Below are 103,672 nucleotides of genomic sequence, written 5' to 3'. Positions count from 1 at the left end.
TTAAGGCATATAATAAACTTTAGAAGTGTTATTGATTTACAGAGACTATAAAGTATTATTTCTCATCTTCCATTATTTTCACTTATAATTTACCCTAAAATAGTTTTTTAAACAAACATGAGCCTCTTTCTTTTCAACAAATACAAAACTGTACGTGTGCTCAATGATATCAAAATGAAATTCCAACACATTCTTAAATACGTCAAAGTGCTCACCGGAAGTTTAATGACTGTTTCCCACTTGTACGAATTCCGATTTTAATCCCTTGTCCACAATTGTCGACTGTGGTCGTGAAAAGAGCCCAACACACGATTGTCTGCAAAGTCTTCGAAATAAAAATGTTGTTTGTTTTAAATTTGGGGTTTTCCCAAAGGAGACAAATGATAGACACCTCGACCCGAGGAAAACTCGGAACGTCAATAAAAAAGATGACATTTACGATTTACGAAGACAACTTGGACCTTCCTACATGCTGTGGCTGATGTACTTTTTGTATGACTTTGAAGATTAATAAACAGGATAAGTCTTTTGTCGAATATTATCTTTCAATATGTACACGACAGAGAAACGCCAAAATATTTGATATGAAAAACATATTAAAAAATAAAGAGCTGATAAAACAAAAAAAGGATAAAAAAACTACAGCCAAAGCCGGGCAGGTATTCAGAGGTTTGCATGTAACGAAGCACTGGCTTCTGGGCTGGAGATACCTCCAGGGATAACAGTCCTCCAGCAGAGGTATCGACCCAGTGGTAGTAATAACCTTCTATAGATTTATATATTTCTCCACGGTAATAATGCATTAATTAAAACATTTTTGGCATCCAAACCTTGTCCTTTAGTCTTCAAAACATTGTGGAGTATGAGCTGTTGCAAGACATTTGAAAGGAAAGAATGATATAGTAATCTTCTATTTTGGTTAACATTTAACTTAAACTATTCAATTTTAAACAAACACGAAAATTTTTACCACTTTTAAACACTTTGCAATTTTAAATTTTCTAATCTCACCCACCTATAATACTTATGATCCCTCTGTATTTGTTTTTAGACCAAACTGTAATAACTGTACACACAAATAAATATGTGCGTAAAAAGTGGTTTGGCACACCTTAAAATTTATTCTATTAATAATTGTTTGATCACAGCTTTTTACAATGTTTATTTACACTATCGTACTGTTTAAACCAGCCACTAATTTTATTCTGCTTATTCTGTTTTAAATCTATAATTTTTGACACAACATGTGCAGTATACTGCTTTAGGTTTTCATTTTCATTTATTAATACATACGGGTAACATGAGGAAGGAAACGTGCGATACGGTTAAAATAGTTTGAACAAAAGTTACCTACAAAATTCAGGCGGTACAAGCACAGGACATATCTTGATAAGTTCTCAAATGATTTTAATAATAAAAGTGAAACTACTTAAAACTACTGGTGATTCTTTGGTTAAAGTTTGAAACAAGAAATGAACTGATGCAACCGTGTTTCTGCTTTATGTGTAGTTGGTCTGTAGCAAGCCTGATAATAGTTGATTACAAAAACACTACAACCGATATTATAAAATTACATTTCGTGTGAAAATAAAACGTCCCGTCCCATATTTGTGATACCAACAGACTGTTTTCACTTAAATAGACACAACTACAATTCTTGGTGATCTAGTTAATTTAGGAAATCAATGACGCGTTTATGATAACATTTATTAATGAAAGGGTATTTAGCAAAAACGTTTAGTATGTACTGAATGTACTGAAAGTATTTTTTCATTTGACTCGTCATTGTTTTTTGAAAATCAATCAGTTATGTGGAACACGTTTTTGTTGTGGTTTTGTATTGCTTGTATTTTTTATTTCAATTACAGGATTTATTTTTGATGTTTATCCCAAATCTCTTTTATTCCTTTTGTATCTAATAGCATGCATATTTTGGTAATTTTCATGATAATTTCATTAAATGAGAGATATATACTCCATATGCAGGCACTGCTGGAATGTTGCTTCATAGAAATGAAAAGATCACGATTTGGTAGCTGAAATCATCTGTTTTTTCGTAAAGTTTTATTTTTAGACTAAATATCTGTTCATAAACATTTTGGATGAAAATGTGTAGCGCTTCTGCTAACACTTCATGTAAATGGTATTTAATAATTATAAGTAAATAAATATGTGATTTGAAGTTATTTGATATTTTACAACCAAATAGTCATTTGTATTTAACGAAGATTTCTTTTATGTTAAATATAAATGTAAATATTATATGACAGATTAATTAAAGGGTATGTCAAATCAGCGATATATGGTTGGCGTTCTTGATTAATGATAAAAAGTCTTATGTTATGTAAATTACAAAGGCGTTTCGTTAAATGATATCCTTTTGATTTATTTTTCTTTTTTCCTTCTTTTATTTTGACTTAATTATCAAACTCGAGCATTTTTTATGAATTCTTTAATATGTTTTCGAAAAATTGCGATAGAATAAAAAAATAAAACATTTGAAAGCAAAAATTCCACAAGGGATTAAGTTCACCGTCCAATTTAAAAACCGACTAAAACAGACGTTTCCGGAAGGAAATGCAACCTTTATTTCGCAGAACTATATAATATAAAGAACTTTAAATTAAAAGCGAAAATATATCATTCATATAACAACGACGAGATAAGAACTATCTTTAATTGTATAATTTTTTTTTAAATTAAATAAACAATTTCTATTAAATATCTTCACATATGAAATCGTAAATTTTGAAATTTGAAAGTATTTTATATTAGGTTCTACTGAATGAATTAAATGTATTTGATTTTCAACAATACTAAGGTTTAGATAAACGTAAATGAGATTTCAATTCAACAACACAAGTCAATACCCTTGATGAATACCACATTCATACAACTTGACTTGTCAATAAATTTTTCGTGCCTTTATAAACATGTCTTAAAGTACATGATGATAATATTTATTTAAAGAAAAAAAAAAGAGAAAAAATTTGACAAACTTATTAGAAATGTTATGTTCGAGATTTATGTTTTTAAATCATACCGAAGGTACTTTTAAGTTTTATCTTTACGACCTTATGTGGTTGTCAAATATGGAAATACATCAAAAGAAACAAAAAGCTAATATATGTGGATGTTATGCAGACTCATTAATTTTAAATAGTTCTTCTATTTATGAATTGTTAAGCGTGGGAAGCAAATCCGCTTTCTTTTTAAAGAAGCGTGGTTGTAGCTCATGCATTTCAGCAGTATTTAATATATGTTGTAAGTAGTAAAGATGATGCAATTCAAGTATTATTACGTTAACTATACTTACAAATTCTGTCAATTTTAGCAAATGTAGGAGAACTGTTTTAATGCACATATTGCGTCTACACCCTTTACCATACATTTTGTTTGTTAACAGTCTCTCTCTCTGTCCTCGTCAAAATTCTCATTAAAAGACCTATATGAGCTTTACAGTTTAAAACTTGAATTAGATTTAGTGATCACAGATACCCCGCCTTCAGCTAAAAATTTCTACTGGATTGAAATGTTGAAAATCATTTGTACTACCAAGTTCTTCAATCACTTCACCTGTTATATGAAATCTTAGGAAAGTAACATGTCTTATTCATGGTTTAATACAATCCATGAAATAATAGATTCTTTTCATAAGACATCTTTTTATCATCAGGAAACCTCATAATTACACTGAGATGGTATATGCTAAAATAAGAAAAAAGAACATGTGTTTAGTCATCTGAGCACTCAATTCAAATTTGCGCATTAAATAAACTTCTGCTAGCAATCGACGTCAGGACATTCACTGGTGCAATACATGTCTATTTCGTTAATTTGTGTTCTTTGACTAAAGTGTCTACTTGCGTTATTCACCCTCAAATTATTCCAGAGGTCGCTCGCTTTGAATATATATTTGAATATTATGATGACTGTTACTGTCAAATGAGTAAACAGAAAATAGGTGTCACCTTAGAAAAAAACCTGACCCATCCATTTACGAAATGTCTATTTGAATAGGAATAGGTAAGTCAAAAATGAATATGTATATATTCTTACCAGAATAGCAAACAGAAAATAATGATAGAGGCTAAATCTATGCTCTGAATGGAGTAAGCCAAAAGTAAAAGGCATTTACATTTCTGTTGATCCATTTATCAAAATCTAAAGTAGCCATTGCAGGTTGTGTTTCTGCGAATGACCTAGTTCAATTATCACAAGCTGACTCTCATGAAGATGGTTGAGACGGCATATTCTCTGAAGCTGATTGACTACCCCGTGACTCTGTGACTAAATAAGGACACGTGTCTCTGAAACTGCGTGAGGCCCAATCTTTGAAGATGTATAATATTGGGGTTTTGATGTTGAATCAGAAAGTGTTTTGGAGTATTGTTGTGGGGTATTTACTTTCAAAATGATGTAAAATGTTGTGGGGTTTTTACTTTCAAGATGATGTAAAAGGTCATGCATCTAAATAAGATGACAGTGTCTCTGAAATCGACTGAAGTCCAGTTTCTGAAGCTAACTTGGATGTGCATGTCTCTGATTTGGGTAATTGAGATTTTATATTCCCTGAAACTGACCATGTATGTGGGCCTACTTGAGGAGGTTATGACATGATTCTTTTAGGTTGATAGTTAAAAGAGCAACCCAAACAGACACAATTGGATAATGTGATAATAATCGGGATTTGGCAGCCCAAACTGTGTAAGTATAAATGATAGACATACAACACAACTGACTAAATTTTTTTAAAACAAACAAATGTGACAAAGACGCAAAAAAAAGAATTTTCAGTTGACTGTAAATCTGACAAAGACACCAATAAAAAAGTGTTTGTAGTTGATAGTACATATAGTTACATACTTTTATAATTAATTAAAAACACAATGCCGTACTAGTATACGCTTTCCCGATAACGTACAGGTTAAGTAAAATATCTAAACAAGGGTAAGGAAAATGAAAACAACAATGTAAAAACCTCTTGCGTTCAAATCGCACCTCTGGACCCATCTGCATCAGGAGCGCCTAAAGTCAAAATCCCGATAGCAGGATGAACTAATACCGGGTCATGTCAAGAATCATACGATTAAAAGGAAAAAAACTTAATTTCACAAAGACAAATGAAGGGGAAAAGTAAAGAAAATAAAAAGATACAGAAAAGAACTTCAACAACTAGCTATAGAATCTATAACTCAAGACCATCTTATATTATTTGTGACGTAGACACTGAATATTTATCAAAGGGGGATATTCAGGTGGTACCGTTTGGGTAAACAATAATCATCTCTTGCAAGACAAGCACAGAGATGAATTTTGGTGAACGAGGAAGAGTGGGCCTGCATCATACTGTCATACGAGAGGTCAATTAGGTCTTTGTATTTTCCGTTGATTTTTTTTAGAAAAAAGACAAAAAGTTCTTCGACATAATCCTGGCCTATTTACTTTTTTTTATCAGACACCGTTTTTACAAAGTCTGAGTAGAAGCTGCAAGCTCTTGAATATCGTATGAGTTGAGAAATGTATAATCTATACGCGGGTGAAGTTGATGTATTGCTTCAAAGGTTAGGAAAGTTTATAATTTCAATATTATAATCATCTTTGTCATAGACTCTGGTACTAAGATGACCGCTGTAGTCAAATTCGAAGTATTTGTCTAGAAATGAGACGGAGTTCTGGAGGATATAATAATTGGACCCTGTCAGAAAAGTTTGGATTGTTAATGGAAAAAATATCATCAATATACATGTTTGTGAATTAAAATGATTGAGCTTCTTTGATCTTGTTTTACAAGTGTCTGAAGAAACACATAGGAAAATATGAAAAGGTAGGCCAGGAGAGGTGCACAGTTAGTTCCCGAAGGAACGTCGACAACCTGCTGTAAAATTTTACCTCTAAATTCGACAAATGTGTTGTCAATGAGAAACTCGTTGTAGTATGTTTTATTTCCGTGCTCTTATTAAACAAAAAATGCCGAATTATATCCAAAAACAATAAATTTGTAGTGTGTCGTACCATTTTATGGAGTGAAGGAAGCATTATTGTTTTTTTTTTAAACTGGTTTTTAATTTTTCCTGTAGTATAGTGTAACACAGTGCATGATGTATAGTGGATTGGAGATTGCATATCTGTGTAGTAATTGTTCGTCTTTGTTTCTGTGTATTCAGAGGACGACATGTTACTTGTCATAATCAAATATTTTGTTTTGACTGTACATATTTATTTTTCAACGACAATATGACCATGATGATATATGTTTTGTTCATTTGATACCGAGCTAACGATTGCACACCACTTTAAATTTTTTGGAAAATTTTAATTTAACTGCATTGTTGCAGTTTTAGTTTAATACCGCAGATAGGTAAGATCTTATTGTATGGGGGAAAGACAGGTAGACGATACTAAAGGAATATACAAACTGATAACGCCATGGCGAATTAATATTATAAAAAGCGACGGGAAGTACCATTCCAGTAGGGCAATATGGTATATATTGTTGATGACCATATTCTGACCTCAATATATGTTTTGGTTTATGTGTTGTTCAGTTGCTATCTCATTGACCACCAACAGCTCCTTTTCTATCTGAATTAGGAATTTAAGGGGAAAATAGAGAATAATCATTACGAACAAAAGATAGAATAGAGGATAAAGGGATAAAAAAAAAACTAATAGAGAATGATGGGTTGCTAAAATGACCAGAGGCTCTGAAGAGCCTGTGGCGCTCACCCACATCTTCAACAATGGCCACTTTTTTTTATCATTTAATGGCATGAACTCTATAAACATAGTAACAATTTCTTGCATGCTGACATATTTGTAGATCTTGTCCTGCTGATCATTTTTACCTTTTAAATTATCTATTATACTTTTCAATATATTTACTATATATATATAAAAATATTAATTTTCGCGAACCATTTAGGTCACGGAAATTCCATTTTTTTGCCATCAGTAAGGAGAGTTGTACAAATAATGTGAATACACAGAACCCCGATCCAATTCATCTTTTGCTAAAAATATTTATCATTTTCTGTTTTATATCTCCTAACATCATTCCATTTTTCTCTAATTTCGATTAAAATATGCCAAAACCGGCAGTAAAAATAGATGTATGCCCCAAATAAACATTCCCCGATTGGTTGAACTACTGTGGCGTCAATGTAAAGCAACGCAAGCCTCGATGTAAAGCACACGCTTCCCAAGAGTAAGGAGAGTTGTACAGTTAATGTGAATTCACAGACCCCCGATCCAATTTATCTTTTGCTAAAAGTGTTCATCATTTTCTGTTTTGTATCTACCAACAACATTCCATTTTTCTATAATCCCGATTTAAACATGTCGAAACCTGCAGTAAAAATAGATGTATGCCCCAAGTAAACATTCCCCGATTGGTTGAAAAGCTGTGGCCTTGATCTAAAGCAACGCAAGCACACGCAAAAATTTCCGTTGATATGTTGAACTTCGACCCCGGAATTCAGCCGATTTACATAGAGATTTGTTTGCGCTCAAATGTAATTCTAAGTGAAGTATACTGGTAAAGTAAAATTATATTCTTTTACAGAAATATTTACACATTTTATCATTAATGTATTGTCATGCTTCTGCATATTTACGCTGAGCTTTAGTAAAATATAATTCTATACAAATTTTGTTACGTCAAGCATTAAGAGTAAGAATATATTTCGCGCCATAACAAGAAAATAATCTGTGTCACCAAATAAGTTTATCAGCATCTTTCTCAAATTTTCCAACAGAAAATAGCGTTAATTATAGAGAAATTTTGGTGAGTATTACTTATTAATGTTAAGGTTCTCCAGAGGTGGTTCTCTACACCTTCTTGGCGGTCAATTTAATCCCATTTATTAATTATCCCCGATGGCGATGACACCCAGTCAATTTGTGTCATGAGTGAAAATCTTATCTATTTGATGAAATAACTTCTTCATTAACTGTACATGCAATATTTTTGAAGTTTTTGATAACCGTGCACATTCCCATTGCATGTCCGCAAGATAAATGGGTTATGCATTTGTGAATTGTGCAAGTACAGTAATATTATGTAATAAGAATGGTGGAGGATAAAAATTTGTGACGGTGCGTGATCACGTGACATTATTATTTGTAAACAAACGGGCTCCCCATGTAACACGTGTCGGAACTTTCCATACAAGGTGCAATCAATCTTATATTTCACTATTTGATGATATTTCTGTGTCTGTTTGTAGGTTTTGCAGATCAGATGTCGTAGTGTAGTTTCATAGACAAAAAAGTACCATGAAGGCATGATTGTTCCTGTTCAGTAGTTGTGAATTTTTTTATAGAATTAGAAGGTAAGTCTACATTAGTCATTATTTAAATTAAGTCTGAAAAAAATGACTCAACTCTCTGTGTAATTTTTCCCTAATTTTTGAAACATGCATAATTTAAAGAGCATTTGCTTCCCTTGAACCCTCTCCCCTACAAATTGCCTTAAACTCATACTCATAGTCCGAGATTACTCTGATTTCCAACATCTGTTTTTGCGATTCCGGCATTTTAACTCTTTATTTTCAAATTGAACACACTCAGCCATTCAGCTTATTTGCATCATAAATGAACGAGGTGTTAGATTATGTTTTCCTATTGAATAAGGGTCATTTTCATAAATCAGCTCTCATAATGCATTGTAAATTACTTTTTCTGTTGGTCATGTCACAATCTTTTAAAGTTAAAGTAAAAATGCCAGTATTGATGTGTCAATGTGAAAACTGTCCAAATATGAGAAAACAGCGGGTGGCAGGTCGATTCAACTTACTTAAATGAAGAGAAAAATGAACTAATTGAGGCTCGATTTATAAAGATTATGTTTTCCTATTGAATAAGGGTCATTTGCATAAATCAGTTCCCATAATGTTGGTCATGTGACATTCTTATAAAGTGAAAGTTAAAATGAGGGTGGTAATGGGGGTACCTTCATGACGAATAACGGTAAAAAATCTTGCCAAATGACGTTTACGGTAATTTTTGGTGCTTGACGATGAAATGAAGACTTTCTTCAAGACGATAAAAGAATCGACAGATTTTGACGTATCACGTTAATATTTTGCCAAAAATAACGGTAACGATAATTATTTGAGACCTCTGACGAATCACGATAAGGATATGTTGACGAATCACGGTAAAATGTTAACATATTTGACGCTAACGTTAGCCGAAAATGACCGTTAGACGACTGACGGTAAAGGGCATTCATACCCTCTAAAATGTCCGTATTGATGGCAGAGGCGGATTTAAGGGGGGCCCGGGCCCCCACTTTTGTGGGAAAAATTTGGTTGATTATATAGGGAATCACTGAAGCATGACTGGAGCGGGCCCCCTCTTATGAAAATTTCTGGATCCGCCACTGGATGGGTCAATGTGAAAACTGTCCAAATATGAGAAGATAACGGGTGGCAGGTTGATCAAACTTACTTAAGAGAAAAATGAATAAATAAGAGCTTGATTTATATGGATCCAGTCGCCTCCAGAAGCAACGAAGCCGCACATCCACTTTGGACGGGCAGATATCATCTATCTGATATGGGACCAGCTGAAGTCCCACTGCCCTAGCTGATGTCGTAAAACAGTCGTTGGAGGTTAGAGTAATCTCCGACTACAAAACTCAATTCCAATGACAAAAATGCCCTGATTTCAAATTGAAAGCATTGGAAAAGTAAACTGTAAATTATAATTTCGACGATGACCACAATTTGTTTTAGTTCAATGTACATGTAATAATATGCGGGATAATACATGAACTTGATACTGCTTCAAGGTTATACAGGTTTGTCAATGTAAATATGAAATAATTTTTTTGCTAACTTAGGGGGGGGGGGGGGTCTAGGATGAAATTTGAAAAAAGGCAGGATGAGACAATATGAAAAAAAAGGCAGGATGACAATTTTTGTAAAAACAAGTCGGGATAAACTAATAGATAAAAAGGCAGGACAAAAAAGAGTGAAAAATAAAAAGGCAGGACAGATTACATCTTGAACTAAAAAAAAAAATGCAGGACAAAATTTTATTCCAAGCTGCCCCCCCCCCCCCCCCCACCCCCCCACCACCCCTGCACTTTTCCCCCCATAAAAATGGAAAGGAAGCTCCCTTATAGTGTTTCCTTCAGAGGGTGTTGGCCTGGAATGGTACCCTGCAGTTTTCATACGCCTGTTCATGAGAAATATTATGGTATGCCTTTGTCCGTCTGTCTGTTTCTTGCATGTTGTTCACTAACTCAGTAATATTTTCACCAATTTGCATGAAACTCTGGTGAAATATTATATCTACTGACGTGAGCTCCCTTTTAGATTTTTAGGAATTTTATAATATACATTTTCAAAATGTGAGGTTTTATTCATTAAAAAAGGGGGATTTTCATGTTAATGCCCATTAACTCTAAAAATGCTTTGTTCACTAACTCTTCAATGCTTACACCAATTTGCATGAAACTGTTGTGAATTGATTATTTTATAAATTTTAGGTTTCCCGTTTCAGAGTTATATGGGATTATATTCATGTATTGATGTGAGCTCCCTTTAGATTGTTTTGGAATTTTAGAATTTACATTATCCAGTTAATTACAATGTAAGGGGTTTTATTCATTCAAAAAGGGGGATTTCCATGTTTTTGGACATTAACTCGAAAATGCTTTAAGCAGTTGTCATTTGTCATGAAACTTTGGTTAATTATTTATATATATCTATTGATGCAAGCTCCCTTTCAATTTAATAAATTGTGGAATTTTATTCATATAAAAGGATGGCTTTCCCAGTTTGCAGATCAAATTCAAAAGTTTGTACTTGCACTTCTCTGGCATGTTTCAGTAAATATGTAAATTATAACTGACATAACTAACTTTGACAATGACCACATATTTTTAAGTTCAATGTACATGAAATATACAAGGTAATGCATGTAGACTCGATACTGCTGCAAGGTTATACAGGGTTGTCAATGAAAAAAAAAAAAAATTTGTTTGCCAACTTAGTGTTTCCTTCAGAAGGTTTTGGTGTGGTATAACACCCTGTCATTTTTATACGCCCGTGTACGGGATGTACTATGGTATACCGTTGTCCGTCTGTCTGTCCGTCGTCAACATGTCGGACATTAACTCAAAACCGCTTTAACTAATTTGCATAAAATTTTGGTGAAATGTTTATATCTATTGACATGAGCTCCCTTTCGTTTTTTATGAATTTTAGATTTTACGTTTCTGACTAAAATTAGGTGGAGGTATGTTCTTATTTCTGACACAGGGGTACTCAACCTATATCAATTTGTGCATGAAGCGATTGATAGTTGCTAGATACTGAATAATTTTTCCACAAATTTGTGAAAGTTTTAACCAGTGTATATACTTAAAATATGTTAATAAAATTAAAGTTCATGTCTTTTTCAGGACTTCTGATCCAACCATGTAGTATGGCATGTTTGTGAGATATGGTTTTGATCAGTAGGATGTTCATGAAGGACCTGTAGTACAAATTATATCACTGGATTGAGCTCATTGTCTAAGTGTATTATTAAAGTGCTTTGCTTTGAGCTCAGTTCATTGTTATGCAATTCATTCTTTGTGAAATAAAGATTTGACAGACAACTCTCATGTACAAGGAATTGTCAAAGAAGTATCCATTCTATGTACAATGTAAGTAATAGGGAGATAAAAGCATTTTATTTAGATTTGAACCAAACATTTTTTGTCCATTAGCCAAACTAAAAAAAAAAAGCACAAATTCACCAAACAATGCTACTGGCGCTACTAGCAATATGATGCTAGGTTCTTTTGTTACACTTTATTTTTATGCCCCCGCCGTAGCGGAGGGGGCATTACGTACGTACGTCCCAAAATGGGTTTCCGTTCTCTAACTTTAGTTTGCCTCAACCAAATGTTATGAAACTTATACACAATGCTTATTACCACAAAACACAGATCAAGTTTGAATTTTGGTAGCGTCACTTATACCGTTCCAGAGTTATGCCCCTTTACAAATGGAAAAATTGTTGAATTTTTCGTTTCCGTTCCCTTATTTTAGTATGCCTCAACCAAATGTTATGAAACTTATACACAATGCTTATTACCACAAAACACAGATCAAGTTTGAATTTTGGTGGCGTCACTTTAACCGTTCTTGAGTTATGCCCCTTTATAAATGGAAAAATTGCTCAATTTTTATGTTCTTCTAAATATCAAGTAATTTTTAAATTGGAGTTATCTTCCTTTGTCCATGATTATAGTTGAATCAACTACAATCAATGCTTTATACAATGCAATGTTTAATTTTGACTTCCACTGATAAAATACAGATCAAGTTGAATTTGGGTAGGGTCACTTTAACCATTATTGAGTTATGCCCCTTTATAAATCGAAAGATTGCTAAATTTTTAGTTTCCATTCTGTAACTTAAGCTTGCCCCAACCAAACATTATGGAACCTATACACAATATTCATTACCACAAAACTAAGATCAAGTACAAATTTTTTGTTTCCGTTTTCTAACTTTAGTTTGCCACAACCAAATGTTATGAAACTTATACACAATGCTTATTACTATAAATACAGATTAAGTACGAAATTTTGTGGCGACTCTTTTACCATTCTTGAGTTATGTCCCTTTATAAACATAAAAATTGCTGAATTTTTCATTTCTGTTCTCTAACTTTAGTTTGTTTCAACTGAATGTTATAAAACTTATACACAACCGTTCTAGAGTTATGCGTGTTTACAAATAGAAAAATTGCTGAATTTTGAGTTTCTGTTCTCTACTCAAGTTAGCCTCAACCAAATGTTAATAACAGTTATGAGACTTACACACAATGCTTATTACCACAAAACTCAGATCAAGTTCAAATTTGGGTAGCGTCACTTTTACCGTTCTTCAGTTATGTCCCTTTATAACTATATAATATGCAAGCGGGGGCATCATCTGTGTCCACATGTGGACACTATCCACATTTTTTACATCTGTACTGCCTACTGGCGACTCAGTCCTGAGTGTAAATGGTCATTCAGTATGTTAAGAAAAAGACCAAAATTTATAAGGCCTATCTGGCCTAATTTATTTCTAAAATATATTTCATTGTACATGTTCAACATTTATCATTCATTTGTTTATTTCTTAATTTGTGTGAATTAACAGTAAATGCTAATTACTACACTTTCATACCATAACAAAACTGCCTTACTGTATTGGTATCACTTACATTTGTATCCATATAACAAAAAAAAAACTGAAAAGAGAACACTTTTGCAATAGCTTTTTCATATTGAATACTAAAACTTTTTAGATATTTAGACATATTAAGTAGATGTTCATACTATCCACTTGACATTTTATCATATGACTTCTGTAGTTAGTTATGAGTCTTTGAAGCATGCTCACAAAGGTTCTTTTGTTGATATCATAAAACTTTTTTTTGCTTTGACCAGCTTTATAATAATATAATAATAATAATAAATTCTTTATTTAAAGAGGGTAACTCAATTAGAAGTAGTCTAATTTTCATTGAGGCCCTCAAACAAAATACATGTATACAGTTAACATTCATACATTAAAATACAATATATATTACTAGTATATACACAATTCAATCATTCAAACATACAAATGGCAATAAATGGCAATAATTGGTAAAGTTTTGATTAAATTTTCTTATTCTTACAATAAAAGAAAGAAAACAAATTATTCGACTTGCATAGAATTTTCAAGAAAATGATTATAACAATGTTTCTTAAATAATTCCACATTTCGACAATTTTTTATTTTGTGTGGTAAATTATTCCATACCTTTGTTGCAGAATAATGAAGAGATTTTTTATATAAATTTGTGTTTGGTCTTGGAACAAATAGATCATTATTAGAGACAGATCGTAAGTTGTGGTGTTGCACATCATTAATATTTAGCATAGTTAAGTAATCAGGTGTTAGTCCATTTACAATTTTATACACTAGAATTGATTGTTGGTATTTTATTCTTTTTGTAAAAGATAGCTATTTTAAAGATGAAAACATAAAATTAGATGGAACAGAAATATCGCATTCAAGTATAATTCTTGCTACTCTTTTTTAAAGTTTTATGATTCCATCTGAATCTTTTTGTAATAAATTTCCCCAAACTGAACTACAATAGTCTATACATGTATATGGTAGAATATATGCATTATAAAATAGTTGTCTTGTGTGTATAGGCAAATATACTTTAATTTTAAACAAAAGTGATATTTTAGATGAGATAATCTTGCATATACGATCAACATGATCCTCCCAGCTTAAATTTTCATCAATGTCAATTCCAAGTAATTTGAAAGAATGGACATTTTCAATACATGTTTCATTGACGGTAATACATAATTCTGATAGTTGTGTAAGTTTTTGTTTTGAACCCAATTTCATACACTTTGTTTTTTGTGCATTAATTTTCATACTGTTATTGTTACACCAAGATTGTATAGCATTTAAATCATTTTGCAATATGCTGTTTTTTTTTGTCAAATCTCAGCTTTGGAGGAGATATTTTCAAAGAATTAATAAAAAATAACACAGAAATTCACTTTCTAGCTCATCTAGTCCCAATCATCATGTCAGGCATTGTCATTACTAAAAAACATTAAATGTCTTCTAAACTGAGAAACAATTTGCACATTTAACCGAAATCTTTTACTAACGATACTGACAATCCCCCACAAAGTAATATAAATAGAACCATACAAATAGTAAGCAAATACATGTTCTCAGATACCATCTCCCATATAAAAAAATCACATTAAGAAAAAAATGAATCTATTATGTGTTCCTCTCCTAGCTACAAAATGTATCCAAAATCAAAGATGTGGAACATATATATTCTATCATAATCATTTGGTAATTAATGCAATTAGTATCTCTTCCATGCTAGTGTTGAACATAAAAAACTAAATATTACATAAACAACACCCCTAATGCTCATGTTGGTTGTCATTGTGCAACACAGTTAATACATAGAAAACATAAAACATAGAACTCCTTTTGTCATATAAAACACTGTCAAACATCCAATCATACTATCCACACTGATCTGTGTCCACACTTGTAAGACTATAAAAAAACATCGCAATTTAAAGAGTCAACTCACGATTTCATCCATGTTGTCTTATTTGTAGATCTTGTCCTGCTAATACATTTTGCTATTTAAAGTTTATATACATATCTAGTATAGTTTTCAAGATAATTGACAAAAACCCAAAGATGGTAGAATTGTCACGAAAGGACTGTCGATGAGTTAGAGAGTTTGATTTACTTCAAACGTTAGCGCTACGTTTAGTGCCGTTTTTATTTTACAATTGTTCATGTTGTTAACGTCACTATATCTGTTGTTAACGTCACTATATCTGTTGTTAACTTTGTTCTATTATTATGTAACACGTTTCTTTATTGAGTTGAGATTACACAATCAAACGAGGAGCCGCAAAAAAAAATTGATTTCAAATATAGAAGAAAAGTTGAAAAAATCAACAACACAACGCGATGAAATTGAAAGTTTATGTGAAACTTTTACGTGAACAAAAGGGACATTCTTACGCAACTGGACAGTGAAATTCTAGGGGAGATATCTGAGGAAAACATGGTAGCTGAGATAGAAGACGCAGGTCGGTATGTTTTAGATATAGAACATATTTTGACAAAAGTACACAATGCATCAGGCTCAAAACAGAAAACCAAATCGAATGAAACCAGCTCTAACTTAAATTAAAATGCAGCAGATTTCGTATATTTAAACTCCTTATCTATTTTTAATACTTCACATCCCATGCAGAATAATGATATGCACTGCAGATCGTCAATGAACACAAAAAAATCTAGCATCTATCACAAGCTACACAATTGAATCTTACATATTTTAATGGCAATATATTAAACTGGCAACCTTTCGATGATGCGTATTTATCCATTATACATGATAACAAAACTTTAACAGACGTACAGACGTTTACGTATTTGCAAAATCAAATCCAAAGAATAGCTCCACAATGTGTTGCTGGATTACTTCTCAAAGTGCAAAGTCCTAGCAAGCCGTAGCAGTGCTGATAGAGAAGTTTGGTCAGAACCATAAAATCACGAACGCATGTATCAAAAATTTGATGATTTGCCAGCGCCGAGGAGGTTTAGAATCTTACGTCTGTAATATACAACAAGTTACCGTCCGATGTACTGAAAGGTTTCTTCCGCATGCCACAATACATCACAGCTAATGAATAGTGCATTTGGTGGCCCCGAGAATGTCAATGTTCTGGAAACAGTTTGATTTACTATAAACATAATAAATGTTAACGCTACGTGTAGCGCCATTTTCATTTTACCATTGTTAACGTCACTACATCTTTTGTAAACGTTCTTCAATTATTATGTACTACGTTATTATATTGAGTTGAGATTACAAAGTCAAACGAAATACACGTTGTTTATCGCCTCTCCATACATCAAATTTACCCATCCGTCACAAGGACAATAACATAACAAAAAGTTGATCGACGATTTTGGCCAAGTTGACTTATTTGTAGATCTTGTTATGTTGATCGTTTCTGCTATTTTAAGTTTCTCTATCTATTATAGTTTTCAAGATAAAAGGTGAAAATGAAAAATATGGTACAATTAGTAATTTTGGAGCAATCTGAATACAAGTCATCTAACAATTTTGATGTAATAGGACAAAAGGTAGAATTCAACATTTTGAACATTTTTGCCCCTGTCATAATTTCTTTCTCAATATGGGTTTTCAAGATATTAGACAAATCTTGTATTTTACCCCTATTTACTATCTTCCATGCAGAATCATGGTGAAAATCGTTTTAATTTCCACTCTTTGGTATTTCAAAATATAAAGTAATTACAGAAGCCAAAAGAGGGACGAAAGATACCAGAGGGACAGTCAAACTCATAGATCGAAAACAAACTGACAACGCCATGGCCAAAAATAAAAAGACAAACAGACAAATAATAGTACAGATGACACAACATATGTGTTACATACATTTAATAACAAATTGTTAATTTACAATTAAAGGCATACAATTTTAAAGTTTTGTAATAGTTTGCAAACAAATACACAGGTATGCTATCAACAATGCTTCCTTTAATGTTTGCAAATCCAATGTAAATATCATATAACAGATTTATTAAAGACTACACCAAATCACCGACAGTCCGGATATCGGTTGGCCTGCACAATAGCTATGAGTCACCCAGGAGTGGTGTGTACTGGTGCATTTTAGAACATTAGAACAATCCAAAAGTCGACAACATATGGACTTTGCAAAAACGGTGAATACTGCCTTCGTATTAAGGTAAGTGTTTTTTAAATTAAAATTTTCCAAACTTTTATCAAAATTAAATTTACAAACATCAAAACATATCTCAAATAAATATCAATGAAAATATTGCAACGTTAAGTAAAAATTGTGACCTATGTCTGAGAAGCTTTAAGCCTTAACTCCAATACTTATAACCATATGAAAAGCCATATCAGTCACAGAATGCTACCGGGATGAAACTGAATAAACAGTTCTGACGAAATGAGTTTCAATGCAAGCAATGGCACCCAACTTAAATGCGATGGTTACGGGATTTATCAAAATGATGTTTATTTTATCGTGCTTTCAAACTAAACCCAATCATCCGCTTTCTTTTACAACAGTTTTAGTTTTTTGCAAGCGATCAAAATCATTTGATGGTAGAAAGAGCTTTTGTTGAACCCTAAGGGCAAGTTTAACCTTACTAAGCTGTTTCACTGGTTTAATTTTCAAGGTTTCAAAAGATAGCAATTGGAAAATATTAAAAAGCTTCTTCAGCAACCTTGAAGGACTTGACCATTTGCAGGAAAACTTGGTTTGTATTTATCATGTTTACGTCAGTCAAAATAGTTAAATGAATTAATCGCACACCTATGCTGGAGAAATAAGGAAGCCATGAACTGTTATGTTGCAAAGATCCAAACGATTATTGATAACTAGTAAAATAAAGGAGATCATTACTGTGATATAGTTTTTGAAGAAATGTGCATCTCCATGTACATTGTAGGTACTATAAAATAAGTTTTGAGAAACAAATAAAAGGTCAAGTCAAAAGCATACTGATTTCTAAATAGAAAACACAATATTTGTTTTTAAAAACGAACGATACTATTGGGTTGATGTGTACTTTAAAAGGTTTATCCAATTAATAAAGCAAGGTCATTAGTTTTGACAATCTTTCCGGTGTATTTCAAATGCATTTGACATTTTACAAGTTGGACCCGGTTCTCTATACCCATTAAATCGATAACTGGTAAAATGAACCTTGATTAAATAGTTCACAAATGTTACTTCCATGAATCTATTCTTTTTGTATCTAGTAGAGATTCCCTTTGTTATCATGCTATAATACTAATATAACCGGGTACATTTTACTGCACCCGATGCAAATTTTGACAAAAACTGTCTCTTTAGTGATGCACGAGGCCGAAATATTTGAAAATCCAAAGTATATTAAAAATAAGGCGCTGATAAAACATAATGAAAAAAGGATAAAAAATATAGCAAAGTCGGGCTAGTATTCGGAGCTTTGTATGAGGAAGATATATTCATAAAGCTAAAATAATATTTAAATTTTTTAAATGCAAATTTTTATAACACTATCGTTGTTTTGTATGCCACCAGCAGAGGTATCAACCAAGTGGTAGTTATAACGTTCTATTGATCTGTTGTTCTCAACGGCAATCCTTCATTGTTTTTATCATTTTGTGGTATCCAATCTTGTCTTCTCAGTGTTCATAATGATTATGAAGTATGACCGATTCTGTTGAACATAAGCTATTATACTGCAGATGGGCGTTTCTATTGCGTATGAAAGTTTCTATTAAGCATGACTTTTAGCGTTTCTACCGAGCACGATATAACTTCTTTTTACCTTGAGCGTTTAAATTCACCATTATAGTATTTATCAACCATAAGCGGGATTTATAGTTTATTTTTGACAGAAACGCGATTTTATTAATTGATAGTTGGTACGCTTGCTGTGGCAAATATTTCAGGTAAATCAGTTATGAACATAATTGTTCATTAAGCGTTAAATATTTTACTAAATTTAAAAGTCAAATTTTCATTGATTTTTAAAAATACAAGACATATTTATAAATGTTTGTAATCATGAGGAATTCATTTCATTTAAAACTGCATTCTTTTGAACTAATACATTGTGAAAAATGAAAATTACATTTGGGACCTGTATAATAAACTTATAGGTAACAGGTACGTAAATGGGCAATCTTACGGATTTTTATGAAATTTAGCAAGCAATTTGAGCATGTGGAACTGCATATGAATATCGAAAAATTATATAAGTAACTTTTATACTTTCGGATTTATAGTAAATTGAATATTTGTAGAAAGGAGTACAATTATAGGATGCACGTAAAAGAGGGACGAAAGATACCAGAGGGACAGTCAAACTGTAAATCGTGAAACAAATATTGAAACAATTGACTTTAGATTGCCATATCAATTTTATATCAATAAAACGGAAATTTCAGTAGCAATAACATATCGTTTTTATAAAAAAAAAAAATTGAAGGACAGGATTTCCAGAAAAGTTAATTTTAAGTCAAAATTACTGGGCTTTTTATCGATATTTACGTGTATTCTATACATTTGTAATACTATTTTCCGCAAATTTTATTTGCTTTATCTCAGAAAATATAACAGTTTTAACTGTTTCGATGTTCATGTGCAGTCCCTCGTGATCTAGTTTTCTCGTTTGAATTGTTTTACATTGTCATTTCGGGGCCTTTTATAGCTGACTGTGCGGTATGGGCTTTGTTCATTATTGAAGGCTGCACGGTGACCTATAGTTATTAATTTCTGTGTCATTTGGTCTCTTGTGGAGAGTTGTCTCATTGGCAATCTTACCACATCTTCTTTTTTATATGGTTAGAAAATGCAAATAATAACACCATTACAAACACAATTCCATTTTAATATTCTTGTCATTGTTAGAAAATACATAAAATAACACCATTACAAACTCAATCCCAATTAAATATTCTTGTAAGTGTCTATAAATAAAACAAATCTATTTTATTTTTAGAAATTTACCTGTGATAATATAAACGTCACATACAATACGTCACTTTTTGTGACGTTCATCCATTCATGTGACGCGCAGTTTATATTTCGTTTGTGGTGTCCTGGTGTGCTGTCGTAAATTCATGGGAGGTGTCCGTTGATATTCTGCGGTTTACATGTTGTAATGTATTATTATATTATTTATTTTATATGTATTTCTCTGTGCTGAGTGTTCTTGCGTTTGTTTGTACTGTATTCTTGTCACGCAATGTTGTCATTTTAGCAGTATTTTTAACATTGCCATATAAGCGGGAGGGTTGGCTAGCCATAAACCAGGTTCAACCCAGCATTTTTTTCCACAAATGTCCTGGACCAAGTCAGGAATATGGCAGTTGTTATCAGACAGTCCGTTGCTATGTATGTTGGCGTTTGCTTTTGTTGTTGTTCAGTGTTTCTGTTGTTCCGTGGTTTTACTCTTATAGTTGATGTGTTTCCCTCGGTTTTATTTTGTTATCCGAATTGTTTTTGCTTAATAGAATTATGACTATTGAACAGCGGTATACTACTGTTACCTTAAGACAGATTTACCCTGAAATGCGTACAACTATTTACCATAAAGCATTATATAGTTATATGTAAGAAAAGGAAAGGCAGACCGAGTCATTACAAAACTTAATATATATATATATATAATTTTTGCACCTCATGTTTGTGGTATACCATCTTTTCCACAAGTTTATTGTTTTCTGTTTGGTATTAAATTAATATTAAGATCCATTTTGTTAGATCTGGTGATCAATTTATTTGGCAATCGCCAATGGCAGTCAGCAGGGTTTAAGAACATCAGTTGTTCGACCTGTTAGTCAAATGCGTTTTGTTAAAATAGACTTTTTCACTTTTTTTGGTCTGTTGGAAATTGCTGTTTGTACTGTATTTAGACCCCTCTACCACGAAATTTGTTTTACATGCAGACGTATAAAAATTGCGGTTTTTATCCAACGCAATCATAGGTTTGAACGTTGTTTTCAATTTAGACTTTTATATATTCTTTCGTTTGGGCTTGTATTATATTTTCCTTCGGGTTTATATGATCCGTTCATCCTATTTCGACTCTTTAAAATTCAAGAGTCTTTCCTAAATTGAGGTAAATTATATGGCCTTCTAAATACCGTTTCGATTCCTAACATCACTGAAGAGACATTAATTGTCGAAATCCGGATATGGTGTACAAATTTTTGCACCTCATGTTTGTGGTATACCATCTTTTCCACAAGTTTATTGTTTTCTGTTTGGTATTAAATTAATATTAAGATCCATTTTGTTAGATCTGGTGATCAATTTATTTGGCAATCGCCAATGGCAGTCAGCAGGGTTTAAGACCATCAGTTGTTCGACCTGTTAGTCAAATGCGTTTTGTTAAAATAGACTTTTTCACTTTTTTTGGTCTTTTGGAAATTGTTGTTTGTGCTGTATTTAGACCCCTCTACAACGAAATTTGTTTTACATGCACACGTATAAAAGTTGCGGTTTTTATCCAACGCAATCATAGGTTTGAACGTTGTTTTCAATTTAGACTTTTATATATTCTTTCGTTTGGGCTTGTATTATATTTTCCTTCGGGTTTATATGATCCGTTCATCCTATTTCGACTCTTTAAAATTCAAGAGTCTTTCCTAAGTTGAGGTAAATTATATGGCCTTCCAAATACCGTTTCGATCCCTAACATCACTGAAGAGACATTAATTGTCGAAATCCGGATATGGTGTACTAATTTTTGCACCTCATATTTGTGGTATACCATCTTTTCCACAAGTTTATTGTTTTCTGTTTGGTATTAAATTAATATTAAGATCCATTTTGTTAGATCTGGTGATCAATTTATTTGGCAATCGCCAATGGCAGTCAGCAGGGTTTAAGAACATCAGTTGTTCGACCTGTTAGTCAAATGCGTTTTGTTAAAATAGACTTTTCCACTTTTTTTGGTCTTTTGGAAATTGTTGTTAGTGCTGTATTTAGACCCCTCTACCACGAAATTTGTTTTGCATGCACACGTATAAAAAATGCGGTTTTTATCCAACGCAATCATAGGTTTGAACGTTGTTTTCAATTTAGACTTTTATATATTCTTTCGTTTGGGCTTGTTTTATATTTTCCTTCGGGTTTATATGATCCGTTCATCCTGTTTCGACTCTTTAAAATTCAAGAGTCTTTCCTAAATTGAGGTAAATTATATGGCCTTCCAAATACCGTTTCGATCCCTAACATCACTGAAGAGACATTGATTGTCGAAATCCAGATATGGTGTACAAATTTTTGCACCTCATGTTTGTGGTATACCATCTTTTCCACAAGTTTATTGTTTTCTGTTTGGTATTAAATTAATATTAAGATTCATTTTGTTAGATCTGGTGATCAATTTATTTGGCAATCGCCAATGGCAGTCAGCAGGGTTTAAGAACATCAGTTGTTCGACCTGTTAGTCAAATGCGTTTTGTTAAAATAGACTTTTTCACTTTTTTTTGGTCTTTTGGAAATTGTTGTTTGTGCTGTATTTAGACCCCTCTACCACGAAATTTGTTTTACATGCAGACGTATAAAAATTGCGGTTTTTATCCAACGCAATCATAGGTTTGAACGTTGTTTTCAATTTAGACTTTTATATATTCTTTCGTTTGGGCTTGTATTATATTTTCCTTCGGGTTTATATGATCCGTTCATCCAATTTCGACTCTTAAAAATTCAAGAGTCTTTCCTAAATTGAGGTAAATTATATGGCCTTCCAAATACCGTTTCGATTCCTAACATCACTGAAGAGACCTTAATTGTCGAAATCCGGATATGGTGTACAAATTTTTGCACCTCATGTTTGTGGTATACCATCTTTTCCACAAGTTTATTGTTTTCTGTTTGGTATTAAATTAATATTAAGATCCATTTTGTTAGATCTGGTGATCAATTTATTTGGCAATCGCCAATGGCAGTCAGCAGGGTTTAAGAACATCAGTTGTTCGACCTGTTAGTCAAATGCGTTTTGTTAAAATAGACTTTTCCACTTTTTTTGGTCTTTTGGAAATTGTTGTTAGTGCTGTATTTAGACCCCTCTACCACGAAATTTGTTTTGCATGCACACGTATAAAAATTGCGGTTTTTATCCAACGCAATCATAGGTTTGAACGTTGTTTTCAATTTAGACTTTTATATATTCTTTCGTTTGGGCTTGTATTATATTTTCCTTCGGGTTTATATGATCCGTTCATCCAATTTCGACTCTTTAAAATTCAAGAGTCTTTCCTAAATTGAGGTAAATTATATGGCCTTCCAAATACCGTTTCGATTCCTAACATCACTGAAGAGACCTTAATTGTCGAAATCCGGATATGGTGTACAAATTTTTGCACCTCATGTTTGTGGTATACCATCTTTTCCACAAGTTTATTGTTTTCTGTTTGGTATTAAATTAATATTAAGATCCATTTTGTTAGATCTGGTGATCAATTTATTTGGCAATCGCCAATGGCAGTCAGCAGGGTTTAAGAACATCAGTTGTTCGACCTGTTAGTCAAATGCGTTTTGTTAAAATAGACTTTTCCACTTTTTTTGGTCTTTTGGAAATTGTTGTTAGTGCTGTATTTAGACCCCTCTACCACGAAATTTGTTTTGCATGCACACGTATAAAAATTGCGGTTTTTATCCAACGCAATCATAGGTTTGAACGTTGTTTTCAATTTAGACTTTTATATATTCTTTCGTTTGGGCTTGTATTATATTTTCCTTCGGGTTTATATGATCCGTTCATCCAATTTCGACTCTTTAAAATTCAAGAGTCTTTCCTAAATTGAGGTAAATTATATGGCCTTCTAAATACCGTTTCGATCCCTTACATCACTGAAGAGACATTGATTGTCGAAATCCGGATATGGTGTACAAATGTTTGCACCTCATGTTTGTGGTATATCATCTTTTCCACAAGTTTATTGTTTTCTGTTTGGTATTAAATTAATATTAAGATCCATTTTGTTAGATCTGGTGATCAATTTATTTGGCAATCGCCAATGGCAGTCAGCAGGGTATAAGAACATCAGTTGTTCGACCTGTTAGTCAAATGCGTTTTGTTAAAATAGACTTTTTCACTTTTTTTGGTCTTTTGGAAATTGTTGTTTGTGCTGTATTTAGGCTCCTCTACAACGAAATTTGTTTTACATGCACACGTATAAAAATTGCGGTTTTTATCCAACGCAATCATAGGTTTGAACGTTGTTTTCAATTTAGACTTTTATATATTCTTTCGTTTGGGCTTGTTTTATATTTTCCTTCGGGTTTATATGATCCGTTCATCCTATTTCGACTCTTTAAAATTCAAGAGTCTTTCCTAAATTGAGGTAAATTATATGGCCTTCCAAATACCGTTTCGATCCCTAACATCACTGAAGAGACATTAATTGTCGAAATCCAGATATGGTGTACAAATTTTTGCACCTCATGTTTGTGGTATACCATCTTTTCCACAAGTTTATTGTTTTCTGTTTGGTATTAAATTAATATTAAGATTCATTTTGTTAGATCTGGTGATCAATTTATTTGGCAATCGCCAATGGCAGTCAGCAGGGTTTAAGAACATCAGTTGTTCGACCTGTTAGTCAAATGCGTTTTGTTAAAATAGACTTTTTCACTTTTTTTGGTCTTTTGGAAATTGTTGTTTGTGCTGTATTTAGACCCCTCTACCACGAAATTTGTTTTACATGCAGACGTATAAAAATTGCGGTTTTTATCCAACGCAATCATAGGTTTGAACGTTGTTTTCAATTTAGACTTTTATATATTCTTTCGTTTGGGCTTGTATTATATTTTCCTTCGGGTTTATATGATCCGTTCATCCAATTTCGACTCTTTAAAATTCAAGAGTCTTTCCTAAATTGAGGTAAATTATATGGCCTTCCAAATACCGTTTCGATTCCTAACATCACTGAAGAGACCTTAATTGTCGAAATCCGGATATGGTGTACAAATTTTTGCACCTCATGTTTGTGGTATACCATCTTTTCCACAAGTTTATTGTTTTCTGTTTGGTATTAAATTAATATTAAGATCCATTTTGTTAGATCTGGTGATCAATTTATTTGGCAATCGCCAATGGCAGTCAGCAGGGTTTAAGAACATCAGTTGTTCGACCTGTTAGTCAAATGCGTTTTGTTAAAATAGACTTTTCCACTTTTTTTGGTCTTTTGGAAATTGTTGTTAGTGCTGTATTTAGACCCCTCTACCACGAAATTTGTTTTGCATGCACACGTATAAAAATTGCGGTTTTTATCCAACGCAATCATAGGTTTGAACGTTGTTTTCAATTTAGACTTTTATATATTCTTTCGTTTGGGCTTGTATTATATTTTCCTTCGGGTTTATATGATCCGTTCACCCTATTTCGACTCTTTAAAATTCAAGAGTCTTTCCTAAATTGAGGTAAATTATATGGCCTTCCAAATATCGTTTCGATCCCTAACATCGCTGAAGAGACATTAATTGTCGAAATCCGGATATGGTGTACAAATTTTTGCACCTCATGTTTATGGTATACCATCTTTTTCACAAGTTTATTGTTTTCTGTTTGGTATTAAATTAATATTAAGATCAATTTTGTTAGATCTGGTGATCAATTCATTTGGCAATCGCCAATGGCAGTCAGCAGGGTTTAAGAACATCAGTTGTTCGACCTGTTAGTCAAATGCGTTTTGTTAAAATAGACTTTTTCACTTTTTTTGGTCTTTTGGAAATTGTTGTTTGTGCTGTATTTAGACCCCTCTACCACGAAATTTGTTTTACATGCACACGTATAAAAATTGCGGTTTTTATCCAACGCAATCATAGGTTTGAACGTTGTTTTCAATTTAGACTTTTATATATATAAATATATATATTAAGTTTTGTGTTGACTCGGTCTGCCTTTCCTTGTATATATATATATATATGTTTCCGTCTTAACAATGTTGGATTTGCTTTTTTGCAAATAATTGTTTTAATCTATAGACAGGCCATGTCGCAGTTATAGTACGGGGAATTGACATTCAGATGAGGCCTAATGTTAAATATTAATAAAAACCATGTGCTAACCTTAAAATGTGTTGTTGGTTGTTATGTTGTTTGGTGACTGTCTCATTGAAGTTAACCTCACCTTCATTCTTGTTTGCATTATAATAACAATCAGGCAGAGTTCGTTGAGGCTGATGATAATTTCTACGCACTCTTGTTTATGTGCTAAAAATAGGAAAACAAGAGTTATTTTACAGAGACAAACGACAAATTTATTGTGGATGATAATGTGTAAAGAGCACTATATGTAAATGGTATATTTTCAAAGATAGGCATATCTTTTTAAATGAATGAAAGTTTAAAACCCAATACACATTTGTGATTTCAATCATGGCTCATTTTATTTTGTAAGTTCAATATAAATATTGTATAACAAATTTATTAAAAGGAACACCAAATCAGCGATAATCCTGATATCGGTTGGAGTTCGTAATGTGGGTGTAAATTGATTTGTTACGACAATCACTCTTGCGGGTGGTGCATACTTGTACTTTTACATTTTCATATCACTATTTAACTGTATATACACTTCAGGAAATTGCAAAAATTCAGTGAATCTTACCTTGGTTTTTCAGTATTAGAACTTTCATTTTAAAATAAAAAAAGAAAGATATGTTCAAATATTTCTTTAAAACAAAATAGTGCACGGTCAATGAACGAGTCAAAGCATATCATGTTAACTGAGAGGTTGAAAACTAGACCTCCATCAGTGTATTTTATTTAAGGAATGACTGTAATATTTTTTCTGTCTATGAAGAAATAACATAAAAAATGTGGTGCACACTGAATAACCCGCGTAGCAGGTTATTTTAAAGTGTGCACCACATTTTTTATGTTATTTCGAATAGACAGAAAAAATATTACAGTCATTTCTTATAATTTAATTCTAAATTCCGTTTTAAACCGGAGTAAACCATGAAAAAACGTTGATGACGTCACGGTCACATGACAAAATTATGTCTATAAGCTGATAAACAAACAACGTCAGCCAATCAGAAGACGCGTTACATACAAAATTAAATTATAGTTATATATCTTTATTTTATCGAAAACCCTATAGATCAAAGACTTGATAAAATAGGATGAACTGCCAAACATTATGGTTTTGCCCGTATAAATAGTTGTTGAAAGATAAGAAATAATCAGGAGTATCCAAAATGAAGTTCATCAAAGAAACCAGCTTAAGATAATTGTAATGCTAATGTCATTTATTTCTAGTTGATATTATTCCGCAGTGGTTACGGATGAAACTATTCTGATATTGATTATTTTCTTGCAAGTGATAAGATATATTTCGGTTGGTACAAGAGCTTTGCTGTTACAAATCGCTGTGGAAACTCATCTTATAATTACTGAAAAAATCAAACACAAAAGAAAACAGAAATAAAAATTCATAATGAAAATATAAAACAAAAAGGTAAAAAGAAATGAAATAAGAAATGACATGCATATGAAATTCACATTTTTGCATATCAAAAAAGTTTTAAAAGCTAATTCAAAACAAACCAAAATTAACTAAAAAAATAATTCCCAAATATCCTGAAGTATATTTAAAAGTTGTGTTGACCTGATGCACATCCAATATATTTGAACACCTTCAAAATATTTAGAATTTTCAATGTTAGTCAAATCATTTAAACATACAGGAACTAACCTATGTATTATCTTAAATGTTTCTAGTGCCATAGTTCTTATTCTTCTGAACTTTAAAAACAGACTGTACCCATATTCCGAAGATCCTCATATGAACTAGAAAAGACGCTGTTGATAAAACTTTTGCGATAACATGGTATATTTATAGTTGCTTTTGGTCTTGAACTAACTTTTAAAAACTTTTCAGTAACGTTTTTATTTGTGCTACATTGATGGATGAAAATAACACTCTATAAATTGCGTTCATCCGAATCGTTGTTTCTGGATTTGCCTTCATCAGGAAGCATAAAATCAAAACATTGGATCTTTTTTCTTTCACTACCACTGATAACAGTTTGAAAGAGTGTAGACAAAGGTTTAAATATATTTGAATATCTTTATAAATATGTCTTCTTTTTGTTTTGTTGCATATCAAAAAGATATTTATAAAGATAGCGATCTATTAATAAATAAAACGTCTATTTATTCATGTATAGTGCAACCTGATGTAAATCTTTTACATAAATATATACAAAATCAATCAACCTGCTTTCAATGGCATATGATGCACTGTCTGTTTCAACCTCTAAATATTAAAAAAAGGTATTACATCAATGCTTTAATAACAGTTACAGTAAACAAGATTATTTATATACCGTGATGTGAATTTGTATGTTAGTTCATGCATATCCATAGCAGGTACTTTTTGTCGGTCTATCAAGTAAACAAAGGCATGTTTAACATAATTGTACAAGATATAAGAAACTAGAGAAAGATATAAATATCTTCAAATTTGGTAAACATTTAAATCACATTATTCAATTTTAAACAAACACGAACGTTTTTGACCAACATTTAACACTTTGCAATTTTTAAGTTTCTTATCTCACCCACCATAATACTTAATATCCTGTTGTATTTCTTTTTGGATCAGACTGTACATACTGTGCACCCACATATATATAGGTGTAAAAAGTGTTCTAGCACACCTTGCAATTTATTCTAGTTTTGTTTTCAAATTTTATTGCATTAATAGTTATGTACAATGTCCCTTAGCGCTACAACAATGACGCTAATCTTCCTCCTGTGTTGTTAATTGCCAATGCAATTAGTTTTGCTAATAATAATTTTATCGCAGCTTTTTTTACCGTGTTTATAACAACTTTTGTATTGTTTAAACCTGTCACTGATTAAACCCGTCACTGATCAATCCTGCATTTTTTGTTTTATATCTATACGTTTTAAGCACAATCTGTGCAATTTTTATAAATTGAAAACTGATTTCTTTTATTTTCATTTATTGATCACGATTTATACGAAAAAACACGTGCGGTATGGCAAAAAAACAAATTATTTGCACAACAGTAACTTGAAAAGTCCAGGCGGTATAAGCATAGAATATATCTGGTGAGATTCTAAAATTATTTTGATGATACAAATGAAACTACTTTACAATACAGGTGATTCTAAGGTTAAATTTTGAGATCAGAACCGAAGCATTCGTGTTTTTTCTTCCTATTTAAATGATGTGAAGCAAACCTGGTGATAGTCTTTCAAGAAGCACTACTCAAAGTAATGTGTCGTGTGAAAAATAAGTCCCGTCCCTATTTTTGATGTCTAAAGACTGATCACACTGAACAGACACGGCTTTAATTTTGAATGATAATCCAATTTATTTAGAAAATCAATGCCGCGTTCGTATTAACATTTATAAATGTAGTGGTTTATATGTATATGCACCTGGTCAAAAACGTTTAAGTATAGCCTGAATAGCTCAAAAGTCAATGGGATGTCTTTGATGAATTATTCATTTGACTCGTCATTGTTTTTAAAAAAATAGTCAGTTTTGGACGGTTATACATGCTAAAAAAGAGGGACGATAACAAAGCCACAATCAAAATTAATATGTCAAAGAGAAACCTACAAAACTAGGACATAAAAACGAAAAACGACAAAAAGACAAACAACAGCAATTTATATTCTAAAATACTAGAGCAGTCGTCTGATCTGCAGATGAACGAATTGCGTCATATCCGATATCGTGACATTTTTACTCGAGTTTGGTTTCGTATGACGCTTACCCTGTCGATGCTTCATGGCTAGCTTAGTTTGGAGTACTTGCGCAGTTTTGTCGTGATTTGGATATTAAAAAGATTTTGAACATCGGTGTACGACTGCTGCCTCATACTTCAGACTTTTTTTCACTTACCTTGCAAAAAAATGACATGCCTTCTTATCCAGACATAATATCATGACCCTCGAATGAAGCTAGCTAGACAATTGATATGAAAATCTTGGTTACAGGGGAAATTACGTGCGGTACACGTCAATAATAAACTAACTTAAAATACGGCGTAACAAATTTATCTGATTAATGTCAACAGACACATATTGTACCTAAGTCACACATTCTCACTTTTAAGATTTTTCTAAATGTTTCCCGCAAAATTAAACTTGGTAGAATTTTAAGCAATATGTATGTTTAAAAGGAAATTACGTGCGGTACACGTCAATAATAAACTAACTTAAAATACGGCGCAACAAATTTATCTGACTAATGTCAACAGACATATATTGTACCTATGTCACGCATTCTCACTTTTAAGATTTATTTTTTATGTTTCCCGCAAAATTAAACTTGGTAGAATTTTGGGCAATATGTATGTTTAAAAGGAAATGTATGAAATAACAACCTAAGGAAACGAATAACCGAGAGACATTCAAAAAACAATACTCGGAAATAGGTGCTTTGTGAATTGTACCTTTAGAATGAATGACAATATAAAATAATAATCCCTAATTCAAAAATATTATAATTCTGTATTTCAAAACACGATTCGCTGGGTCATCTCAGTTTATGCAAACAATGATTAACACATTAATTAAAGTACACTCATTCACAAACTTGAAATCAATCAATCAGGGTGTATAATGTCGTAAATGTTTTGCGTTCTTCTACATTTAAATATCACTAGGCAACATCAAATACCATGTAACATACAGAAAAATGTATCAAATAAATGTTCGTATTTACTTGCTACCTTGATAGATTATATATATTTCTGAATTTGTATTTAATGTTTTATCTACATACTTTATAATTACATTTTTAAAGGTAAAAATTAAGAATTAAAGTAAAAAGATTAAAGCCCTATTCCTAAATAATTTTTCTAACATTTAAAATATCACAATATTTGTCTTTTTCTGTGATCTACTAGGAGTCTTTCGATACTGTTAATAATCCGGTGATACATTTCCTCTTTGACTCACATGTACTATAGAGGTGGTCCGGAAAACAAGTTTTCATTTCAAACTTTTATATTTAGTCAGATCGAAGGAGGGATAATTTACACAACCAATGGTTAATGGATTCGGTTTTAGAATTAGATTATGTTTCAAACTTTCAAATACTTTGGCATCCAGTATCGTAAAGAAACATTAACTGCTAAAATGCACATCTTGTGCGATAGCATTGATACCATACAATTTATGTAAATAGTATATTTACAAATATAGGCATACTTGTTTTTAGGTTATTTGATAATTTGCAGCCATATAGTCACTCGAGTTCAACAATGATTTCTTTTGTGTTAATAGTCAATGTAAATATTGTATAACAGATTTATTAAAGGGTATGTCAAATCAGCGATATCTGATATATGGTTTACGTTCGTTATATGGGCGTTCATTGAGTAAAAGTTGTAAATGCCTCTTGATTATTGTGCATACTTGTAAAATTACATTTTATATCACTAGTTTTAAACAACATATACTATACAGAAAAGTTGCAAAAAATCAGTGAATTGTACCTTGGTATTTCGGTAAGTTTTTTCATTATAAAATTTAAAACAAAATATATATTTAAAAAAATACTTTTAAGAAAATATCATATAGTTTAGTAATGTATCAAGAGATATCACCGTGACTGTCTTGTTCAAAACTAGATCTCCGTTATTGATGTACGATTTATTCGAAAATCAAGTTCTTTCGAAGAATAGATATAACGGGTTGAAGTTGATAACAACATGGTTTGACCCGTATATACTGTTGTTAAGAGATATGAAAAAAGCAGAAGTGTCCGACCTAAGTGTGATGCTGATGTCATTCATCTTAAAAATATCTATTCAACAGCTTTTTTCAGATGAAACAATTCATCTGTTTGTATTAATTCTTGCAAGTGGTAAAATTTAATTCTCACAAGAGCTAAACATCGATGTCCTATCTGTTAGAGTAATATAACTTATACGGCTGTTAACTGGTGTTATTATATTACATTTTGGTTTTTTAAATATTCGTCAAAAACCTTTCTGGACAAGTTGCAAAACATATTGTAACCACGTGAAAGGTTTTCTGTGTGAACGACCGTATCTCAATCAAAAAGTCGCATTACATAGTTATAAACCACTGCCGTCAAAATAATGCAGCCCAAAACTTAACTGTTGCAAAGATCCAATCGATATCAGTAAGCTGGTAAAAATTTCTGACATATAACGTTTTGCAATGAAAAGGTGTATTAAACTTATGAAATCTGTTTATTTTAGGTGCATATTCGTTGTATAGAATTGAGATTTGCAAGAATGAATAAAAATTCACCTCAAATGAAAACTGTTCTCCTAATTAGTAATGTACTTAAAAATATAAACGTTATTATGTAAATCAAAATATTATTCAACAGTATCGTTTGTCTTGCTGACCGCCGCGGCATTGTAGGAAATCGTGAAGTCGATCCTGCCGATTTAAACCAAAGACTTGAAAATTGGTATTTGCTGCTTCTCCGCTACGAACAAAGTATGTACGAGTTAGAACAAAGACTGGTCGTCCCGGTGTCACAACTATATGTCCGGGAAGGGTGACACGTCTGCCTACAGACTGCCCTTGTAAACATACACGTTCAAAATCTTGCTCAGCATGTCGGTCTAGTACACAGGAGTTTCCATATTATTATGATGTTTACATTTTAAATATCTATTTAACTTGCCGCTGGACGTCAAACAGCAATCCATCATCATCACGTTTATCTTGTTATTGAGGTAAAATTAGGTTGTCAAAACATCATTTTTCTTTTACTACCACTAACAACAGTTTGGCAGAGTTTTTACCAGGATATATATTTGTTTTGTCGCTTAAAAGACGAGATATTTTAAAAGTGAGTTATCTATAGTTACTGTAATAACTAACACTTCTATGTGATAGAAACCATTTAATTTATTCTAACATATTATATCCAATGTTCGTAAAGTAAATGCGTTCATATTAACAAACTATCATTCAACTATGTGTATCAGTAAAAGATTGAAATTACCATAATTCATTTGGCCTTGCAAAACGAAATCTTAATTCATAAAAAGAGTATACACAACAAAACACATTCTGTCGATATTATATACAGTAGCCTACTTCGTTATCTTTTGCGAGTTTTTGTATAGCTATTAAATTTGCATTTGTTAAAATCAAATTTATTTATTTCAGACGACACATTATACTAATTTTGCACATTATTTCCTGTGCACCATGAGCGTTTCTTTTCAGCAAGTAGTGTACATTTGTATTGACTATTAGAGTTATGTTAAACCTTAAGCGGGATTCGTATTATATTTTTAACATAAAAGCTAAAATTTTAAAGAAATCGATTTCAACGACAATTGGTTGTTTAACTTCAGTGTCAAATATTACAGATGCATGGATGCACATTAACCGTTAGACATTTTACTGAAATTAAAACCCAAATGTCATTGATTTAAAAACAAAAGATATATTCATAAATGTTTGTAATCATGCGAAATTGTTTTTATTTAAAATGCTTTCATTTGAACTGATTGTTGTGTTGAAAAGAATGAATAACATATTTGGTTTACATGCGAGGCCATTACGCACTGATCTAAAATAACTATTTGGCCTGTTATTTGTACAATCAATGTATCATAAGCTGGGTGAAAAAAGAAAAGTCCTGTTTACATAACACGACAACATGTAATAAAATTGTGAGAGAAAAAAACACTTTCTCAAAATTTTATTAGCTACTAGTACTTTGCAATTAGACTGAGCGTAAATTTAATTTACTTTTGTAAAGCACTCGGTACGATTTAGGAAAAATCATAAACTAAAAAGATGGTCTGAACCATTAAGGCGTTGTCAAAAAGAAAAGTCAAATCTTCTTTACTCTACTAAATCGTATTAAAGAACTCAAATATGAGTTCATTTTAAGTAGCAAATAAAGTAATATGGGATATGCATCAGTTTCAACCATTCTCAAACACTTTTGTATTGTTTAATGTTAAGTTAGATAAAATTAAACTTTACTCAAGTTCTTTTTATAGCTGATATATGTAGTGTTCAGAAACAATGCGTTTACTGAGTTGAGAAATGTTGATCTTCATATTCTACCTCAGGATAATTAGGTTCAACATTGGGAAAATGAAAGGTGAGCCATTAACAAAATCAAATAAAATCATTAAGAATTATAAGACTTTTGTTTTTCAATATTTCAGGTGTATTTTAAGTACGTAAAAGTCCACATAGCTATACTATACATTACATTGGGCGTTTTGGTATTCATTGTTGAAGACCATGTGCTGACCTTGAGATGTGTTTTAGATTATATATGGTTAGATTGCTGTCTCACTGTTTACCCCACCTCTCCTTTCATTAGTTTTTATTCGTTACTGTGATGCACAGACCTGTGTTAGACCCTCTTTTCTATGCATTAAAAATAAAGTAATAGTACAAACAAAAGACGCAAAAAAATGGGTACATATCCATTTCGGTTTATAATTATGTGTTAAGAGCCTGGACATATCTAAATTTTATACTTACAATTATAGGCATATTTTTTTTAAATATATGATATTTAGCAACCTAATACACAGATTTCCAAAACTCATCGTTTTATTTTGTAAGTTCTATGTAAATATTATATTATAGATGTATTAAAGGGAACATTAAATCAGCGAGAACACTGACATCGGTTGGTGTTCGTAATGTGGGTGTAGATTGATTTAAAACGGTAAACCTCCAGAGTGGTGCATACCTCTACATTCACATTTTTATATCACTAGTTAATATATACCATACAGGAAAATTGCAAAAATTCGTGAATCTTACCTTGTTATTTCGGTAAGTTCTTTCATTATATAATTTCACCAAAAAATATAATGTAGTTTCAAATAATACGTTTAAAGAAAATATTGGACGGTCAAGTAGCTTGTCAAAGCATATCATTGTATTGATTTTTGTATAAGTCGTTAAACGTATTTCGGTTGTTTGGGAGAGCTTTGCTTTTAAAAATTCCCGTCAGAACCGTTAGGGCAATATCCCTAATCAAGCTGTTTGAATGGTATGATTCAATTACAATGTTTACGATTCTTCTTAAAAGACTAAATAAGCTTTTGCACAAGATCATGTTTTTCTCTGACTGTTTATGACGTCTTTACACTAAATCCGTTGAATGTGTACTTATTCATAATGCAGTTTCACATAGAGTAATATACTTAGTAGTTGTAATCTTTCAATAATTTTCAAGTATCGTTCAGCTTACTATAAAATGGACTAACTAGTAGTAAAATCAGATCCACAATGAATAGATATAAAAAGAATGTCTTTTATAATGATTGATAAAAAGTAAAATAACAAAAATACCGAACTCCAAGGAAAATTTAAAACGGAAAGTCCTTTATCAAGTGGCAAAATCAAAAGCTCAGACACATCAAACGAATGGAAAACAACTGATATATGCCTGACTTGGTACAAGCATTTCCTTATTTAGAAAATGGTGGGTGAAACCTGGTTTTATAGCTAGCTAAACCTCTCACTTGTATGACAGTCATATAGAATCTAATTATTTTGACAACAATGTGTCAACAAAACAAATAGACATACACATGTTATAGGTAAAATGTCAAACAATGGGGTACATCATTGACCGAAGTACATTTTGTATGAAGCGAGGAAGCGCTTCATTCTAAAAATGTGCGCACGGTCAACGCTTTTACAACCCTATAAAATTACTAAAAGAAGCATTCAATACTTATAATTACATGTTTTTGGCTAGGATCATGAAAACACGATTTCTATCAAGTTCTTCTTTTATTTACCTGTGCATTTTATTGTGGAAGCTCGTGTCATCATGAATGTTACATTTCATTTTGAAATGAAGGTTAATATCAGAATGACGCGAGATTGCTGTTAGCTAATCAAAATAACGTATTATAATGAAATGTACATGTAATGTAATTATTGTATAATTATTAAGGTTTATAAATGCGTTCATGTTAACCAAAAATCTTCACACTGTTTGTATCAATTACTATGATTCACAAGGTTTTAAACAAAGAAGTTTGATGTTTTTTACTGAACGTAAAATGTTGTGTCGATGTTATAATAGTGACTTTCATCATAACTGTTTTACAAGTTTTCTAGAGCTCCAATTTACATGTAAATGTCTGGATTCTAATACAGTTAACAATAAAAGTTACGTGTTAAATTACAGTAAATGACAAGTTGCATTTGATAAATCTAATTTATTTGAATAAGACGACGTGTGCAAATTTGTTACACAATTTCCTGTTCTAAATGCATAAACGTCATATGCGGTATCACCAGTAGTTTTTCCGCTGTTTTTTTTCGATTATAAAAATATGCCACATTAAATGTGTGAAATGTCAAAATTATTTTAAATGCTATGTATTGAGAACTCTCCTTAATAGTCCACCTGATTCGTGCATATTTTTAGAAGAATTGTGGGTTTGATGATAAAAGCATTAAACTTTGCACAATAGTAGATATATATTTGATAGTCAATCTAAGCTATGGACCCACTCTGAAAAATCCAATATGGCGGTCATTTTCAAGATGTCTGCCAATCAGTCTAAATATTACAACCATGTCTAATTAATAGAAAATAATATTCGAACCAAATCTTTTAAAAACATATAAAATGTAATCCAACGTTTCTAGTATGTCATGACGTTATATTAGACTTTTATTTTATTTTTTGAAATGGCGGAAAATTTCAAAAAAGCCGCCAAAAAGTGAAAATGAACAAAACTAAGACAAATATTTGCTTATATTCTATCGATTTGCATTTTACAGTAATATTCTAGGGATTGTATTTCCATGATATATGGACGCTGCTAGTAAGAACATATAATCAAAATCCTATAAATGGAAACATTCGAACGTTTTCAGGACGCCATCAGGATTTGTTCGACCATTAGATACCATCTGAGTCACAAATGATAATTAATATAATTTACTTCTCCATGCCACAATTCTTTCTTTTTCCTCGATTGTGGGAACATCAAGATGATCAATAAAAACGACTTATGACCAAATTTCTACTTGCAAACGGTAATCATGGTAGCATCACGAGTGCTTCCAGTTGGCCAGAAACTACACACCCTTCCGGAACACCTACGAATACCCCTAGTTTTAATGAAAAAGGGACTAGTTTTGTTTATGCTTTCAATGTTGTGTAATTTTCTCTTTATTTTTCAATGTCTGTTTTGTCAAACAGTGAAAGTCTTGTTTATCCATCGTATAGGCATGGGAAACATTATTTCATTTCAAATGTTCACATTTAGTCAAGTTTTTTTATAATTTACATGTACCAATGGATCGAAAACAAACTGACAACGTCATGGCCAAAAATAAAAAGACAAACAGACAAATAATAGTACAGATGACACAACATAGAAAACTAAAGACTAAGCAACACGAATCCCACCAAAAACTGGGGGTGATCTAAGGTGCTCCACAAGGGTAGGCAGATCCTGCTCCACATGTGGCACCCGTCGTGTTGCTTATGTTATCACAAATCCGGTAAATAGTCTAATTCGGTAGGTCACAGTTGTGAAAAGGGAAGGTTTGTAGTTACGACATAAGGAACATATCCGATATCATCAGTGAAACGGTTATTCCATAACGGTCAACCAACTCGTGACGGCGTCCGTAAAATTTACGAAGGGATGATTTCAACTTCACCATTTGGAACTCTTGGTTTAATAGCTTCCTTGTGAGCAGTAATCCTCTATCAAGGAAATCATGATAGGAAATACAAGTCCGGAATATCGTATCAATTGGGAGATATATACTCCGTATGCAGGCGCTACTGGAATGTTGCTACATAGAAATGGAAAGTTCACAATTAGGAAGCTGAAATCATCTCTATTGTCGTAAAGTTTTGTTTTTAACCGACCCTCATTGTCAATTTCTAGATGTAAGTCAAGATATGAGGCAGACTTAACTGTATCTGTAGTATCCTTTATCCCTAGTTCGATGGGATGGATTCATATCTTCTCGATATTTTTTATCATCTAAATTACAACATTTTTTTCAATGCAGTCTTCAACATGTTTTTTAAGGACAGTCCATTTAGTCTTTACATAACACAATTGTCCTCGCGCAACTTCATCTACCGTGACATTCGTTTTATATCTGTCAACCACATTTTATTAGTTCATTACAAAATACTGATACATTTTTGATAAATGTCCATATGGCATATGCCATCCACAGTCCCTTTAAGTAACAGGATCAAAGGGCGAAACATTCCCAGCATTAATCTTTCACATGCTTTGAGAATGTTGTGTGTTTGCTTTTAAAACGTTCCTGGTGTAGAACATCATGTGGTTTACTTGATCACGTTAAATCATTTTAAAGGTGGATTGAAACTTGTTAATTACTATGGCCATTTCTAGACAAAACAACATTAAATGCTGTAGTTATATCTTTATTGTCAATCTGATTGCCCCACCTTCTCATTTTACAAGTGTGTAATTCTACGCATGGGTTTAATCTACATTTATATTTTCAAATTCCGTTTGCAACATTTAAACTGTATAGTTAATATATTTGGAATATATATAATATGGAAGGAAAAATGCAATGAATCAATGAATACGCAGTATAAAGAAATCTTTATGCACCCAGACTGAGCATTCTCTTAATGATCTCACATCAACATGTCCAGTTCAATCTGTAATGTTACAGACCAGTTGTGGTTATGTGGACTCTTAATTCCCCTCTTGTTACTCCATTCTTTGAATATTTCACAGTTCTCATCAGGGTTTCTATCATCAGTAAAAATTATGTCAGGATCCTTACATAAGAATGAGAAGTACACCTACTTTAACTTCATGGAAATGGCTTGTTTATGATGCATGAAAGCCTCTAAAACAGAATCTGCTATTCATGAATTACTATGTTTCCCTAATTTAACACTTGTTCAACCACTGTTTTCTAACCAATCACATAAGATTCTCAACGATTCAATTTCTATATGAATACCTAAAACAAAAACATTCTTTGTTCTGCAAGAATATGTATGCCGAGTCACACTATTTCGCTTTTTCAAAAAGATTGATGACAAGTGATAATTGATACATGTCTCGGAAAAAAATAACACATTGTTGAATTGTATTCATGGAATTTCGAATCGATGTGATAGATTTGATCTCTTCCTGAAACATTGGTCAATGCAGACTGATATATAAAGGCGGATGACCATTTGTTTTGGCTCTATATTCGTGGACTGATGTCCAGACATTTTTAATGGTTTCATTATCATCTGCTTCAAGCCATCTGTGTTATATTTTTGTTAACTTATTTATACCATGTAAGGATAGAGTTGCACAATTGACTAATTGTACCAGGTTGGTTTGTATGTATTTCTGATTAGACAATTGACCAGAATGCATGTCCATAAAACGGTAATTATAAGATGTAAGTATGAAACGCATGGTTATCTTATTCTATAGTAATATATATATATATCATATACTAAGTTAGAGCAATAATACGAACAGTTGTAATGGCGCATAACATATAGGTGAAAGTACCACAGATTATAAGGGAAATGCAAATATTTCAAAGCATAAGATTATGACGAATTTGCCAAGTTAGACTTAGAAGATGCTGAATGTAACGATTATTTAGCCGTAGATGAATTCTTGTTGTTGTCAATATTGGCCACGACTGCTGTTGTAAAACCACCAGGATTCGAGGGAGGAACCACATATTCAATATAGGAATGATTCAAAGATGGAATCTTCTGGTATTGTAGATACGTGGATAATTGAATCTTTTATAAATGACAAACGTGAACTGTACATTTTGGTTATTTAGAACTTCCTTTTCTGGTCATAGCATTCATAAGAAGGCATATATACATTAAGAGATTGGTTTAGTTCAGTTGAATGTAATATTAAAGAAGAATAGAGAAAAACACACAAAAGTAACTTTGAAATGGATAGCGTCGTATATGCCTCAATAGAATAACTCGACGGCATCTGAATATTTGGCCGAAGGATTATTAACTAATGTTTTAATGACTGTGGAAAAAACTTTTGCCCACATCATGTCTTTTCGAACTACCAGCATGTGCAGCTTTTTTCAAATACCGTTGTCATGCAAACACATTGTTGCTGTTGCATATTTAAATGCAACACCAAAATAATCATTAAACATGCAAATGCCTTGTTAATGGCCTGGCAAGCCTGAGATTACTGTTTTTTATTAGATCATTACTATGTCCTCTTCCAATTGATCATAAAGAAAACTGTTCGAATCGAGAAGTATACATTCTAGTTAAGTCTAAATTAAATATTGGAATAAAGTCAGTGTTTATAAGTGATCCCTCGTTGTTGACTACTGTTCTGCAAGAATGGTACCGTAGTTACGATTTTCTGGCGTAAATACAAAATCTCAATCCTGGTATCTATGATGAGTTTATTCTATACATTCCTCATTAATGTTTTGACGGATGTCTTTAGTGCAGCATATAAATGTGGCATGCACTTGGTATTATAGGGCACTTAGGTTTTACTGCAGGTACGTCAAAATAAAACACTTCTATAAGGGATATTTGTTGATTTTTATATCTTATGGCGGCCATCTTTAAAAATAGCCGCCATATTGAAATTTCAATTTGGGTCCATAGCTGATATTGTTTGAAGCACCTAGCACTAATAAAATGACAAATTTGAACTAGTATGAGGGATATTTGTTGATTTTGATATTTTGTGGCGGCCATTTTGGAAAAAAAGCCGCCATATTAAAATTTCAAGTTGGATTCACAGCTAATATTTTTTGAAAACCCAGCACTACTACCATGCCAAATTTGACCTTAAATGTGACCTTATATAAGTGATATATGTTGATTTTGATATTTTATGGCGGCCATCTTGGAAATAGCAGCAATATTGAAATTTCAAGGTGGGTCCATAGCTAATATTGCTTGAAACACCCAAAACTACTACCATGCGAAATTTGGTGCTTTTATCATCAAACCCACAATTTTTTCACCAATCTGCCGGACTACTTTGAATGCGGGAGGTCATGCGTTCCGTTTCTAGCTGGGACAAATCAACGACTTTTAATTTGGTTGTTGCTCTCTTTCCACTTAAGATGCAGCTTGTCAGGATATGAGCAAAGTCTCATCGTTTCGGAGCTAGAAGTGTAAAGTAATAGAAACAAGACCAAGCTTTTCAGCTTAGTACAAAGCAGCTTTTGTAAAAGAGAATAGGTTATAGACTTTCCAGATGTTTTTTTTCACCAATATTTGAGAGTAATTTCATTGCATTCATGACAACTACTCTGTTCCATCTTCAAACAATCTTAGTGTTCAATTTTATTCAAACAAAAGAGAAAAAAGAATAGTCAATGATAGTCTTAAGTTTTATCCTCATTGAAAGGTGTAGTTGAAATTCAATAATTTGAATTTGTTCTGTGTGCCTTTTTCGTCAATACAAGTCAAAAGTACCATCATTCGTCAATACAAGTCAAAAGTATCATTAGTCGTCAATACAGGTCAAAAGTATCATAAAATACTTAATGTCAAATTTCTTCTATGAAGTCTATGTTTAATATCTAGCAAAGATTTCCTGTGTACCCATATTACAAAATTTATTGTATTGGGATTTATCAATGCAATACCTATGGCATGCCGTCAGTGCGTTTTAATGAAACTGTTTTTTTTTTTAATTTTCTATTAAATATCATATGGCTACCGTATTTCCGCTCTTCAATTGTTTAATAAATCGATTAATAGAACGATTATTGACAATTGTTTTCCAAATGTAGAAAACCCTTTATGAAATATAAGATGACTTATCAATGTTCACTTGTTCCTACAGTGTATAATATGACACTGTGTGATCCAGAAGAGAATCATTTAAAAGTACAACATAACCCATGACACGACAGTTAATCAATCAAGGAACGTCTCTTATGTATTTGAATAATTCCTATGATAATACATAAATGATAATTATTACCAGTTGCCCACGCCAGGTGACATTTAAAAGTAATTCTACTAAAGTATTTGAAGAAGTTTAAACTCGTGAATTTTCATTTCTCTATTACGGTTCTTTTCTGACATTATACGCGGTAGAAAACATCAAATGAATCGCATAGATGAACATGCAAAGTCTATTTTGCTTGATTGTCAACATGGGTTTTTAAATATCAAAACTTAGTGCTTTTCTTTTAGTTTTTATTGTAAAAATCCATATTTTCCTATCAAAAAAGTTTTTTTGTTTCTCCATTAAACAAGAATTCATTTATTTCTAAAAATGCACCTAATCGAAAGTTAATGTTTATCTAACGATATTTCGTTAAATTTCGAATATGTCTCGACACTTTTAATAACACTGTTTATCTGTTCAATATAAGAATAAGGAGATGTGGTATGATTGCCAATGAGACACTTATCCACCAAATTTCAAATGAAGTGGATGTAAGCAATGTAGGCTACCGTACGGCCTACAATCGTGTAAAAGGAGAACGATAGTTATGTTTTGTCAAAATTGACTGACGTATACAAAAAAAAATAATTTGAACATGTACTTACAGAAATTATTGACAACATGAGGAGAATGTATATCAATGGTACCACATCTGGATACAAAGTAACGTATAGCAGGATTTCAAGAACACCTAGAAATTCAATATCTCGAACATTTTCTGAGATTATTTATCGCCGTGGAAATAGATATCGACAACCAAACAGTGAACCAGAAACATCAACTACCAGTCATGGTAGAAGATCAGCGGTACGAACAGCAGGTAATCGCTTAGTAAAGCCTTAGTTTTTTGGTTCAGTTGTGTCGCTGAATGTTTTGTTTTATTTGGTGTGATTTTTGTTTTTTTACAATAATAATTGATTGTTTTTTTTATTATATTGTTTTACATGGGTTTGTCTGGCCTTTGCATAAGACAAAGTTCCCTTATAGTTTCTTACACTTTTTCATTGATTTCTAAAATTTCTAATTCACATGTACGTATGCACAGAAAATGTTAGTTAATAAAATTCGCCATTTTTTAGAAATGATCTAAGTGTTTAAAACGGTAATTCGTTATCACTGTGTAGCATCACCACCGGATATAGTTACCCCCGAAGCAAAGAAACAATGACAGCAAAAAGTACCTAAAAGTATTCTTATCCCCGTACAGTAAACAACAATTCGCCGTACAGTTTATCCGCTTTATTTACATGAATTTTGTGTACAAAATAGTTTATTTCGATATTAGCATTGACAGTTCTAATTTCCACAGAGGTTATTTGAATCTTGGCCCTGCACCTTCAGTCATGGTTCGTTGACTTTGAATGGTTACATTTTAAAAGTATTACCATTTTAATTTCAACATTTGCTTTATACAATCAAAATTACAAAAAGAAGAGACATATCTCTGTGTCAACAGTTTATTTGTAAAACTTTGCACCGAATAATAAAATTATTTCAATTCAAATCAAAATTAATTATTATGCATCTAAAAGACAATATACAGCCTATCTCTAAATAAAACTACTGTGTTTTGTTAGAATGTTAATCTCGTTTCGTTTATTTTTGAAAAACATTCGCTGAACTCGTTCAAAATTGCAGGTTATCAATACACGCACTCTGTGATTTTAATAAAAACATTATGAAAAGTGTTAATTAAATTCAGGGCAAATTGGTCCTATTCATGAAAACTGAGATAATTTGAAACACATACATTACCAAAGCACACTTGGTGTGGCTGTAGTCTTGGGAATAGTACAAAAGCAAGTAACAAGACCAAATCCATGCATGTGTTTACTATTTTTTGTTAACAACTGGGAATGTTCAGGTTATGTTTTATTTCGATTTCTTCAAATTCGATATTACAGTAATCACGTTGGATTAACATTTAATAATATTTGCAATTTTGTTTCCAATACTTGATATCTTTAAGCAACTTTGGATGATAAGAAAAAGTCATAACTAACAATTGACAACTTGCAGTAAGACTAAATAACCTTCGTATGATTTGGTGGTAGAATTTTGTAAAACGTGTTTGATCTTGCTTTTTAGGCAGTGGTATTTTAGGCACATGTATGATATATACGCTATTATATACATGTACCGTAACAGATCGGGTAAATTATACATGTATTTTAGTTTGTATACAATGATACCAAATTGGTTGATTCATCTCCCCTTTTTTATTTGTTTGCAGTGCATTCTATACCAAATATATTTTCAGTATCCCGAAAGATTGCAAATAACTTTAAAATTTATTTTCACTGTTCTGAATTCGATACCAAATATATTGTCAGTAACCCGAAAGATTGCAAATTAAATTAAAATTTATTTTGACTATTCTGAATTCGATTTAATGCATTCGCACTTGTTTATTTTTTCCATCAAAGTCTGATCTTTAACCTAAGTTGTCATGAAGTGATATGTAAATGTCCTAAAAAAAACTTTTAAATTGAACACAACCGGTTTGCTTATGTGTTAATCGGCTGAATGCTACGCGATTAAGTAATCCTTACGTGAATCTTTAGAAAACTTGTCATTTAATGTTACAAAAATGTACCTCCTACGTAGATGTTTATCATGTATTTCGTAAAAAATTTGCACTTTTACCTGGCAACAGATTATATCTTAACACTTTTTTCACTTTTAGATACGCAATTTGCATTTTTTCAACCCTGCTGAGACAAATTTTAATCAAAATGCAAACTTTAAATCGTATTTTTCTTGATAAACACAGTTATTTAGTGTTGTATTTAAAGGTGATATGAATATTTATAACTCCTTCAATAGACATATTAAAGTGTTTTGATGTCAATGTTTTTCTTTAAATTCTGTGCAAAAAAAAAAAAAAAGAATCAGTTATGAATGGGAAAGTGTAAAATTGTTAATATTCACACTCTATATGTAAGAAAATTGTAATCGATATCCAATGACAAGCGAAGTAAATTTCATTCATTGAAGAGTTGTGGATTCCATTCATCAATCATTCAATATAGATGTACAAGTTAACTTATCCGACATTCGTACAGCACAGATTATAGCCTTTTCATTTGCTATGATTAAAACGGAAGGTACCACTAATAGGTCAGGAACTCTTACCCTTCCTGAGCACCTGAGTTCACCCCTGTTGTTTGTTTGTTTTTTTTTTTGTTTTTTTTTGTTTTTTTTTTTGGGGGGGTGGGGGGGTGGTTCGTGTTGCTTAATCCTCAGTTTTCTGTATAGAGTTATCTTTTGTAGGCTTGTTCGTATTTTCCTGGGCTTTCTTTTTGGCCATTGTGTTGTATGTTTGTCCCCTGGATATCGTCTCCTGTTGATATGAAAATTACTGTTCATTTCATATTTTCTTTTGAGTTTATTCTGCTGTGCCCGAGTTTCCCTAAATTAGATACAGAAAATCAAAAAGTGAACATTTACCGTAATGTTAATTTGCAGGAGAAAACAAAGTACTTTGCCGGAAAACATATGATATCCTTGTTCTCCTTACGATACTTTAGAACATTTCAAAGACGCTCGCTATTCTACCCGATGTTATTAAAGCTCGTATAAAGAAATACTTGTATATATCTGACAATGTACGTAGTTTGTATATTTACCGAAAATACGTTGGTCAACGCGGTTTTGCAATTTGTAATATAAACAAACAACATACTGACACATTATCATCATTATTTTGTTTTGGCAACCTTCTATTGGTGTGTTCATTTAAATTTAGTCTGACCGATGTACTATAAATTTTGTTACTGACAAGAACAATATGCATTCGACACTGGCCATGCAGACGTCCCAGCGGTACATTTGGTTACAAAATGTATGTAGCTCGATCCTGAATTATCCTTTGAATGTGTTGACTATACAAAATAATTATTTGAAATAAAACTATATTTTTATAACGAAAGTGACAGGTTATTGTTGTATGTTATAAGCTTCGTGTAAATGGTAAAAATCCCTTGTTTGTTTCGTGTTACAAATTAAAACGTATTTGTTAAAGTTTTTTTTCTTTATTTGGGTGGTACATGTAATTCCTATGAATTTCATATCAATTGATTGTGCATGTTTTATAATGAATCCTACATGTTCTAATTGATATTGATTGTTGTTTACTCGGAAGATACTTTTGATATTATTAAACTTACGGTACTGTGGTATATATGTTTTAAGCCAGGTTAAAGCCACCATTGTCTGTGGAAAACGCATTTTCCAAGTCCGGAAAGTGACAGTTGTTTCCCACTCGTTCCTTTGATTGATCGTATAGTTAAGCGTTTGGTTTTGTCAGGTTTTATGGACTTCTACGTTTTTGAATTTACTTAGTTGGAGTTCAGTATTTTTATGCTCCACCTAGGGGCATTATGTTTTTCGATCTGTGCGTCCGTCCGTTCGTTCGTCCGTCCGTCCGTTCGTCCGTCTGTCCCACTTCAGGTTAAAGTTTTTGGTCAAGGTACACAATTGTAGTTTTTGATGAAGTTGAAGTCCAATCAACTTGAAACTTAGTACACATGTTCCCTATGATATGATGTTTTGACCCCAATTTCACGTTCCACTGAACATAGAAAATGATAGGGCGGGTGGGGCATCCGTGTACTATGGACACATTCTTGTTTTTTTTTATAAAGTTGATGATTGGTTAAAGTAGAACTTTGATTTTTTTTTTATCACTTTTCTTAAACTTATTGATTTCCTCATAATCACATAGAACCTTTTTGGTTGTCGTTTTTATATAAATAAAAGTAGATGTGTTGTAAATGGCGGTTAAGCAGCAACCCAGCAGCAAAATAACACCAAAATGTTTTTTACAATTTCGTTGAATAATAATCATTTCAGTTCAACATCCCCCAGTCAGCCAAGACCTTCAGGTGGAGGACATAGATTTTAACGTCTACAACAACAGCAAAGATCACGTGACTGATGAATATCATATAAGCGAGACTGGAAGAGATTTGGTTGTGAGACGTGGACAACCATTTGACATAACCATAGCATTTAACAAAGACTATGATCCGAAGAAAGATGATCTCAAATTAGTTTTCCTAGCAGGTAAAGATGTCGTGACTATATATGTGCTACATAATGTAGTTTTACCAATTTAGCTTCTCAATAGTCCTTATGTCTCTAATTAAGTTACGAATGCCAAATATGATCAAATATTGAGCAAATACTGATTTTCCATCAATAGAACCTGAATTCAAAGGTTCTGATGTCGTGTTGTGCAAACTGTATGTTAACATTTGATGATGATTGTGATTACTTTTCAGTTTTGATTATGAAAATTCTGATTAACTACTTGCCACGTACATACTGTTTAAGATCAAACAAACGTCAAGGATAATGAGAAAGAACACAGTTATCTCCCTTATATCAACTACAACCATGGAGAGCTTGTTCTACGGGATGTAAAAACACATAGTCAAGTACTTTCAGATAGTGTCATTTAATCAATGGAAGGATATTGGCACTATGCAGGTTAAAGACTCCTCAAAACAAGTCTATAAATTTTCAAAACATCTTAAAATCCTGTCGAAAGTTCTCGTCTTCTATTATGGTTGAACCCTTCTGTGGAACTTTTATCAAACTATTAACTGATTACCAGTTTGTCAATAAGACAGGTCCAACAGAGAAATCAGGACTAAGAATGTAATCAACTATAGGACACTGTACGGCCTTCAATCATGAGCAAAACCCTTACCGTATAGTAAAGGTCCCGGTATTTGTTAGCTGAAATATTGACCACTAAACGTTTGGCTAACAAAAACTGAATTCAAACGATATATCATTGTATGGTATACTTTTCATCTAGGTATGTATTACAGAAATGTTGTTGTCTCTTTGACACATTCCCCATTTCCATTCTCAATTTTATGTTAAACATTGTTAGGTTTGCTTCTCCTCGAGGTAGCTATATGTATATAGTAATACAGAAATTTATTTGTGAATTAGGCATTTATCAAAACATTTTACAAAAATACAATAAAGGTTAAAAAAATCTTTAACAAGGTTTAAAACGTTTAAACAAACATGTCTTATACAAAAGTTTACAGGTACATGTGGGATGAATGATATTAAATTTTTAAGATAAGGGATAAGCCATTAAAAAGCACGTCTAATTTACTTGATATCTGTCTTGGCAGGTAAAATACTTGACACCTTCGACCTAGACAAAAAGTAAATATTTGCAAATATTGAGTTACAAACTACATCAAAATAAACTCGGTAATCCATTATAACCTTAATTTTGAGGTTTTCATTTAATGGAATTCATCTTGAATAATTTAAAAAAGGAGCATGAAAGTAAACGTACTTACTTAAAACTAGTTAAAAATGTCCATGTGCCTTTCTTAAGTCAGGAACCTCCAGTGGTTGGCTTTAATTGTTCTTAATTATAAAATAATGTTTAGGGGTGAAAGTATAGCAGATGTTTATAGCCATGAGGGTATTAAGAGCTTCCCTTTGCCTGATACAGTGTGAGATGCTGAAGTATGTTGAAAGCCGTTTCATTGACGTATACACATATATCCTTTTAAATAGAATAAACTAAAAGTAATTAGAATAATGTTTTGATAGGTAGCAAACTTGATGGCTGTTATAAAACACCGACCATTTATAATTCTATTAGGAGAAGGAAGGAATAGTTTCTTAAATATAAATTGTTTGATTCTGAATTGCTCGAAAAAACTGCTTCAGAAGGGATATTTGTTTCTATTGAAAATTAGTATACGAATTAAAAAAAAAAAATAACATTCGTGTTCCTGTATGTTATTGTATAGATTTCTTTATTTTTGTTTTATGTTGAAACATTGCTCTTTCCGATACCCCTGTTTCCCTCCACACACGTACATACCCCCAATACGACTGATCAATGACTACAGGTGAGAAAGTCTGTACACGAGAATAATGTGTTTTACAAAGTTTGCTGAGTCAACATCAGGTACAATACTCGGCATTTTTTTTTGTTGGAACAAAATTTATAGCAGTATAGCAATGAACAATACACATTTTGCAAGTTTGTCAAGCAACAACATATAGTCTGTAAGATATTTCAAACTTCACGAGAACTGGAGAGTCTCTACTCAAGAATCTAACAGACAATGTATACAAGAATAGGATTAAAATCGTTTTTATAATCGTAAGGATATCTCACGTTAGATTGATTTGATCTTTATTCATTTTTCATGCTTATTTTTTTTTTACCTGAAAAAGCTGTTGATTTGTTTCCATCTTTTTACAATATACAGTTAGTTTATTCAACTATAATACTTTATTTCTCTCTCTACTCTTTTGAAATCTCTAAAAACACACCCTATTACTGACTATCGCTACTGCAGATACAATAATATCAGTGTTCCCGATCGCCATTCAAAACAATTATAAGAGTAAAAAATGGGATCGGTGAACGTTTTTAAGAGGCAACAACACACAAAGAGCAGGAAACAGCCCAAGGAGCCATCAATGCGTCTTCAATGCCAGGGGCGGATCCAGGATTTTGGAAAGGGGGCGTTGTATTTAAAGTATAAAAGAAAATTTTTTTGGACCTTTTTTGGCTAAAAAACGTAGAATAAGTGTAAAATGCACTTTTTTAACGGTTCCTGACGTGGGGCATGGTTATTCTATAGTTAAAGTTTGGACTTTTTTGATGCCGTATTCTCCCCATTAATTGTCTATTATAAAATGATTGGATGGATTCAAAGCTATGTACTAATATATTTTATGTGGGATTTGTCAGTAAAAAATGGACATTAAAAAATTTAAATTCTTGTTTGTTGTATGGTTAGTTAGCATAACCTCACAGATTTCTTGTGGTAAACAAGATATACGGCTATTCAATGAAATTTACAATACGATCGACACCAAGAAAGACAAACTAGCAAATTTTATCCAAATGTTTGGTTGAAATGTTTCACCCAACTGACAAGGGAAGTGAGGGGTTCCAAATCAACCAAAGGCTTCGAATGAGTCTGAAATGACAATGAAGTTGTGACAAAATCGACAAATGGAGACATAAAGGCCACACCCAGCAGGCAGGTTGCAGTCGGGCCTTGAAAAAAGTATTCAGTATATTAGTTTGGCAAAACAGACATTCCGGTCAGATATGGGATTTACATGAAAACCACCCCCAAAAAAAATTACGCCCGTTTTTTATTCATCATGTTCATTTAATGCTAAATAATTCTGTTTAAATTTTTTTCTAATAGCAAAAAAGTGGACAAGATTATTGTTTTCAATAAAGATACGGCCAGAATTTTTGTTTTAAGGCAAAAATCAGGGTCAGAATTTTTTCTCTAAAATATCTCAGACTGTCCCCTCAAATCAATCGGTCTGTACCTTAGACTTTAAATCTATCTAGAGCTTACTGACTGGGGATCATTATTCAGCAATGCTATTAACGGGCTGGGGCGTGTGGGGTTAAACATGTTTTCATAGGTAAATAATACTGCTGTGGAACTTTTTTTTTCATGAGAGTGTAATAGAGTATTACTTTCTGTTGGGTGGAATTGTGAAATAGCAGTCAATACGTTCTTGCTCAATCCTTTGTCGCTTTGAAGGCGTCATGCTTGTCATTCTCAGCCTAAGCAATATGTTACTGTAATTTGAATTTCAAAGTAACTGAGTGACGTTTTTTCGAAGTACTGGTCAACTCCACCAGTAAATACGAGCAAAAATATCTTTATAAGTAAAGAATTGCCACATAAAAATTAAATACACGGGAAAATGGCAAAGTTCACGAAGTCTAGTCTGATTAATCATTTTACAAAAAAAAAAAAAAAAAAAAAGTGCAAGCAAAGGGGGGCGTACACCCTCTAAAATATTTGATATCGTATACAACAGATTTGCGTCTGCTATTGCAATACAAATGGATTTTGCCGTCATGTACAACAGATTCTGATCGGTTTCTACCTATTACATCTGTCGTACTGATAGCCGGTAATAAGGTGTGTGATTTATTGTCGGATAATTTTATGCACTTGTTGTTTTTTTTTTAATTTTATTTAACAATGACTAAAAAACCAAATTACAGGAGATAATCCAACGCCACCTAAAGGTACTCGAGTTACACTCATCCTTTCTGACAAAGACGAGGAAAAAGAATGGGGTGCATGGATAATGAAAAATGAGGACAAAGAACTTACAGTTAGGATAAACACGCCTCCTACTTGTTACGTTGGAATCTGGCAACTGCAAGTAGAAACTATACAAAAGGCTGACAACAAGAAAGTTATATTCGAGTACACCCATGACCAAGATATTTATATCCTGTTTAATCCATGGTGCAAAGGTAAGTCAGCATTACTAAGGAATTGTTGATGTTCAAATTGCAACTTGTAATGAAAACAAATTTATACTGAGTGTCAGTAGTAAAATTATATACCCCAGCATACTAACACATCCGACCAAAAAACAAATAAATACAAATGTAAATATAACCCATTAAGTACTAGTATGTAAATGGAGCTTTATACATAACTTAAACAAACTGATTAATGCTCCAATCACCATTGTCAAATCCCTTCTAACAGTCTAAGGCATGACTATCATATTTAGAATTTTAAAAAAAACCGACCATTTGAAAAAAACATGCAAACATTAATCTGTTATGTATTTAGAACGTTTACTGTAATGGTGTACATGACTTTAAACATTGATTAATTTTAAAGATGATCAAGTATACCAACCAGATAGACAACTGTTGGACGAGTATATTTTGAACGACACAGGGAAAATATATACTGGAAATAGAAAGCAAATCAATGGCAAAAAATGGAATTTTGGCCAGGTAAAATTAACTTTGTTTCTTTCTTTATAAAATAATTAGACCTAGCATATATAAGGATATTAAGGAAAGCTTTCAAGCAATAAAACGAAGCATTTATTATAAATCCTAAGTTAGAAAAAAAACTATATATTATAAGGCAAAACATATTAGTTTCGTTCATTTGACTGTGATTGATATTAAAATTACATTATACGGTTATATTAACCATTGACTAAAGAGAGGTTCATGTAACGGAATAGTTAATGAGACTACAATTTAACAACCCACAACTCAATAAACACGAAATAATGGACTTCTGCAGAATACAGAATACCATCACTTTGTCATCAATGAAAGATTTCCAATTCCACTAGCCAAGACAAGTATATACATTTGTTTACTGGCTTCAAAAGTTACAAACCCTATTGTGATTAGAAAAGAGAAATATGGTAACCTAGATTTCTCACGTCTGATAGTAGGACACATGCCGCGGGAGATTCCGTTCTGATTTCTTGGATGTATAAATACGCAGCCACGTCGTGTTGGAAATGGATGTTAAATCCCATTTTCTATGTTGTTTAAAATACACTCGCCAAAACTCGTTTAGGGGCCGGATGGTGATCTGTTTCAAAGCAAAATTTATTTCTCTATCAAACATGCCGTCTGTTTTTAAATTACAGTCTATATTTCAAGCCCTTCAACCCCGTTGTTGACCCATCTATTTACTGTAAACGGTAAACCTAATTTCGAAATGTGCATGGAATATTTACAGATATGTACCACTGAATGGTAAGCAGACAATAATCAATCAATCAACGTTACACTCTTTTGAAAGAGATATCTCTGTTTGTATCAGCTGCACTTTTACAGTCTTGGTTGGAATTTCGTGATGTTTGTAACAGGCCAAAGTTCGTTTGTTTTGTTTTCGATCACTTGCGAGTAGTTTGTTTGGTCGGAGGTAAAAAAAAAACAAAAAAAAAAACACGCACATAAAATATTTCAGAAATTTTTTTTAAAAATCAAGAAATTAGGACTTTCTTGTGACATGTGAGATTGATTCATTTATATCCTAAAATACTAATTTAAATTAGTTAAAAACTAAAATATTATGTACAATGCATGTGTTACAGTAGTTTGCTGGAGACATTTATTGAACATGAATGATTTTGATTTTCAAAATGGCATCATTAGATTGTAAGGGTTTTTATTTATATTGTGTGTTTTTCATGTTTGGCTGATAATCTGACGATGCTTTACAGATCAAAAGATAAGCATAACCTTATTTTGTATACTTAGAGCTTTCAAGGTACTTATTCTTTATGATGCATTACATATGAAATTGTAATACATTTAGATAGGCACTTGTTTTGATAAACATTTCAGAAATAATGCTGAGCTTAATGATGTTTAAAGATACATTAATTTTTGAACTATAATATGCTATGAAAAAATGCGAAATAGGAATTAACATGAATGGACGACCTTAACAGTTTTTCATTTCTACAATACCATTCATATAAATTGCACTTACATTTGCAGTTTGAGGAAAACATCCTTGACTGTGCCATGATGCTACTAGATCGTAACAATTTAGCATGGACCGTAAGAGGAGATCCAGTAAAGGTTGCCAGAAAATTGTCAGCAATTGTAAGTTATGTTTGATATAATTCTTTACAGTTATAATTTTAAGTATTTGAAAAAAAATAAAACTGTGAATCTTTATCTACTACTTTTATTAAGAAAATGTAATCAAACACTACGTGTCAATACAGACGCCCAAACGAAATAACTTAATAAAGCTACACATGTAACGTAGAGTTCGGACTATAACGCATTTGTACATAGATTACCATATAAATATATATACATATCTGACTGTTAATGACGTCTTTACACTAAATCCATTGGATGTTGGATGTGTACTGATTGATGTTTTAGTTTTAGATGCATGATTTTTTATATTTAATTCAGTTGTTATTGGCTTTGAACTAGTTGTCAGTAACTGCGAGTACTCTCAGATCTGTACTTTGTGTATTTGTTGTTGTTAGGGATGTATAAATACCCTTCCTCGTCCGGTCTGTGTTTTTGTTAAATGTTTTTCTGCTTTGTATCGATTTGATGAGTTAAGCCTTTTCAACTGATATTTATAGTCTGTTCTTATGTTGTACTGTTACACTACTGTCCAAGGATAGGGGAGGGTTGGAGCCTTCAAACTAGTTTAACCCCGCCACATTCTGTATGTGCCTGTCCCAAGTCAGGAGCCTGTGATTCAGTAGTTGTCGTTTGTTGCTGTATATCATATTTGTTTTTCGTTCATTATTTCGTACTTAAATCAGACCGGTAGTTTCTCGTTTGAATTGTTTTACATTTGTCATTTCGGGGCCTTTTAAAGCTGACTATGCGGTCTGGTTTTACTCATTGTTGAAAGCCGTACGGTGACCTATAGTTGTTAATTTCTGTGTCATTTGCTCTCTTGTGGAGAGTTGTCTCATTGGCAAGCATACCACATCTTCTTATTTTTATATGGATATACATATTAGTTTAAATTGGGTTGTCTACCGTCTACCAGGAAATATAATTCAAATGTATAATACATGTAGGTTCAATCTCCCATTTCAAATGCATTATAATACGTCTAATGGGTCTGATATAGTTTATGGTATACCGCTTCTTCTGACGTTACTGACATTACTACATAATAACATAATCTAATTGAAAACATTATATATAGGATAGTAACGTTTTCTTCTTATCATTGAATATTATGAAGATAAGAAGATGTAGTATGATCGCCAATGATAAAAATTTCCACCTGAGACGGAAGGACAAGGATGTTACAACTACAGGTCAACATACAGCCTTAACCATTGGCAAAACCCGAGCCATAAAGTTAGCTACAGCAGGACCTATCAAGACAAAATATAAACAATTCTAAAGCAAACCCAACAGCCAGCTGATTAATGCTAAAAACAGTAAAAGAAAAACAATTTTACAGAAAGAAGCACGGTGACCGTTTTTCCATGTGTAAGAAGAACATGGAGATGACATAAAAGAAAGATTTAATAAACTTTGTAAATGTAAATTTGGCTGGACAAATTTAATCGTTTTTGGTTTAAAATTTTTAAAATTATAAATCTACGTCGATGAAACAGTATATAAATAACACATAGCTGAGAGGGTGATAGAGCAGATTGTTACCCCGAGAAAACATTGTCAACTGAGGCGAAGCCAAGGTTGACAATGTCTTTTCGAGGGGTAACAATCTGCTCTATCACCCTCTCAAATATGTGTTATTTAATTTATTATACTGAATGTTCTGTTATTACTGTCGATTAAATTTCAAATTCAAAGTAATAAACTATGACGTCTTGTACATAACAACCATCCGTATTTAATAACGCGCACACTTGATCAAGCGTCTCCATGAAGGGTAATAGAGTAAATTAACACCCTCGTATTAGCCAATCAAAAAACGTGAAGTATAATAATAGTTATTATTCAGAAATGACATTTAAAATGGTTACTGAAGTTACAGTTTTACAGATTAAAGACCAGTGCCTATAAACTTTTTCCGTCTTCTTGATTGCCCCAATGTGAAAGATTGTGAATAACAGAGACCATCTAAGGTCTGATATCAACACACATTTGTTTAAGGGACCAAAAAGTATACTAGAATATGAAAATATAGACATCCTTCTATGTTGCTTACCCAGGACGGACATATGTCAAAGCGTGTTGGGTTTAAAATATGTTTTAGTACTAAACGTTCCCGTCGTTTTCCTTTGTAATTTGATAAATTTTTAGCCTATTTCAATCCTTTACTCACGAATATTCGTATGGTCTCAAGTAATTAATTTTTGCATTTAATATATATTATAACATGAATTTTCAGACCAACTCGCAGGATGATAAAGGAGTTTTAGTCGGTAATTGGTCTGGAAGTTATCATGGAGGAAAATCTCCTTTAGACTGGGCTGGAAGTGTGGCTATCTTAAACGAATATTACAAGACAAAACAACCTGTACGCTTTGGTCAATGTTGGGTATTTTCAGGAGTAATAACAACGCGTAAGTGTATCTTAAAAAACAAATCTATGTGTCTCCTCCTGACGGTGGGTATTGAATAACTTTATGTACAAAATAATTTCTCTCTTTGCAGTACTTTGTACGTTGAAATAGAACTTTTTATATTTTTCTATTGAATTAGAGAAAAAAAATGGTACCAGAATTACTTAACATCAAAAAGGAAGTAACTTAATGGTTTATACCACCAATACTTGAAAGTAAGATTCCAAAATAATCTAAAGGATATAATATCATTTACAACTTTTCTTTACAAGATATCTCATATAAAACTTCTATACATTCATCCATATAAAAATAATTTGTTGCAAGCTATATCTGACACATTTCGGATACCGATAAATTTAAATTATCCCCGGCTTAGTATATTTCTCGGATTTCGATTGGCTAATGCACGTCGTTAAAAAAACCATAGACCCTGGTGTGCTCACCCATATACCACGGTGTTACTACCTATTACCCCGGGTAACTTCCCGCACGTTTTCCTGAGTTCCGTGGTTGTTCCCAGTGATATGTAATCCAATTACAATGTTATCCTTTTATGCCGATGATTGGCATTCATTTAAGTAAATGCATCACTTGGCTACCACGTCGACTAGAAACGGGATATGCAAATGACCCACGTTGTTGTTACGCCGTCTTTAATGTAACGCTCGCTCGCAACATTGAACGCCAAATTTGATTTATCCTAGTTTTTATGTCTCTTGATTAAAACATCTGATAATTGACAACCTATAGGGTTCTAACTTTCTAACCCTACATCCCGTAAAAATTTGTCAAATTTCCAAATTTCAATAAAACATTTTTTAGCATAATAAAAAAAAACGCTGTTCTCATGTTACACTTTATGTCCGAATTTCCCTAAAAGTCGACCGATTCGGACTAAGACGGGAATACATTCATTATCTAAGTTCATGTCCGTACATATTGGTATTATAACACCCTTCAGTACCCTGTACACCTGTGTTATTTTAGGGTGTAAAAATACCGATATCTACGAAACTTATAATCGTCCTTTTTGTAATTACTTGATCAAAAGATTTTGAAAAGAAAATTGACATATTAAAATTTCAAAACAAGCATTGTAACATGTAGTTTGTTTATTATGAAGTTTGTAGAGCTCTTGGAATTCCTGCCAGAAGTGTAACAAACTTTGCATCTGCTCACGATTGTGATGGCTCAATTTCAATTGATAGTTTTTGGTCAGAATCAGGAGAACCGATAGAAGAGTTGAACAGCGATTCAGTATGGTAAGAAAACATCATTGATATCTAACTAGGAATACACACGTTTCTTGCCCTGGACATGTATGAAATATTTGCCACTGGACGTTAAGAAATCACAATCAATCATAGCATATATACATTTTGTGTATTTTTTCGATGAAAATAACAATTAGCCAAATAAATGTGACCTCTCCATTATGATATGTTATTTAAGCAGCGTGTGTAAGGTTAATATTGTATTCAGTTACTGAGACGATATTAAGGAAGATTCCGGGTGCGGATTCTTTTCAAAAGTGATATATTTGCCAGCGGTTGTACTTGAAAAAACTAAAATCAGCTTAACATTGAGCACTCCAACTGTATAAAGTAAATTAAGACATCTTGTACGTAGAAGGTAGAACTTGTATGTAGAATGAAAACTTGGGAATATGTCTTATATCTTATTAGTTAAATTGGACACAATACATATCGCGTAGGGATTTTTAAGTTAAAATGGACACAATACATATCGCGTAGGGATTTTTAAGTTAAAATGGACACAATACATATCGCGTAGGGATTTTTAAGTTAAAATGGACACAATACATATCGCGTATGGATTTTTAAGTTAAAATGGACACAATATGTAACAGTAAATTTGTTCCGGTAGTAAAATTTGTCCGCCAGATTTTTTTTCCTAGTTAATCAAGTCCATGACCATTATTTTACTAGGAATGTATGTCCCAGGACAAAATTTCCTAGGAAAATAAGTCCATAGCTAGTAAATTATGTCTGGCACTTATTTTCCTAGGAAAAATTGACCTAAGACTTGTTTTTCTAGTAATTTTTATTATATTATAAAAATTAATGAAAATAAAAAAAAAAAAAAAATTTCTTAGTTAAGATGGGAAAGTTTTATTTTGTTCCCTACATGGACGTTTTTACCTAGGAATATTAATGACATGGACATGATTTCCTAGGAAAATTAGTCTGGGGACATGAATTTTATTAAGATATTAATGCACAACTCTTTAACAATATTAAAACATAAAAATTGAATTTACATTGTTTACATATAAATAATTTGTTTCATTAGAATTTTCCTTTTAAATAAAAGACATAAACGTTTTTAACTCGGCATATTCATGACTTGGACAAGATTTCCTAGGAAAATTAGTCTGGGGACATAAATTCTATTAAAAAAATTGATACACAAATCTTAAACAATATTAAAACATAACATTTATATTTACCTTTTAAAATAAAGGGCATGGACGTTTTTCCTAGGAATATTTATGACATGGGCATGATTTTCTAGGAAAATTAGTCTCGGGACATACATTTTATCAAAACTATAAATACACAACTCTTAAACAATTAAACATAACATTTAAATTTCCATTGTTTAAATGTAAATGATTTGATTCATTAATAATTTTTCCCATAAAAAAAAAAAGGACATGGACGTTTTTACCTAGGAATATTAATGACATGGACTTGAATTCCTAAGAAAATTTGTCTGGGGACATAAATTACTAACATCGGACTAAAATTACTAGTAAATTCTGTAACCATGGACTTTTTATACTAGTAATATATGTCCGCCCGTACATATCGCGTACGGATTTTTAAGTTATAATGGACACAATACATATCGCGTAGGGATTTTTAAGTAAAACTGTAATTTACAAATGTAGAATTCTATATCTTCTCTTTCCAAATGCTAAGGTCAGGAAAACTTTATTGGAACACTTAATCTTGCCTTTGTAGTTTGCATTCATCAAATAACTTCCGTGGAATAAATTGAAAAATCGCCTTCAATCTAAAAATAATCATGTCTGCTTTCCAATAATTTTGAAAATTCCTAAATACAATTTACATGTCTTAAAAAACATTTCTTTATTCATTATTTGTCTAAAAAATTTACAGGAATTTCCATGTCTGGAATGATGTGTGGATGGCCAGACCAGATCTACCACCTGGATACGGTGGATGGCAGGCAATAGATGCCACACCACAAGAAGCCAGTGACGGTAATGTTTGTTTTTTTTCTTTTTGGTTAAGAGACATGTTTATCTCAAATATTCATGTAATTATGAAAAGTATTTTGATTATCACATATGATTTGTAAGTTTATTATATTCAAATATACATGACATGCAAACTGACAAATTTTTGTTTTGTAATGGAAAAGGATAATTTCTAAGAGCATTGATTTTTATCAATGGTTGCTTCGAAACTGCAATACAAAAAAAAAAACTGAATTCCCTCGTCTTCACAAAGTCATTCTATTTATTTAGCCCCTCCACCCCACGGGTGACTGGGGGAATTGAAAATATGGTCTTCTTCCGAGAGGTAAAAACCCTTGCGTTAGTTTTGCTGTGCGGAATGTACAAGTACACAGCCACGTCCAGTCAGAGTGGTCACGTTAAATCTGATGACTCGTGTAAAGAGAGTACCACGATCTCTTTGCGTTTAGAACCCGTGTAACATGCCCTCATTTTCCAGTGGCAGTCAAAATTTCCTGACGGTCTCTATTACAGACCCTACCTATTGTATTTATTGTTTATTTCTTCTCGTCCTGAACATGCATGAAATATTTGCCACTGGATATTAAACAACCAACAATTAATCAATAAATTTATAAAGTTGCTAGAATTAATCAATAATCGCACTATTGACATAGTGTAATAGGTTACGAAAAATAGTTTCGGCAACTTGTTCTATGGAAGCGTTAACCAAGGACAAAGTTTTTTAACGACCGATCACCTTTAAATATTTGTAGATAGATATGATAATTATTAGCTTATGAACTAGCAATTTGATAATTCAGCTCTTCATATAGCTCAAGCACAAAGTTTATATTCACAATATTCCTGTAGTGTTTGTTACTGCATGTTAACCCCCTCCCCCCACATCAAATTATTGCTATTTTCACAATTGTGCAATCATTGAAGGTGTATACTGCTGTGGTCCTGCTTCTTTACATGCTATCAAACGTGGAGAAGTAAACATGCCATATGACACACCATTTGTTTTCGCCGAAGTTAATGCCGATAGGGTCAATTGGGAATTGAATGAAGTTGATGAAACAAATAATGTTGGTCTGGAAAGACGTAGGTTAGTAAATATAATTAAACGAACAGCTACTTTAATTGAACCTTTAATGTGTGAGGACAGTATGTTAATTGTTTTAAAATTGCTTTTTCAAGTAGAATTTGTGAAGTAATATTTTGTTGAAATACTGTTTTTTTTTAACTATGGCCTATTCGATCATTTCCGATAGTTTTAATGAGTATTTTCGAACCTCCATGTACTAATATAATTGGAGATTGAAAGATGACCATTAATACGAATAGCTATGACTTATTTTCCCCTATTATTTTTTATTAATCTTAAAATAAAGCATTAATTTATTTCGAAACTACAAGAAAATTCAGTGCCAAAAATTAAGAACCCCGCAAAAAACGAAAATATTGGAAGCAAAGAAGAAGGATTTCGTTACCACAAATTACTTAAAACCTTTACTAAATTATTCCATAGATACAAAGATTTGGTTTGCAAGTTTGGCTGTACCTTTAAAAAACTAAATAGCACATACTAATTTTATTACAATCTGCCGATACCTATATTCAGGCATTGCACAAGGTCATGTTTTTCTTTGACTGTTAATGATGTCTTTACACTTAATCCATTGGATGTTCGATGTGTACTGATTGATATTTTAGTCTTTGTTACATGATTTTTGTTATTGGCTTTGAACTAGCTGTCAGTAGCTGCGAGTACTCTCAGATCTTTACTTAGTGTCTTTTTTGTTGTGGGATGTATAGATACGCTGCCACGTCCGGTCTGCTTTCATTAGATGTTTTCTGCTTTGAATCGATCTGATGAGTTAAGCCCTTTTCAATTGATTTGTTTAGGTTGTTTTTACGTTGTACTGTAACACCATTGTACAAGGTATGGGGAAGGGTTTGGCGTCAGCAAACCAGTTTAACCCCGCCACATTCCGTATATCTACCTGTACCAAGTCAAGAGCCTGTGGTTATGTGGTTGTCGTTGGTTCATGTCTATCATATTTGTTTTTTTTTAAATTGTTTTGTTATCAATTAGGCCGTTAGTTTTTTTCAGTTGAATTGTTTCATATTTTTCATATGCCGTACGATTGCCTATAATTGCTTACATCCACTTTATTTGATTTTGGTGGATAGTTGTCTCATTGGCAATCATACCACATCTCCTTATTATACGTCCGTCAAAATTTTGACGGGAAGTATTATGGTATACAAATGTCCGGCGTCGGTCTGTCTGTCGGTCTGTCTGTCCGTCTTTCCGGCGTCCACATGTTGCACCGTAACTTGAGAACGACTTATCTAAATTTCATGAAACTTAACATTGTTGTTTCTTATGATGGTCAAACGATCTGTATACTTTTTGGTGAAAATAAGATTAAAATTTTTTACGGGACTTTGTAACGAAAACAGGGGAAGTATTTTCACATGTCGCACTGTATCTCAAAAACGATTTATGATTATTGCTTAAAACTTTACACACTTCTTAGTTATATTAACCTAAAGATCTTTATACTTTTTGGTGATGATTCAAAATTTTATTTTAGAGTTATTGATTTTAAAAAAAATAAGGGGGGGGGGGTCACATGTCGCGCCGTATCTCAAAAACGGTTTATGATTATTGCTTAAAACTTTACACACTTCTTAATTATATTAATCTAAAGATCTGTATACTTTTTGGTGATAATTCAAAATTTTGTTTTAGAGTTATTGATTTTTTTTTTATAAAAAGGGGGGTTTTCACATGTCGCGCCGGATCTCAGAAACGATTTATGATTATTGCGTAAAACCTCACACACAAGACGACGGGCGTATCATGTGCTCGTGACGCAGCTGTTTATTTTTGTTTTATATCTTTTAATTTCTAAATTTTTTGATAGTTTACATTTTGGATTGAACTTAAGAGTGCATTGAACAAATTGTTGATATTTATTGACACATTGCATGGATTGTTTCTTTCAAGTGTTGGAATGCGAATCAGTACAAAACTACCCAAAGGAAGAACTGGCTGTGTTGAGGATTTCTGTTATGATATACAGAGGGAAGATGTAACACGAATGTATAAACACGAAGAAGGTAAATAAATATAAAGAAATAAAATGCTCATTTTGGTATGATGTTTTGTATGCGTAGTTATTTGGACAATTGAGTCTCATTTATATGCTTAAACTGTTCACCGCACACACAGTTTATCTTTTTCACATATAAAAATAAGGAGATGTGGTATGATTGACAAGACACAAATGTCCATCAAAAGACGCAGTGGAAATGATTAAAACTACTACAGGCCATATTACGGCCTTCAACAATGAATAAAACCCATATCGTATAATAAAGCTATAAAAAGCCCTGGATAAGTAAACGTGAAGTATAAAACCATAACCACGGCCGCGTTTAAACTAATAACATTAAAAACATAAAATGAAACTATAAATTATGACAGACAGCAACCAGCGACAATTACTAGACTACTGAAAAAGCACAATTAGAATGTGGCTGGGTTATTCATCTGTGTGATTGATATATCCTCCAATTCCTTGTGACAATGGTGTTACATCACAACATTGAAACAATTGTCATTGTGAAAAGGATTGCCTCGTTAGATCGGTATTAAGTACACAAGCAATAAACAAATTAATTTTTTTTGTAAAACGACATATATGTTTCAATTGTCGTAAGTTTAACCACAATCCCAACGTGTCTTCCTCTTAGATAACCTACCGAATCAGACTTATCACCAGGTTTGTACTTGACCGTGCACACATATTTAGTTTGAAGCGCTTCCGTGTATCAATCAATGAGTTCAAACCCCAATAAAAAATACCAAAAACTGTCATTTCTATTACGACATTGTAATAGAAACTGTAATAAAGATTTTACTACTAGATATTTGAATGGTATATAGGCTGATTACTACAATGATCTCTTATTGATTATAGGATCTAACGAAGAAAGAGCAGCTGTCTTACAGGCAAACCAGAGCTCAACAAAGCAAGGACTGTATGATGAAGGCAAACCATCGGTATATTTTAAGAATTATTATTTTTGTTTAAAAAACTGTTGTCTACATCTTATATAAGTGCTGTGTTTTGTTCATTGGTTGATGATTGTTCATAAAGTTCCTATATAAAGTCTATAGAAATGTTATAATTGATATATATGCTATGTTCACTTCATGAATATTATCTTACACGTGATTGAAAAAATATTTATCCTTGTTCTAACCTTATCCTTTTAGTTAACTGGTATTATGCCAATACCATTAAAAATATCTTGAAGTCGATGTATAAACAGACACGCATTAGAGAGATGGAGATAAGAGTGCAAGAACTTTTAATGGAGCGAGACTAAGTTCGTCGACAGGGTAAACATCTCCGATGCTACACCTTATTATCCATAACCAGTTTTTTATGGCCCCAAAACAAAGTTGTCGGGGCCATATAGTTTTACCCTTATCCATCATTCCGTCATTCCGTCATGAACAGTTATACGGATTTTTTTCTAAACGCCTTCACATATTGAGGTGATTTTAAGTAGGTGAGTCTATTATGATGAGTTACAAATCGAGTTTACGTTTGGTTCCGATCCACTGATTTGTGCCGAAATTAAGGGCTTTGGACTTTGAAAATTTTGTGAAAATAACAGTTATAACGACTTTCATTCTCAAATTTCCACTCCTAATAATGGCTTTAAACTTTTTATGCGAGCGGGGCCATTCGTGTAGTTCCGATACATCTAGTTAATACAAGGAAAACCACGTTTTGACATACAATTGATGAACATTGTTGATGTCTTTGAGACAAAAGGAATCCCTCGTTAAGCTGCAAATGTAAAAAAACCTCCAATAATTGACTTTATTGTAAGTCAAAGAACGTCTCGTTCTTTTTCTAAACAAGTTAAGCGGAAGATACCAAGACCTTCTTGATAAATATTCCGTATCAACTTCACAAATACTATTAACCATTACTGTTTATTCCATTTTTGGAAAATATCCTTTAGGCGTGGTTTTTTATAGTAGTTAAGATTATAACACAATGTTGACTGCTGTATCCCTATTTTTGACATTTTTACCAATTATGCCTGTTTGTTTTGTTCACACATTGTTGTCAATAAAATGGAATTTCATGCGACTGTCATGAAAGTGAGAGGTTTAGCTAGCTTTAAACTAGGTTTAATTCACCATTTTCTACCTAAGGAAATGCCTGTACCAAGTCAGGAATATGACAGTTGTTTTCCATTGGTTTGGTGTGTTTGAGCTTTTGATTTTGATAAGGGACTTTGCGTTTTGAATTTTCCTTGGAGTTCGGTATTTTTGTTATTTTACTTTTTTGTACATACAGGACGTAGAATTTGAGCTTGTCGACAAAGAGACAGTTCCTTTAGGAAATGATTTTGAAATCTTATTGAAAATAAAGAATAACAGTGATGAAGAACGCACTATTTCCGGTTGTATCAGCACGAGCAGTATACACTATACTGGTGTTCCAGCAAATAAGATCAAGACTGTACAGGTTACAGAAGAAAACGTTCGGGCAAAATCAGGCAAGTATTCGTTAAAAGAAATTTAGGATTGAAAATTATATCTTGAATGTTACAATTAGACTTGTTTTGTATTTAACTACAATTTTTCAAGCATTATTTTGAATATAGTTTCCTATATCATTTTTTGATTACTGTATTTGTCTTAATCCTTATAGCAATGGTACGTGTCCATGTCCTTCTTTGATTTGTAATTATACCCCCGCCGTAGGCGACAGGGCATTAAATGTTGCCCTTGACCTTCCTTTCTTTCGTCTTTCTGTTCTTTCGTCTTTCTGTCCGTCTGTCCCATTTTCGTATGTTTGAAACTTGAGCAGGGGCATTCATGTCCTCAGACACATTCTTCTTATATTTTTTATAACCTTTTTGGTATTGTCTTACTCTTCACAATCCTTTGAAACAAAACTTATTGTGTAATCAATTTTTGGTATTCGATTTTGCTATCTCTATACTGTTAATATGTCACAAAAATTAAAATGTGCATTTAATATAGATTATGAATTACATATAACCAGTTAACCTGTCCGTGGTAGCTCTATCAATTAACGTTTTGTTTCTCTCTCTCAATGAGAACGTTCAGTTTAATAAGAAAGAGAGATGCAGGGGAATTTGATATATGGCTATATTTTGCAGTAACCAAGACTTAGTATTCAGATTCTTTTTTTTGTAAATCGTTGGTTTTTTTTATGTGTTATCGGGTTTGCATTTTCATACTTATTTAATTTCTGTGTTTCGTTTTTGTTCATTAATTTCAACAATATTGGCATTCAGATGGTATCTATTCCATTGACTTTAATTAGTTTTCATGGCCGTAGTTACATGCATCTACTTATTCTTAATCAACCAAAACCTCTGGAAGAAATAAAAAACCATGTAACATTTTTGTAAATATTCCACATTTGAACCTAATTTTAGTTAAAAAAATTTATGTATATAGAGAAAGTGATCAGTGTGAAGGTGACATTCAATGAATACTTCCCTCAACTAGTGGAACAGTGCCATATGAAAATGTCATGCATGTGTAGAGTTTTGGAGACGAAGCATACATACGTCCATCAAGATACATTCCGTCTGCTCAAGCCTGACATTACAATTAAGGTATAAACTAGCATGTACTTCAAATTATGCTTTTTACATTCAAATGATATTTAATATGAAACCATCTTTAAATCTCAGTTTTCGTTGGCATATTCTTCATTTCTATAATGTTTGGGCTACTTCCTGTTGGTAACTGAAGTTGTAAACATGTAATGAAGGCACGTCCTTATTAAATTGTAATCATGAGCATATGCATTGCACATGCATTGCACATCGTTAACCATGACGTACTATTGGCAACCTTTCCAGTGGTAGCGTAAGTCTTTTAGAACAATCTTTGCAGAAGGAATACAAGTCTTTGCTGACTTTCATTCATAAGTCATATCAGAAGTCCATTACTAGAGTCCATCTGGGCATGTTTAAACATGACTTAAACTAATAAAAATAACGTAATTAAGGGAGTACCCAATACTTTGACAAAAATAGATTTGACTCGTTATATTTTCATAAAATTTTGATAAAATATCAACTTTGACCTGTGGACAAAGATATAAAAAAATAAAGAAATTTGAACCACACAATTTACAGGAATATTTTCATTGGAATATATAGCAGTTTGACAAACACTAATTTCGATCTTTATTATTACATTTTGTACTATGATTAAAACGTTCAACTGATTTTAGAAGAATTAACTCTATTAGGTGTTATGTACCCCTTCATGTTTTGGAAATAATTTATACTTCAAGTACAATGTGCCATGCTTAACCATTTATCTTTGGTAAATGACAATTTTTTTTAATTTGAAAACATGTCTACCAGGCACCAGCTACCGGGAAGATTGGACAACTAATCAAAGCAAACGTTTCCTTTACAAATCCAATACCATGTACTCTGACAAATTGTTCGTTAACGGTGGAAGGGCCAGGGCTACAGGAACCTAATGTACTAAAACAAAGGTATGATTTATGAAGTATATTACATTACTAGTGGGTTTATACATGTAGATATTTAATTAGTTTCAGACATCTTCAGCTTGTTAAAACCAAAGTTGTTTACATGTTAGACCTACGGGATTCATATGCACAAATTACATCTAACGTCACCTGTAAAGCGGTAGCATTGAATTACAAGTTTGCCTTAGACGGTTTTGGCTGGTCAGTTAAGGCCCTTTGATTAAGTGGTCATTTGGGGTTGATTTTGATGTTCCTAAAAGTTAATTGTTAATTTTCAAACTTTTGCTCTCGAAAGAACTTGGAGAATGTTAAGAAAGAAGTGTCATTTTGACTGAAATCCGTATCATACATTTATACTGGTAAACTATCTAACAATAAGGAGATGTGGTATGATTATGTGACAACCATCCATCAAAGACCAAATGACAAAGATGTGAGCAATTACTGTACCAGTTTACAATACGGCCTTCAACAATGTGCAAGCGCAAACCATAAAGTAAATCATAAAAATTCCTCGGGCTAACAAAATGTGAAATAATATAAAAAAACAACAACGACCTGATGTGTAGTACAACAAATAAACGAAAAACAATGAAAGACAGCAACTATAATGACAACCACTGGACTAACAGGCCCTTGTCTTGGAACAGGCAGATAGACAATGACTTGTTTTAAAAAGTTTGTATGAACTCAAGCCTCAGCCAACCTTGTACAGTGGTGTACAACACAACGTAAAAACAAATTTTAAAAACAATTAGTTTGGAAGGGCTTGAATCCTCAGATAAGTAGTAAGCACCAAATCAAATAACAAAAAGACAAAAGTCACATATTAAAGTATAGTACCGATCTAAGGGTACTCGCAGTAGATACTGAAAGCTAGTTTCAACTGATAGATAAACCATGTTCTCCTAGACTAAAATATAAATATAAATTAGTACACTGCCGACTTACTTAGAGTTAAGACATTATGTGTAGTCTGAGAAAGCATGTATTTTTGCAATGCCAAAATATAAGTATCGACAGGATGTTAAACCATAAGTGTTAGTAAATGTACAGCATAGCGAACGATTTGGGAAATAACCACACTGTAAAGAACATCACCTTCCAATAAAAGTTCTTTTGTCGAACAATTTAGTATAGAGCTTCCCATGTTAAACTGAAATATCCTATCAAATCAAGAAAAGGAGAACTATTGCTATTTGACATGGAATTTATTTAAGTCAGTTCCTTAGGATAAATTAGTTGTTGCTTTGTGTTAAAGGTTGCAATGTAACTTAGAGACAAAGAACAGCAAAGCAATTGTTGCTCCTTTGCTAACGGTTTTGTCAACTGCGTGTAGGAATTTTCTGTCATTAATTAACACGCCATATCTATTCATCTTAGTTGCAAAAATAACTGATGCAGTTTGTGACTAACAGTTTTAAGCCATCATGATGATAAAAATGGTTTAAATCCGGTAACAGCAACCATTTGTTTAAGACATTCATATATTAGCTTCTGTAAAATGAAGGCATATTTTCTGTTTCACAGATTGTGAAGTTCATTTCATATAGTAGATTTACATCGGATATGTTCCTTATGTCGTAACTACAATACCCTTCCCTTTTCACGAATGTGACCTACCGAATTTGACTATTTACCGGATTTGTAATAACATAAGCAACACGACGGGTGCCAAATGTGGAGCAGGATCTGCTTACCCTTCCGGAGCACCTGAGATCACCCCCAGTTTTTGGTGGGGTTCGTGTTGCTTAGTCTAGTTTTCTATGTTGTGTCATCTGTACTATTATTTGTCTGTTTGTCTTTTTATTTTTGGCCATGGCGTTGTCAGTTTGTTTTCGATCTGTGAGTTTGACTGTTCCTCTGGTATCTTTCGTCCCTCTTTTACAATAAATTCTATAGTCTGGTAACTGAGGTTAAATTCAACTAACTTCTTTTTTCAGCATTGTAGCCAGTAAACAGACGTTTATGGCAACCATTGAGTTCCTTCCACGTAAGGCTGGCGTGAAGGAGCTAGTCGTCGCGTTTAATTCAAGAGAATTAGCAATGGTGGAAGGATCTTGTGAAATTACTATCAGCGCTTAAGTGATTGATCTTCTTGATTTTCATTTTGTTCTTTTAAGACATATTTTAGAAATGCTTTAATGTGATTAATTTTACACTTTTTATAATATTTAAGGCAGCTTATTACATTTTTGATACGCATTGTATTGGATCATATATATGTAAATGAATGTGTTTTTATTAGTTTAAAAATAAAATATACTGCAGTTTACACCTGTTCTCAGCTGCAGCAAGAATAATTGATCATTTTCTTGTAAAAGCATCAAACTTTGCACAGGGTTAGTTATGATGGTAATATACATTTTTGAATATAGGGCCACGAAAAAAAAAATCCAATATGGCCGCCAAATTGAAGATTGCCGACATAAGGTACTGAAAATACAACAGCATACACTTGATGAAGTATACCAATACGCACGAGTTCACTACATATTCAACCATAGTATGAAACAAAAGCCCAGGGTATACGCTTTTATAAATATCATCAGGTTTTGCAGCTTCGTTGTTCCCTTTTCTTCTCACAATTGAAAAATATACCCATACCTCATGAACTAGAGGCTCTAAAGAGCCTGTGTCGCTAACCTAGGTTTATGTGCATATTCATCAAAGGACACTCTCCAATACTGTAGACGAGAATAGAATTTATGACAAAAATCTCTTGTTTGTTGATCTTGTATTGCTGATCATTTTGTCTGTTTAGTTTCTCTCTATCTTCTTTAGTTTTTGCTCAAAACACAAAAGAGGGTAAAAAAAAATCCTCATTTAAGGGCAATCACTCCTACGAAGAGTGATAGTCTACTAACTATATCGGCAAAATTTGACTTGTTTGTGAATCTTGCCTTGCTGATAATTTTTGTCTCGCCTTGATGGAGTCAAAAAGCGAGACATGGGTATGCTGTTTCCGGCGGCGGCGGCGTCAACAATGTATTCGTTTGTGATTAGTTCTAGTTTATGGTGAACCACTAGTGGTAGATCAATGATATTTGGTATGCAGTTGTATTAGCATTGGCACATCTCATTACCAATGGGATTTTTTGGCCCGGCCCCCTCAGTCACGGTCTATTGACTGTGGAACTTTAACATAGTTTACATGTATTAGTTTGTGATTAGGTCAGTTTAAGATGAGCCACTAATGTTAGGTCAATGATATTTGGTATGCAAATGTATTGGCATTTGCAAGTTTCATTTCCATGGAGATTATATAACCCCACCCCCTCATTATGGTTCAATGACTTTGAAACTTTTACATAATTTACAAGTTAATGTATGTGTTTAGGTTTGTTTAAAGGGAACGACTTATGAAAAGTCAATGGTATGTGGTATGCAATTGTATTAGCATTGACACATCTCATTTCCATGGAGATTGTTTAGCCCTGTACTCTCAGTCATGGATTATTGACTTTGAATATTTGCATAACTTACATGTTAAAGTATTGCTATCTTAATTTCAACATTTGCGTTATCAAAATAATAAAGAGGCAAGACATATATCTGTGTAAAACAATTTATTGTTATTTAAAGTTTCTATTTATCTATTATAACTATTATCATATAAGGCAAAATGCAAAAAAAATTGTAAAAATCGTCATTAAGGGGCAATAACTCAAATAAGGAGTCGTCGGAAAATTTCCGCCATATGGTCTTTAATATAGATCTTGTCTTGCTGATCATTTTGCTCATTTAAGTTTCTATTTATATATTATAATTTTTAAGATGTAAGGCAAAAACGCAAAAAAATTGGTAAAAATTGTCATCAAAGGGCAATAACTATAAATAGGAGTCGACTGACGATTTCAACTATGAAAACTTGTTCGTAGATCTTGCCTTGCTGATCATTTTTGCAATTTAAAGTTTCTCTCCATCTATTATAGTTAACAAGATAAAAGGCAAAATTGAAAAACAAAATGGTAAAATTTGTCATTTAAGGGCAATAACTATAAGAAGTTGCCGGACAGTTTTGACGTCAATGAACAATTGGTAGAGTTAACATTCTGAACATTTTTGTCCTTGTCAGAATTTTTCTATTTATAACGGTTTTCAAAATAAAAGACATAACTTGTACTTTACCCCTATGTTCTATTTCTAGCCATGTCGGCCATCATCGGATACATTTTGTAAAAACTAGATACCCCAATAATGATTGTGGCTAAATTTGGTTAAATATGGCCCAGTAGTTTCAGAGGAGAAGATTTTTATAAAGGTTGACGACGACACACGACGACAGACGACGACGGACGCCAAGTGAAGAGAAAATCTCACTTGGCCCTTTGGGCCAGGAGAGATAAAAATAAGGTAAAAATTGGAAAATATGAAAATCCAAATTTTTTCAATCTTCTTTGTATTCTTACTTCAAAAATTGATTCAAATAGGTCAAATGCTGCAAAATATATCCAGCTTTACAATAACTATCAGAATACATCAAATTTTCAATTAGTTATTATATTTTATGTTAAAGGAACAATGAATAATTACATTTTTGTCGATTTTTCATAAGGTAGGTGTACATATTTCTATTGTGAAAAGAATTGTGAAAAACAAAGCTGAAAACCTAATATTTTAGAAAGCTAATATCCTGGACGTTTTTTTGATACCATACATAAATATGTACTGAAATTTAGAAGATTGGTAGACATCATCAAGTATATGCTGTTGTATTCCAAGGTCTTTGTGTCGGCCATCTTTAATTTGACCGCCATATTGGATTTTTTTTTCGTGGCTCCATATCCCCAAAAAATATTTAAGCACCATAATAAAAAATGTTTCATGCTTTTACCATAAAGTTATCAATTATAGGAAATGAAAGGATATGGAGTAAATGTACATGGGACAAAATCGCACACAATACATAGAAAACATAGGAAATTATCAATGAACAGGGCTTTTATTCCTGTTCTTCATCTTGACAGTTGATGTAGGGTCTTCAACGATGAACGAATCATTCATACCCTACAACAAGGTCAAGACGGCCCCTAGCGTCGACTTAAGCGGTACTATTGATAAAAATAAACCACAGTTCACCTTCTTGCTACCCACCCGCCTCGAAGTGCAAACTTATGCGATGCTTGTGTACGACGGTTCTCCAGTCGAAAGCATCAGAGATACAAGAAAAGTTCAGTAATTTTGAAAGACATCGATCGCCTCTAAAATATGCCTTTTTGAAGTTACACATGTCGGGAGCCGTCAATGAATTACATAATTTATAATTACGAGCGAGGTTTTTCAACATATATTTGTCATACATTGCCTAAAAAAAGACCAATAATTTCGAAACAACAAATGATAGACAATACATACAAAACTAAACAACAAATGATAGACTGCACGAGGCACATTGAAATATATATAAAAAAAACCTAGCAGTTTAAAATAGTATGAAAGGGCAATATACAAAACAGATGATCAGACCAGTATTTTGAAGAAATTTAACCAAACATGAAATTTTTGACGGTGTATCAATATGAGAAATTCTCACATGAACAAGCACACGATAACTGTAAATATTATAAGTACCAATATATTGCACTTGGCTGCTGGACTACATTGTTCGTGTAGGTTTTAAATGCTTGTTTATGTTTATGGTCTAAATAGGAAAAGAGAGTTGGTTCATATGTAGTGATGTAACCCAACCTCATTGTGTGCCTGTATCAAGTCAGACTAACAGTGCACACGTCGCCTTTTGCTTCATGCAAATGTGAATTCCGTGTTGAAGGCCTCACTGTGACTTTGATATGAAGAACAGCAATAAAAGCGCTGTGCCTTTGCTTTTTGCTGTGCTTGTACTGATTTTGTGTCATGGATGGATACCCATATTCTTTGTTTTTCTATCAAAATGCTATAACATGATATATGCCAACCCTAAGTCGATATCAGACCTCGCGCAAAAGGCCTTATTGGCTGATATCGATCGAAGATTCGTACAGAACACGACAAGTCTTTTTAAATATAACGCTCACTTTAACATATTTAAACATGCCAATTGTAGAAGAATTTCAAACAGGGTAACACATTTATAATACTGGGTATATGATTAAAGGGGCGTAATACACCATAAGCGATTCGGGGTATGCCATAAGAGTATGCAATAGGGGTATGTGATAAGGGTCTGCGATAAAGTGTATGTGATGAAAGGTATGCTATGTACACATAAAATTGAGAATGGAAATGGGGAATGTGTCAAAGAGACAACATGTATATATGATAAATGTTTTATTTTACTAACTGTATCAAATATTCAAAACAGTAGTGTAAACCGCTAAATATATGATAAATCAACTCATATGAACATCAACAATATGAATAAAGATCAGAGTTGACAACAATAACAGTATTATAACTTGCTGTTCTCAATGACATTTTCCTGCTTCTCAATGGGAACTTTTTTCTTCGAAAGTAAAAATGCTATTCTACAGATAATTGTAAAGATCACCAGTATTATGACATTAAACATTCCAAATATCAGAGGAAACATAGCAATTTTTGTGGATTCCTCAAGTTTAAATGAGACGAAAATTAATGTCAAACAAAGAGCAACGTTCTGTGATGATACCTCAATAGCAACTGTTCGACATTGATTTCGGGTAAGACATGATGCCCATGCCCCTAGATACCCGATCAATAGACCAAATATAGGCATCAGTGATGCTGAGCACCATAACTTCCATCCTGCGTCAAACATTTGTGGATAGATATAAAAGTTGATACCTGTAACAAGTAGAATAAAGAGAAAGCCTATGCCCCCTCCAATCTGAAATGTGAATAAAAATAGATTAATTTAATTAAACTTATATAATAATTGTTGCATTGAACACCAAAGAATCTGAGAATACAAAATATGCTTATTCTTTCGGACCTACTTCTTCCATCTATTTATGTGTGTGCGTGTGTGATGTTAAAATTCTCTTAATTGTTATTGTTTTTTACGTGTTTTTTTAAATTGTTTGTTGGCTTTTTTTCTTTTCTCTTTTTTAGTATTTCCATTGATTGGTGAGACAGAGGCTGCTAACCCGATTTCATTTGTGTCTGTTCGTCTCTGACGTGATAACTTTAAAAATGCTCACTAGTATTTATATTTTCTAGTGATAAATGATCGCAGAAATTGCATGTAAGGAAAGTGTCCCTATACATTACTTTTTTGTTGTATGTAAAGTGTAGAACCCTTTTCTCTTATCATCAGGCAATAATTTTATTTTCCTGATATATTCCTGTTGTCTATTGTTAAGCGTATAAATGTTAATTGCCTGGAAGTAGTATCTAGAGATTAAACTTACATTGACAACATTTGCTGCAACTTTCGGCAACTTTCTGAGGATAAGCATTCCTACAGATACTGGTATCAAAATAAGGACCAGACCAGAAGCTATTTTGACGTAAGGAATTGTCAAACAATGGGTCGAAAAACTGCTGGAGTATATATATAGATTCAACGGCATCATACCTACAGCAAGTGTGGTCGCCAATGATGTCATACAAACGCTGCAACACGAAATATATAACAATTTTTAAATGTCTAATTATCAAATACTAGTAGATGATGATAGAAAAACAAGAGGCTATCAAGAGCCGGAATCGCTCACCTGTAGTTTTTTATTTAAATTTTTCATCAAAGTTTTTCTTTTGCTTTTAAGTTTTTAAGTTTTTAATGTATAATAATTAATAAATGTGGACACAAACCAGTGTGTATAGTATCCAGCATTCTGAGAGTATTGCATGGCAATTAGGAAAGATGATCTAAAAACAATAAACGAAAAGCAAATATGAAACACAGCAACAAATGACAACTAATAAAAAAATATTGGATTTTAAGTTGTGCAAGGAGGGATAAAATTCATGTACTGTATCCAAACCCTGTCTTTAACATGGGACTGTGGTGTCACAGCACACCATAAGAACAAACATTTATTTTTTTTAAATAGACTTCTTATATGTATGAGTGTGTTTTTTTTATTGCATATTAGCTAGAGGTACAAAATTTATTGGTGATAGGTTAAATCTCACAAAACATGTATAACTTGCTGAATTTTTGTGCATATCCTAATTCAGGAACATCTAGGTAGCTTTTGTTAGTCTTGTATGTTTTTTTTTATCTTGGTTCATATTTGTTTTGAAGTGTAGTGACGTCCATTTTTTTGTGCTAGTATACATTAATGAATAAGGCCCTGATCAAGCCTCAGTTTATCTTTATCTATAATAATATTCAAGATAATAACCAAAACTGCAAAATTTCCTTTAAATTATTAATTCAGGGGCAATAACCTAAAAATCAGTTATCCAATTTGGCTGAAAATTTCAGGGCAGTTAGATATTGTCCTTATGAACACTGTAACTCATTGTCAGATTTGCTCTAAATGCTTTAGTTTTTGAGATATAAGCCAAACCCTGCATTTTACCTCTATGTTCTATCTTTATCCATGGCGGCCATGTTTTTTGACGAAACAGAAAATAAAACACAAAGTTTATACTAGATACCCTAAGAATCATTCAGCTTAAGTTTTGTTGAAATTGGTTCAGTAGTTTCAGAGGAGAAGATCTTTGAAATAGTTTACACCGGACGGACGACAGATGACAGACGACGGACGCCAAGTGATGGCAAACGCTAAAAGGAAATGTGAGCTAAAAAACCACTTTAAAACAATATTTTCTGGTTGAAAAGAGGAGAAAAATAGTATACGACACTGAAATAAAGTGTAAAATATGAAATCTGAGTAAAAATGACGTCAAAGGAAGGATACTAGGTTCCTTAATTACGTGTGTTATTTATGGAACTACTCGTGGTGACATATGTCGTACGCTTCATAAATAAATGTCTAAAAACATGAAATGTAAAGATTTAAGTTATTTTTTAAAGCCATAGCAAAAATATTAATATTATGACGTTGAACCTATAACTAAAATCTTCTATTTTGTCAAGTTTATTAAATTGTTGGTTGTTTTTTGTGTTTGCGAACCCCAACAAAAACTGGGATGATCTCAGGTGCTCTGGAAGGGTAAACAGATCCTGCTCTACATGTGACACCCGTCGTGTTGCTCGTGCTAGTACAAACCCGGTCATAAGTCTAATTCGGTAGGTCAAATTCGTGGAAAGGGGGACTTTTATTGATATAGTTAGATTAAATATTTTGTTTGGAGCACCACTGGAATTCTTATTAAATGTACTTTAGTGTTAATATTTAAACAATACGATTATGTTGTCGTATTGGGATGTTTTGATAAACTACAAGTAGGTCGAAAAGCTTCATTTAGCGATACAATTGCATACCTTAAAACTACTTCTCCGGAACACCAGTATGTTATTAGATTCGACAAACTTCCCCCTGGACAGGTACCGAGTAGGAGCATCCCCAGAGCATTGTACTGATCAAGCTGAAATGCATGAACCAAGCCGAAAACCACTAATGGATAGACTATAAACTGTAATGCCATTCCGATAAGAGCCGGAAGTGGTTTTTTGATCTGTTGGACCAGTTTATCTAATTCAATGGTACAACCAAGTGACATCATTATGATTGCAAGAAGAACAATCAAAAGAGAACTCGTGAGCCTCTTTAATACTACTATTGTAGGATCAGTTACTACATCTTGTGTTGTCACGGTAATGTTGAATGTTGTGTTGTTGTTGTTGTATGTTGTGTTGTTGAATGTTGTACTGTTGAATGTTGTACTGTTGAATGTTGTGTTGATCAAAACTGCTGTCGTCATTTCACTGACTACATCTGTCATCGTCAAATCAATATTGACAAACTAATGATTTATTATCTGAAATACAAACAAATGTGTCTGAACATTAATGATGCTTTAAAAAATACGTTCAGTTCTTACTGAAAAGTAAGAATGTCATCTCACCAAGTGTTTCTTTGCCGATTAACACTACTATTATTTTTAGAAGCCCCTGTATGAAGTCTGTCACATGCGCACAACGGAATAAGTCGACTAGAGAACAGTTGGTATTCCAACGGAAATACAAACATCCTCGCCCTTTGGTCTCTGATGGAAAGTTGGCTCTGCAATCGTACCACATCGTTTTAAATTCATATACAGCTTTCAGCTCGGATTTTGTCCGTCATATGCTTCTCAGACATGTTAACATTAAAAAAGATGACACGGAAAACGTCCCCCTCTAAATTATTCTCTTGTCAACAACTTCTTTATGTTATTTATTAAGACAATATCCTTCAACATAAATCTTTGAAGTCTAAAATACCTCCCAATTTTGAAGATTACTTATTTCAAATCATCTAGCTGTTACATGTATACTTATAACACTACTTTTACAAATAAGGTTTTCAATTACAAACACGTATTACAGGATGTCAATATTGAAGATTTATAGTCTAAACTTTAGATGTGCATCTGTGTAAGTACCACATTTATATTATAGTCCTGAAGGCCACAATGCTGACCTAACAATTGTAAAAAATGTGTTGACCATAAGTATGAACCTTTATGTTTAAAAGGAGGATGTGCATGGTATCCTTCTTTGTTAGAAATAACTCAAAATGTTCCATGAAAATTACTTCGTTGAATTGTCATATTTTGATTTACTTTTTTTTTATTTTCACATTACATGTGTGTTTCATTATAATACGTTATATTGATTGGCTAACAGCAATCTCGCGTCATTCTGAAATTAACCTTCATTTCAAAATGAAATGTAACATTCATGATGACACGAGCTTCCACAATAAAGTGCACAGGTAAATAAAGAAAAACTTGATAGAAATCGTGTTTTCATGATCCTAGCAAAAAATGTAATTATAAGTATTGAATGCTTCTTTTAGTAATCTTATAGGGTTATAAAAGCGTTGACCGTGCGCACATTTTAGGCACTTCATACAAAATGTACTTCGGTCAACGCTTTTACACCCTAATAAATTTACAAAAAGAAGCATTCAATTCTTAAATAAACCTTCAGAATTACAATGGTAATTAACAAAGGCATATTTCTATCACCTCAAGAAAATCAAGCAAACCCTGCACATGACAGTTACTGGTGCTTCTCGGGAAGAATTTTAATGTGCCAGTACAATGTACTATCCCTTTATTTAACTTCGGTTATGTGCCTTATCGTTTTATTTGACTTCCAGTCTATTCAGATATCACAAACGTACAAATGGTAGCATCAGTTGATCTTAATTGCATATCGTTTTTCAATCGAACTGTCTAACTATTTAACTTGACTGTGATGAGTGTCGTCGCTACCAAAATATCTTAGTCTTGTATTTTACATTCTTCAAAATATTATCCCTTTAGACGTAATATACATGAGGGTGTGGATGGGGGTTTATAGAATAGAGAATAATGGGCAAAAAATAAAAAAGATTAGAGAAAAATTAAAGAATACAGAAATGAAGGATCTCCTTCCAGGCCCTCATACATACTAGTTTTGATGTCCTTATCAAACCCACTATGTTTTGAAGCATGTGTTTGGCTTCTCTATCGTTTGGTCTCGGAAGTACCTCACGCGTCATTTAGTCGTAATTTATGAGTATTATTTCGGAAACACTTGTCATGCAGTACTGAAATTGGTTAATCTGTTAACTATTGTGTTGTTTTGCCCCAACGGCACACGCCAAGGTTTCATTTGTTTAATTGATGTGTTTGCTTAACGTCCAGTGGCAAATTAGCAATAAATTATACAATAGGTATATTTTCAGGTTCAGCAGAGTGGCTCGACCGATATGACGGGCAGATTCCGACTGCCGCTGGAAAATGAGGGTATGTTGGACAAGGGCAGACATATTGTCTTGCAAGATGCCCCCTAAAAACCCATCGAGTTATTGCAAGGGTTCTTTAACCGGCTTCTTACATAACGTACGCGTATCAATTCCTTTTCCGACCGGACGTGATTGCGTAATTATACATCCAATTTAGGAAACGGACATCCCAGCGGTGGGAGTTATACACCTTAAACAGAGAAACGTGTACAAATTTCTATATCCAGGGGGAGGTTTTATCGAGGGGATGAACGTTGAAGGAGTAATTTAAAAGAACATGAAATGAAAACTTAGTGGGATCGAAAATTTAGCCTTAGTATTAGTCCCTTTTGAAACTGTTCTACAAATTTAATTATGATTGAAGAGTCATTTCAGTGTTAGGGTTGTCGCTGCGAATGTTGAGGAGTAGGTGAATCTGGGTATTATTTCTAGACACCGGTGTTAAAGGAGATGTACATATATAGGTTATACAAAATGTACGTCATTGAGGCAACAGCTCAACCGCTAGAAAATCAAAAGAATGCAGTCACAGGATTCTAAAGATTTATTTTCGTCAATGCCTAGGCCATTTTTTCTTCATTCATCAAAAAGTCCTGCCTTATGGAGAAAACCTTGAATAACAAATATAATTTTTCAATCAAAATTTACTTCGGTTCAAAGTAGAAATTAAGAGTCTGTATTCCTTCTCTTTAGGCTATAATCTAATTTTATCATACATTACGTAGTTCATTAAATAAACAATGTTTAATTTTATCATACATTACGTAGTTCAATAAATAAACAATGTTTTATTTTATCATACATTACGTAGTTCAATAAATAAACAATGTTTAATGTTATCATACATTACGTAGTTCAATAAATAAAAAAAATGTTTATGCAACTTATAATTGCGCAAAGCTTTCATAATGTATTGCCGATGTTGTTGTTTTTTCTTGGGAACAAAATTTTGTCAACTTCAATAAAAAGTTAAACTTATTTTTTCAGTGAAATACAGGAACAAGTACAAGAATTTGCTTTTTTCACATCAACATAAAAATCACAAACATAGTAGAGGACCATCATATGATCATTCAGACAAAGTATCCATTTAATCCATCAAACAATTTATAATAAGATGCTTGTATTTTCCCCTATTGGTCCTGTGCTAACTATGTCATGCAGTGATATAAATTTTGAATTTCCAATCAGCATCAAATTACAAAATTAGTACAGAACAATGATACTCATGCAATCATTCAAGCATATTATCAAATCAATATTTCAAACGGTTTCAAAGGAGAAGTTGTTTGTGTTTATTTCCCATAAGGTTCTATATCGTATGTAACTTTATTATACTTTACGTTAAAATGCCTGATTTTGATTGGTTCATAAGAGGGAGACAATTTACTCTATCTCATGGCTCAGCGGGAGATAATTTTTTTGAATGTCACCCTCTCGTACGGACAAATAAAAAATCGATAATTCAAAAGACAATGCATTGCATTTACATCAATGATACTAAAGATAAAGCTAAAGTTTACTGGTTTTTTTTAATGACCGTCACTGTAAATACAAAAAATAAAAAAATTCTTGCTTCATTTTTATTATTTTAGTACAACTGTAACGTTGCTTTGTAAACGACTTCATAGATGATTACTTTTAATTTAAGTTTAAATAACAATAATGATAGGACATTCAGTATAATAAATTAAATAACACATAGCTGAGAGGGTGATAGAGCAGATAATTACCTTTCGAAAAAACATTGTCAACCTTGGCTCCGCCACGGTTGACAATGTTTTCTCGGGGTAATAATCTGCTCTATCACCCTCTCAGCTATGTGTTATGTATATAATGTCCCATGGTGGCGGCGTTTTGGAATCGCAATCAGCACCAAATTTGTAGAGGACAACCTGTAAATTAGAAGTTCATTTGGACTTGCAGTTTTGAACGAAAAGATTTTTGAAATTTTAGCCAATCAGAACAAATTATTGGGCCTAAAAGCCGTGTTGAATATTCGATCGGAACTAAAACCAATTCCCATGAACATTGATTCTATGCTTGGTTTTATTAGGTTAAATGGTTTTAGAAGAGAAGATTAAAATGGAAAAAGTTAACGAACGGACGGACGCACGTCGGATTCAAAATGATAGCGAACACTGAACCTGGCTTTTAGCAAAGTGAGCTAACAGAAGAAAAAAAATGATGAATTGTGCATGTCAACTGCTGAAGCAATGAATACAGGGTATGCTAACTGGAGACTTACAACCCACAACAGTGACATCAACCGAACTATTTTTCTGTTAAAATCAAATAATTAGAATATTTTTTTAGTTTTAGTCTCGACAATAAAAATGACCACAGTGTTTTGTAATTCTATTTTCATTAACGTGAACTTAAGGTTCTGTTAAGTTAAAATGCACGGCTGCTGAACAAAATAACAATTAAAAAAACGTGGCACAATTTTATAATTTAAAAAAATCCAACACGTACATGAAATATTAAAGGTTTATGAAGTTTCGTCCATGTTCCATGCAAGATTTTAATCTCGGTTTATCATTAAACCGTACAAGTTAACTTTGACATGCAGATTATATATTCTTCATCTCATATTTCTAATGATACATGTATGATGAATTAGATGTTTATCGGAACCCTTCAGGTTCGTGGTTTTTTTTTTATCGGGAAGTTTTCTGGGTAAAAAAAGCCTGGGAATGTTATAAATGATTTACACTCAACTTGTCTTAATAATTCTCAATAATCTTCAATACATTGTTTCATATCTCGAAGAATATTCGTTAAATATATGAATATACATGTATACTTACAGTTTAAAAGGAGTAAATTTTAGAATCCCCGTATTAAAAGGCTGACTGTATAAAAAGGGTCCGCGTGTTTTCTATTAGTTAAGTATTTGTTTGTCTTTCAAAACAACAACAAGTTAGCTTCGTTTCATCTATAAGTATTTTAAACATACAAATACAATATTGATATCCGACATAACTTTGACGTTAATAAATCTAGAGTACATTTGACCCCTCAACGATTCAAACATCTTGACAGTTAACATAACTAGTTCCCATGTCATGTAGTTACTTAAAAGACTTCTAAATTTATGTAACGTGTAAACTTCATAAAGTTAAACTCTACAGCATAGACATAAAAGAAAGTGTGTGTTTTTTTTAATAAGGTGGTATATATAACATTACTGTAGAAATATTGATGAAATGTATCAATTACCTGAAAATTGTCCTCTAGTATATTTATCCCGGGAATGTTCATGCATTCATTTTGGAACTTGCACCAAAAATGTATATATTAACTTTCATCTTAACCTTGCATTTCATAGAAAGTAAGGGGTTTCCTTATCTAAGTTTCTATTTCCCAAAAATGGCAAAAACAAATTGTATAGACAGCCACAGCGAAAAAAAAAACACTAATGTGTCACCTTACAATAATATTAACCGGAAACTTAGCCAAAAGATTGCCAAAATATCAAGTGTTTGCAAAGTCAGAATAAATCTGTCATTTATTTTCGACAACAGGAACAAACATTCGCGGATATATGTAATTAGGGATATCAAATGTCTGAATGATATTGATTCTTGATAATAAATTGAATATGATTTCATATACACAAATTACAAATCAGAATTCATATTTTTTTAATTAATTTAATACAAATGTCTGTCCTTTTACCAGTTTTGTAAAATGTAAAATTTAATGTTTTAAAATACCTTTTATTTCAATTATTTCGGAAAGTCCATCCTAGCCTATTACTCTTTTCTTGGGAACAGAATGGACAGTATCATGTCAGACAGATTTGAACCCAATCCGAAACTGTTTTAGAATAAAAGCACCGTTACAATCTACGTAGAGTTTAAATACTTTCTGGCAATATGGTTAAGTTACATGTCAAACATTTTTATGAATTAAATTAAAATGAAATAATCGGCCTCTAAAGGTATGCATACCATAACACTTACCGATCTCTTGATTCTGCTCACCAAGATGATCCAATCGTGACAAACCACATAATCATATCATATCATAATATTTCAACGATTGGGTATCAAAACTAATTTTGATACAAACAACAGCATACTATTGGTATGTTATAGACCTTACACATGACGAAAACGTTCTAAAACAATGAAATTATGCAAAATTTACGTATTAAATTGACAATATAATTGAACCGATAATTATGCTTTTTGAATATGACCAAAATAGGAAATGCATCCGTTTCCTTTCACAACAAAGCAATGCATACTTTCAGTAATTGTGAGTACTCGTAGACCAATACTTTCAGTAATTGTGAGTACTCGTAGACCAATACTTTCTGTAACTGTGAGTACTCGTAGACCAATACTTTCAGTAATTGTGAGTACTCGTAGACCAATACTTTCGGTAATTGTGAGTACTCGTAGACCAATACTTTCTGTAACTGTGAGTACTCGTAGACAAATACTTTCAGTAATTGTGAGTACTCGTAGACCAATACTTTCAGTAATTGTAAGTACTCGTGACCAATACTTTCAGTAACTGTGAGTACTCGTAGACCAATACTTTCAGTAATTGTGAATACTCGTAGACCAATACTTTCAGTAACTGTGTGTCTCTAGTCTTTTTGTTAGTGTTGTGTGGGCATTGCATCGGTCTGATGAGTCAAACCCTTTTCAGCTGATTTTTATAGTTCCTTCTGTTACAACGCTGTATCAGGTTAAGGGAGGGTTGGGCGCCCTCAAACATGTCTCACCCTGCCACATTCTTTTTGAGCTTGTCTCAAGTCAGGAACCTGGAACCAGTGGTTGTCGTTTGTTGCTGTTTATCCTATTTTTCTTTCGTTTATTGTTTTGTACATAAATCAGGCCGTTAGTTTTTTCGTTTCGTTCTTTATTTGGCCTTTTAATCTTTTATTGATTCGATCGTCATTAATGAGTCTTTTGTAGACGTAATGCCTGTCTGGTGTACAAAGTTTCATTCCTATCATCTATGATGAGGTTATTCAGTACAATCAAGCTGAAGTTCATCATCACATTGAAATATAAATGTTTGTCATATTTCAATACTTCATACTGACAAGTATGAGTCAGCTTTTTTCACATTTTTCATTTTTCTAATAATTAAATACATTTGTCCTACCTTGTCTCGAAACCTTGGCCTTGGTTTTCGAGAGCATCCTAAGACATGTTCTAAGATTTTTACAGACTTTTTGACTCTCTCAAATATTTTCAACTGTTTGAAATACAAAGGTTTGTTTCTTCTCCCAGCAAGAGATGGCCTAAGCCATTTTTATGCCCCACCTATGATAGTAGATGGGCATTATGTTTTCGGTCTGTGCGTCCGTTTGTTCGTCCGTCCGTTCGTCCGTCTGTCCCGCTTCAGGTTAAAGTTTTTTATCAAGGTAGTTTTTGATGAAGTTGAAGTCCAATCAGCTTGAAACTTACTGTACACATGTTCCCTATGATATGATCTTTCAAATTTTAATGCCAAATTAGAGTTTTGACCCCAATATCACGGTCCACTGAACATAGAAAATGATAGTACGAGTAGGGCATCCGTGTACTATGGACACTTTCTTGTTTACAAATTATTTTGGATCTTTTGGTTAACATTGCTCCTCAACTTAGTATATCATTTGGCTTCCAACAGTTTTTTTTTCGAACGCCACTGATGAGTAATTTGTAGACCGAAACGTGCATCTGGCGTACCAAATGATAAGTCTGGTATCATTCACGATTTTTTTGTGGCCTAGGGCAGTCTTGGACGGTAAATAAAAGTTAGTCCAAGAGCCGAAGGCTCGAGGGCTGATATTGACCGAGGGCTGATAAAACATCTGATATGAAAAGTTACATGTTATGATCTTTTTATCATATCCTTCAACAATGGAGAAAAATAACAGTTTTATATATTGATCCTTTTAAATTGTTCTCAAGTAGAAGTTCAAAAGTGAAAAGTTTACGGACGTCGGACGCCAAATGTTATACATCCGATATGAAATCTTTCTTTCATATGCCTCAACAGAGGGGAAAACAACATTTTAATATATATTTATATTAACGATAAAAAAACAATTCAACAAAACACAGTGTTTGGAAAGGTCAACATTTGTAAAGTAACTTTCTAAATATGCTGGAAACTTTGAAAAAATGCATTTATTGTAACATTTGCTTTTTGTTGTTTTTTTTTGTTTTTTGTTTTGCATTTTACATAATATATTTTCCTGTTACCTATAATAATTGTTTTGTACCCTTCTTTGTTATGTTTTCACTGAAAACGTACTACACCAATAACAAAAAAAGGAACTATAAATGTAATTATTTATAAATATTTTGGATAAAAGATATCCTTCATCAGTAAATATGATTGTGATGTTGAATGAATCATATATCAGTCTACTTAGATTAAACTAGTCAAACCGAACATCAGGTAAGACGCTTGCACAATTCTAAATATGTGTTAAACACGACATAGGTTATATGACTAATTACAACAGAGAGTTCAAATATAATTATGCTTTAAATAAAAATAATAGTGTGCGATATGAACTAGCACAATTCTAAAGCTTTAACGGTGACGACAGTTATGATGTTACAAGAACGTTTGCGTCAATAAGACTTCCAAATAAACAGCACTGAACGATCTAAATTTGTAAATATTTCAAATTTGACAACGGTAGAGTAGTTACAACAGAGTCTGCGTATTTAAACATCGCAAACAAACGGCCGTTAAAATATAATAATAAATTTTGACTAAGGTTAACTAGTTGAACGTGGCTTGGTTCTTTTACATCCCTCAAAAAATTAAGCAATTTAAATTGGTATATTCAACAGATTTATTTTAGAGATGAGTAAGGTAAAGAAATAGGAACAGAGACTGTAATAATAAGTAATATAACCCTGAATGTGAAGCACTGCATGGAGTCGAACTACATCTTTTCATTTATCCCATTTGGTGCCAAAGTTGTTAATTTTCTTATCCAAAATCTTTCCCGAGTGAGTCTATCCTCTCTAGACCAAGCAGAGTTGTGGTCAATGATTGTAATGGTCAGTCGATTGAGATCTGCCTTAGTGTGGCCAGGGGATCTCAAATGTCGACTGAGAGGGAGGTCTGGCTTGCATTGGTAGTCGCTACGATGACCGTTCATTCGTATGTGAAACGGCTGTTCTGACTCGCCAACATACTGTTTACCACATTTACAATGTAGGAGATACACAACATTTGTAGTCTTGCAATTAACATTGCAAAATATGGTGTATTCTGTACCAGTGGAGTGACTGTTAAAAGTCTGGGTAACCAGTATTTGTTTGCAAGTCAGACATCGTTTGTTTCCGCAACCCTTGCAAGAGCCCACAGACGAAGAGCCTGCTTGAGAGGATAAATCAGCTCTCACCAGCAAGTCTTTAAGGCTTTTGGGCCTACGGAAAGCCAGTTCAGGTGGCTCGGGAAAGATCTTGGATAGTGTAGGATGTTTTTCGATTTCTTTCCAATTTTCGCGGATTAGGTGAGATAAGTTGTCAAATTTTGGATGGTAAATCAACACAAAAGGCACCCTTCTGTTGACCTTTTTGACTTTATATTGTAAAAGTTCATCTCGGCTGATGTTGTTAGCACGAGAAAAACCTTTATCAATGTCTTTTCTTTTGTAGCCCCGATGTTTTAGGTGACCGCGAAGTTCTTGTAGTAGTTTTTTTGCAATATCGTTGGTGGAGCAAATCCTTTTTATTCGTATGGCCTGGCTGTAGGGAATGCTCTTGGTGCAATGTTTAGGGTGACAACTCAAAGGAGATAGATATTGATGTATAAATGTTTGTCATATTTCAATACTTCATACTGACAAGTATGAGTCAGCTTTTTCACATTTTTCATTTTTCTAATAATTAAATACATTTGTCCTACCTTGTCTCGAAACCTTGGCCTTGGTTTTCGAGAGCATCCTAAGACATGTTCTAAGATTTTTACAGACTTTTTGGCTCTCTCAAATATTTTCAACTGTTTGAAATACAAAGGTTTGTTTCTTCTCCCAGCAAGAGATGGCCTAAGCCATTTTTATGCCCCACCTATGATAGTAGATGGGCATTATGTTTTCGGTCTGTGCGTCCGTTTGTTCGTCCGTCCGTTCGTCCGTCTGTCCCGCTTCAGGTTAAAGTTTTTATCAAGGTAGTTTTTGATGAAGTTGAAGTCCAATCAGCTTGAAACTTAGTACACATGTTCCCTATGATATGATCTTTCAAATTTTAATGCCAAATTAGAGTTTTGACCCCAATATCACGGTCCACTGAACATAGAAAATGATAGTACGAGTGGGGCATCCGTGTACTATGGACACTTTCTTGTTTACAAATTATTTTGGATCTTTTGGTTAACATTGCTCCTCAACTTAGTATATCATTTGGCTTCCAACAGTTTTTTTTTCGAACGCCACTGATGAGTAATTTGTAGACCGAAACGTGCATCTGGCGTACCAAATGATAAGTCTGGTATCATTCACGATTTTTTTGTGGCCTAGGGCAGTCTTGGACGGTAAATAAAAGTTAGTCCAAGAGCCGAAGGCTCGAGGGCTGATATTGACCGAGGGCTGATAAAACATCTGATATGAAAAGTTACATGTTATGATCTTTTTATCATATCCTTCAACAATGGAGAAAAATAACAGTTTTATATATTGATCCTTTTAAATTGTTCTCAAGTAGAAGTTCAAAAGTGAAAAGTTTACGGACGTCGGACGCCAAATGTTATACATCCGATATGAAATCTTTCTTTCATATGCCTCAACAGAGGGAAAAACAACATTTTAATATATATTTATATTAACGATAAAAAAACAATTCAACAAAACACAGTGTTTGGAAAGGTCAACATTTGTAAAGTAACTTTCTAAATATGCTGGAAACTTTGAAAAATGCATTTATTGTAACATTTGCTTTTTGTTGTTTTTTTTTGTTTTTTGTTTTGCATTTTACATAATATATTTTCCTGTTACCTATAATAATTGTTTTGTACCCTTCTTTGTTATGTTTTCACTGAAAACGTACTACACCAATAACAAAAAAAGGAACTATAAATGTAATTATTTATAAATATTTTGGATAAAAGATATCCTTCATCAGTAAATATGATTGTGATGTTGAATGAATCATATATCAGTCTACTTAGATTAAACTAGTCAAACCGAACATCAGGTAAGACGCTTGCACAATTCTAAATATGTGTTAAACACGACATAGGTTATATGACTAATTACAACAGAGAGTTCAAATATAATTATGCTTTAAATAAAAATAATAGTGTGCGATATGAACTAGCACAATTCTAAAGCTTTAACAGTACACAGTTATGATGTTACAAGAACGTTTGCGTCAATAAGACTTCCAAATAAACAGCACTGAACGATCTAAATTTGTAAATATTTCAAATTTGACAACGGTAGAGTAGTTACAACAGAGTCTGCGTATTTAAACATCGCAAACAAACGGCCGTTAAAATATAATAATAAATTTTGACTAAGGTTAACTAGTTGAACGTGGCTTGGTTCTTTTACATCCCTCAAAAAATTAAGCAATTTAAATTGGTATATTCAACAGATTTATTTTAGAGATGAGTAAGGTAAAGAAATAGGAACAGAGACTGTAATAATAAGTAATATAACCCAAAATGTGAAGCACTGCATGGAGTCGAACTACATCTTTTCATTTATCCCATTTGGTGCCAAAGTTGTTAATTTTCTTATCCAAAATCTTTCCCGAGTGAGTCTATCCTCTCTAGACCAAGCAGAGTTGTGGTCAATGATTGTAATGGTCAGTCGATTGAGATCTGCCTTAGTGTGGCCAGGGGATCTCAAATGTCGACTGAGAGGGAGGTCTGGCTTGCATTGGTAGTCGCTACGATGACCGTTCATTCGTATGTGAAACGGCTGTTCTGACTCGCCAACATACTGTTTACCACATTTACACTGTAGGAGATACACAACATTTGTAGTCTTGCAATTAACATTAAAATATGGTGTATTCTGTACCAGTGGAGTGACTGTTAAAAGTCTGGGTAACCAGTATTTGTTTGCAAGTCAGACATCGTTTGTTTCCGCAACCCTTGCAAGAGCCCACAGACGAAGAGCCTGCTTGAGAGGATAAATCAGCTCTCACCAGCAAGTCTTTAAGGCTTTTGGGCCTACGGAAAGCCAGTTCAGGTGGCTCGGGAAAGATCTTGGATAGTGTAGGATGTTTTTCGATTTCTTTCCAATTTTCGCGGATTAGGTGAGATAAGTTGTCAAATTTTGGATGGTAAATCAACACAAAAGGCACCCTTCTGTTGACCTTTTTGACTTTATATTGTAAAAGTTCATCTCGGCTGATGTTGTTAGCACGAGAAAAACCTTTATCAATGTCTTTTCTTTGGTAGCCCCGATGTTTTAGGTGACCGCGAAGTTCTTGTAGTAGTTTTTTTGCAATATCGTTGGTGGAGCAAATCCTTTTTATTCGTATGGCCTGGCTGTAGGGAATGCTCTTGGTGCAATGTTTAGGGTGACAACTCAAAGGAGATAGATATTGATGTTTGTCTGTGGGCTTGCAATACAGATCTGTAAATATGTTTCCATCCCTCACTTGCGTTGTAGTGTCAAGAAATGTGATCTTAGAGTCAGAGATTTTATATGTGAATTGTATTGAGGGATGGGCATCGTTGGCATGTTGAATGAACAAATTTAGTTCTTGTTCAGTATTATCCCACTTCATGTCAATATCATCTATAAATCGGAACCAAGAGAGAGGTTGATAAAGAGAATTATTGAGAATTCTCTGTTCTAATTTTCCCCATAAAAATATTGGCATCAGACGGGGCCATCTTTGTTCCCATTGCTGTTCCATTAACTTGGAGAAAGTGTTCACCATTGAATGTGAGGAATATATATATATATATATAATATAGACAAAACTAGAGTCTTCAAAGAGCTCGTGTCGATCACCTGCATCTTCAACAATGGCCACCTTTTTTTTTTGTAAAAAAACATCATTACAGAGAAATAACTCTATTAAGAGTAAACTGACTATTTCTGTCCTGTTGATGTATCTGTAGATCTTATCCTGCTGATACCTTTCTTTAAAAGTTTTTATTTTTCTGTCATATAAGATAATAGGCAAAAAACAGAATAGTTAAAATTATGATTAGAGATCAATAACTCCATAATGAGTCGACTGAAGATTTCGGTCATATGGCTTATTTGTAGATCTTGTCTTACTGATCGTTTTTGCTACATAAAGTTTCTATCTATCTATTATAACTTTCAAGATAATAGGCAAAAATGCAAAACAATTGGGAAAAAAATCGTCAATAAAAGGCAATATCTTTAATAAAGTATCAGTCATGTTGATTTATTTGTAAATCTTGTCTTGCTGATCATTTTTGCTATTTAAAGTTTTTATCTATCTATTATAGTTTTTACAGTCGAACCTCGTGTCGAACTCGGTTGTCTGGAAAACTCGGATGAGTCGAAGTAATTTCTCGGTCCCGGTAAAATTCCCGTTTGATCAATGCATAAATTACCTCTTATGAGTCGAACACGGTTGATTCGATTACTCGGTGAAGTCGAGTAAATTTTATAGTCCCGTCGACGTAAAATTAATGTAAATAGACCCCGATGTCTCGAAGTTCGAAAGTAAGATTTTTCGAAATAGTGGTGACCTAATGATAAAAATTCAAATCGGGTGTATTTCTTATGTAATCTAATCATATTCAAAAGAGATTAAAGATGAGTAAACATACTTCTTTGTATAACAGTTAAAATTACATGTTTATGGTGACCGGTAATTAACACCTTTGTTGATCGTTCAAGCAAAACGTTAGTGTGTTGTACATATTTCACCTGACGTTAAAATGAAACGAATTTAAATGACCCAAGCCGAGATTAAATAAATCGTTAGAATCAATACTCATTAATTACCGACCGTGCGAGGGCTGAACAGCCAGTCAAGGTCGTTAAACACTTCCATTTGTTGTATCAATTACAATTACAGCCGATTCCAAGTCTAGGTTAGTCTATGGAAAGGTATATACTATGAAATTTAGAGCGAGGGGCTTGCCCCAAGCTCTTAATTTCATAGTATATACCTTTCCATAGACTATCCAATTTAGCACATATTTACAACTCGAGTAATCTTTTAATTGGTCTATTGATAGTTTATTTTGGCTGACTACTTGTATCACAGGTGTTTGTAAAACGGAGCTCATTAACGAATTTTGTAAATCTACTCACTAATATCATTGTAAAATATGCGATTTCAAAAGGCCCTTCACTCCAGAATGAAAAGATGGTAGCTGTTGGTGTAAGTATTTATACTGATATAAAGCGGTGTTTTACTATACATGTTCTTCTTACATAATAAATTGACCAAAAACAGGCAATAATTAAATTGCAGTGGAATCTTTACATGTTTTGAAAACATTTTTTAATTTCACAGTAAAACTAAAGCTATAATAAGTTTGAAACATATAGATAGTTTGTCCCCAAAGATATAGTCTAGCAGATAGGCATTAAAAAGCAACTACAAATAGATCAGAGATTATAGGTTTTGTGTTTTTTTTTTTTTTTATTAGTTCAAAGTAAAAACTAAAAGATTTATCAGAATATGTTTATATATATATATATATATATATAGGTGGCACATTATCTTCAGACATAATCACAGTTTTTCAGTTCATGACATCGTCCTGAACATGCATGAAATATTTGCCACTGGACATTAAGCAACCAATAATCAATAAATCAATCAATTCATGACGAAATAGATCACTTTCCTTAAAAAAGTTTAAAAAATTATCACCAAGTTGCTTTAATTTTCCTTTACAAGGTTTCATAGTACACACTTTTCTGTGTACAAAGTAATTGCATGGATGATACATTATCATAATTTTAAGATATCGTTGTACTCTAATCAAGGTATAAAGAACCATATGTATTACCCTTTATTTAAATGATAAAATTTGCAATTGTCAAAAACATTTTTTAGATCCAAAGATTTTAATAGCAGGATATTTAAAAATCAATGTGAAAACTAATTACAAACTATTTAATTTAATTTGGAACACAGCATTTTATTTCAAAATAGCCAGTGGCAATTTTTGTTTTAAATATCTTGATTACGATACAATGAAATCTTACCCTTGTGGTCATTCATGCGTAGTTACTTAGTACACAGGAAAAGTATGTACTATGAAAATTAGAAGGCAAATATAAGCAATTTGATTGGACGAGAAGTTGTAAGTATGTGCTGACGAGTGTGTAGCTAAAGGTAGAATCTTTGGTTAGCTTCCTTGCTAGCTCAACCATGAAATGATTATTATCTTAAGATTGGGAGGAGCAAAGCTCCATTTTATCATCCAATGAAAACATTTATATTAATGGCTTGTTTATTATTTATAATATATGTATGTTTCATACAAAGGTTTACCTAGACTACTTTGCAAATAAAATTTCATTTCTTAGTCTTTGATTGATTTAAAAAAAAATTATTACAATAAGTTAGAAGCGGAGTAACGTTTTTTTAAAATATTTACGCCGTGAATAGGCAGTTTAGTTAATTAGTGTCTTTAGGTGCACTAAAAAAAACATTGTTATGGTCTTGGTGTCTTTTCTTCATAGACATGCATAGATTTTAGAACTAAAATCTTTTATATTCACACAGAAAAGACTTAATATCATGCACGGTTGCATTTGTGGACCTTTTATTTAGTTAAAAATGCAACGAAAAAAAAACACAGCAAACAACTGCAGTCTGGAATTGAAAATATTGCAGAGTTTATGAACATCCACTTGGTCCGTTAACATTACCTTACTTATTAGTTTGATATAATTAATGCAGCCATGAAGCACAATTTTTATGTCTCTACTTCAGTTTTAATCTGACCTAGATTGAAAGATCAGCTCATATGTACTTTTGGACACCTTCCAGTCTTTTTTACCTGTCCGGGTGTATTTTAAGGTTCATGTGGACCCTTTGGCTAAAATGGCTGCATTTTCACCTCATTAATTACTCTGAGTACAGACAAACCTGTGTATCTGGAAAAATGTTAAGGCATAGCATGCCCTAGATAAATAAAATTCAAATATATTTTATGTTTTAGAAAATAAAAAACTTAGCAGGATTTTGCAGTGCACTTTTTTTCATTCCTCCAGAAGGTGCCAAAATAAACTAAGTTGTGAAAGAGTTTTGAGAACTTCCCCACAGGTAATAATTGAAGTGAACTGTATTGATTGACATGGACAATAGATGGAAAATAGATACCTGACAATAATTGGTGATTTAACTGTGTACCTGAGTGGACCATATCAAGTGAAACTCAACTGTTTGTTAATTTTATCATCTTCTACAGGAACGAAAAAAAGTGCACTGCAAAATCCAGTTAAGTTTTAAATTTTCTAAAACATACAATGCATTTGAATTTTATTAATCTAGGGCATGCTTTGCCTTAAAACTTTTCCAGATATACAGGTTTGTCTGTACTCAGAGTTAATTTTGAGGTGAAAACGCAGCCATTTTAACCAAAGGGTCCACATGAACCTTAAAAAAAAGGAATTTCAGCTTTCAGTTAACTTTTCATCATTTTGGCAAATCAAACACACCTACAACATGCATGCTTGTGAATGAGCTTATAACTATCACTAAATTTTAAATTTAGATTGAAAACTTATTTTTAAACTGACTTGTTAAACTAGATTAACAATGTTTATATTCTGTCACTTAATTCTGATTGTTTCTCTGCTTAACTATTGACTCCACCCAAAGCCTGGATGTGCCTTACCTAAAAATGATTTCATGGTTGAGCTAGCAAGGAAGCTCACCAAAGATTCTACCTTTAGCTACACACTCGTTGAAATCGGCTGTAATAAAAGGATTATGACAATTACGATAAATTCATAATAATTTAATGTAAAGGAGCCGATCTCATCAGTGTTAAAATTCGTCATTAAAGGGAAATAACTCCTATAAGAATTCGTCTGGCAGTTTTGATGTCAATAAACAGAAGTTAGATCTCATCATTATGAGCAAGTTTGTCCCGTCAGATTTTCTCTATCTATAGTAGTTTTCAAGATAAAAGAAAAACAAAAGCATTTTACCGCTGTATTCTATTGTAGGCATGTCGACCATGTTTGTCGTCAGGCAGGATCATCGGATAGATATTTAAAACGAGATACCCCAATAATAATTGTGGCCAAGTTTGGTTAAATTTGACCTAGAATGTTCATTGGAGATGATCTTCGTAAAAGTAAACGGACGACGGACGACGACGACGGTGATGATAAAAGTGATGATTTTAACGGGAGAAATCTGACAAAAAGTCCCTTGATTCCTATTAGACAAAAATCTCTATTACATTGTAGATATTTGCATATCACATTTCGAAAACAATTTAAAAATTAATAAAAGGGTTGTTAGTACGCCCATTTCAAGGATTTAAACAAGAGGCTGTCAGAGTGACATCAAACCGGATTTTCCTGCAGAGGTCGAACCCTAAACAGTTGAGCAAGTATGGACACTAAATTTAAGCTTAAACAGCTCTGAATTTGGATTGTGATTGAATATTTGACACAGCATAGGTTTGTGACACAAAATGAATGTGGTTTAAGAACTGAAATACTTGAAATTGGACATTTAAATACCTATTATGGTCCAATATCAAAAATCTAAGTACATAATAGAATTAGCATATCAAAGAACCCCAAGAATTCAATTTTTGATGAAATCAGACAAAAGTTTAATTTAAGACCGTTTGGACCTCAATGTGGACCAATTTGATAAAGGAGCCCACAATCCAAAATCTCTCAATACATGGTTAGATTCAGCATTTCAAAGAACCCCATAAATATTTTTTTTGTTGAATCAAACAAAGTTTAATTTTGGACCCTGAATTGGACCAACTTGAAAACTGGGCCCAAAAATCTAATATTTAAATACAGGTTTAGATTCAGCATTTGAAAGAACCCTATATATATTTAATTCATGTTGAAATGAAACACAGGTTAATTTTATCCATAATATTTTCTGGGCAAAGGGAAATAACTCAAACTGGATAAATAGTTCTCTAAAATAAGATATGATGCAATTTTTCAAATTGTAATCAATAATATAATAACAACAACCAGTGATGACTAAGTTCTCTAAAATTAGATGTGATTTAACACTCAAACATTGCTAGAATCAGCATATCAAAGAACCAAAGAATTCAATTTTTGATGAAATTAATCAAAAGTGTAATTTAGGACCCTTTAGACCTCAATGTGGTATTATCTTATTAATATTGAAAAGAAATACAGGTTTAGATTAAGCATTTCAAAAAACCCTATATATATTCAATTTATGTTGAAATCAAACACAGTTTAATTTTGGACCTCAATTTGGACCAACTTGAAAACTGGGCCCAAAATCAGACATCTAAATATATGTTTATTAATAGACAATATAAGCTTAGTTTTCAAAGGAGTTTACTACTTCATCAAAAAAAAAAATATATATAGCATTCAGAAAATTATTTTTTACAGAATAACAAACAAACTTGACACAAAATTCTAAAAACAATTTACCAAAGAAAAGAAGAAAAAAATCTAAAATTTTATTTATCATTAATACAATGTCATTATAAAATCTATAAAACTTATCAGTAACAAGAAATAATTGTAACAGAATGCTGTTACGAAGTCTCCCAAACAAAGCTCCAATAATTCGTCATTCCCATTGTCGCTTGACATTGGGCAATGTCCAGTACAAATTGGTTTATGATATGCATTAGTGACGCCTATGGATTGACCCTGTATGTCATTCAAATCTTCTTGAAATTACGAATAGGAATTTATATGGTTTAGGGGTGGAGATCTCGACCGTTTACAAGTTCTCAAAAGGGGGGGGGGGGGGGGTGATCCCCAAGGGACTCTCCCTTTATTTTATAGGATCTGTTTTTTTGTCCTGTACAAGAATATATATGGTTTAGGGGTAGGGATCTTGACCGTTTACAAGATCTTAAACAGGAGGCATTGGGGGTGACCCCAGGGGACTCGCCTTATATTTCATTTGATTTGTTTTATGGTCCCATACAAGCATATATATGTTTTCCGCACGGGGATCGTGACCGTTTACAAGTTTTCAAAAAGAAGGGGATGGGGGTTACCCCAGGGGATTTCCCCTTAATTCATTTGATTTGTTTTATTGTCCCATTCAAGAATATATATGGTTTAGGGGTGGGGATCTAGACCGTTTTACAAGTTATCAAAAAGAAGGGGGGTGGAGGTGACCCCCATGGACTTCCCCTATATTTAATTTCATTTGTTTTATTGCATACAAGAATACATATGGTTTAGGGGTGGGGATCTCGACCGTTTACAAGTTCTCAAACAGGAGGGATTGGGGGTGACCCCAGGGGACTCGCCTTTTATTTTTTGTTTGATTTGTTTTGTTGTCACATACAAGAATATATATGGTTTCAGGGTTGGGATCTGGACTGTTTACAAGTTTTCAAAAATTAGGGGGGTGGGGGTGAACCCAGGGACTCCTAAAATATTTCATTTGATTTGTTTTATTGTCCCATACAAGAATATATATGGTTTAGGGATGGGGATCTCAACCGTTTACAAGATAAAAGCACATTCTCAAATTGAAAGGGGGTGGGGTAAAGAATATATTTGGTTTAGGGAAACTTACTTATCTACAAAATGTCTAATGATGAACAGTAAATTTCAAATTTTATTTATACAGTCCTACTAGTAAATTTCAAACTTTATATATACAGTCCTACAGATCTTTTCAGGTAACAGAAAATTTTCAAATAAATCTGTCACTCCAATGATATTATATGCTAACCCAGATCTAATTAATAACTAATAATGTAATTAACTTCAAAATGTCTAATAATATAGCTGATAATCATTACCACTTAGAAAATAGATAATTTTCAAATAAATCTGTCACTCTAATTTTTATTGTGAGATAAGACAGTATGCTTAGTCATAAAAAAGATAACAAGAGTAAAATGTTTAAAAATTCCACTTTTGGATATTAAAAATGGCGATAACTCACAAAGGAGATATACTAATATCTTGAAATTGAACTAGACCTTCATTAAGTCCCAGGAAACAACATATTTAAATTTGAAAAAAAATTGTTTAAGCGTTTTCATGTTATTGTGCTGACACTGTTTGGCAGCCGCCCGTAGATCCGCACATCAAAACATCACCATTTTAATAACCGATATGTCCTTCGAAAATCCGGTTAAAAACCAGGCAACTATCTGGTGGTGGTATTACGTAAATAATGTACTACATGGAAGTTCTTTATATATCGTTTCATCTCAGGTTCTAGTAAGTGTTCTATTCCTTATCTTTCAGTGCTGTTAACTAGTTCCCTTACCCAAATTAAAAAAAAAAACTTGTTATACACTTTCGTAATAAAGCATATGAAAATAATGGAATACATTATTTTTTAGAATGTAAAACACTCTTTGGATGTTTAAGATAAATTACATGCTTTTGGTGGTCCTTTATATTTGGCTGACAGTTGTGACTTTTCAACACTTAATGCTACACTACCATACAATCTTATAAAACAGGGGTTATCTTACTTGGTAAAACATGGTCATACTAAGTTTGTTAATGTTCACTTACAGTTACGTTGATAATATGTTTATTTAAAAATAATTCTCTAATTATACTGCAGAAACATACCCAATGAAACTTACTTTTCGTACTCTAATATTAACATCAATAATTGTCTTTTTCTAGATATTGATATTTCAGTTTCACATGGGAAAATCAAAACCAAAATTACGACAAAAGAAACGATTCTTTGTTCCCTGTTGTAAATTTTCCTTTTTTGGACGGTGATGTTCCTGCGGTCCCTCCTTACTGTGTTTATATTTCCCAACTCGTTAGCTATGCCGGTGTCTGAAGTGAAGTTTAAGATTTTAATGAATGTAATCATAGTCAGGATTTCGTAAACATAAATTATTTAAAACTTTACTAAATTATTTCAAAGATACAAAGATTAGGTTTCCTGTTCCTGTAGAATTCTAATAAAAACTTGGATATCACATAACAATTTTTACTGTAATTTATTTTTTATAAAGCACGTAAATTTAAAAACGATCCTTACAAACTTATTGATCGTTTAAATTAACTTACTCGTAAAGGATATCATTTTATCACCAGGTAGTAAGATATTTGAAAATGTTTTTTATCGGCACTAACATTGATTTTGATTTTGATATATATTTCAAACATCATAACTTAAATATGTATTGCTTTTTATTTATAAAAACGTATGGTCCTACTTTCTGTCGATATCATGTACTTATATTTTGGCATTGCACACGATCATGCTTTTCTTATACTGTTTATGACGTCTTTACACTAAATCCATTGGATCTGTACTGATTGATACATTAGTCTGAGAGAATCTGTATCATTTACTTATTAGTTGTTATTGGCTTTGCACTAGCTTTCAGTAACTCCAATTACTCTTAGATCGGTACTTTTTGTATTTTGTCTTTATGTTAGTTGTTTTGTGCTTCGTGCCGATCTGGCGAGTCAAACAATTTCTACAGTTTATTTTAATGTCGTACTTTTACATCATAGTCCCAGGTTAGTGGAATTGATGGGCGCTCACAAACATGTGTTACCCCTCCATAATCCGCGTGTGTCTGTTACCAAGTCGTTGGTTGCTCTCTGTTATATTTGTTGTTTGTTTATTGCGTGGTCATAAATCAAGCTGTTGGTTTTTTGTTTGAAGTGTTCCACATTGTGTCGTGTCATGGCTTTATAAATGTAGCTGATTATACTGCATGGGTTTTTCTCATTGTTAAAAGCCGTACCGTGACCGTGAATTTTTGCCAGATTTTCGGAATCCTCTGTATTTAATCATGTATTGCCATTTAAAGATTTCCCCCGCTAATAAAAACTAATAACTACTTTTCTTTTCATAATTTTATAGTTTGAAAAACCATAATTGAAAATCTTAGAAATTCCTTGTTATTTTTTTCATAGTTTTTTAATAGAAAAGAGGTGCCAATTGTTAAATGTAAGCAAAATCTAGAGAGAATCATTTCCCGCCAAATTTTCAATGGCTTATATCTTTAAAACAAGCACACGGACCCTTCATTTTTTCTGCTTTTTTAGCTTCTTTATTTATATACTATCAATTTATAACAGTCTATTAAAAAGCTTGTTATTTTGAAACAGAGTAGCAAACATCCTTAATCTACGTTATTATGGACTCTCTTAGAGATACTATTCTCATTGTCAATCATACCACAAATCCTTATTTTATAATAAAGATATTTGAAGTGTTATGTGATTAGGAAAAGTTATGTTTTGAAAAATATCGTGGGTCAAAAGATTAAAATTTAGAGGACAAATTGTATGTCGTACATATGCATACATTTATATGCAGCGTAATCAATTCTTTCATGTGGTAACCGAAATGTAACAACTCTTTATAACATGCATTTAACATGTTAGATGACATTTCTTAGACATGTTTTACATGTAAGCCTTACACGACAACATCATTCGAAAATATATTTATCAGATGGAATTATTTTTCTAGATTTATTTATCATGCAGCAAATATAAATTTGTTCTTTAATAAATTATATATATGTATATCCATGTAGTCTATCACACTTCAATATTTTGTCTGATAACACCCAGAAATGAGCTTCGCACGCATGCAACTAAAAAAGTTTGGTTTTGCTTTTCTCTTTTTTTTTCTTATTGTTATTGTTTACATTTTTTTTTGGAATTCTGATCAAAGATGGATGATTCTCAATGATTTAACTACTTTAAACATGCTTGATGAGTATGAATCATTATAAGGATATAATACTAGTATTTAAATTTTGAATTTGACCCTAGTTCTCTTAAATATAAAGAGATCATGATGCACATTCTTGTCACTTTGATACTAGTGTAAATAGGTTACCTTTAATGTCTGATAAATTAACTTGGCATTGTTATCACTTTCATATACTATTTAATATCTGACAATGGCGTTTTATTTTCTTCGTTTTGACAAAAACATTTCATCAAAAAAGACGAATTATTCAATTTTAACCCCACTACTTTATACTGTTTTTGTTCCATGTCAGGAACCCCGTCTAAGGATTTTTTTGTTTTGTGTGTTTGCTATATAGTACGTAACTATTTGTTAATGTGCGAACTTTCTATTAGACTTACATAATGATTCCAGAATGATCATTATCTACGATGTGTACTTTTAACTTCTACCATATTCTAGAAGTTTCCGTTCTAAAGTTTTCTAGGAGGTTCCCTTCTACAATGTTCTAGAGGTTTCCGTGACAGCTTTATATACCGAAACCGAAATTGGACAGATCAAATATTAATATACTTGTATTCTAAAAAGTTCTTTGAAGTTGTTGGATTGACACTTTTATTTACGTTAACTACATCATACTAGATTGGACATATTCCGTACAGTTAAGAGAAGAATTCCGGATAAAGAAAAGACAAAAGATCGGACATATATTTGAACAGTTAAGTTGACATTTCAATTTGTGTAATATTTCTTGTAAACTTGTGCATAATAAATCTTGTTAAATTTTATTTTTGATTTGTGTTTTTGTTGGCTACACTTAAAGGTAATTTCTTGCCGTAACACTGTTGCAATTTAGTAATTTAATTTATAACTAAAAAGGTTTGAGGTTCAGGTCGCTAGGGTGGTTGCTACATGTAAGGGAACATAAAAGTGCAATATTTGTTATTTTGTAAAAATGATTTTGACCTTGTTATTAAAATATCTCACAAACTATGACAGATAAAGGTTAAAAATTAATTGAAAAATGTTGCGCATTCAATGACCTTAAGTTTGATTCAAAAGTAAAAGGTTATTGGTGACTTTGAACTTGGGTCTTTTTTATTAGATTTTGTCAGAAATGGTTACAAATATACCATACCTTGAATAGAAAAAATGTTGAGAACGATTATTGCTTTTTTTGGTAACAAGGTTAATTTCCAAAGGTCAAGGTTTTTTAAAAGTTCTTAGCAACGACCCCTACTTGATATAAAAGTACCTACATGTAGCAGCCATACATAATTGTAGTCAGACTAATATGAACAGTTATATAGATAGTTATCGAAAGGTAAGGGGTCAAAATCATTACCAAAGACTTCAGTAGTCATTCTCGTGTAGCTGGAAAATGCCTAGCAGTCATCAATATTTTGATCCCTTGTGACAAAATTTCGAAATTTTAAATCTAAAATGTAATTTTTTCTTTCAACTAGAATGTAAAATTCCTTTTAAGAACAGAAATACTTAACGGCCTTGATTTTACTCATGTGTATTTCAGTTAATCACCAGCCACGTTGTCTCCTGTTCTGACCTAAAACATCATAGATTTTTGTTTGTTTGTATTAAGTGTTCATGAAACTAGAAATCATTCGAAATAAGTTCTAAAGGCTGTTTTCCCAGGGATATATATAGGTTTACAACAAGGGGGTAAGTTGTCAATATCGTCAGAGTAGTCTTTAGTAGCCATTCTCATATCGTGGAAAATGTCTAGCAATCATCAATTTTTGTAATGCTAAGGAAAAAATGTAAAACAAATCTTACTGATCATGATTCTAAGATCTTTCCTTTAAACTCATCAGGCTCTTAAGAGCTTTATGAGGTTATACAAACACTGGGCGTTCGTCATTGTCATCATTTTGTACATTGTCCGTCTAAAATATTTCTCTTTGAAACTGCATAATCAAATGTTATCAAACTTAAAAGTAATAATGCATAGCATATATTCTGTAAGAAGCCATATTCTTTTGACACCTGATAAAAATTATGGCTGGTACAGGTAAAAAATTTCCAACAAGACTAATTAATCAACATGATCGAAATTGTCTAATGACTCCATATAGGCGTTATGCCGACTGCTATACCAATTATTTAGTCTAATTAAAGGTAATCTTGAAACTGCAATACAATATACAACAAAAATATTTAGCAAGACAAGCCTTTGTTAGTCTTGTATTATTTTTAATTTTAGTTTCTTGTGTACAATTTGGAGTTTAGTATGGCGTTCATTATCACTGAACTAGTATATATATTTGTTTAGGGGCCAGCTGAAGGACGCCTCCGGGTGCGGGAATTTCTCGCTGCATTGAAGACCTGTTGGTGGCCTTCTGCTGTTGTCTGTTCTGTGGTCGGGTTGTTGTCTCTTTGACACATTCCCCATTTCCATTCTCAATTTTATTAAGATCTTCAAGAAAGTCAAATCTGGCATGAATCTTCAGTCAACTTTCCCCTTTGTGATGATGATTGTATCCTTTGTGTTTTGCTAAAACTTATGGCCGATAAATATAAACTGTATACAGCTAGATCAATCAGCAAAAACAAGATGTTAAAAAACTTATAAAACACAGAGATATTTAAAACTTTAAACATCGAAGTCAATCAGCTATATCAGATCTACAGACATGTCAACACAATCAAAATCAGTTTGTCTACCCCTTTAGCAAGTTATTGCCCTTCAGTGACAATTTTCTCCGATTAAAGTATTTTTAACGAAATCAGTATTAGATAGAATAAATTGTAATAAGAAGCAACAATGTTCAATAAAATAAGATCTACAAATAAGTCAATTGACAATCGGCACATATTGCCGTTCAAATAGTTATCAAAGGTACCAGGATTATAATTTAATACGCCAGACGCGCGTTTCGTCTACATAAGACTCATCAGTGACGCTCAGATCAAAATAAGCCAAACAAGTATAAAGTTGAAGAGCATTGAGGACCCAAAATTCCAAAAAGTTGTGCCAAATACGCTAAGGTAATCTATTCCTGGGATAAGAAAATCCTTAGTTTTCCGAAAAATTCAAAGTTTTGTAACAGGAAATTTATAAAAATGACCATATAATTGATATTCATGTCAACACCGAAGTGCTGACTACTGGGCTGGTGATACCCTCGGGGACGAAACGTCCACCAGCAGCGGCATCGACCCAGTGGTGTAAATAGTTATTTTGTGCCTACTTTTTTCCTTTTAGGCAATTATCAATTGCCTTGCTGATCATTTTTGTCTATTCAAGTTTCTATCTATCTATTATGCTTTTACAGATATTAAGCAAAAACTCAAAAAAACATTTTTGCCCTTGCTTTTCTCTATTTATAGTGGTTTTCAAGATAATAGAAACAACTTGCATTATACCCATATCTTCTATTTTTTGCCATGTCAGTCAACTTGGTTGGTAGGCGGAGTCACATTTTTAAACTAGATACCCTAATGATGATTGTGGCCAAGTTTTGTTATATTTAGATCAGTAGTTTCAGAGAAAAAGATTTATATAGATCTAGAATGAAAAACATGTAGCTGTTAGGAAGTTGGAAGAAATTCCTACCAACAAACCATCAGACTTAGACCTAAAATATGAAATCTTAACTAGAATATTTGGAGCACTTAGTTCGTTGGAAACATTTCTAGCCTTAAATAAAGTTAGATCACTGGTAGACATTCTATTTATTATGAACGTGACTGTGAATACCATAATAATACTCAGGAACTGGTCATATGTACCTGTATGCATGGCAAATTATCTTGAAATCACATGAACTTACCTGAAATTATGTCATCAAACAGTTTAAGAAGTGTAGCTGAACATAATTAGGTATGGATGTTTTTTGGTCCTATTTTGAAGGGTATTTTCGGGTCACACAACATTAAACTTAAATAAAAAAAACTGTTTGACAAGCAAATAATTCTTTTAAAAAAGCATCCCACCTTTGCACAGACAGAATAAGAATGATCGGTGCGTTCGAAGGATATGTCCACTTTACATTTTCTAATTTTAAAAACAAAAACAAAAATGTTCAAAAGAATATATAATTGCATTACCTGTTCTCAGAGACACTTCAAATGTTAGAGCGTTGAAATACAATATTGTTATGAGAAATTAAATGATAAATGAACGCATGCTGATTAATCGATTGAAGTAATGACAGCTGCATACAAAAATTGAATATTGAAAATAACTATATAATACCATTTGTTACAAAAATCAAATGAGCATGTATTTCTACACGTTTAAAATCACTATACATGTACATGTTCATAATGTCCGTAATCACAGAGGTTTTCGGAATTTCATGTCATAGGCATCATAATTATGCCAGTGGCCAGGAGTTGTTACAATTCAATGTTCATCATTAGTCTTCAGAT

The 103,672-nt window shown here is 32.6% G+C and overlaps 2 protein-coding genes across 6 annotated transcripts; one reads left to right on the top strand and one right to left on the bottom strand.

Annotated features, from left to right (window-relative positions):
• The first annotated feature begins 17,172 nt into the window (after positions 1-17,172).
• LOC127702315 (hemocyte protein-glutamine gamma-glutamyltransferase-like) lies at positions 17,173-68,986 on the top strand. 5 transcript variants are annotated; one of them, XM_052206454.1, is made up of 17 exons: positions 17,178-17,335; positions 17,796-17,876; positions 42,653-42,865; positions 46,900-47,112; positions 51,089-51,346; positions 51,726-51,844; positions 53,363-53,470; positions 55,716-55,890; positions 57,017-57,155; positions 59,040-59,143; positions 60,068-60,230; positions 62,142-62,254; positions 63,118-63,200; positions 64,519-64,720; positions 65,655-65,815; positions 66,578-66,714; positions 68,655-68,986. In XM_052206454.1, exons 3-17 carry the CDS (start codon positions 42,667-42,669, stop codon positions 68,794-68,796), a joined length of 2,316 nt encoding a protein of 771 aa, XP_052062414.1. In that variant the 5' UTR covers positions 17,178-17,335; positions 17,796-17,876; positions 42,653-42,666; the 3' UTR covers positions 68,797-68,986. The 5 variants fall into 5 exon arrangements, with proteins under 5 accessions (XP_052062412.1, XP_052062414.1, XP_052062415.1 ...); XM_052206452.1 differs by lacking the exon at positions 17,796-17,876 and having other exon boundaries at positions 17,173-17,335; XM_052206455.1 differs by lacking the exons at positions 17,178-17,335; positions 17,796-17,876 and adding an exon at positions 31,504-31,626.
• Positions 68,987-73,407: 4,421 nt separating this feature from the next.
• On the bottom strand, positions 73,408-76,272 carry LOC127702004 (ileal sodium/bile acid cotransporter-like). The gene is made up of 4 exons (XM_052205980.1): positions 76,127-76,272; positions 74,446-74,502; positions 74,013-74,247; positions 73,408-73,476 (listed from the first exon to the last, which is right to left on the bottom strand). The coding sequence occupies exons 1-4, from the start codon at positions 76,270-76,272 to the stop codon at positions 73,408-73,410; spliced, it is 507 nt and encodes a 168-aa protein (XP_052061940.1).
• Between the last annotated feature and the right edge of the window lie 27,400 nt (positions 76,273-103,672).

This window comes from Mytilus californianus, unplaced genomic scaffold, assembly GCF_021869535.1.
Source record: "Mytilus californianus isolate M0D057914Y unplaced genomic scaffold, xbMytCali1.0.p SCAF_5, whole genome shotgun sequence".
NCBI lineage: Eukaryota > Metazoa > Mollusca > Bivalvia > Mytilida > Mytilidae > Mytilus > Mytilus californianus.
This window is presented reverse-complemented; position numbering and strand designations above follow the sequence as displayed.

Bases quoted from the DNA above. Each gene is read 5' to 3' on its own strand.
- LOC127702004 (XM_052205980.1), bottom strand. From the start codon at position 76,272: ATGATGTCACTTGGTTGTACCATTGAATTAGATAAACTGGTCCAACAG. The intron at 74,503-76,126 runs GTACAATGCTCT...TATTGTTTTTAG, and splicing joins CATGCATTTCAGCTTGATCA to ATCATCTTTCCTAATTGCCA. The intron at 74,248-74,445 runs GTTTGTGTCCAC...TTCGTGTTGCAG, and splicing joins GCTGGATACTATACACACTG to CGTTTGTATGACATCATTGG.
- LOC127702315 (XM_052206451.1), top strand. From the start codon at position 34,169: ATGTTGATCTTCATATTCTACCTCAGGATAATTAGGTTCAACATTGGG. The intron at 60,231-62,141 runs GTTAGTAAATAT...GTTTCTTTCAAG, and splicing joins GTTGGTCTGGAAAGACGTAG to TGTTGGAATGCGAATCAGTA. The intron at 65,816-66,577 runs GTATAAACTAGC...CATGTCTACCAG, and splicing joins AGCCTGACATTACAATTAAG to GCACCAGCTACCGGGAAGAT.